General features: G+C 43.9%; 2 protein-coding genes across 5 annotated transcripts; both read left to right on the top strand.

Moving 5' to 3' along the window:
- Window positions 1-14,409: 14,409 nt before the first annotated feature.
- tlr7 (toll-like receptor 7) lies at window positions 14,410-39,363 on the top strand. Its single transcript, XM_068040471.1, has 2 exons — window positions 14,410-14,626; window positions 35,862-39,363. The coding sequence occupies exons 1-2, from the start codon at window positions 14,620-14,622 to the stop codon at window positions 39,005-39,007; spliced, it is 3,153 nt and encodes a 1,050-aa protein (XP_067896572.1). The 5' UTR covers window positions 14,410-14,619; the 3' UTR covers window positions 39,008-39,363.
- Window positions 39,364-64,717: 25,354 nt separating this feature from the next.
- On the top strand, window positions 64,718-124,428 carry LOC137374405 (toll-like receptor 8). 4 transcript variants are annotated; one of them, XM_068040467.1, is made up of 4 exons: window positions 64,718-64,847; window positions 93,676-93,822; window positions 101,194-101,348; window positions 118,535-124,428. In XM_068040467.1, exons 3-4 carry the CDS (start codon window positions 101,346-101,348, stop codon window positions 121,682-121,684), a joined length of 3,153 nt encoding a protein of 1,050 aa, XP_067896568.1. In that variant the 5' UTR covers window positions 64,718-64,847; window positions 93,676-93,822; window positions 101,194-101,345; the 3' UTR covers window positions 121,685-124,428. The 4 variants fall into 4 exon arrangements, with proteins under 4 accessions (XP_067896568.1, XP_067896569.1, XP_067896567.1 ...); XM_068040468.1 differs by lacking the exon at window positions 93,676-93,822 and adding an exon at window positions 66,913-67,002; XM_068040466.1 differs by lacking the exon at window positions 93,676-93,822.
- The last annotated feature ends 15,641 nt before the right edge of the window (window positions 124,429-140,069 follow it).

The following is a 140,069-nucleotide window of genomic DNA, read 5'->3' as shown; positions in this document are numbered from 1 at the left end:
ACACGATGGACGGTATCCTCAATGTGAAGGCGGGACTTTGTCTCCACAAGGACTGTGTGGTGGTCATTCCTCCCAATACTGTCATGGACAGATGCATCTGCGGCAGGCAGATTGGTGAGGACGAGGTCAAGTACGTTTTTCCCTCTCGTTGGTTCCCTCACCACCTGTTGCAGACCCAGGCTAGCAGCTATGTCCTTGAGGACTCGGTCAGCAGTGGTGCTACCGAGCCACTCTTGGTGATTGACAGTGAAGTCCCCCACCCAGAGTGCATTCTGTGCCCTTGCCACCCTCAGTGCTTCCTCCAAGTGGTGTTCAATATGTAGGAGTACTGACTGATCAGCTGAGGGAGGGCGGTAGGTGGTAATCAGCGGGAGGTTTCCTTGCCCATGGTTGACCTGATGCCATGAGACTTAATGGGGTCTAGAGTCGATGTTGAGGACTCCCAGGACAACTCCCTCCCTACTGTACACCACGGTGCCACCACCTCTGCTGGGTCTGTCCTGCCAGTGGGACAGGACATACCCGGGGATGGTGATGGCAGTATCTGGGACATTGTAAGGTATGATTCCATGAGTATGACTATGTCCGGCTGTTGTTTGACTAGTCTGTGGGACAGCTCTCCCAACTTTGGCGCAAGCCCCAGATGTTCGTAAGGAGGACTTTGCAGGGTCGACAGGGCTGGGTTTGCCGTTGTCGTTTCCGGTGCCTCGGTCGATGTAGGGTGCTCCGTCCAGTTTCATTCCTTTTTATTGACTTCGTAGCGGTTAGCTACAACTGAGTGGCTTGCTAGGTCATTTCAGAGGGTATGTAAGAGTCAACCACATTGCTTTGGGTCTGGAGTCACATGTAGGCCAGACCAGGTAAGGACAGCAGATTTCCTTCCCTAAAGGACATTAGTGAACCAGATGGGTTTTTACAAGAATCGACAGTGGTTTCATAGCCATCATTAGACCAGCTTTTTGATTCCAGATTTTCTATTAATTGAATTTAAATTCCACCTTCTGCTGAAGTCAGAGATAACCAGAGGACATCGATTTAAGGTGACGGGCAAAAGAACCAGAGGTGACATGAAATTTTTTTTTTTAACACAGCGAATTGTGATCTCAAAACCACTGCCTGAAAGGGAGTTAGAAGCAGATTCAACAGTAACTTTAAAAAGGGAATTGGATAAATACTTAAAGGGAAATTTTTGTAAGGCTAAGGGTAAAGAGCAATGGACTGGGATTAATTGGTTAGCTCTACCAAAGAATCAGCACAGACGATGGGTTAAATGGCTTTCTGTGCCGTATCATTCTATTTTGTAAATTAACCCCCATCACATACATGTAAGAGAGGTTCTGTTCCCCTACCCCCTTACTACAGTTCTTGGACTCTAGGAATTACAAGAATAAAATTGCACACGACCCCAGGTTTGGCTTAACCATGAATTGTTGTTTTATTGAATCCAATAATATCCCCAATACAGACACCTCTATGGTTAGTTGAAACAGAAATAAAACAAAACTGTCCTCAGCACAAAGCCTCCTGCAGTAACTTAAAATTGACACCCCAATTCCCAGCTGAACCCTTCAGCAATTTGACCACTGTTCCCAGTTACCCAAAACAAAGTCACTATGACTTGGCTCAAACTTACACATTTCAGGCAAAAACACTATGCTTTTGTCCCAAACCCTCAGACCAAGATCACTACGATTTGGCTGAAAAAACTTACAATCACACGGCCATTCGGTCCCGGTGTTGATTGTAGGTCCTGAGTCAAGATGACCAACTTTGACCCTTCTTCCGACTGCTGCCCCCACAGAACAAACCCCTCAAGATTTGACTGAAAAACTTACAATCACCCTTACAATCATTGGTCATTACCAATGTTGATTGTAGGCCTGGATCTGAGATGACCAGTCCCCGTCCTTTTTCAAATAACTGCAGTGCCAAACCCTTCGATCTTGTCCTTTTTATGATGATCCTTATCAAATTATCATGAACACAGCTCCTGAAGCCATCCTGCTGGATGGTCATCACTTTTTAATCTCTTTCCTCTTTTACCTGCCTGATCCAGACAGGTCCATTTAGTGCTAATGTTATTTGCATGACTGGCAACAATGAACTCCACCAAGGTGAGGTAGCACAAGCTCCAGAGCTGAATATACATGACAAAGGTTCCTCTCCTATCTTGACAGGAGTGAATGCTGTGATCTGGGGCCTTAGTTGTAACAATGGCCTCCCCAATTACTTGACATGATGGCAGTTATCCTGTGTCACTGTTATGATAATGTCCCAAATTCCAGTCCTTTAACAGTATCAGTTCGGTTGTGATATTGGAATGTAGCCTGCCTCTGTGTGTTGAGGTACTATTGTCCATGGGGGTTGGGGTTCCTTCCCCCTTCTCCACAAAGTCCAGCTTTAAAGTCCAGTTTGGGGGAGGCGGGGGGGTTGGTGGGCGCGGAATTCCGATCCTACATACAAGACATACTGTTGCCACAACTCGGTCTTCTGGCCAAATACTGTCCAATTAGCGTTTGCAACTAAAGGCCTGCTCAGGTCTGCAAAAGAAAAAACCTGACCTGGCCCGAGTCCTTCCATTTTTTTTCCGGCGCCCAACCCAACCATCAGTTAACTTAGCTTTCGTTTTTCACTTTGTTGCTGATCTGTACAAGCTTAAAATAACTATAACAAAACCACCTTTCTAGTCCAAAAATCAAATTAACGTTGGAGCAACTTACCTGTGATAGAGCGTGTCCGACCCAAGCCCGAATGTCAGGTCCGGAAGTGCAACCTGACCCTACCCGAACCCGACACATGGCGTCTGGTCCTGTCGGGTTCAGGTCGGGTAGCAAGCCTTTATCTGCAACATTTTATTTTTCCCACAGAGATTTTCCAAACTATCAGGAGAACCTCTGTGGAAATTCACCTCATTATACTGTACTTCCAACTCTCAAGTCCAAATTGTTTATGTAAGTGCTAACCGTGGACTCGGCACTGATCCTTATGGAGTACCACTTCCCACCATTTACCAATATGAGTAATTACCTTTAATCTGTACACTCTTTCTTTGTAGCCAGCTTGCTTTCCATTCTGCTACTTATCCCGAGACTTTACATGTTCTGACCTTAGTTATTTGTCTACTGTGCAGTACCTTATCGAAGGCTTTTTTTTTGGAAATTCAAATAACATCTACAATACCCTACTCTGTTACTTCTTCAAAGAATCTAATAGGTTGGTCATGCATGATTTTCCCTTTTGGAATCCATGCGGACTACTCTTTATTATATTTTCAGTCTAGATATTTTTCTGTTACATCTTTGAGTAAGGATTCAGTTACCTTTATACCATCGACATTATGCTCATTGGTTTATAATTCCTTGGACTTGTTCTATCTCCCTTTGTGTGTATATTGTGAGGCTCACAAAGTGGAGCGATTGAAACTGCAGGAACTCGCCCTGAAGAGTTATAAAAATGGACCTTTTTTTTAAAAAAAAAAGTGAACAACCTGCTCCAAAATGGCCACTGAAGATTGGAAGACAAGTCTTTTAACCTAAGATCCTGTAGACTCTGGAACAGTTCCTACAGATTGGAGGGTAGCTAATGTAACCCCACTATTTAAAAAAGGAGGTAGAGAGAAAGCAGGGAATTACAGACCAGTCAGCCTGACGTCAGTAGTGGGGAAAATTCTAGAGTCCATTATCAAAGATTTTATAGCAGAGCACTTAGAGAACAGTGGTAGAATCGGGCAGAGTCAGCATGGATTTACGAAAGGGAAATCATGCTTGACAAATCTACTAGAATTCTTCGAGGATGTAACTAGTAGAGTTGATGAGGGGGAGCCAGTGGATGTGGTTTATTTAGACTTTCAGAAGGCTTTCGACAAAGTCCCACATAAGAGATTAGCGTGTAAAATTAAAGCGCATGGGATTAGGGGTAGTGTATTGCGATGGATAGAAAATTGGTTGGCAGACAGGAAACAGAGTAGGGATAAATGGGTCTTTTTCCAAATGGCAGGCAGTGACTAGTGGGGTACCGCAGGGATCGGTGCTAGGACCCCAGCTATTCACAATATAGATTAATGATTTAGATGAGGAAACTAAATGTACTATCTCTAAATTTGCAGATGACATAAAACTGGGTGGGAGGGTGAGTTGTGAGGAGGTGCAGAGAGGCTTCAGTGTGATTTGGACAACTTGAGTGAGTGGGCAAATGCATAACAGATGCAGCATAATGTGGATAAATGTGAGGTTGTCCACTTTGGTAGTAAAAACAGGAAGGCAGATTATTATCTGAACGGCTATAAACTGAGAGAGTGGAATATGCAGCGTGACCTGGGTGTTCTCGTACATCAGTCACTGAAGGTATGTATGCAGGTCCAACAGGCAGTAAAAAAGGCAAATGGTATGTTGGCCTTCATAGCAAGAGGATTTGAGTACAGGAGCAGGGATGTCTTGCTGCAGTTATACGGGGCCTTGGTGAGGCCACACCTGGAATATTGTGTGCAGTTTTAGTCTCCTTATCTGAGGAAAGATGTTCTTGCTATAGAGGGAGTGCAACGAAGGTTTACCTGGGATGGTGGGACTGATGTATGTATGAGGAGAGATTGAGTCGGTTAAGATTATATTCACTGGAGTTCAGAAGAGTGAGGGGAATCTCATAGAAACCTATAAAATTCTAACAGGACTTGACAGGGTAGATGCAGGAAGGATGTTCCCGATGGTGGGGGTTAGCATTCTGGCTGTCTACCTCACAGCCTGCATCCTTTATCCTCACAGGTAGCAAGTACACTGTAACCTGTTGACAGAATCTGTGTCTGTAGGACCTCCTTTGCTATCTCCCCTTTGTTTCCTTTATTTTGCTGACGAGCAGTCATGCTGTCCCATTCCTGCACCTGTACTTCCCTCTGAGGTGTGACTGCACAGTAGTAAAATCCATCCAGATTTCTTCCTGTCCATTATATGTTGGAGTGTCTCTAACTTGTGCTCCAGCTCAGAGGCTGAGCCAGAGTATCTAAAGCCAGAGATATTTATTATAGACGTGACAATCCACAGTAGTCTGACTGTCCACAAACTCCTGCATATTACAGTCATGACATAAACCTGTACTGCCATTTTTCTAGTTTTTATTTTAGTGTTATTTTAATTTTCTATAATTGCAATCTAGATTATATTTGGATTTAGCTAGATTTCAGATTAATTTGCAGCTAATTAGCTTTGTTTTTTGTTAACTTTTTTATTTCCTCAACTTAATGAAACTATAACAGCAAATGGTGTGTATTTTATTTACAAAAGTAATTTACCAAGACGTTGGACGGATTTTGTCAACATAAAACAGTCGGTGTATGATATCTTTTTCTCAATCTGGATTGTGTGGCTACAGATTTGCTGTATTTCTCAAATTTATATTTCTCTGTGATTACATTAAACTTGTTAATCTTTTATTTGAAAAAAATTCTATGGACACAGCATTATTGCATTTGACAGCATGGCTGCAGTAATAGGTATTGTTACAACCAGGTGATAAAGAGGTCTAGGGTTCCCTTTCAGCCTTCACCTGGTCTTACTGTAACAGGGTTTTATTTTTAAACAGTGTTTTTAGCTCCCCCTTGGTGAATCCTTGTTCACCACTTTCCAATTATAAGGCAAAGAAACCAGCACAAGCAGGCTTTCGTAGGTTCAAAGAAGAAAAGTTTAAATTTATTAAACTTACCCTTAAACTCTAATCCGGTTAATGCCTCTGGATACACGACGTGCCCACGCTAGCATGCATATGTGATACACACATGCAAATGGAGACGGAAAAGAGTAGAAGAAAAATAAAGTGGAAAAGTTTGAGGCAATATCTGAAGAGTTGTTACGGTTCTTCGAGCTCACTGTAGAGTCCTCGATTGTAGGTAAATCTTGCTTTTCATTGGAGCCCAGTATTCTTCTTAATCCTTGTTCACTGTAGGAGACTTTTCTCTCTTGCGGCTCATGTGTCTTCAGTAGATTCAGAGGCTTGAGAGAAAGAGATGGGAGCTGATAGGAGAGATCTTCTCAGTCCAGGAGCAAACAGACTTTCTGCCTTCAAACTCTCTGTGGCCAGTTCAAAAGAAAACCCTGGAACAGCCAGGTAGTCATGTGACCAGCTGGTCTAACCAGTCCTGGTCCTTGAGGATTGTATCGTTAGCAGGCCCTGGAATGCACTTCCTCACCTTTGATGTCTGTTCGATTGTAAATGTTTTTTTCCAGCCATGGCTGATATGTTTAACAAGTAATTTCCTCGTCCAACAACAGTTAAAAATCAATATTCATGACAAAATTGATGTGCCTCATTCTTGGCAGGTCGGGGCCTTGCTTGACAGTATTGAAGGACATTTTTGAATTTTTTTTGGTTGGAAAAAATTTGAATGACACTTGCTGATTTCCTGTGCTATCGCCCCAGCCCTGGCTCACAGTGGTTTTAATCCAACAAATTTCTAAGTCAAAAAGTTGTGTTTGCTGCAAATTTATGACCATGTGGAACACAGCCATTAACACAGATTACTTTCACAGAGATGGCTTGAGCCAGAACAAGCTCAGCATGCTATCCGAGGAGAATCAAATCTACAAAGGTAACGAACAGCAAACTGTAAAAGGATTTGTCCAAAAGTTGCAGATAAAAATTGAAGGAATAGATGAAACTTCCTTTTAAGCCCACTTCGTGCTCAAGCATTTGAGTGCAACTCCTGGCATTTGTTAGTTGAAAACATGTCGCGAGGAACCTAAATAGTGGATTGTGACATTCTAGTTGCTTGTGTGATATCCGAAAAAGAACCTTAAAAAATACCTTCTAATACTTTTATGAAGTGTTTCAAAAAGGCCTTTCCATAGGAACTAAATTCTGCTTCACGGAATGCTAATTTGACTCAATCAATTCAGTGATAGATTACCAGTGAATGGAAGAACCACTGGTCAATTGAAAGGAAATACAGACGAAAGTTCAGCTGGGAAGCCTGTAGGATCCTTGTTAGTAAAGCACATGGTATATGTTTTCTAGCTTGGTGTAAAAGCTTAAAACTGCAGTACAGACACACTGGCACAGACAGTGGTTAAAAACAAATCTGCATAGTGATTTAAAACCCAGCTGCTTTGCACCTCAGTTATTTTAAACAAATGGCCAACAATAGTGTATTTAATTTATATGCTATTGATTCCTGTTAAGAGAATTAACTATATTTCTGTGATGGGAAGGAAAGTTGGTTTAGCTCTAAGAGGGGATGGAAATGGATATGATTCACCATAAAAGAAGCTGATGTTCAGTGCATCTGTCAGCTTTTCTGTCTGTATCTTGCTGTCAAATATCTCATCATTGATTCTTTCTAATTTGCTTCCACCTCTCCATGATTTCTGTGTTTCTTTAAATTCATCAGATTTGAACATAAGAATTTCTTATGAACAGAAAAAGACATTAGACACTTAAGCATACTCCTTTTTCATAGATTAACCCCAGCTACTTCTGAGCATATCCTTTGATCCTCTCTCCAAAGTTGTCTTTTGAACGCATTTAAAATTTCTGTTTCACTGGCCTCTGGTAACATCTTATAACTATTGTTCTTTAAGTGACTAAGTTCCATCTCATGTATCTGTGCGATATGTGACCATAGCTGTGGCTCAGTTGTTAGCATTTGTTTGAGAAGATTGTGGGTTCAAGTTCCACTCCAGAAACTTGAGCACAAAAATCTAGGTTGACACTCCATGCAGTACTGAGGGAGTGCTGCGCTGTCAGAGGTGCTGTCTTTCGAATGCAATGTTAAACCGAAGCCTTGTCTGTCTCTCAGGTGGACGTAAAACATCCTGTAGTGCTATTTCAAAGAAGAGCAGGTATCCTGGCCAATATTTATCTCTCAATCAACATAACTAAAACAGATTATCTGGTCATTATTACTTCGTGTTTGTGGGACCTTACTGTGCACAAATTAGATTCTGTGTTTCCTACGTTACAACAGTGACTACACTGTACTTCATTGGCTGTAAAGTGCTTTGGAACATCCTGAGGTTGTGAAAGGTGTTTTATAAATGTAAGTCTATTCTAATTTCCTAATTTTTGACATGTCCCAAAATATTTGAAACCTTTACCAGTGAACAATTTGCTTGGATCAATTTTCACCAAACCTTTCAGTATCTTGAAAACTCCATTTGGTCTGCTCTTTTCCAAAAGCAAGGGGGTTATTTTAGCCAAATGGTGAAAACAGGTACTAAGTAAATGCTGTATTAATAAGGCACTCCTGTTGGAAAGTCAATTTTGAACCTAATTCCTGATTACCATAATTTGAATTTGGCTGGAGGTGCTAAAACAGAAACCTGCAATCTAAACACTCCAGTGCTGATTAGATGCAATTTTCGTGGAGCAGTATATGTGGGCTCCTTGCATCCACTTCCATTGAGGATGTGGAGTGCACTGGCTGGCAAACAGTGACACATTTCAGGATAACTCGGGGATCATGTGAGAGGGCGCATGCGTTCTCGGATGTGGCACTGGAGGTTCTGGAGGAGGAATGTCCTCTACCCACGGGGGAGACGCCACCTACCCTTGTGTCCCCCTCTCCTGCAGCAGCTAGTGCTGCCTCTGCCCAGCCTCGTATCCTTCCGTTCCTCAGCCAAACCAAGGGGGACCCCAAGTACAATGCCCATGGTCGCTTGGTGACTCCTATAAGGTGTTCAAACAGGTAAAATAGCCCAGCGCTTATTCCTATTTAGGTGAAATTCTCAAAATTTGTGAAATAAATGTTGCTCGAGTGGTGAAGTCTTGATAAAGTGACCCAGAAAGTCTCCTGTGTTTGAGAGGCCTTCTTCACAGCTCCAGCAGCAAGTGAAGATGAAATGGTGGGTGTATCCCTTTATAAATAGTGCTAGAGATCAACATCAATGTTGCCTTTACTCCCATCAGCTGGTCACTATTAGGAGAGGGTGTTAGGATAAGTGACAGCAAACAAAATGCCATGTGGTCGAAGGGATTTTAAGTAGAAATCAGTCCCTTAATGAGCCTCCAGGGGGTCACTCCTTGCACAAGTTTCAACTCTTTTATCAAGATGGTACCTGTGGACTAAATCAGTGTTTCAGCTCCAGAGCCCAGCTTGGCCACCTCAGTGGATCATTAGTGCCTGATTGTGCTGCCAAAAATTGCCCCGCCCCAAATTATTTTATTTTCGAAATTCATCTTTACTCCCCTCTGTATTCTCTCGAGGGCAAAACTGTCCCATTTATGACGAGATGAACAGAAACACCAACATATTTTAGAGGGGCTCTAAACAAAGTATTATTCAACAACCATACAACTGCTTTAAATTTGTACACTGCCTCTCTGCCAATATAATTCATAATCCGCACTAAATTTGTCGCATATTCATTTGAATGCATCCTATTGTGCTACTTTGTCCTGGCATAGGCATCTAAAATAAGTAAATAGTTACGAGAAAGTGATTACATTCCTATGCAGCAGCATTTTCTGTGCTGAAATATATCCAACATTTGCTTAGGAAGCCTGTGTCTTTTTGAGAAGCTTGGGCTTTGATTTTAATAGGCTCTTCGCAGAGTTACCAGTGAAGAGATTCAACTGCAGTCTGCAATTCATCGCATGCATCTGTGCTGCAACCATTCATTATTTTAAATCTAGTCATTCACAAAGCATGCTAGAATTTTCCAAATGTAAGTCCCATCCATCATCACCTTCCATCCAGTCCAGTGATGGAGAAGCACTAACAGGACTAAGCTGGAGGATCTATTTTAAGAGCAGTGGAAGTAACCGGTGTATGAGTAACAACAAGCAGGTAAAGTACGAGCTCCACACCTTTGTGAGAAAAGACTATGCAAGTTACTGTATTCAGGGGGTTGTTTTATGTACTAAGTGCACATATTACATGTATGACAAATGGCAAACATGTCACTTTAGAATATTTATATCTATGTTTGTGACAATAGTTAATATAAACAAGATGACCTGGAAAGATGTTAAAATTCAAGTATAGAAGGTGAGTCTAAATAAAAATATTTATTTGAGCAGAACATTTTATTCACATAAAGCACTATTGCAGAAGTACTTAGTAAAGAAAGACAGATTTGTATCTTTCCTTAAAGTTGATATATTTCTTCATTCTCACCAGGGAGTGTGTGTCTTTTTATTAAATCGATAGACAATAAAGTCGAGTTGCTCCTCCACATTACATAGTTAAATGTAAATATTATACATATGGGTGGGATGAATGTCAAGCATATGTACATTATGCTGGGTTCTGAATTTGTCTGTTGAGAGCGGAATGGACCCCGATATTGTGGTGCACGATTCCTTATAGGCCTAGGTCCATTTCTTTACCGAAAACAAATTGAGTAATAGAATATATAGCTAGGATGATCCAATATAAAACAAAAAGCACCATCGTGTCCTTATACAAGGCCATTGTTAGGCCCATCCAGGATACTTTGTCACATTCTGCTCCCCTCACATGTTGGGAGGTATAAAGGCTCTGGAAAAGTTCAGATTAGCTTCCCTAGAGTAAAATGCCTACGTTGCCATGAAAGACTTAGAAAGTAGGGTCTTTTTACTTTAGTGAAGTGTAGACTTAAGGTAGACTTTGATTGAACTATTTAAAAAGAGGAAGGACAAGTTCATTCGAATTAGACAAGTTGGGGAGAACACGGTGACATATACAAGTTACTTACACAGAGAACTAGTTTAACTAGTGAACTGTATTGATTATTAGTAGGATTTATCAGTACCAGTAAAGTTTTATTAATAATTCTAAGATGTTGTAGTATTGGTAAAAAAATTTTTTAGCAGTAGCAAAGGGTCAACAAATAAGTAAAGGAATGGCAGAGGTGCTTCAACCTTGACAGTGCACCTCCTGTGCTATGTGGGAGCTCCAGGATACTTCCCGTATCCTGGAGAACCATTTGTGCATCAAGCATTGCCAATTGCAGCAACTTGAGCTCCTGGTTGTGGAACTTGAGCAGCAGCTGGCGACACTATGCTGCATTCATCAGGATGAGAGCTACGTGGATAGCATGTTTATAAATGTGGTCATCCAACAGTTTAAGAGTATGCAGGGAGAGAGGGAATGGGTGACTGCCAGGCAGTCAAAAAGGATCTGGCAAGTAGTGCAGGAGACCCCTGAGTGCATCTCTCTCTCCAACAGGTATTCAGTTCTGAATACTAAGTGGGCTTCACCTGAGGAGTGCAGCCAGTGCCAAGTTCATGGCACCATAGGTGGCTCTGCTGCACACGGGGGTACAGGGAAGACTGGAAGATCGATAGTGATAGGTGATTCAATAGTCAGGGGAATAGACAGGCCGCAGACATGAATCCAGGATGGTGTGCTGCCTCCCTGGTGCCAGGGTCAAGGATGTCACTGAGTGGCTGCAGAGCATCCTAAAAGAGGAGGGTGAACAGCCAGCAGTTGTAGTCCATATTGGAACCAACAACATTGGTAGAAAGAGGGATGTGGTCCTCCAGTCAGAATTTAGGGAGCTAGGTAAGAAATTAGCAAGCAGGACCTCAAATGTAGTAATCTCTGGATTACTCCCAGTGCCATGCGCAACTGACTATTGAAATAGAAGGATAAGACAGATGAATGCGTGGCTGGAAAATGGTGCAGTGGGGTGGGTTTTAGATTCCTGGGACATTGGAAATGGCTCTGGGGGAGATGGGACCTGTTCAGGCCGGACAGGTTGCACCTGAACAGAGCCGGGACTGAGTTCCTTGCGTGATACCTTGCTAGTGCTGTTGGGGAGGGTTTAAACTAGTTTGGCAGGGGGATAGGGACCTGAGGGTAGAGTCAGTTGGAACAAAATCAGAAATGAATATGGAAGGCAGAAAATTAATGGATGAGTCTGGAAGACAGAGGAAACAAAGGTTAGAAAATAAAAAAAATGTTTGGCAGTGCTCAAGGGTATCTATTTCCATGCAAGGGGTATAGCAAAAAAAAGCAGATGAACTGAGGGCACAGGTAGACACATGGCAGTATATCATAGCTATTACAGAAACATGGCTTAAGGAGGGACAGGAATGGCAGTTCAACGTTCCTGGTTACAGGGTTTTCAGACATGATAGGAAGTGGGATAAGAAAGGAGGGGGAGTGGTAACTTTGGTCAAAGAAACTATTACAGCTGTGAGAAGGGATGATATGTTGGAAGATTCATCAAATGAGGCCATATGGATTGAGCTAAGAAACAAAAAAGGGGCAATCACACTGCTGGGAATGTACTATAGAGCCCCAAACAGTCAGAGGGAAATAAAAGATCAGATATGTAGGCAACTCTCTGAGAAGTGCAAAAACAATAGGGCAGTAATATTAGGGGATTTTAATTACCCAATATTAACTGGGATAGTTTTAGTGTGAAAGGAATTAAGGGAGCAACATTCTTGAGGTGCATTCAGCAGAACTTTTTTGGCCAGTATGTAGCAAGTTCAACAAGAGAGGGTACAGTTTTAGACTTAGTTTTAGAAAATGAAGATGAGCAGGTGGAAGGTGTAGCAGTGGGAGAGCATTTTGGTGGTAGTGATCATAATTCAGTTAGTTTTAACATAATTATGGAAAAGGACAAGGATAGAACAGGAGTTAGAGTTCTCAATTAGGGCAAGGCCAATTTTACTAAACTGAGGAGTGATTTAGCAAAAGTGGGCTAGAAACAGCTGCTTGAAGGTAAATCAGTGTCAGAGCAGTAGGAGGCGGTATCTGCACTGGTGGATGCTGTGAATTTAAGGTTTGACAGTGCTTCTTCAGAGCTTTGCTCTTGCTGCTCTTGGCCCAGTGATGGTGAGGGAGAAGATCTTCTTGCCTCAACATCTACACCTTTGGGAGACACGAGATCATAAGGACTAGCCTTGGAGAGCGGATACCTCTGGAGTGCTGAGGCTTCCCAATGCAACTCAGTGTACACGATGCTGTCGGATGGTGTGGAATGCAATGCAACCCCTTAATGAGCACATTGCCCTCTGGAATCGTCATCTCCACCATGAGTGTCCATCTCACCATGGCCGACTTTCTCATGGTCCACAATTCTGGCTATTTCCATGGCTCCCTCCTCAATGACTGTGATTATGTGAAGGTAGGGAACCCTCCACCAGTCTGGGCCCTCTCCCGTTTCTCCTGCAAAGACAAAGAAAGCATGATGAGACACTGCTGCCCTTTATGACCAATGTCAGCTACTCCAATTCATTACAAACTGCATATGAATTAGAAGCAGGAGTAGGCCACTCGGCCCCTCGAGCCTGCTCATCCATTCAATAAGATCATGGCTGATCTGATTATAACCTCAACTCTACATTCCCGCCTACCCCAAATAATCTTTCACCCCTTTGCTTATCAAGAACCTATCTACCTCTGCCTTAAAAAATATTTAAAGACTCTGCTTCCACCGCCTTTTGAGGAAAACATTTCCCTTCATCTCTGTCTTAAATGGGCGACCCCTTATTTTTAGTGACCCCTAGTTCCAGATTCTCCCACAAGAAGAAACATCCTTTCCACATCTACCCTCTCAAGACCCCTCAGAATCTTATATGTTTCAATCAAGTTGCCTCTTACTCTTCTAAACTCCAGTGGATACAAGCCTAGCCTTTCCAACCTTTCCTCACAAGACAACCCACCCATTCCAGGTATTAGTCTATTAAGTATTAGCATATATCAGGGCTGGCAGGTTCTTAGTAGTACTATGGCTCTGAGCCATTCTGAGGGGTCACTAAGTGCCCTGGGCACACACCCTTTGCATGTTCAGGAGCAGCATGTACCCTGAGGCTTCCCAGCTGGTGTGACTGCTGAACAGTGAATACTCAGAGGCCTGCCCTGAGGGTTAGAGGTAGCATTCACCTTGCCAGTGCGTATCAGGTCATGCCAGCTATGTCCATCCAGGCCTGCTTAGTCTGGCTGCCATGGTCTGGTAAAATTGGGCCCGCACTTGAGTAATCTCGCTTCCATTCCTATCCCTGTGGCTGCTAATTGGCCGCCAAACCCATCTCCATGTCAATTAAGGGGGCACACCCATGAAATTCAGATCTGATTACTGTTTCCCCGTTTTCCATCCCTGCAGCAAAAATCCTGCCCTTTGTTTCACGTTTCCACCACTTTGTGTAGAATATTAAATCTTAATTATCTGCTTCTGAGCCTAAATTAATGTAGTTCAGTTTCTTTAGTCTTACAGATAAAATTAAACATAAAATCATTATCAACAATACAGTTTGACATTTTTCCAATGTCCTCTCTAGTTTAGGATTTGGAGAAAAATCAGCAATAACTGTTTGGAGGCTGGTATGTGAAATGTGTAAGAAATAAAATATATCATAAACAGCCATTACAGCCGTGGCTACAGTTTATTAACCATGCAAAACGATTTTTTAATGCTATCTTTGGAGAGGTGGAACTAATTATTGAGTTTCAATTTCATTCTCCTGGTACAAGTGAAACTTATTTGGCACGAAGATCCTACTTGCTCCTAGACGTACCTGTTCCTAGATCTACAGTAGGTAATAAATACACTATACACACTCTACAAAAACCTTTCTTTGCTAATAGAATGAGGCAATGTTGAAGTCATTGTTGTTATCCAGAGAATATTCTATCAGTTTCGTTTGAAAGAAGATGAAAAGTTACTGAGACAAACGTGGTGCCTCTTAGCAACAACAGAAAAAATGGTAGGTTTTGTATCACTTCCACTTTTTTAACCATGTTATTCTTTGCAAGTTTTTAAGTAATCTAGTGTATTTTATAACTTTTAACTAGCTCAAATTTAAGTGTATAGCTTTGAGGTGATCTTTTATACCACTATTTCAAGCAGTGTTAAATGTGATTTTCGAGGCAGCCTTTCAGCAATAAATGTCCGCTATGAAGCGTGGTTCTTCAATATTGCATTTGAGCAGAACCTCTCTCTTCTTGCTTACTATATAAAAGGATGAAAGTTGTTCATTACTGAACGGAAACACAATAGACAGGGGCATTCTGAAAGGACGGTCCCCTCTCCTCACTAAAGAGAACTTAAATAAAATAAATATATGCTGAACATGTTCTGTCAAGAGCATAGTTGAAATAGGTGAGTCTGATTCCTACCCCCTGCATTCAGTTGGTCAGGCCTGTGCTACATTTGTTCTCCGTCACCTGGGATAGGGAGGGATAGGTCAGCCAAAGTGCTTCCTCCTAAATACTATCAGTGACTCCGACTGGAAAATACATGTGTGGAGGACAGTGAAGGCAGGTTCAGACTTGGCCACAATGCCCCCAGGATTGAATGGCTAGCTAACATTCACTGTCTAGATTTATGTGAAGAATGGTCTACATGGCAATGGAAATATAAGGGTTTAAATTTATTTTCAATAAAATTCCTGAGTGAAATTAAGTTGTAATATTGTTCTAAAACTTTAGTATCTGTGATTTAAATGTAAGGGAATGATTCAAAATCTCAAAATAGTCTACTACATTGTGATTCAGTCATTGTTTCCCAATTCTATTGTGCATTACCATGAAGAATGTTGACTATCCCATAACAACATAAAATATAACCTGAAAATATTGGGCATGCAGAGAAAGTAGATCCGAGAATAGTGTATAAAATATATATGCACGTGTGTGTTCATGTGCAGTCACCAATTAATTTATTCAACATTGAGTTTTTTTGGTTGAAAGCAGCTCTCTGATAATAAATGCTCGACAGCCAATGAGCATTGTATTTTTAGCTTCATCATATGAACCCTTAAAGGAAAATTTCTCTGTCCACTGTGCCATTAAATTATAAAACCCATTCTTCATAAATGGGTTTAGTATTTTGTTACACAAAGTGCATAGAGGAAATCTTCTCCTTTTTGTGAGGAAGTCACTGCAAGGAGGGAGGGCTTTAGGTTACTGGGACATTGGGATAGGTTCTGGGGGAAATGGGACCTGTACAGGCCGCACGGGTTTTACCTGAACAGAGCCGGGACCAATGTCCTCATGGGGCAGTTTGCCAGTCCTACTGAGGAGGGTTTAAACTAACCTGGGAGGGGTTTGGGAACCAGAAGGTAATATCATAGAGGAAACCCAAGGTGCACAGAGAATTGGGAGAGACAGCACAAGAGCAAGAAAATAGTAAAGCATTAGGTGGGGTCAGTGTAAGAGGGAATTTAATAAGGTCTAAATTAGGTTTACTGTGCATGTATATGAATATGCAAAGTGTGGTAAATAAGCTTGGTGAGCTGCAGGTGCAGATAGACACATGGAAATATGATGTCATAGCAATAACGAAGACCTGGCTCAAAAAAGGGCAGGACTGGACTAAATATTCCTGGCTACAAGGTGTTCAGGAAAGATAGGGAAGGAAGGAAGGAAAGGAGGTGGGGTAGCTGTATTGATAAAGGAGAACATTACAGTGCTGGAGAGAGAGGATATTCTAGAGGAGTCAAGGACAGGATCTATTTGGTTAGAGCTAAGAAACAATAGAGGTACCATTACATTACTCAGTGTATTCTATAGGCCACCAACCAGTGGGAAGTATATAGAGGAACAAATTTGCAAGGAAATTAGAGGGGTGCAAGAATTATAGAGCAGTTATAATGGGGGCCTTTAATTATCCTAATATAGACTGGGATAGTAGTAGTGTAAAAGGCAGAGAGAGGGCAAGAGTTCCTAGAGAGTGTTCAGGAGAATTTTCTACATCTGTATGTTTCTAGACCAATCAGGAAGGAGGCATTGCTGGATCTGGTCCTGGGAAATGAGGTGGGTCAAGTGAATCAAGTGTCTGTAGGGTAACAGTTAGGGAACAGCGACCATAGCATCTTAAGGTTTAGGTTAGCTATGGAAAAGGGCAAGGAGCAATCCAGAGTAAAGATAATTTAATTGGGGGAGGGCCAACTTCAATGGGGTGAGAATGGATCTGGCCCAAGTAAATTGCAATCAAAGATTGGAAGGCAAAATTGTAACTGAACGATGGACTGCCTTTAAAGAGGAGATAGCTCAGGTATAGTCAATGTGCATTTCCACATGGTGGAACAGTAGGGCAAACAGATCCAGAATGACAAAAGAGATAGAGAGTAAGATGAAGCAGAAAAAGGGTGCATACGACAGATGTTGGGTGAATAATACAATTGCGAACCAGGCTGAATATAGAAGGTTTGGAGGGAAAGTGAAAAAACAAATAAGAGAAGCAAAGAGTAAGAATAAGAAGAGACTCATGGCTAACGTAAAAGGGAATCCGAAAGTCTTCAATCAGCATATAAATAGTGAAATGGTGGTAAAAGGAGTGGGGCCAATTGGGGACCTAAAAGAGGATTTACACATGGAGGCAGGGGATATGGCTGAGGTACTAAATGACTTTGCATCTGTCTTTATCAAGGAAGAAGATGCTGCCCAAGTCATGGTGAAAGATGTGGTAGTTGAGATGCTAGATGGGCTAAAAATTGATAAAGAGAAGGTATTAGATAGGCTGTACTTAAAGTTGATAGGTCACCAGGACCAGATGAGATGCATCCACGGATACTGAGGGAAGTAAGGGTGGAAATTGACTAGAGGCACTGGCTATAATCTTCCAATCCTCCTTAGATACAGGTGTGGTGCCAGAGGACTGGGGAATGTCAAATATTACACCTTTGTTCAAAAAGGGTGTAAGGACAAGCCCAGGAACCACAGGCCAGTCAGTGTAACCTCCGTGGTGGGAAAGCTATTAGAAATGATAATTCAGGACAACATTAATAGTCACTTGGACAAATTTGGATTAGCTAAGGAAAGATAGCGTGGATTTGCTAAGGGCAAATCATGTTTTAACTAACTTACTTGAGTTTTTTGATGAAGTAACTGAGAGGATTGATGAAGGTAATTTTTTTTTTTTAGAGATACAGCACTGAAACAGGCCCTTCGGCCCACCGAGTCTGTGCCGACCAAGAACCACCCATTTATACTAACCCTACAGTAATCCCATATTCCCTACCACCTACCTACACCAGGGGCAATTTACAATGGCCAATTTACCTTTCACCTGCAAGTTTTTGGCGGTGGGAGGAAACCGGAGCACCCAGCGAAAACCCACGCGGTCACAGGGAGAACTTGCAAACTCCGCACAGGCAGTACCCAGAATTGAAACCGGGTCCCTGGAGCTGTGAGGCTGCGGTGCTAACCACTGCGCCACTGTGCGCGTAATGCGGTTGATGTGGTATACATGGACTTCCAAAGGGCATTTGATAAAGTGCCACATAACAGGCTTGTCAGCAAGGTTAGAGCCCATAGAATAAAAGGGACAGTGGCACCATGGATATGAAATTGGCTGAGTGACAGGAAACTGAATAGTTGTGAACAATTGTTTTTCAGCTGGAGGAAGGTATATAGTGGAGTTCATCAGGATTTGGTGTTAGCAATCCTGCTTTTCTTGATATATATTAATGATCTAGACTTGGGTGTATAGAGCACAATTTCAAAATTTGTGGATGACAAAACTTGGAAATATTGTGAACTGTGAGGATAGTGATAAACTTCAAGAGAACATAGACAGGCTGGTGGAATGGGCGGACAAGTGGCAAATTAAATTTAATGCAGAAAAGTGTGAAGTGATTTATTTTGGTAGGAAGAATGAGGAGAGGCAATATAAATTAGAGGATACAATTCTAAAGGGGGTGCAGGAACATAGGGACCTGGGGTGTATATGTGCACAAATCATTGGAGGTTGCAGGGCAGGTTGAGAAAGCAGTTAAAGCATATGGGATCCTGTGTTTTATAAATAAAGGCATAGGGTACAAGAGCAAGGAAGTTATGATAAACTGTATAAAACACTGGTTCAGCCTCAACTAGAGTATTGCATCCAGTTCTGAACACCACACTTTAGGAAAGATTTTAAAGCATTGGAGAATATGCAGAAAAGATTAATGAGAATGTTTACAGGGATGAGGAACTTCAGTTACATGGATAGGTTGAAGAAGCTGGGGCTGTTATCCTTGGAGAAGAGAAGAGTGAGGAGATTTGATAGAGTATTCAAAATCATGAGGGGTCTGGACAGAGAAGATGGGGAGAAACTGTTCCCATTGGCAAAAGGATCAAGAACCAGAGGACACCGATTTAAGATGATTGGCAAAAGAAACAACAGCGACGTGAGGAAAAACTTTTTTATGCAGCGAGTGGTTAGGATCGGGAATGCACTGCCTAAAAGTGTGGTGGAGGCAGATCCAATCAAAGCTTTCAAAAGAGAACTAGATAATTATCTGAAGGGAGAAAATTTCCAGGATTATGGAGAAAAGATGGGGGAGCAAGACTAGGTGAGATGCTGTTGCAGAAAGCCAACACGGACATGACGGGCCGAATAGCCTCATTCTGTACTGTAACCATTCTATGATTCTAAGTTTATTAGCTAATAGTAACAGTTAAGAACTCATGATATGAGGGCATTTCCTCTGATCTATGTGCGTTAGAGACATTGGGAAGATCTCCCATGTTTGCTATTTCTAACAAAATCAAAACACCATTGTGATTTTGTCATATATAAAGATCAAATGAAATCTTCCTCATGGCTAATTTATATTGTAAAGTATACATGATGGGGCAAATAGGTTATCAGATTGTAGTATTCAAGCAGAAATATTTTCAACAACCAATCTTGTGCGTTATATAATCCCCAGAATCTGTTGTTACATTCTCTGAGAATTGTTAACTTACTATATGTATAGTTTACATATTTTCCACTGGATCTTCTATCCAACACTATTGTATGCAGTTTTTTTTCCAAGCAGCTGTTTGCTGTGCAATGGGAAGAGTATATATCTTCATATATTATGCTAGAGCAGAGCTATAACCGGGTCAATTGAAAAATAATTAAGCCCATTTTTGCAGAGGAAAAACATTTATATACATTTTTTGAAGAATAAGAATGGATGTACAAGGCTCAAAGTAGTTCCAAGTTGGTATGTAAAATTAAACATAAGCCCCAAATCAGAGTGTCTTTGTGTCTGCCTGTTTAGGCTTATTTTGGACGTGAAACTGAGATTGGAAGCATTTGCTATTATATAACCAGGTTCTGGAACAGAATGCACCAGATTCTTTCATGGATGCGGAGGCTACCTTTGTAATTGTGATGCAATACATTTTGGTGAATGTTATGCTTATCAAAGTGAGGGATGTTGGCACTGGAAAGTGGAACAATTTCTAATATCTAGCAGCACTATTAAATACTACTTGTTGTACCAATATAGCATCTTTCCAATTTCTACACAAGCCACGCTCTGTGTTCTCTGAATGAGATTACCAATTTGGTGGCAGTTTTCCACTGTTGGCTTCCATCCACGAGGAACCAGGTTGAGACTGAACTTTTCACACCAACAGACTCTTGTCCCATCAGATTGAGCTGGTTTTGAAACTCAGTCATGGGGGTGAAAGGGCAGATTATCAACCTACTGCACCACCCACCTTGAAATATTTATAATGTAACTGAACCAGACCAAAATCATTCAAGCAAATTTGATTCGAGTAGTTCAGTGGATTATATAACTATATATCCAATAGCCGTTCGGCATATCTTTGAGCTGAAAAGGTTGAGGGGATTGCCTGGTAGAGGTCCCTAAAATTAACAAATGGTTATGATAGGGTAAATATTGGATTGTTTCCATTGCTCTGTGGGATGGTAAAACAGGACACAAATTGAAGATAATCACAAAGAATTAAAGGGGAAGTTAAGAATATTGTGTTTAGAATGTAAAATTCTCTGCCACAAACAGGGAAGTAGATACTTTCTTGGATTAGAAGTATATTCTAAGCATAGAGAGCAGAAGTGTGCGATTAGACTTGGTGGCTCGTGTAGACAATAACACAATTTTGATGGACCAAATAGTCTGTTTCTATGCTATAAGTTTCTATGATTCTAATGTCAGAACCACAACATCTCCAATTAGTTGTTGAATTCATAATGGCAGAAAAAATGCAGACAAATGTAAAGTATTGCACAGAAGAATGGAAAATGGGCAACACATTTATTCCTATGAACAATTTTGAGGAAAAGCTGAAAGGAACTGTTTTTTAGGGAATCAAGATCCCTAGTGTAAACATTTCTAATTTTTGAGTAATTTAAGGGAGTAAATTAAGGGTAAGTCATGGCAGGGCAGCTCAGCAATGTGGAGTGCTCCACATTGCAATGTGGGAATTCAGGGACACTTCCAGTGTCCAGGGCAAATGCGTGTGCGGGAAGTGTCTCCAGCTGCAGCTACTTGAAATCCTCGTTTTGGATCTGGAGCGGCGGCTGGGAACACTGCGGAGCATCCGCAAGGCTGAGATCATTGTGGATAGCACGTGCAGGGAGGTGGTCACACTGCAGGTAAAGACAGCACAGGCAGAAAGGGAATGGGTGACTGCCAGGCAGAGTGGAAGAACTAGGCGGGTAGTGCAGGAGCCCCCTGGGTCCATCTCCCTCTCTAATGGATTTTACGTTTTGAATACTGTTGGGGGAGATAGCTTCTCAGGGGAATGCAGCAAGAGCCAAGTCTGTGGCACCACAGGTGGCTCAGCTGCACAGGAGGGAAGGAAAAAGAGTAGGAGAGCTATAGTGATAGGGGGTACTATCGTAAGGGGTACTGATAGGCATTTCTGTGGCTGCAAACGTGACTCCAGGATGGTATGTTGCCTCCCTGGTACTAGGGTCAAGGATGTCACAGAGCGACTGCAGGTCATTCTGAAGGGGGAGGGTGAACAGTCAGAGGTCGTGGTTCACATTGGTACCAACGACATAGGTAGAAAGAGGGATGAGTTCCTGCAAAAAGAATTTAGGGAGCTAGGTAGCAGATTAAAAAGAAGGACCTCAAAGGTTGTAATCTCTGGATTACTCCTGGTGCCACGATCTAGTGAGTATAGGTATAGGAGAATAGAGCAGATGAATACATGGCTGAATGGGTCTGATTCTGGCAAAGGTGGGAACTGTACAAGTCAAACGGGTTGCACCTGAATCGGAACGGAACCAACATCCTTGCAGGGAGGTTTGCTAGGGGGGAAGGTTAAACTAATTTGGCAGGGGGATGTGATACAGAGTGGAGGTACAGTAGGGAGTGATGCACAGCCAAATATAGAAGAGAATCTAAGTCCAGAAACTGGAAGGCAGAGTAAATATAGACCTGTTAAGGCACAAGCGAATAATGCAAGGCTGAATTGCATCTATTTTAACGCAAGGTGTCTTACAAGTAAGGCAGATGAATTGAGGGTGTTGATTAACACATGGGATTATGATAGTATTGCTATCACAGAGACATGGTTGAGGGAAGGACAGGACTGGCAGCTTAATATTCCAGGGTATAGAAACTTCAGACATGACAGAGGGCGTAAAGGTACTGGACCTAATCTTAGGGAAAGAAGCTGGACAAGTGGTAGAAGTGATGGGGGGGGGGGGGGGGGCATTTCGGGGATAGTGACCATAACTCTAAGATTTAAGATAGTTATGGAAAAGGACAAAGATGGACCGGAAATAAAGGTACTGAATTGGGGAAAGGCCGATTTCCATATGAAAAAACAGGATCTGGCCAAAGTGGACTGGGAGCAGCTCCTTGTAGGAAAGTCTACATCAGACCAGTGGGAGTCATTCAAAAAGGAAATAGTGAGAGTTCAGGGCCAATATGTTCCCGTAAAGGTGACTGGTAGGACCAATAAGTTCAGGGAACCCTGGATGTCAAGGGATATAGAGTATTGGATCAGGAAAAAAAAAGGAGGCTTATGGCAGATTCAGAACACTGAAAACAGCAGAGGCACTAGAGGAATATAGAAAGTGTAGGGGGATACTTAAAAAAAGTAATGAAGAGAATGAAGAGGGGGCATGAAAAAACACTGGTGGGCAAGATAAAGGAAAATCCCAAGATGTTTTTTAAGTATCTTAAGGGCAAGAGGATACCACGGAAAGAGTAGGGCCCATTAGGGACCAAAATGGCAATGTGTGTGTGGAGCCGGAGGATGTAGGTGAGGTTTTAAATGATTACTTTTCATCTGTGTTCACTATGGAGCGGGGTGATGTAGGTGTAGAGATCAGGGAGGGGGATTGTGATATACTTGAACAGATTAGCATTGAAAGGTAGGAGGTATTAGTGGTTTTAGCGGGCTTAAGAGTGAATAAATCCCCAGGCCCAAATGACATGTATCCCAGGCTGCTAAGTGAGGCAAGGGAGGAGATTGCAGAGGCTCTGGCACAAATTTTCAAATCCTCTCTGGCCACAGGAGAGGTGCCAGAGGACTGGAGGACAGCGAATGTGGTACCATTATTCAAGAAGGGTAGCAGGGATAAACCAGGTAATTACAGGCCAGTGAATCTAACATCAATGGTAGGGAAACTATTGGAAAAAATTCTGAGGGACAGGATTAATCTCCATTTGGAGAGGTAGGGATTAATCAAGGATAGCATGGTTTTGTCAGGGGGAGATCGTGTCAAACAAATTTGATTGAATTTTTCGAGGTGACTAGGTGTGTAGATGAAGGTAAAGCAGTTGATGGACTTCAGTAAGGCTTTTGATAAGGTCCCGCATGGGAGATTGGTGAAGAAGGTAAGAGCCCATGGGATCCAGGGCAATTTGGCAATTTGGATCCAAAATTGGCTTAGTGGCAGGAGACAGAGGGTGACAGCCGAAGGTTGTTTTTGCGATTGGAAGCCTGTGACCAGTGGGGTACTGCAGGGATTGACGCTAGGACCTGTGCAGTTTGTAATGTACATTAATGGTTTAGACGTGAATATAGGAGGTATGATCAGTAAGTTTGCAGATGACACAAAAATTGGTGTTGTCGTAAATAGTGAGGAGGAAAGTCTTAGCTTACAGGACGATATAGATGGGCTGGTAAGATGGGCAGAGCAGTGGCAAATGGTATTTAATCCTGAGAAGTGTGAGGTGATTCATTTTGGGAGGACTAACAAGGCAAGGGAATATACAATGGATGGTAGGACCCTAGGAAGTACAGAGGGTCAGAGGGACCTTGGTGTACTTATCCATAGATCACTGAAGGCACAGGTAGATAAGGTGGTTAGGAAGGCATATGAGATACTTGCCTTTATTAGCCGAGGCATAGAATATAAGAGTAGGGAGGTTATGATGGAGCTGTATAAAGCGCTAGTTAGGCCACATTTGGAGTACTGTGCACAGTTCTGTTCGCCACACTATAGGAAGGATGTGATTACACTGGAGAGGATGCAGAGGAGATTGATCAGGATGTTACCTGGGCTGGAACATTTCAGCTATGAAGAGAGACTGAGTAGGCTGGGGTTTTTTCCTTAGAGCAGAGGAGGCTGAGGGGGGACCTGATTGAGGTATACAAAATTATGAGGGGCATAGATAGGGCAAATAGGAAGAAACGTTCTCCCTTAGCGGAGGGGTCAATAACCAGGGGGCATAGATTTAAGGTAAGGGGCAGGAGGTTTAGAGGGGATTTGAGGAAAAATGTTTTCACCCAGAGGGTGGTTGGAATCTGGAACACACTGCCTGAAGGGGTGGTAGAGGCAGGAACCCTCACAACCTTTAAGAAGTATTTAGATGAGCACTTGAAACATCATTGCATGTAGGTCTACGGGCCTAGTGCTGGAAAATGGGATTAGAATAGATAGGCTTTATGGCCGGTGCTGACACGGTGGACCGAGGGGCCTGTTTCTGTGCTGTATGACTTTATGGCTCTGAGGAACCTGGGAGTATGAATAGACATGGCACTGAACATATTCAGCCAATACAAAGAAGCAACCATTAAAGCCTACATAATATTGAACTCTGTAGACCAAACAGTAGAATATAAATCGCAGGAAGTTATGATCAAACTGAAGTGTTTTGATCCCACTACACCATGATTACTGTTTCCAGATCTGTTAGCTGAGAAACAAAGGATAGACTCAACCATGCAAAAGATGCAGAGGAAATCCATGAGGCTTGAGTTATGAGTTTGAGTTATGATGAAAGATGGGAGAAGCATGGACTTATCAGACTGGAAAGAAGGCTTCTGAAAGATGAGCTTAAGTAGTTAAGATAATGGAATGGAAAAGAAAAGAATATTGACCTGGATTTTACTGTGATAATGACAGCAAAACTGAAACTGACAGCAATTTCGGGACTCCACACATGTGCAGAATAACACGAAAATCAAAATGTTTCTGTCAATGTATCAACACTCCACCGTAGGGTGCGCTGTAGAGGTCCCCATAGACTGTTATCTCCATTATAATCATGAATTGATAAAAACTTCCACTCTAATGCTGTCATTGCTGTAAAAACCCTTGAAAAATTTACATCTTGTTGAATGAGGTGAGATTTTTTTTCCAATCCGTAATTGCCCTGAAGAAAGTAGTGGTGAGTAGTCTTCTTGAATCCTGCATTCCATGTGGTGTTGATACACCCACAGTGCTGTTAGGGAGGGAGCCCCAGGACTTTGCCCCAGCGACAGTTAAGGAACAGCAATATAGTTCAAAGTCAGGATGGTGTATGACTTGAGGGACGAGCTTGTGGTGCTCCTACGCCTCTGCTGCCCTGTCCTTCTAGGTTGTAGAGGTTGCAGCTTTAGAAGGTGCTGTCGAAGGAGCCTTGGTGAGTTGCTGCAATGTATCTTATGTATGGTACACACTGCTGCTTCTGTGCAGTGATGGTGGAAGGAATGAATGTTTAAGGTGGTGGATAGTGTGCCGATGAAGCAGGCTGCTTTACCTTGGATGGTGTCAAACCTCTTGAGTGTTGTTGGAGCTGCACTCATCTAGGCAAGTGGAGAGTGTTCCATCACACTCTTGACTTGTGTCTTGTAGATGGTGGACAGGCATTGGGAGTCACGAGGTGAGTTACTCACTGCAGAATTCCAAGCCTCTGACTTGCCCTTGCAGCCACTGTATTTATATGGCTGGTCCGATTCAGTTTCTGGTCAATTGGAGCCCCCAGGATATTGATTGTGTGGGATTCAGTGATGGCAATGCTATTGATTGTCAAAGGGAGATGGTTAGATTCTCTCTTGTACTGGTCATTGCCTGGCACTTGCATGGTTCAGTGTTACTTGCCACTTATCAGCCAGAGCCTGAACATTGTCCAGGTCTTGTTGCATGTGGGCACGGACTGCTTCAGTATCTGAGGAGTCACGAATGGTGCTGAACACTATACAATCGTCAGCAAACATCCACACTTGTGATCTTATGTTGAAGGTCATTGATGAAGCAGTTGAAGATGGTTGGGTCTAGGCCACTACCCTGAGGAACTCCTGCAGCAATGTTCTGGGGCTGAGATGATTGGCCTCCAACAACCACAAACATCTTCCTTTGTGCTAGGTATGACTCCAACCAGTGGAGAGTTTTTCCCTTGATTCCCATTGATTTCAATTTTACTGGGGCTCCTTGATGTCACACTCGGTCAAATGCTGCCTTGATTTTAAGGGAAGTCACTCTCCCTCACTTCTGGAATTCAGCTCTTTTGTCCACATTTGGAACAAGGCTGAAATGAGGTCTGGAGCTGAGTGGCCCTGGCAGAACCCAAACTGAGCATCGATGAGCAGGTTATTGCTGAGTAAGTACCGCTTGATAGCACTGTCGGTGACAGCTTCCATCACTTTACTGATGATTGAAAGTAGACTGATGGAGCAGTAATTGGTCGGATTGAATTTGTCCTACTTCTTAGGTCCCAGCTGAGCAATTTTCCACATTGTCGGGTAGATGCCTGTGTTGTAGCTATACTGGAACAATGTTGCGATTGGCTCAGCTAGTTCTGCAGCACAAGTCTTCAGTACTACAGCTGGGATGTTGTCAGGGCCCATAGCCTCTGCTCTGTCCAGTGCTTTCAGCTGTTATTTGATATCATGTGGAGTGAATTGAATTGAATGAAGACTGGTGTCCATGATGCTGGGGACCTCCACTCGACACTTTTGGTTGAAGATGGTTGCAGATGCCTCAGCCTTTTCTTTTGCACTGATGTGCTGGACACTCCCACCATTGAGGATGGGGATATTTGTGGAGCCTCTTTCACCTGTTAGTTGTTTAATTGTCCACCACCATTCATGACGTGACAGGACTGCAGAGCTTTGATCTGATCCGTTGGTTGTGGGATCGCTTAGCTCTGTCTATAGCGTGCTGCTTCTGCTGTTAAGCCTGTGGTCCAGTGTTGTAGCATCACCTGGTCAGTACCTCATTTTTAGGTTTGCCTAGTGCTGCTCCTGCAGTGCTCTCCTACACCCCTCACTGAGCCAGTGTTTATCCCCTGGTTTGATGGTAATGGTAGAGTGGGGTATATGCCAGGCCATAAGGTTGCATATTGCGGTTGAATACAATTCTGCTGCTGCTGATGGCCCACAGCACCTCATGGATGCCCAGTTTTAAACTGGTAAATTTATTCTGAAGCTATCCCACACAACAAAATGGAGGATGTTCTGATTGTGAAGACAGGACTTTGTCTCCACAAGGACTGTGCGGTGGTCATTCCTACCAATATTGTCATGGACAGATGCATCTGTAACCAGTTGGTAGGTGAGAATGAGGTCAAGAGGTTTTTCCCTTGTTCTCTCACCTCCTGTTGCATGCCCAGTCTGGAAGATACATCCTTCAGGACTCTACCTGCTAGGTCAGTAGTGGTGCTACTGAGCCACTCTTGGTGATGGTCATTGAAGTCCCCCCACCCAGAGTACATTCTGTGCCCTTGCTACCCTCAGTGTTGTTTCCAAGTGGTGTTCAAGATTGAGAAGTACTGATTCATCAGCTGAGGGAGGGTGGTAGGTGGTAATCAGCAGGAGGTTTCCTTTTCATGTTTGACCTGATGCCATGAGACTTCATGGGGTCCGGAGTCAATGTTGAGGACTCCCCAGAGCCACTCCCTCCTGATTGTATACCACTGTGCTGCCATGTTTGGTGGGTCTATCCCGCTGGTGGAACAGGATATACCCGGGAATGGTGATGGGGGAGTCTGGGGCATTGATGGTAAGCTATGATACGGGAGTAAGACTAGGGATGGGCAGGGTGGTGGGAGTCCCATAAAATAGTGAGGGAAGGTGGGGGTGGAGTGCCCGTCACCTTCCCAACACCAGTGAATTTTGTTGGGCCAGGGAATGCCGAGGACAGTCTTCCCACCCAGCGGCCAATTGAGACTCTTAAGTGGCTAATTAATGGCCACATGCTTGAGCGTCATTAAATGCAGCCAGGGGTTCCCCAAAACGGCCGAGGCAGGGTTCCCTGCCTTTCTGGCTCAGCGTTGGGAACCCCGCCGGCTGCATAAAATCCAACCCTATGTCAGGCTGTTGTTTGACTGGTCAATGGGACAGCTCTCCCTATTTTGGCACAAGTCCCCAGATGTTAGTGAGGAGGACTTTGTAAGGTCAAGTGGGCAGAGTGTGCCTTTATCATTTCTGGTGCTGAGGTTGGTCTGGTTTCATTCCTATTCAACAGGCTGAATTTTATGAGTGCCCCGCAGTCGCAGCGGCGCGCTCTGAAGTTGGCGGTCCATCCGCGCAGAGTGGCCACCGCTGAGTTCCCACGATATTTTGCGCGGGGGCTCATTTAAATGGAGGGGGTGGAACGTCATCTTTGCCCTTCAACCCCTTCCCATCATCCCCACAGCCAATGGAATATGTTTTCTCCACTACAACCCCCTCCTGAACTGAAAATTAAACTCCTCCCCACTCCCCATCAGTATCTCACCTCAAATCCCCTAATGGGGATCGGAAGGCGCGGGACTGCCGACCACCAGCTGGAATATCAGCAGAGGATGGCCACCCAGTCTAGGTAAGTTAATTTACATTTAAATCAAGATACTGAATTTGGGGAAGGCCGATTTCAATATGATAAAACAGGATCTGGCCAAAGTGGACTGAGAGCAGCTACTTGTAGGAAAGTCTATATCAGACCAGTGAAAGGCATTCAAAAAGGAAATAGTGAGAGTTCAGGGCCAACATGTTCCCGTAAAGGTGAAGGGTAGGACCAATAAGTCCAGGGAACCCTGGATGTCAAACGATATAGAGGATTGGATCAGGGGAAAAAAGGAGGCTTATGGCAGATTCAGAGTGCTGAAAAAAGTAATTAGGAGAGTGAAGAGGGGGCATGAAAAAAATACTGGTGGGCAAGATAAAGGAAAATCCCAAGGCATTTTATAAATATATTAAGGGCAAGAGGATAACCATGGAAAGAGTAGGGCCCATTAGGGACCAAAGTGGCAATCTGTGTGTGGAGCAGGACTACGCAGGTGAGGTTTTAAATGAATTATTTTCATCTGTGTTCACTATGGAGAAGGGTGATGTCGGTGTAAAGATCAGGGAGGGGGATTGTAATATACTTGAACAAATCAGCATTGAAAGGGAAAAGGTATTAATGGTTTTAGCAGGCTTAAAAGTGGATAAATCCCCAAACCCAGATGAGATGTATCCCAGGCTGCTAAGTGAGGCAAGGGAGGAGATAGCAAGTGCTCTGACACAAATGTTCAAATCCTCTCTGGCCACAGGAGAGGTACCAGAGGATTGGAGCACAGCGAATGTGGTACCATTATTCAAGAAGGGCAGCAGGGATAAACCAGGTAATTACAGGCCAGTGAGACTAACATCAATGGTAGGGAAAATATTGGAAAAAATTCTGAGGGACAGGATTAATCTCCACTTGGAGAGGCAGAGATTAATCAAGGATAGTCAGCATAGCTTTGTCAGGGGGCGATCATGTCTAACAAACTTGATTACATTTTTCGAGGTGACCAGGTGTGTAGATGTGCGTAAAGCAGTTGATGTACAAAGGACAAAGGACAGTACAGCACAGGAACAGGCCATTCGGCCCTCCAAGCCTGCACCGATCTTGATGCCTGCCTGAACTAAAACCTTCTGCACTTCCGGGGACCGTATCCCTCTATTCCCATCCTATTCATGTATTTGTCAAGATGCCTCTTAAATGTCACTATCGTACCTGCTTCCACCACCTCCTCCGGAAGCAGGTTCCAGGCACTCACCACCCTCTATGTAAAGAACTTGCCTCGCACATCACCTCTCAACTTTGCTCCTCTCACCTTAAACCTATGTCCCCTAGTAACTGACTCTTCCACCCTAGGAAAAAGCTTCTGACTATCCACTCTGTCCTTGCTGCTCATAACTTTGTAAACCTCTATCATGTTGCCCCTCCACCTCCGTCGTTCCAGTGAAAACAATTCGAGCTTATCCAACCTCTCCTCATAGCTAATGCCCTCCAGACCAGGCAACATCCTGGTAAACCTCTTCTGTACTCTCTCCAAAGCCTCTACGTCCTTCTGGTAGTGTGGCGACCAGAATTGCACACAATATTCTAAGTGTGGCCTAACTAAAGTTCTGTACAGCTACAGCATGACTTGCCAATTTTTATACTCTATGCCCTGACCGATGAAGGCAAGCATGCTGTATGCCTTCTTGACTACCTTATCAACCTGCGTTGCCACTTTCAGTGACCTGTGGACCTGTACGCCCAGATATCTCTCCTCTCAATACTCCTAATGTTTCTGCCATTTACTGTATACTTCCCACGTGCATTAGACCTTCCAAAATGCATTACTTCACATTTGTCCGGATTAAACTCCATCGGCCATTTCTCCGCCCAAGTCTCCAACCGATCTATATCCTGCTGTATCCTCTAACAATCCTCGTCACTATCCGCAACTCCACCAACCTTTGTGTCGTCCGCAAACTTACTAATCAGACCAGCTACGTTTTCCTCCAAATCATTTATATATACTACAAACAGCAAAGGTCCTAGCACTGATCCCTGTGGAACACCACTAGTCACATCCCTCCATTCAGAAAAGCACCCTTCCACTGTCTTCTATGACAGAGCCAGTTCTGTATCCATCTTGCCAGCTCACCTCTGATCCCATGTGACTTCACCTTTTGTACCAGTCTGCCATGAGGGACCTTGTCAAAGGCTTTACTGAAGTCCATATTGATAACATCCACTGCCCTTCCTTCATCAATCATCTTTGTCACTTCCTCAAAAAACTCAATCAAATTAGTGAGACACGACCTCCCCTTCACAAAACCATGCTGCCTCTTGCTAATAAGTCCATTTGTTTCCAAATGGGAGTAAATCCTGTCCCGAAGAATCCTCCCTAATAATTTCCCTACCACTGACGTAAGGCTCACCGGCCTATAATTTCCTGGATTATCCTTGCTACCCTTCTTAAACAAAGGAACAACATTGGCTATTCTCCAGTCCTCTGGGATCTCACCTGTAGCCAATGAGGATGCAAAGATTTCTGTCAAGGCCCCAGCAATTTCTTCCCTTGCCTCCCTCAGTATTCTGGGGTAGATCCCATCAGGCCCTGGGGATTTATCTACCTGAATGCTTTGCAAGACACCCAACACCTCCTCCTTTTTGATAATGAGATGACTGAGACTATCTACACTTCCTTCCCTAGGCTCATCATCCACCAAGTCCTTCTCCTTGGTGAATACTGATGCAAAGTACTCATTTAGTACCTCACCCATTTCCTCTGGCTCCACACATAGATTCCCTTCTCTGTCCTTGAGTGGGCCAACCCTTTCCCTAGTTACCCTCTTGCTCTTTATATGCGTATAAAAAGCCTTGGGATTTTCCTTAATTCTGTTTGCCAATAACTTTTCATGACCCCTTTTAGCCCTCCTGACTCCTTGCTTAAGTTCCTTCCTACTGTCTTTATATTCCTCAAGGGATTCGTCTGTACCTAGCCTTCCAGCCCTTACGAATGCTTCCTTTTTCTTTTTGACTAGGCTCACAATATCTCGCGTTATCCAAGGTTCCCGAAACTTGCCAGATTTATCCTTCTTCCTCACAGGAACATGCTGGTCCTGGATTCTAATCAACTGACGTTTGAAAGACTCCCACATGTCAGATGTTGATTTACCCTCAAACAGCCGCCCCCAATCTAAATTCTTCAGTTCCTGCCTAATATTGTTATAATTAGCCTTCCCCCAATTTAGCACCTTCACCCGAGGACTACTCTTATCCTTATCCACAAGTACCTTAAAACCTATGGAATTATGGTCACTGTTTCTGAAATGCTCCCCTACTGAAACTTCGACCACCTGGCCGGGCTCATTCCCCAATACCAGGTCCAGTATGGCCCCATCCCTAGTTGGACTATCTACATATTGTTTCAAGAAGCCCTCCTGGATGCTCCTTACAAATTCTGCCCCATCCAACACCCTAGCACTAAGTGAGTCCCAGTCAATATAGGGGAAGTTAAAATCACCCACCACTACAACCCTGTTACCTTTACATCTTTCAAAAATCTGTCTACATATCTGCTCCTCTACCTCCCACTGGCTGTTGGGAGGCCTGTAGTAAACCCCCAACATCGTGACTGCACTCTTCCTATTCCCGAGCTCCACACATATTGCCTCGCTGCATGACCCCTCTGAGGCGTCCTCCCGCAGTACAGCTGTGATATTCTCCTTAACCAGTAATGCAACTCCCCTGCCCCTTTTACATCCCCCTCTATCCCGCCTGAAGCTTCTAAAGCCTGGAACATTTAGCTGCCAATCCTGTCCTTCCCTCAACCAAGGCTCTGTAATAGCAACAACATCATAGTTCCAAGTACTAATCCAAGCTCTACATGGACTTCAGTAAGGCTTTTGATAAGGTCCCGCATGGGAGATTGGTGACGAAGGTAAGAGCCCATGGGATCAAGGGCCGTTTGGCAAATTGGATCTAAAATTGGCTTAGTGGAGGGAGGCAGAGGGTAATGGTCAAGGGTTGTTTTTGCAAGTGGAAGCCTGTGACCAGTGGTGGACCACAGGGATTGGCACTAGGACCTTTGCTCTTTGTAGTGTACATTAATGATTTAGACATGAATATCGGAGGTATGATCAGTAAGTTCGCAGATGACATGAAATAGTGAGGAGGAAAGTCTTAGTTTACAGGACGATATAGATGGGCTGGTAAGATGGGCAGAGTAGTGGCAAATGGAATTTAATCCTGAGAAGTGTGAGGTGATTCATTTTGGGAGGACTAACAAGGCAAGGGAATGTACAATGGATGGTAGGACCCTAGGAAGTACAGAGGGACCTTGGTGTACTTATCCATAGATCACTGAAGGCAGCAGCACAGGTAGATAAGGTGGTTAGGAAGGAACATGAGATACTTGCCTTTATTAGCCGAGGCATAGAATATAAGAGCAGGGAGGTTTTGGTGGAGCTGTATAAAATGCTAGTTAGACCACAGCTGGAGTACTGTGTACAGTTCTGGGCACCACACTATAGGAAGGATGTGATTGCACTGGAGAGGGTGCAGAGGAGATTCACCAGGATGTTGCCTGGGCTGGAGTATTTCAGCTATGGAGAGAGATTGGATAGGCTGGGGTTGTTTTCCTTAGAGCAACCAAGGCTGAGGGGGGACATGATTGGGGTATACAAAATTATGAGGGGCATTGATAGGTTAGATAGAAATAAACTTTTTCCATTAGCGGAGGGGTCAATAACCAGGGGACATAGATTTAAGGTAAGGGGCAGGAGGATTCGAGGGGATTTGGCGAAAAAAAATTTCACCTAGAGGGTGGCTGGAATCTGGAAGGGGTGGTAGAGGCAGGAACCCTCAACATTTAAGAAGTATTTAGATGAGCACTTGAAATGCCATAGCATACAAGGCTACGGGCCAATTGCTAGAAAGTGGGATTAGGATAGATATGTGCTTGATGGCCGGCACGGACACGATGGGCTGAAAGGCCTGTTTCTGTGCTGTATAACTCTATGACAATACTGCAATCATCAGATGTGTCAGTGATGGATATTCCATGCAGCAAAAAAGGCATAGGTTCAGACATACCTTTTTGAAGAAGTTCCTTTATATTGCATTGCAACATTATAATATTTTGGGCAAGGGAAGACCACTGGTGCATCTACCCTTCCAAATTAATCATCATTTTTCTTACCAGATTCTGGAACTAATAGCCATGTACCCCACTTCCTAATAGGAATTCATCCAGTCCTTTTTTTAAAAAAAAATCTTCTGCCGCCTTTTGTTGCCCCAGCCTTGTTGGTAACCTGTTCCACAATTCTATCTTTTTTTTCTTTTTCACATAGAACCAAAGAAAAAGTACGGCACAGAAGGAGGCCATTCAGCTCATCGTGTCAGTGCCGGCCGAAAAAAACTAGCCCCCCAATCTAATCCCACATTCCAGCACCTGGTCCGTAACCTTGCCGGTTACAGCACTTCAGGTGCATGTCCAGGTACCTTTTAAAAGAATTGAGGGTATCTGCCTCCACCACCATTCCTGGCAGTGAATTCCAGACACCCACCACCCTCTAGGTGAAAAAGTTTTTCCTCATGTCCTCTCTAATCCTTCTGCCAATTACCTTAAATCTGTACCCTCTGGTAATTGACCTGTCCGCTCGGGGAAACAGGTCCTTCCTGTCTAGTCTATCTAGGCCCCTCATAATTTTGTACATCTCAATTAAGTCGTCCCTCAGCCTCCTCTGTTCTAAGGAAAACAACCCTAGCCTATCCAATCTTTCCTCATAGCTGCAACTTTTGAGCCCTGGCAACATTCGTGTAAATCTCCTCTGTACTCTCTCCAGAGTAATTATGTCTTTCCTGTAATGTGGTGATCAGAACTGTATGCAATACTCCAACTGTGGCCTCACCAGCGTTTTATACAGCTCCAGCATTACATCCCTGCTTTTGCATTCTATACCTCGGCCAGCAAAGGAAAGCATTCCATATGCCCTCTTCCCCACTCTATCTACCTATCCTGCCGCCCTCAAGGACCTGTGGGCACGCACTCCAAGATCTCTCACTTCTTCTATCCCTCTCAATATCCTCCCCCCATTTATTGTGTATTCCCTCGCTTTATTTGCCCTCCCCAAATGCATTACCTCTCACTTATCTGGATTGAATTCCATTTGCCACTTTTTCGCCCACTCAACCAAACCATTGATATCTTTCTGGAGTCTATGGCTATCCTCTTCACTATCAACTACACAGCCAATTTTTGTGTCATCAGCAAATTTCCCAATCATGCCTCCCACATTTAAGTCTGGATCATTAATATATACCACAAACAGCAAGGGACCCAACACTGAGCCCTGTAGATGCCACTGGAAACAGCTTTCCATTCACAAAAACATCCGTCGACTACTACCCTTTGTTTCCTGTTGCTGAGTCAATTCTGGATCCAACCAGCCACATTCCCCTGTATCCCAAGGGCTTTCATTTTACTGACCAGTCTACCACATGGGACCTTGTCAAATGCCTTACTAAAATCCATGTAGACCACATCCACTGCACTGCCCTTATCAATCCTCAATTATCAAAGTGGCAGTATATCCTGTCCCTTAGAATAGATTCTAACAATTTACCCATCACCGAGATCAGACTGACTTAAGTTATTTGACCTATCCCTCGCACCCTTTTTAAATATGCATCTTTAAATGTTGATCCCTAGTCATTGACATTTTCAAAATAAAATTAAGTGCTGAGTGGTGTTGATGATGCTTTCCAATTGCCCCTAACATCACACCAGTGCAAATATTGAAAGTGGAAGTCTAGTATCAATAGTGCCTCATGCTGCTACTTTCATAAAATGCCCACAGGATTAGCAAATCATTACCACTCTGAATGCTGCATATGAGAAAATGGCACATGTGGTGCAACCATCCAAAATATTACTCCTAATCAAAGCTCCCAACCTCAAATTTCTCAGAGTGTATCTATCATTTAAAGTTCCAGAGGGTGAGGTGAGTCAATTAATGTAGTTTATTGGTTCCTCTGATACCGTTTTGGCACATGGCAAAACTGTGCTAAAATGTGCCATTAGGTCGTGCCTCTTTATATATTCCAGTTAATGTATGTGGCTGATTCTTTGACTGTCCTGATGTAAAATAATGAACTATTTGTGAGACTGAATTAAACTGGCCTGTGGTGGGCTGTGCGGGGAGGAGGGGGCTTTACAGCAGCTCTCATCTAGTCAAAACTGTCCTTTCACTTACCCTGACATTTTGTAGAAACTGTAAAATGAACCTGTTGCTGAAATCACTATCTTCTTTCTATTTTAGGTAGTTGTAAACAGTGCATCTGTCCTGCTGCTTCACGTCCTCTTTCTATTTACCTCAGTTTCGAAATCAACGGCGAACAGATGGTATCCAAGAAGTCTCCCATGTAATGTGACCAAGAGTGGCCCTGCGGTCATTGTGGACTGCAGTGAACGTGAACTGCATAAGGTGCCAACCGGCTTTCCTTCCAACGCCACCAACATCACCTTGACGATCAATCACATCCCAGAAGTCAACAGCAGGTCGTTTTCTGGGCTGAATAACCTCACTGAGATTGACCTGAGATGTAACTGCGTGCCTGTCAGACTGGGTCCCAAAGACCGAGTGTGCACCAAGCCTTTAAGGGTCCATAGGGGAGCCTTCTCCTCCTTACCAGCCCTGAAATCGCTCTACTTGGACGGGAACCAGCTCAGTGAAATCCCATTGGGTTTGCCCCCCACTCTGACCTCATTGAGCTTGGAAGCCAACAGCATTTTCATTCTCGCCAAAGAAAACCTTTCTCAGCTGACAAACCTGGAGACCATCTACCTTGGCCAGAACTGCTACTATCGCAATCCCTGCAACACTACGTACCAAATCGAGCCAGACACTTTCTTCATCCTTAACCGCCTCACTATCCTGTCCCTCAAAGGCAATAACTTGACCCATGTCCCTCGGAAACTACCGCCCAGCTTGAAGCAGCTTTTGCTGTACAATAATGTGATCAAGAAGATCAAGGAAGATGATTTCCTTGACCTGGCTGAGCTGGAAATTCTGGACTTGAGTGGAAATTGCCCCCGCTGTTACAATGCCCCGTTCCCTTGCCAACCCTGCCCTTCCCCGGGTTACATCCAGATACCTCCCAATGCTTTTCTACGACTAAACAATTTAAAGATTCTGCGCCTCCATAGTAACTCTCTGACGGCAGTGCCCAGCTCCTGGTTCAGGAACACTACCACTCTCAAAATTCTGGACCTGTCACAGAATTTCTTGCTGAAGGAAATAGCCACCGCCAAATTTTTAAAGTATCTGATCAAACTGGAGGAAATAGACCTGTCCTTTAACTATGAACTAAAGTTGTACCCGACGTATCTGAACTTGTCCAACAATTTTTCCAAGTTGGAGTCTCTTCAAAGTTTAAGAATCAGGGGATATGTTTTCAAAGACCTGAGGGAGAAGAATCTGGAGCCACTGTTGAAGCTCAGGAACCTCAGACTTCTGGACCTTGGCACCAACTTTATCAAAGCGGCTGATTTTCAGATGTTCACCAAGTTCCGGGCTCTGGAGGTGATCAACCTGTCAGAAAATAAAATCTCCCCCTCTTCCTCCGACTCGTTCAGTGGTTGGTGCGGGGCAAATGGTCATCCGCAGGGTGCCAGTGACTTTTCTGGGTCTCTAGACCAGATGCATTACTTCCGCTACGACGAATTTGGCCGCAGCTGCAAATTCAAGTCCAAGGAGAATTCTCCCTTCTCACCTGTCCACAAAACCGAGTGCAGCCGCCATGGCTCAACCTTAGACTTGAGCAGAAACAACATCTTCTTCATCAGTCCCAGCCAGTTCCAGAACCTCTCCTTCTTGAGGTGCCTGAATTTGTCCGGCAATGCTGTCAGCCAGACACTCAATGGCAGTGAATTCCAACACCTCCCCCAGCTGCAGTATTTGGATCTATCAAATAATCGCATCGATTTGCTTTATGAGTCTGCTTTCCAGGAACTGAGAGAACTGCAGATTCTGGACCTCAGTAACAATAACCACTACTTCGAAATGGAAGGTTTGACCCACAAGTTAGATTTCATCCAGAACCTGACGGCTCTCTCCAAACTTATCATGAACGGGAATGACATTCACTCCTCAGCAGACACTATACTGAACAGCAAATCCCTCAATGTCTTGGAATTCCGAGGAAACCGCCTGGATTACATGTGGAGAGACGGCAATGACATGTACATCAAGTTCTTCAAGAACCTCCACAACCTGACCCGTCTCGACCTCTCGGGCAACCGCCTCAGCTTCATCCTGCCGGAGGTCTTCGAGCACCTTCCCCCAAGGCTCCGAGAGCTGCTGCTGGCTGGGAACCAGCTCACGAGCTTCAACTGGGGCAAGCTGTACCTGCTGGCCTCAGTGGAGATGCTGGACCTGGGCAGTAACGAGCTGACCACCGTGCCCCGTGTGCTGGCCAACTGCACCCGCACCCTGCGCAAGTTCATCCTCACCAGGAACAAGATCGCCAAGCTGAGCAAGTACTTCCTCCAGGATGCCACCTTCCTGCGCTACCTGGACCTGAGCTACAACAGGCTGAGGATCATTGAGACCACCAGTTTCCCGGAGAGCTCCCTGCACCACCTGGAGGTGCTGCTGTTAAACGGGAACCACTTCCTCTGCACTTGCGACGCTGTGTGGTTCCTGTGGTGGATTAACAGGACCACAATCAACATCCCCCGACTGACTACTGATGTTACCTGTGCCTCCCCTAAAGCCCACCGGGGCCAGAGTGTCATCCTGGTAGACCTGCATTCCTGTGAGCAGGACTACCTCGGCGTTACCCTGTACACAGTCACTGCCGCCATCATCCTCTCGCTGCTGCTTATCTCCATCACCGGCCATTTGTTCTCCTGGGATGTTTGGTACAGTTATCACTACTGCATTGCAAAGTTCAAAGGGTACCGGCCAATAGCCACAGATAAAGCCACCTATGGTGCATTTGTTGCCTATGACACCAAGGATTCATTAGTGGCAGACTGGATCCTGAAAGAACTGATAACTAATTTAGAAGAAAGAGGAGAACGACGATTCTGCCTGTGCTTAGAAGAAAGAGACTGGATGCCAGGCCAACTGGTGATGGATAATCTCTCGCAGAGCATACACCATAGCAGGAAGACTATTTTTGTCCTCACCAATTTCTATGTAACCACTGGGAATTTTAGAACTGCTTTCTACATGGCGCACCAGCGGTTACTGGATGAGAAGGTTGACGTGATCATTTTGGTTTTGCTGGAGAAAGTTTTGCAGCGCTCCAAGTACCTCAAGCTTAGAAAGAGACTGTGCAGAAACTCAGTCCTGGAGTGGCCCTGCAACCCTCTGGCTCAACCCCTTTTCTGGCAGCGCCTGAGAAATGCATTAGCAACTGACAATCGCATGCAGCATGGGAAACTGTTCAACGAAATTATATAGTTGGCAGTATTTGGGAATGTGCCAGATGCTGTCTGCTTTTGATTAGTGCGAAGTTATCAAAGGAGTTTCAACAAACCTAAAATGTACAAAGATACACTTGATGAACTTTCACTATATTTAAAATTATGATCCTAATAAAACCCACAGAGTAAATACATGGGAGGTTATGTTTTGCATTAGCCTGCCTGGTTATTAGCTAGCTTGTACACATTAATTACCACAAAGTTTATAGTTCAGTTGTTACTGTCAGGGCAGTGATTCATAGAATAATAAACCATTAAGAAAAATAAAATATTCACATATGCCTTGGATCCTTGTACAGTGATATCATTAAATGTATATTGTATCAGGTTTTGTGCCATAAAAGCAAATAAAGTTACTGATATGTGATTGACAGAAAGTTATGTTGTGCAATACAACCCCAAGTTATTTGCTATCTTAAATACCACTGATATTTATGACCCACTAATACCATGGCATTTGTTACTACAGTATTATAATTAGGTCTGGGACTATTTATACTTTTACATTTATAATATCTGCTAGTTCTGAAGAAGGGTCACTGACCTGAAATGTTAACTCTGCTTCTCTCTCCACAGATGCTGCTCGACCTGCTGAGTATTTCCAGCATTGCTTGTTTGTGTTTCAGATTTCCAGCATCTGCAGTATTTTGCTTTTATTTTAAGTGTTTAATTCACTGCCACTTCTCTTCCAGGAATGCCTACCTTGAAGAAATTCTGCTCTTCTCTCCGACGGGATTTTCGTTTGTCTCTTTTACCTTGCTCATCTTCATTGCTTTCTATTTCCCTCCTGGTGTTTGATAAAGTGCCTACCAAAACTCGCTTTCACAGCCACATCTCCTTCCTCAGTGACTGTCTCTGGCTCCGACTTATTCCACGTGGATTCCAACTGCAGTCTCACCCATCATGTTTTTAATCCACCCAGGATTACAGGTATCTCCAAGAAATACAAAGTTCCTCGGTCTGCTCTTCTCGCCGCATCCTGAGATCCACACTCAGTGCTATGCGCCGCCACATGTACACACTGGACCTCTCTCTCTCCAGCAACACCGCCTCACCTTATCTCAAAGCTGTTCTATTCCGCAGTTTCATTTCATCCTTCGTCTTATCTGACGTGTTAACAAAAATCTTTTTTTCTTCCTTTCAGGTGTTAAGGAACACAAGCTCCAGCAGCTGATGGGGACTAATGACCCTCCAGATCCTTCTTCCCCTTCACTTCCCTCTGACCCACCCCTTCTGATCTGACCCCTTGCTGTGTATTCACTATACCCTCTGACATTCCCCTCTCTGAAGCTGAACGTTCTGTACTCAGCAAAGGTCTCAGTTTTATCCCCTTACGCCCCCACCTCAATGAATTTCGTGCTCGGCATGACATTGAGCTCTTCTTCCGTCGCCTCTGCCTCCGGGCTCACTTCTTTGACCAGGAGTCCTCCCCCTGACCAGCAGACCCATTCACCCGCGTCCAGCATTCTCCCTCTACCTGGACCCCTCCCTCTGGCCTCTTACCCGCTCTTGATCTTTGCATTGAAAACTGTCGGCGAGACATCGGTCATCTCAATTCTCTGCCCCCCTCACTCACTCTAACCTGTCCCCTCTGAACTTGCCGCATTCTGTTCTTTCAGGTCAAACCCTGACATTGTTATCAAACATGCAGACAAGGGTGGTGCTGTTGTTGTATGGTGTACCGACCTCTATCTTGCAGAGGCTCAGCACCAACTCTCAGATACTTCTTCCTACTTCCCCCGGACCATGGCCCTGCCACCAAACATCAAGCGACTATCCACAGGACTGTCACTGACCTCACCTCCTCTGGAGATCTTCCCTCTACAGCTTCCAACCTCATAGTCTTGCAGCCCCAGACAGCCCACTTCTACCTCCTTCCCAAAATCCACTAACAGGAATGTCCCGGCAGACCCATTGTGTCAGCCTGCTCCTGCCCCACTCAACTTATTTCTTCCTATCTTGACTCTATCTTTTCTCCCCTAGTCCAGTCTCTTCCCACCTACATCCGTGACTCTTCTGACACCCCACATCATTTTGACAATTTCCAGTTTCCTGGCCCCAACCACTTCCTCTTCACTATGGACGTCCAATCTCTCTACACCTCCATCCCCCACCAGGATGGTTTGCGGGCACTTCTTCCTTGAACAGAGACCCAACCAGTTCCCATCCACCACCACCCTCCTTCACCTGGCTGACCTTGTTCTCACGTTGAACAACTTCTTCTTTAACTCCACGCACTTCCTTCAAGTAAAAGGTGCTGCTATGGGTACCCGCATGGATCCTAGTTATGCCTGTCTTTTTGTGGGATATGTCGAACATTCCTTGTTCCAGTCCTACTCAGGCCCCCTCCCAACTCTTTTTCCGGTACACTGATGACTGTATCGGTGCCTATTCCTGCTCCCGCCCAGAACTAGAAAACTTTATCAACTTTGCTTCTAATTTCCACCTTTCTCTCACCTTTATATGGTCCATCTCTTACACTTACTTCCCTTCCTTGACTTCTCTGTCTCCATCTCTGGGGATAGGCTGTCTACTAATATTCATTTTAAGCCACCGACTCCCACAGCTACCTCGACTACACTTCTTCACACCCTGCCTCCTGTAAGGACTCCATTCCATTTTCCCAGTTTCTCCGTCTCTGACGCATCTGCAGTGATGATGCTACCTTCCATGACAGCGCTTCTGATATGACTTCCTTTTTCTTCAATTGAGGTTTCCCCCCCCCCCCCCCCCACTGTGGTTGACAGGGCCCTCAACTGTGTTGGCCCATTTCCCGCACCTCTACCCTCACCCCTTCCCTTCCCACCCAGAACCGCGACAGGGTTCCCCTTGTCCTCACTTTCCACTCCACCAGCCTCCATATCCAAAGGATCATCCTCCACCATTTCCTCCACCTCCAGCGTGATACCACTACCAAATGCATCTTCCCCTCCCTTCCCATCAGCATTCCGAAGGGATCGTTCCCTCTGTGCCACCCTCGTCCACTCCTCCATTACCCCCACTACCTCGTCCCCTTCCCACGGCACCTTCCCCTGCAATTGCAGAAGGTGTAATACCTGCCCATTTACCTCCTCTCTCATCACTATCCAAGGCCACAAACACTCCTTTCAGGTGAAGCAGCGATTTACTTGTACTACTTTCAATGTAGTATACTGTATTCGCTGCTCACAATGTGGTCTCCTCTACATCTGTATCTCTAAACTAAACATTGGGGAGACCAAACGCAGACTGGGTGACCGCTTTGCAGAACACCTCTGCTCAGTCCGAAAGCTTCCGGTTGCTGGCCATTTCAACACTCCCCCCTGCTCTCAGGCTCACATATCTGTCCTGGGCTTGCTGCAATGTTCCAGTGAACATCAATGCAAGCTTGAGGAACAGCACCTCATTTACCGATTAGGCACGCTACAGCCTTCCGGCTTTATTTTATTTTAGTTTGTTTAATTTGTTTCTACTGTGCCTCCCCACTGTTGTTTTCATGTTTGTGCTTGGGGCCAGGCTGCTCAGTTTTCTGTCCATTAACACCCTCTCTAACACTTTGTCTTTCACCACACCATTAACATACTGTTTGCCTTTGCTTCATGACCTTCTGGTCAGTTATTCTCTGTGACCTTGTCCTATCAACACCTTCTCTTTTGTTATCTCTTGCCCCACCCCCACTTTACTTGCTTGAAGCCTTTTACGTTTCTAATATCTCCCTGTTCTGATGAAGGGTCACTGACCTGAAACGTTAACACTGCTTCTATCTCCACAGATGCTGCCAGACCCGCTGAGTATTTCTAGCATTTCTTGTTTGTGTTTCAGATTTCCAGCATCTGCAGTATTTTGCTTCTATTTATACTCTATTCAGACAAAGTCACTCTGCTCACAGAATATGAGTGCTTTGAACTACACTTTTGCCAGTATTTAGCATATACAGAGACAGACTGAAGCAATCTCATCTTGCATCATTCGTAGACAAAATGTTTAATTCTAAGCATATTGCTAAATTCAATGATGTCAAGCTTTCTGAGGTGCAGATATAATAATATCAAGTGGTACCTGTGTAAAGGTACTTCTTCATTGAGTCTTCCAGCGGGAGTTATCTTGCAACTGATTCTTTTTTCAACAGTATAAGTAATTTCATTCCAGTTAATTTCTCATTTTAATTGAGCTCTTGCATTTTGAATAGATAGTTTCAAGACAGCAATAGTGGAATGACTTGTAATATACCCTGTAATAAAGTTGGAGCCCGAGGTATGTTGTCAAGCAAATGGATTTGGTTTCTGTTTGGTTGGACATTCAGATTTAACCGATTAGATGCCTGCAATGTCACACATTAACTGGTCAAGACATTACAGGGAGCAGATAGAAAGCTGGCAATCAAAACTGACAGAAAGAACTTGCATTTATATGACATCTTTCATAACTTCAGGGCTGCATCACAGCTAATTAATTACTTTTGAAGTGTTGTTACTGATATTTTGTAGGGAAATGTAGTAGATCAGTAATGCACAGAAAGGTCCTACAAACACTAATGACCAGTTAATCTGTTTTGGCGATGTTGCTTGAGGGATTAATTTAGCCAGAAGACAAGGACAACTTCCGGATTTCCTTTTAAAAAAAAAATGGCATGGGATCTTTCACCTGAAAAGGCAGATGAGGTCTCAATTTAACATATCATCTGAAAGCAATACCTCCTACAAGGCAGCAATCCTCATTACCATACTGGAATATCAGCATAGATTATGTGCTCGAGTCCTGGTGTGGCATTTGAACTCAAAACCTTCCGATTCTAAGTTGAGAGTACTAACACAGGGCCAAGCTAACACTGACATTTATATATGTTTATGATGATTATGGCAAATTCCAAGCTGGCTAAGATCCTGGGAAGGCTTGTCTCTGCAGCGGTTGGCATGATCGTTGGTGACTGAAGAGACCAATTCTTGATCTGCAGGCTCTCGAGCAGTTGGGGTACAAGAACTTCTGACTTGGACGGGATGGTATAAGCAGATTCCTTCTGTTGTCTGCACCTTTCTTCAGTGGCTTCACATCTGTTTTGAACTTGTAGGTTGCTTTCCTGGTTGTTGTGCATCAGCTGTCTCTGTCAGCAGCCTCCTGTTCCTACAACTGCTGGTCAATGTCAGCCACACAGAGAGCTGTCTTTTCAGCTGGTCTTTGAAGTGTTTGTGAGGTACACATTGATCTCGCTTATCAGAGCATAGTTCCCCATAAAGCACTGCTTTTTGCATATATGTATATACCTGTATCTATAATAGATTGAAAATCATTAGTCTGCATGCATACTGTCTGTGCCATTTGGCTTCCTGTTGTCATGTTCCTATGAAAATTCCTATGTCCATATTCATAATGGAACATTCTTGCGTAAACTCATCTCTTTGATTGTGTAGACTGGCCACTGTGTTCCCACAATTCCCTCAATATTTTTTGAAAATGATTTTCATCTGCCAGTAACTCAAATTTCTAAACAAAATCAATTAAAACCTATTTCACAATAACTTGTATTTATCATTTCAATTGTCTCAAATGATTTTTTTTAAGTGTGTGAGGAAGTCAGAGAAATGATAGTGTTCTGATTAGGCATTAGCCTTTGTTTTTAGTTCGATAAACTCAAGAGGACATAGACAGACTGCTGGAATGGGCGGACACGTGGCAGATGAAATTTAATGCAGAGAAGTATGAAGTTATTCATTTTGATTGGAAGAATGAGGAGAGGTGATATAAATTAAAGGGTACAATTCTAAAGGGGGTGCACGAGGAGAGAGACCTGGAGGTATATGTGCACAAATCATTGAAGGTGCCAGGACAGGTTGAGAAAGCCGTTAATAAAGCATATAAGATCTTGGGCTTTATAAGTAGGTGCATAGTGTACAAAAGTGAGGAAGTTATGATGAACTGTATAAAACACTGGTTTGGCTTCAACTGGAGTATTGTGTCCAGTTCTGAGCACTACATTTTAGGACGGATGTTAAGGCATTAGAGAGGGTGCAGAAAAGATTCACGAAAATGGTTCCAGGGTTGAGGAACTTAAGTTACATGAACAGGTTGGAGAAGCTGGGTCTCTTCAGCTTGGAGAAGAGGAGATTAAGAGGAGATTTGATAAAGGTGCTCAAAATCATGAGAAGTCTGGACAGAGAAGATAGGGAGAAAGTGTTCCCATTGGTAGAAGGATTGAGAACCAGGGGACACTGATTTAAGGTGAATGGCAAAAGAAGCAATGGCGACATGAGGAAAATTTATTTTACGCAGCAAGAGGTTAGGATCTAAAGTGCACTGGCTTAGAGTGTGGTGGAGGTAAATTCAATCGTAGTTTTCAAAAGAGAACTGGACAATCATCTGCAAAGAAAAAAATGCAGGACTACTGTGAAAGGTGGGGGAGTGGGACTAGGTGAGTTGCTCTTGCCGAGAGAAGGCATGAACATGACAGGCCAGAATGGCCTCCTTCTATGCTTTAACCATTTTAAGATTCTATATGAAACTTTAAATAGTGAAAGAGAGAGAGCGGCAATGAGAGACAAAGGATTGCTAAGACAATGGGAGAAAGCATATCTTGCTTCAATTGAAAACACTTCAATTTTTTTAAAGAAGTAACCATTGGAGCTAAATGACTACCGGTGTTTGGTAATAGTTAGGAAAGGTCAGTGCTAATGGTTTACATCCATGAGACAGAGGTTCTAATGTCTAACACCTATGAACCAGTGAGAGGCAGAGAGAAAGACAGAGAGAGAATGCCAGTAGCCAGTTTCTTTCCTCATCCTAATTTAACTTTATGAAAAATGTATTAATTTTGATAGCAAACAAAGTCTGTTTGAGTGAAACAGGTATTAGCTAGGAGGGGAGAAACTGGTTGAGAGCCATGCCATCTGGCCTTGGGGATAGCAAGTAGCGGTTGGTGTCAGTTTTCTCCACCATTGCAAGTAATACCATTCACTATTTTCCACCTGAAATGAAAGAAGAAAAGACTGAAGGAGAAATATGAAAAAGGGTTAAGGGAATAGAAGAGACACAGTACCAGAGGGGATGATACAGAGAGAGAACTAGCAACACAAAGACAGCAGAGACGATTAAGAGAAAAACAGTATTCTTAGATTTACCATGTGAAACACCAAAGGAGAATGAATTACATAGAATTCTATAGAGTGTACAGCACAGAAATAGGACATTGGATCGAACAGGTCCATGCTGATGTGAATGCTCCGCACCAGCCTCCTCCCACCGCTGTTCAGCTTAACTATCTATTCCTTTCTCCCTCATGTGTTTATCTAGTTTCCCCTTAAATACTTCTATGCTATTCACCTCAACTACTCTGTGATAGCATGTTTCACATTCTAAAACCCCTCTGGGTAAAGAAGTTACTCCTGAGTTCTCAAGTTGGAATCTTATATTTATGACCCTTAGTTTTGGTCTCCTCCAAGTAGAAAAATCTTCTATACGCCAAAACCTTTCCTAATCTTCAAAGACTTGTATCAGATCCCTCCTCAGCCTTCCCTTTTCTAGAGAAAAGAACCTTAGCCTGTTCAATCTTTCCTAATAGTTACAACCTCTCAGTTCTGGTATCATTCTTGTAAATCTCTTTTGACCTTCTCCAGTGCCCCTATATCCTTTTAGCAATATGGAGACTAGAACTGTGTGCAGCACTCCAACCAGTATTCAAACCAAGGTTCCAAGAAAGTTTAACGTAACTTCTCTGCTTTTCAATTCTATCTTTTTAGAGATGAACCCCAATGCTTTGTTTGCTCTTTTTATGGCCGTTTTAACCTGTGCCACTACTTTTAGTGGTGTGTACCTGTACCTTTAGATTCCTTTGCTCCTCTTCTCCATTTAGCCTCTTATTTTACAAGCAGAATGTGGTCTCCTTATTCTTCCTACCACTACTCTATATTGAAACTAATTTGGAAATTACATATCCCATACCCAAGTTTATTAATGCTGATCTGATGCTGAGCGTTCTGTACTCAGCAAAGGACTCGGTTTTATCCCCTTACGCCCCCACCTCAATGAATTTCGCGCTCGGCATGACGTTGAGCTCTTCTTCCGTCGCCTCCGCCTCCGGGCTCACTTCTTTGACCAGGAGTCCTCCCCCCGACCAGCAGACCCATTCACCCGCCTCCAGTATTCTCCCTCTACCTGGACCCCTCACCCTGGCCTCTTACCCGCTCTTGATCTCTTCATTGAAAACTGTCGGCGAGACATTGGTCGTCTCAATTTCTCTGCCCCCCTCACTCACTCTAACCTGTCCCCCTCTGAACTTGAGGCACTCCGTTCTCTCAGGTCTAACCCCGACATGGTCATCAAACCTGCAGACAAGGGTGGTGCTGTTGTTGTATGGCGTACCGACCTCTACCTTGCAGAAGCTCAACGCCAACTCACAGACACCTCTTCCTACCTCCCTCTGGACCATGACCCCCACCACCGAACATCAAGCCACCGTCCAAAGGACTGTCACTGACCTCATCTCCTCTGGAGATCTTCCCTCTACAGCTTCCAACCTCATAGTCCCGCAACCCCGGACAGCCCGCTTCTATCTCCTTCCCAAAATCCACAAACGGGACTGTCCCGGCAGACCCATTGTGTCAGCCTGCTCCTGCCCAACTGAACTTATTTCTTCCTATCTAGACTCTATCTTTTCTCCGCTGGTGCAGTCTCTTCCCACCTACATCCGTGACTCTTCTGACGCCCTACGTCATTTTGACAATTTCCAGTTTCCTGGTCCCAACCGCCTCCTCTTCACTATGGACGTCCAATCGCTCTACACCTCCATCCCCCACCAGGATGGTTTGAGGGCTCTCCGCTTCTTCCTGGAACAGAGGCCCAACCAGTCCCCATCCTCCACCACCCTCCTCCGCCTGGCTGAACTTGTTCTCACATTGAACAACTTCTCCTTCAACTCCACGCACTTCCTTCAAGTAAAAGGTGTCGCTATGGGTACCCGCATGGGTCCTAGTTATGCCTGTCTTTTTGTGGGATATGTCGAGCATTCTTTGTTCCAGTCCTACTCAGGCCCCCTCCCCCAACTCTTTTTCCGGTACATTGATGACTGTATCGGTGCCGTTTCCTGCTCCCGCCCCGAACTCGAAAACTTTATCAACTTTGCTTCCAATTTCCACCCTTCTCTCACCTTTACATGGTCCATCTCTGACACTTCCCTTCCCTTCCTCGACTTCTCTGTCTCCATCTCTGGGGATAGGTTGTCTACCAATATCCATTATAAGCCCACTGACTCCCACAGCTACCTCGACTACACTTCTTCACACCCTACCTCCTGTAAGGACTCCATTCCATTCTCCCAGTTTTTCCGTCTCCGACGCATCTGCTCTGATGATGCTACCTTCCATGACGGTGCTTCTGATATGACCTCCTTTTTCCTCAACCGAGGATTTCCCCCCACTGTGGTTGACAGGGCCCTCAACTGTGTCCGACCCATTCCCCGCACCTCTACCCTCACCTCTTCCCCTCCCTCCCAGAACCGTGACAGGGTTCCCCTTGTCCTCACTTTTCATCCCACCAGCCTCCATATCCAAAGGATCATCCTCCGCCATTTTCGCCACCTCCAGCGTGATGCCACTACCAGTCGCATCTTCCCCTCCCTTCCCCTGTCAGCATTCCGAAGGGATCGTTCCCTCCGCGACACCCTGGTCCACTCCTCCATTACCCCCACCACCTCGTCCCCGTCCCAGGGCACCTTCCCTTGCAATCGCAGGAGGTGTAATACCTGCCCATTTACCTCCTCTCTCCTCACTATCCCAGGCCCCAAACACTCCTTTCAGGTGAAGCAGCGATTTACTTGTACTTCTTTCAATGTAGTATACTGTATTCGCTGCTCACAGTGTGGTCTCCTCTACATTGGGGAGACCAAGCGCAGACTGGGTGACCGCTTTGCGGAACATCTCCGCTCAGTCCGCAAGCAGGACCCTGAGCTTCCGGTTGCTTGCCATTTCAACACTCCCCCCTGCTCTCATGCTCACATCTCTGTCCTGGGATTGCTGCAGTGTTCCAGTGAACATCAACGCAAGCTCGAGGAACAGCATCTCATCTACCGATTAGGCACACTACAGCCTGCCGGACTGAACATTGAGTTCAATAATTTCAGAGCATGACAGCCCCCCACTTTACTTTCATTTTTAGTTATTTTTTCTTCCTTTTTTTTGCATTCCTTTTTACATTTTTGGCATTTATTTCATTTCATCTTAGTTTGTTCAGTTTGCTTACCCACTGTTTTTTTCAGGTTGTTTTTCTTCAGGTTTGCACTTGCTGATGTTCTATATTCAGTATATTCACACCTAATCTGTACTAATGCTTTGTCTTTCAAAACACCATTAACATATTGTTTGCCTTTGCTCTGTGACCTTTTGGTCAGCTATGTGGCCTGGTCCAATCTGCACCTTCTCCTTTGTTATCTCTTGCCCAACCCCCACCTCACTTGTTTATAATCTGTGACCTTTCTAATATTTGTCAGTTCCGAAGAAGGGTCACTGACCCGAAACGTTAACTCTGCTTCTCTTTCTACAGATGCTGCCAGACCTGCTGAGTGAATCCAGCATTTCTTGTTTTTGTCCCAAGTTTATTAATGTCTTCCTGTATTTTGTTACAGTCCTCCTCTGTACAACTATACCCCACAATTTGGGGTCATCTGCAAATCTTGAAATTATCCTTCCAATTCTCGAGTCCAAATGGTTTATGTAAATATTGAACAACAGTGTTCCCAGTGCCGATCCTTGTGGAACACAACTGATGCCAGCCTGTTTAACTATCTTTAACCCCTACACTCTGCTTTCTGTTTTGAAGCCAGCTTGCTATCCAATGTGCTACCTTCTAGAGAAACTAGAGAAGAGATTTGTGAGACATTGACAGTGATTGTGGCAGTCACTGGACAATGGTGAGATGCTAGTAGATTAGAAAGAAGCTAACATGGTTCCTGTATTCAGAAAGGCCAATTAAAAGATCCATTTGTCTTAATTCTGTTCAAAATAATGGAATTAATTATCAGTAGTAAACTTGAGGATAATCTGTAAAAAAAAAACTAGTAAACAGCAGTCTGCTGTGTGAATTAGAAGGGGAAAATGCTGCCTGACCAACTTTTCTGACTTCTTTTGAAGAAGCAGAAATCCAAGTGGTCCATGGAAAACCCTACAATGCGATGTAGCTAGACTTCTAAGTGTCTCCACACCAAAGGATTAAGTTCAAAGCTGTGGGGTTGTAAAGTTAGCTCTGAAAATGGACAAAAAATGGCTGAAGTGTAGAAAAGCATGCATGCTTCTTAGAGGGATTATGTTTGGATGAGGGAAGTCCTCAATGTGTGGGGTACCTCAGGAATGTTGAGATCACTATTTTTAATAAGTTATATCTGTGACTTGGATTTAGATTCACAATTGTTCAAAATTACAGATGATACCAAATTTGAAGTGGTAGTGAAATCAGGAGATGCAGCTCAGAAATTACAGAATAATTTGGATAAGCTATGCCTTTTGGGCATCCCTGACTTCCTTCCCCCCACCATTGGCAGCCATCCCTTTAGATGTCTAGACCTAAGCTCTGGGACTTCCTTTCTTAACCTCTTTGCCTCTCCAGGTCTCTCTCCTCTTTTAAGATGCTTCTATAAAACCTACCTCTTCAACCAAGCTTTTGGTCACATGTCCTACTGTCTCCTTTGGCTTGGTGTCAATTTTTTGTGTCCAATTACACTATTATGAAGTTCCTTAGGATCCTTTACTATGTTAAAGGCATTATATAAATGCAAGTTGTTTTTGTTATTATCATTTTGTTTTAATATCCAAACAATCGCTTTACTTTGTTGATGCATGTCAAAATAACTGGTATTTTTAACAGCTTTCTTTCTTTCCCTGTATTTCTTTTTCAAGGAACATTATAAGTTGTAAAAGGAAAACTGCCAACATTTTAACAACAATCGTTATAAAAATGTGCCAAATTGAAAAAGAGCAAAATCCTATGTTGGCTTTCACACTAATACAGGACTGGTGTAAATTCTCAACAGAGTTGCAGCATTGTATAATGGTGGCCTAATTGTGCAAGCTTAATATTTACATTAAAATATAGAATATATGAAAAATGAATGCCTTTAGATTTATGTAGTGCCTCATCACATCTCCTAGAAACTTCCCAAAGCACATCACATGCAATGAATTACTTTGAAATGCAGTCAGCTTTGTTATACAGATGAATGCAGCAGCCACCTTGTGTACAATAGGGTCCCACAAACTGCAATCAGGTAAGTAACCAGTTCATCTGTTTTTGACAAAATCCTGTTGACTAAGAACTCCCTGCTCTGAATCATGTCACAGGATCTTTGAATGGCCACCCAAACAGGCAAACGGCTCCGGGAATTACAAGGAGATTCAGAAACCAATTGAATGACTTAACTGCACAACTAGCCAAAGAAACCAAGAAAGTCTCAAAGCAAGGAATAATTATCTCAATTGACATCAACATTGACAGATTTAAGAATAAGACAAATATTGTACACCAGGGGGCACTAAGTAACTCTTCATAGGATGTAATTGAGAACACTGTGTACTCATTGCGAAATTACATGATCATCATTTAACTAAGGTGGATTTTTACAGTATTTAATTGTGAATTCTACAATAGTCATGAGATAACTTAAACAATGCAATTTTGCAAAGCACTCTGGAGATTCAAAGCTGTTGAGATCCATAACCCCTTAAACTTCTGTCCTCCTATAATTTACAGGCTTTTAAAGACCAATTTTGGCATCACCTAATCATATTTGATTCACCTAATCTTTTCTGTTGGTCTTTCTAATCTTGGTTATGTCTCGTTCTGTGAAATTTGGCCCATGACTTACATTACTTAATCAACAGTTTCTTACAATATTGCTTTTGGCAGATCGTACATTCCTGGTTACGTATGCACAGCATGCTGACAAAATCTAATCACAGTGTGAAGGTTTCTTTATTATGAAATGGAGCATGAAATCTATAGTTATATAAAACCTATTCTTGTGACTTACAACCTTGACCGGAGTGGGGAGAGAGACAAGGAAAGGGAGAGAGGGAATCGCCCTTCAGATCATTAATGCCATCGATAAAGGAATTAAAAGGCAGGGCAAGTAATTTCACAATAAGTTTTCTTATGCTTTTATCCTTTTAAAGCAAAACCATGTTCATAAGAATACTAATACTTCTATTTATATCTAATGTTATTTACATCTGAATTTCTTCAGGGAATTTACACATTGGATTATGTTCTACTTAATTGGTTAATACCCATAATAAAATGGTGGATAGGGGAATTTCATCTCAAGGCATTCGTTGCTTAAATTTTCTCTTTCAAGGTGCCTTCTCCGTTCAAGTTCAATTATTGCAGTGGGATTGTGCCACTTAATTATGCACTCCTTATTGTGTTTTAAGTATTTTTTAATTTACTTTAAGATTTGTTTTGCTTGAAAGATTGGGATCCATGTAATGATCACTATTTTACCATAACTGTAGAACATGACTGAATTACAGACGCATAAAAGAAAGCAGTAGATGAGAAAGGTTTTAATAAAAGTGAAGAGGACCTTAATTTTTTTCTGCTTTTTTGCAGTTAGCATTAGAAGCGAAGCAGTAACTTTGTGTGACTCTGCTGCTTACAGATGATCTTGTTCGTAGTAAGTACATGGGACTATATTGGGACTATATTGTTACAACCTTATACATCTAGTGAGGCTCTGCAAAATTGCCCCCATAATATAGCCCCTAGGATAACAGAAGTGAATACTAGGATTCAGTAGTGTGAATCTGTGTAAAACAGAAGCCTTCAAGGCCAAATTGACAGATATCTTGGGCATAATGGTTCAGGAGAAAGTGGTTCATGAAAGAAAAGAAAGACGTGCATTTATATAGCACTTTTCATGACCTCAGGATATCCCAAAGCGATTTACAACCAATGAAATGCTTCTGAAATGTAGTCACTGTTTTAAGGTAGGAAATATGGTAGCCAATGGCAGCCAATGTGCACATAGCAAGTTCTCACAAACAGCAATGTGTTAATGATCAGATAATTTGTTTTTGTGATGTTGATTGAGGGATAACTATTGGCCAGGACACTGAGGACAATTCCCCTGCTTTTCTTTGAAATAGAGCTCTGGAATCTTTTATGTTTACCTGAGATAAGGTAGCACTCTGATAGTGCAGCACTCCCTCAGAACTGTACTGCAGTGTCTCCTGGATTTTGTGCTGAAGTCCCTGGAGTGTGACCTTGAACCCACAACCTTTTGAGTTAAAGGTGAGAATGCTACTATAAAGAGAAAATATAGAAGGTGGATAAACAGGACCTGAAAGTTATGTGTGTGGTGGATGTATCACTGCAGAGTAAACTACCTGAGCTTACAGAGAGGCACTGCAGTACTAAGGGAGAGCTGTCGGGGGTGGCATCTGTTGGATGAAACGTTAGACCGAGGCCCATCTGACCTCTCAGTTGATTGTAAAAGAAGGTAGTCTATAGGCCACCAAATAATATCACATTGGGGCGGGCAATAAACAAAGAAACAACTAATGCCTGTAAAAATGGTACGGCAATTATCATGGGGGATTTTAATCTACATATAGATTGGTCGAACCAGCTCAGTCAGGGTAGCCTTGAGGAGGAGTTCGTTGAGTGTATCCATGATAGTTTTCTTGAACAGTATGTAATAGAACCGACGGGGGAGCAAGCTATCCTAGATCTAGTCCTGTGTAATGAGACAGGAATAATTAATGACCTCATAGTTAGGGATCCTCTTGGAAGGAGTGATCACAGTATGGTTGAATTTAGAATACAGATGGAGAGTGTGAAGATAAAATCCAATACCAAGGTCCTGCGCTTGAACAAGGGGGACTACAATAGAATGAGGGAGGACTTGGCTAAAGTAGACTGGAAACAAAGATTTTATGGTGGGACAGTTGACGAGCAGTGGAGGACTTTCAAAGCAATTTTTCAAAGTGCTCAGCAAAAGTATATTCCAGTGAAACAGTGAAAAGGAAGGACTGGAAGAAAAGGGGTAATCTGCCATGGGTGTCTAAGGAAATAAGGGAGGCTATCAAATTGAAAGAGAAGGCATACAAAGTGGCCAAAAACAGCATGAAACTAGAAGATTGGGAAAACTTTAAAGGTCAACAGAGAGCCACAAAAAGGGCTATAAAGAAAAGTAAGATAGAACATGAGAAAAAACTAGCACAGAATATAAAGACAGATAGCAAAAGTTTCTATAAATATATAAAATGAAAAAGAGTGGCTAAAGTAAACGTTGCTCCTTTAGAGGATGAGAAGGGGAATTTAGTTATGGGATATGATGAAATGGCCGAGGCATTGAACAGGTATTTTGTATCGGTCTTCACAGTGGAGGACATTAATAACATGCCAGTAATTGACAAAGAGACGAACGTAGGTGAGGACCTGGAAACAGTCATTATCACGGAAGAAGTAGTGTTGGGCAAGCTAATGGAGCTAAGGATTGATAAGTTTCCTGGCCCTGATGGAATGCATCCTAGGGTACTAAAAGAGATGGCGGGAGAGATAGCAGGTGCACTGGCGATAATTTTCCAAAATTCACTGGACTCTGGGGTAGTCCCAGCAGATTGGAAAACAGCAGATGTGATGCCACTGTTTAAAAAGGGAGGTAGACAAAAGATGGGGAATTATAGACCTGTTAGCTTAACCTCTGTAGTGGGGAAGATGCTTGAGTCTATTATCAAGGAAGAAATAGCAGGGCATCTCGATGGAAATTGTCCCGTTGGGCAGACGCAGCATGGGTTCATGAAGGGCAGGTCATGCTTGACAAATCTTTTGGAATTCTATGATGACATTACGAGCAAGGTGGACAATGGGGACCCAGTGGATGTGGTATACCTAGATTTCCAAAAAGCCTTCGACAAGGTGCCGCACAAGAGGCTGCTGTATAAAATAAGGATGCATGGCGTTAGGGGTAAAGTATTAGCATGGATAGAGGATTGGTTGACTGAAAGGAAGCAGAGAGTGGGGATAAATGAGTGCTATTCTGGTTGGCAATCAGTCACTAGTGGTGTGCCTCAGGGATCGGTGTTGGGTCCGCAATTATTTACAATTTATATAGATGATTTGGAGTTGGGGACCACTTGTAGGGTGTCAAAGTTTGCAGTTGACACTAAGATGAGTGGCAGAGCAAAGTGTGCAGATGACTGTAAAACTTTGCAGAGGAACATAGATACATTGAGTGAGTGGGCAAAGGACTGGCAGATGGAATACAATGTTAATAAATGTGAAGTCATTCATTTCGGTAGGAGTAACAGTAAAAAGGATTATTACTTGAATGGTAAAAAGTTGCAGCATGCTGCTATGTAGAGGGACCTGGGTGTCCTTGTGCATGAATCGCAGAAGGTTGGTTTGCAGGTACAGCAAGTAATTAGGAAGGCAAATGGAATTTTATCCTTCATTGCTAAAGGGATTGAGTTTAAAAGCAGAGAGGTTATGTTGCAGCTGTATAAGGTACTGGTGAGGCCGCACCTGGAGTACTGTGTGCAGTTTTGGTCTCCTTACTTGAGAAAGGATGTACTGGCACTGGAGAGGGTGCAGAGGAGGTTCACTAGGTTGATTCCAGAGTTGAGGGGGTTGGCTTATGAGGAGAGACTGAGTAGATTGGGATTATATTCATTGGAATTCAGAAGAATGAGGGGGGATCTTATAGAAACATATAAAATCATGAAGGGAATAGATAAGATACAAGTGGAGAGTATGTTTCCACTGGCAGGTGAAGCGAGGACAAAAGGGCATAGCCTCAAGATTAGAGGGAGCAGATTTAGGACTGAATTAAGAAGGAACTTCTTCACCCAAAGGGTTGTTAATCTATGGAATTCCTTGCCCAGTGAAGTAGTTGACGCTTCTTCAGTAAACGTTTTTAAAGCTAAGGTAGATATCTTTTTGAATAATAAAGGAATTAAGGCATACGGTGAGAACGCGGGTAAGTGGATCTGAGTCCACGAAAAGATCAGCCATGATCTTATTGAATGGCGGAGCAGGCTCGAGGGGCCGGACGGCCTACTCCTGCTCCTACTTCTTATGATCTTACGATCTTATGATCTTATGATCCCATGACACAATTCAAAAAAAGAGTAGTGAGGTTCTCATAGAATTTAACAGCACAGAAAGAGGCCATTCGGCCCATTGCACCTGTGCCAGTACTTGGAAAGAGCTATTCAATTAGTTCTACTCCTCTGTTCTTTCCTCCTAGTCTTGCACAATTTTTGTTTTCGCATACATATTTAATTCCCTTTTGAAAGTTACTATTGAGACTACTTCCACCACCCTTTCAAGCAGTGCATTCCAGAACATAACAACTCACTCATTAAAGAAATTCACCTTAGCTCCTCTAATTTTTGCCAGTTATCTTAAATCTGCGTCCTCTGGTTGTCTTCGCAATGTCCTGGCCAATATTTATCCCTCAACCAACAGGGCTAAAAGCGATGATTTGGTAATTTATTTCATTGCTGTATATGGTAGTTTGCTATACTCAAATTGTCACATATTTAATATTACAAGCGAGATTACATTTCTTCTTAAAATATTTCATTGGCAGTAAAGTGCTTTGAGACATCATAAGGTCATGAAAGGTTCTATATAAATGCAAATTCTTCTTCTTCTCCTCCAGGTAATGTTTACCATCAGCACAGCACAGAAAGTGATTACAAACTTCAATATCGATGCCACATGTTTATTCAAGTTACCTGCAGGAGACATCTCCGTGGTCAATTAGTTTACCATGTACTGAAGAGATGACAGATGCTCTAGTTTGGCACCCAATTTGGGGATCAGAGTATGCATGAAAATTACTAAGGAATATCACTGGATTTTCAGGTTACTTTACCAAACACATCCATTATTTTGGACACCTGTTGAGTAATTAGAAAGGAACGGACTGGATTTCACTTTCAATGAGAACTTGTATGACAGAATGTGGCATTCTGCAAGATCATGGGACAATGCAGGCACGAAGTAAACCCATCAATTTTTTTTTTTCAATTATCATAAGGCTAATGGAGGCTGAATGCCCACTTCCACTATAAACACACAAACAAATTGCAAGGAGGAAGGGCGCTGACTAAGTCATGCATTCACCCAGCTCCCTCATAGCTGGCTCCAAATGAGGAAGTAGATTGCTGGTATTAAGAGGAAGGTGATGATATCTGTGTTCCTCACTTCTGTGCACTTGTGGGGCCATTAATGACGCCACAAACCTAAGATCAGAACAGCCATATCCTCTGGGACTATTTGAAGCATCGTGTACAACCTTTGCCCTCTTAAAAAATATTCCTTCATTATGCTGAGGCCACCTGGCATCCTTTTGCTGCAGGAGGAGGTGGCAGCTGATAAGCAGCAAACAGTTGCTCCTCTTCTGTTAGGAGCTTTCTCAATGAGATTAGCTGTCATGATTCTGGAGATAGCCGAACTCTCCTTTGGGCCATTCACCCGGAGTTTCTTCACCTTCAAATAATGTGGGCACTGTGGAATAGCCACTGGCATGTAGAATGTTTTTTTCTATCAACATATTTCCTATTCTGATACCTCATAGTAATGTTCATTCTTTACCTTTGTGCTTCACTTGGACCACGCTACTGATAAATTCTTTTGAATTATTTCCTTTGTAAAGCTATTTAGCCACTTTTTGTCATTGCCTAAAACTTCCGAGCACGTTAATAAATGTTCTGTTCAGGTACTTCACATTAACTGTTGTTGCTTAACTTCTGTCCTTTGTTTAATTCATTTATGGAATGTGGGCATCACTGGCAAGGCCAGCATTTGTTGTCAATCCCTAATTGCCCTTGAGAAGTTAGTGATGAGCCACCTTCTTGAACAGCTGCAGTCCATGTGCTGTAGGTACACCCACAATGCTGTTAGGGAGGGAATTCCAGGATTTTGGTCCAGCGGCAGTGAAGGAACAGCGATATCGTTCCAAGTCAGGATGGTGTGTGGCTTGGAGGGGAACCTGCAGGTGGTGGTGTTCCCATGCATCTGCTGCTCTTGACCTTCTGGGTGGTAGAGGTTTGGAAGAGGCTGTCGAAGGAGGCATGGTGAGTTGTTGCAGTGCATCTTGTATATGGTATACACAGCTGCCACTGTGCCCCACTGGTGGAGGGAGTGAACATTGAAGGTGGTGGATGGAAAGCTGATCAATCGGGCTGCTTTGAGTATTTTTGGAGCTGCACCCATCCAGGCAACTGAAGTGCATTCCATCACACTTTTGACATGTGCCTTATCGGTGGTAGACAGGCTTTGGGGAGTCAGGATGGTGAGTTACTCATCGCACAATTCCCAACCTCTGACGTGCTCTTGTAGCCATAGTATTTATATGGCTGGTCCAGTTAAATTGTGGTCAGTGGTGATCCCCAGGATGTTGATGGTGGGGGAATTCAGCAATGGTAATACCATTGAATGTCAAGGGGAGATAGTTAGGTTCTCTTTTGTTGGAAATGGTTATTGCCTAGCACTTGTATGGAACGAATGTCACTTGCCACTTATCAGCCAAAGCCTGAAAATTGTCTGGGTCTTGTTGCATGTACAACAAACAGCTTCACTATCTGAGGAGTTTTGAATGGAACAGAACACTGTACAATCATCAGTTAACATCCACACTTAAAGGCATGACTCCAGCCAGTGGAAAGTTTTCCCCCCAATTCCTATTGACTTCAATTTTGCTAGGGCTCCTTAATGCCACACTCATTCAAATACTGCCTTGATGTCAAGGGCAGTCACTTGCACCTCACCTCTGGAATTCAGCCCTTTGATGAGATGAGTGGTCCTGGTGGAACCCAAACTGAACATCAGTTTTGGTGAGTAGGCGTCACTTGATAGCAGTGTGAATGACACTGACTTGCTGATGATTGAGAGTAGACTAATCAGGTGGTAATTGGCCAGATTGTATTTTTCCCGCTTTTTGTGGACAGGAAAAAGAAGAAAAAAAAAGAAAGCCAACAGTGATGTCCAAAGACAGCTGCAAGTTGATTGGTTGGTGAGTCATTACTGTTAGTGCATTTAAATATCTTTAAAAAAGGGGAAAGTATTTTTTGTTGAAAAAAAAAACCGTTGGTGATAAGGTGAGTACTACTAAAGTGTTTTTTTTTTAAATTCAGTGTAGCTTATTAAGGACTTTAGTTTGTAGTGGGTAGAACAAGGCCCCTAGTGTAATTAGTATTTTTTAATTAAAGGAGTAACTAATTAATCTAAGGGTAAGTCATGGCAGGAGAGCTCAGCCCTGTGATATGCTCCTCCTGCGTTATGTGGGAAATCAGGGATGCTTCCAGTGTCTCTGATGACCATGTGTGCAGGAAGTGTATCCATCAGCAGCTACAGGCTACTCGCATTATGGAGCTGGAGCTGCGGGTGGATTCACTGTGGACTATCCGCGATGCTGAGGACGTCATGGATAGCACGTTTAGTGAGATGGTCACACCGCAGATAATGGCTGCACAGGCAGAAAAGAGATGGGTGATCACCAGATGGAGTAGTAGGTGCAGGCAGGTAGTGCAGGAGTCCCCTGTAGCCATCCCACTCTCAAACAGATATACCGCTTTGGATACTGTTGGGGGGATGACGTCCCAGGGGAAAGCAGCAACAGCCAGGTCCGTGGCACCATGGAGGGCTCTGCTGCACAGCAGGGGAGGAAAAGGGATGGAAGAGCTATAGTGATAGGGGATTCTATCGTAAGGGGTGCAGATAGGCATTTCTGTGGCCACAAACGAGACTCCAGGATGGTATGTTGCCTCCCTGGTGCTAGTGTCAAGGATGTCTTGGAGCGGCTGCAGGACATTCTGAAAGGGAAGGGTGAGCAGCCAGAGGTCGTGGTCCATATTGGTACTAACGACATAGGCAGGAAGAGAGGAGGTCCTGCAAAGTGAATATAGGGAGTTAGGCAGAAGGTTAAAAAGCAGGACCTCTAGGGTTGTAATCTCAGGATTACTCCCTGTGCCACGTGCTAGTAAGGGTAGGAATAGGAGGATAAGGCAAATGAATGCGTGGCTGAAGAGCTGGTGTAGGCGGGAGGGCTTTGGCTACTTGGATCATTGGGATCTCTTCTGGTGCAGAGGTGACCCGTACAAGAGAGACGGGTTGCATCTAAACTGTAGGGGGACCAATATCCTCGCGGGGAGGTTTGCTGGTACTACTCGGGAGGGTTTAAACTAGTCTTGCAGGGGGGGGTTGGGACCCAAAGTAGTAGTCTCTCCCATGAGATAGTTGAGGCAAATGTAGAGGTTAAAGCAAGCAAGTCCAGTAGGCAGGCTGGGCAGGGGTAGGACAGGGAGCGTGGAAGGTCTGGTAGGCTAAACTGCATCTACTTTAATGCAAGAAGCCTTACAGGTAAGGTAGATTAACTCAGAGCATGGATTGGTACATGGGATTGTGATATTATAGCTATTACGGAAATGTGGTTGAGGGATGGGCAGGACTGGCAGCTCAATGTTCCGGGGTACCGATCCTTCCGGCCTGACAGAGGTGGAGGTAAGAAAGGAGGGGGAGTTGCATTATTGATTAGGGAGGACATCACAGCAGTACTTGGAGAGGATATCCCAGGGGAAATGTCCAGCGAGGCCATATGGGTAGAACTTCTAAATAAGAAAGGGGTGATCACTTTGATGGGATTATACTATAGGCCCCCCAATAGTCAGAGGGAAGTGGAGGAGCATATATGTAGGGAAATCACAGACAGGTGTAGGAATTATAGGGTTGTAATAGTCGGTGATTTTAACTTCCCTAATATTGACTGGGACTGCCTTAGTGCTAAGGGATCAGATGGGGAAGAATTTAAGTGTGTCCAGGATAGTTTGCTGAAGGAGTATGTGGATGGCCCGACTAGAGAAGGGGCTACACTCGACCTCCTCTTGGGAAATGAGGATGGGCAGATGGTTGATGTGTCAGTGGGGGAGCACTTTGGGACCAGTGACCATAACTCTATTAGCTTCAAGCTAGTTATGGAAAAGGATAGGACTGGTCCTCAGGTTGAAGTCCTAAATTGGGGGAAGGCTAATTTCGATGGCATCAGACAGGAGCTCTCAAAAGTTGAATGGGAGAGGCTGTTTACAGGTAAAGGGACGCCTGGCAAGTGGGAGGCTTTTAAAAGTGAGATAGGAAGAGTTCAGGGCCGGCATGTTCCTGTTAGATGGAAGGGCAAGGCTGGCATGTTTAGGGAACCTTGGTTGACGAGGGATATTGAGGGTCTGGTCGGGACAAAGAAGGAGGCATATGTCAGGTATAGGCAGCTGGGATCAAGCGAGTCCCCCGAGGAGTATAGGGGATGTAGGAATATACTTAAGAAGGAAATTAGGAGGGTGAAAAGGGGCCATGAGATTTCCCTGGCAGATAAGATAAAGGAGAATCCTAAAAGATTCTATAAATATATTAAGAGTAAAAGGGTAGCTAGGGAGAGAGTAGGTCCCCTTAAGGATCAGTGTGGTAATCTATGTGTGGAGCCACGGGAAATGGGCGAGTTCTTAAATGAATACTTCTCGTCTATATTTACCGTGGAGAAGGTTATGGAAGCTAGTGAGTTCAGAGAGGAAACAGTGATATCCTGGAGCATATCAACATTACAAAGGAGGAGCTTTTGGAGGTTTTGAAGTGCAGTAAGGTGGATAAATCCTCAGGGCCTGACCATGTCTATCCTAGGATGCTATGGGAAGCAAGGGAGGAGGTTGCTGGGGCCCTGGCAGAGATTTTTGTATCATCGTTAGCCACGGGTGAGGTACCGTAAGACTGGAGGATAGCTAATGTTGTGCCTTTATTTAAGAAAGGCAGCAAGGATAAGCCAGGGATCTACAGGCTGGTTAGTCTTACATCAGTGGTGGGAAAGTTATTGGAAGGGATTCTGAGAGTCACGATTTATATGCATTTGGAAAGGCATGGTCTGATTAGGGATAGTCAGCATGGCTTTGTGCGTGGGAAATCATGTTTCATGAATTTGATTGAGTTTTTTGAGGAGGTGACCAAGAGGATTGACAAGGGCAGGGCGATGGACGTTGTCTACATGGACTTTAGCAAGGCCTTTGACAAGGTCCCGCATGGTAGGCTGGTCCAGAAGGTTCGAACACATGAGATCCAGGGTGAGCTAGCCAATTGGATATAAAATTGGCTTGGTGACAGGAGGCAAAGGGTGGTAGTGGAGGGTTGTTTTTCAGATTAGAGGCCGGTGACCAGTGGTGTGCTGCAGGGATCAGTGCGAGGCCCTCTGTTGTTTGTCATATATATTAATGACTTGGATGTGAATGTAAGGGGCATAATTAGTAAGTTTGCAGATGACACCAAAATTGGTGGTATAGTGGACAGTGAAGAAGGTTGTCTAGGGTTACAACAGGATATAGATCAACTGGGAAAGTGGGCAAGGGATTGGCAATTGGAATTTAACGCAGACAAGTGTGAAGTGATGCATTTTGGGAAGTTAAACCAGGGCAGGATATAAACAGTGAATGGCAGGGCCCTGGGGAGTGTTGTTGAGCAGAGAGACCTTGGGGTGCAAGTACATAGTTCCCTGAAAGTGGCAACACAGGTAGACAGGGTGGTGAAGAAGGCATATGGCATGCTTGCCTTCATCAGCCGAGGCATTGAGTACAAGAGTTGGGACGTCATGTTACAGTTGTACATAACATTGGTTCGGCCGCATTTGGAGTACTGTGTGCAGTTCTGGTCGCCGCACTACAGGAAAGATGTGATTAAGCTAGAGAGGTTGCAGAAAAACCTCACAAGGATGTTGCCTGGTTTGGAGGGCTTGAGTTATAAAGAGAGATTGGATAGGCCGGGTCTGTTTTCCCTGGAGCGAAGGAGGCTGAGAGGGGACATGATAGAGGTATATAAAATTATGAGAGGCATAGATAGGGTAGATAGCCAGAGTCTGTTTCCCATGGTAGGGGTGACTAAAACTAGAGGGCATAGATTTAAGGTGAGAGGGAGGAGGTTTAAAGGGGATCAAAGGGGTAAATTTTTCACACAAAGAATAGTGGGTATCTGGAATGAGCTGCCTGAGGAGGTGGTGGAGGCAGGAACAGTAGCAACATTTAAGAGGCATCTGGACAAGTACTTGAATGAGCAAGGCATAGAGGGAACAAAAACAAGAAATGCTGGAATCACTCAGCAGGTCTGACAGCATCTGTGGAAAGAGAAGCAGAGTTAACGTTTCGGGTCAGTGACCCTTCTTCGGAACTGACAAATATTAGAAAAGTCACAGATTATAAACAAGTGAGGTGGGGGTGGGGCAAGAGATAACAAAGGAGAAGGTGCAGATTGGACCAGGCCACATAGCTGACCAAAAGGTCACAGAGAAAAGGCAAACAATATGTTAATGGTGTGTTGAAAGACAAAGCATTAGTACAGATTAGGTGTGAATACACAGGGCACCTTCCCCTGCAATCGCAGGAGGTGTAATACCTGCCCATTTACCTCCTCTCTCCTCACTATCCCAGGCCCCAAACACTCCTTTCAGGTGAAGCAGCGATTTACTTGTACTTCTTTCAATGTAGTATACTGTATTCGCTGCTCACAGTGTGGTCTCCTCTACATTGGGGAGACCAAGCGCAGACTGGGTGACCGCTTTGCGGAACATCTCCGCTCAGTCCGCAAGCAGAACCCTGAGCTTCCGGTTGCTTGCCATTTCAACACTCCCCCCTGCTCTCATGCTCACATCTCTGTCCTGGGATTGCTGCAGCGTTCCAGTGAACATCAACGCAAGCTCGAGGAACAGCATCTCATCTACCGATTAGGCACACTACAGCCTGCCGGACTGAACATTGAGTTCAATAATTTCAGAGCATGACAGCCCCCCATTTTACTTTCATTTTTAGTTATTTTTTCTTCCTTTTTTTTTACATTCCTTTTTTACATTTTTTACAATCTTTTTTTGCATTTATTTCATTTCATCTTAGTTTGTTGAGTTTGCTTACCCAGTTTTTTTCAGGTTGTTTTTCTTCAGGTTTGCACTTGCTGCTGTTCAATATTCAGTGTATTCACACCTAATCTGTACTAATGCCTTGTCTTTCAACACACCATTAACATATTGTTTGCCTTTTCTCCGTGACCTTTTGGTCAGCTATGTGGCCTGGTCCAATCTGTACCTTCTCCTTTGTTATCTCTTGCCCCACCCCCACCTCACTTGTTTATAATCTGTGACTTTTCTAATATTTGTCAGTTCCGAAGAAGGGTCACTGACCCGAAACGTTAACTCTGCTTCTCTTTCCACAGATGCTGCCAGACCTGCTGAGTGATTCCAGCATTTCTTGTTTTTGTTTCAGATTTTCAGCATCCGCAGTATTTTGCTTTTATTTTAAGGCATAGAGGGATATGGAATTAATGCAGGCAGGTGGGATTAGTATAGATAGGCATTATGGTCGGCATGGACGCGGTGGGCCGAAGGGCCTGTTTCTATGCTGCACGACTCTATGACTCTATGACATATTTTGGCAATTTTCCACATTGTTGAGTAGATGCCGGTGTTGTAGCTAAACTGGAGCAGCTTGGCTAGGGCCCAAGTTTGACTTCTTTTGATGTTTCCCGTGTGTTTGACTTATGTTGTGCTTTTATTATGATTGCTCTTTATGGCACTGACTGCCACATCCAATGTGCCTGCAGCAGCTTGTTGGCTAATTTTAGGTATTAAGTGTTTCACAATATGTTACCTCTTTAGTAAAATGAGAACACTAAGAACACAGATGAGACATTGCCTTGCTACGATGTTCTGAGCTGAACAGTTTGCATTGTTCCTCTATGATTGGGTGTACACTTCTCCAATTCCACACGAACAGCAATCTGCTAAAAAGTATTGCTTCTGAATGACTCAGTGGAAGCCTTTTAACAGACACTGTGTCGTGGTGAGCAAAATGTTTCCTTTCTTCAATCATTTTTGTTAAGCAAACATAATGAAAAATATGCATTTTGATCCTAATCGGCAACAATTTTGGTTGTAAGTGGCTACAAATATAACTTATTAGTCTTTTTATAGTACTATGAGAGAATATGAAATCATTGTGTTGCAATCCTTACGATGATCCAGCCAGTTATATAGTCATAATTTATCGGACACTTTGATTCAGGAGACAATTGATATTGAGCATTGGTGTAAATCAATGGAACTTTCCTGTTTCAAATCATAAGAATCTGTCATTAAATGGTTATATAAATGTCGGTAGGAAAGTCAGCATAGCAACAATTTTTAAAATAGGCTCTGTTGCTGCTTTCCGGGAGAGGTTTTCTGCTATTGCTGCAGTATATCTGTTTCTCTATGTTAGAGGAATGTGGGGTATACACACGTTATTTAGTACATAAATGTTGACTTAAAAGGAAGATGACTCTCGCCTTTTTCTGTTAATTGAGGATTAGAAGATGCAAAGGCCTTGTGGTAATAAAAATAGTTAATATTGATTGCTGAACATGCAATTATGGGCTGTTACATGTACAATTGCCCCAGGCTTCTGAAAGGTTCATTGTAAAGAGGCCTGTGATCTCTTTGGAAATAATTAACGCCACTCTGTTTTTAAATCTTAATTTGCATGAGGAAAGGTGAATTACATCATGTGATAACAGCATACTTCATATTATATTGGTACGCAGTGAGTGATCAGGAAGCTAAAAGTTTCAGCATTGCAATTTTAAACATAGAATTAATCAGAGCACTTCTCGTCAGACACATTTATGTTTCTAGATCTTAAGAATTGTAATCCTTCCTTATAATGTTTAATCTTTGAAAATAATGTGATATCTGTCCCACCAGGTGAAGACTTTCAATTACTATGACAGCTTTGCTTTGTTCTCAGTGGTATGAAAATGTTATCAGAAAGCCCGAGAGCCAATCTTTGAAGCTTTCGAAAAACTTGATTAATAGAGATGTCATTGCAATGAATCAAAGTGAAATTGATTTGCTTTATCTGATAAGAAACTCCTTATCTTGCATTAGCTGGCATGGACATCAAAAAGAAGAAACATTTCCTAGTTTGCTGCATTGCTCTATATTTCTATATATTCTATAGGGTTTATTGGCCATGTAAAGCTTTTCGTCACTGACACAGCCCAAAGTTACAAAAGAGAACTGTAAGATAGTAAAGGATAAAATTGGTTTGACCAGCTTTTCGGGTGCAGCAGTTATGTGGCATGCCCGCACTGGTTCGAGTGGAGGTAGGCAGCAGACCAATTTGATGAAGACACCTCATTTACCTGATGGTAGCATGGGGCTGAGTGGCTCCTGCACTGCTGATTGCCTGACCGCTCAGAAGGGAGCTGAGTAGTATGATGCTGACAGCACATGGTGCAGTCAGCCTACTGTTCTTAAAGGCAGTCTGTCTCTCTTAAAGGAAAGCTGCACTGAATTACAAGAGACTGATGCAGAATACTATTGCTACCATTCTAAACAAAGAAAATGAAACACCAGGGCAGAGAGGGAACTCCAGAGTCACGGATGTGGCAGTGGAGATCTTAGTGGTGGAGATTAACAGGAGGATTGATGCCATGGTTCCACGAGATACAGGAAATCCTCAAGGACTAGACTAAGAAGGGAGTGGGAGCAGGTGGCCAGGGAGGTCAACTCCTAGAGTTTGGACCTGAGGGCCTGACAGCAGTGCTGCAAGATGTCTAATAACCTCATGCGGGTGGTCAAGGTCAGTGAATGCATCTTCACATGACATATTGTACACACTACTCCACCTGTCTCTCATGCTGCTCAATGCATTACAAACCTATCACTCACCCAACAGCAGTCCCTGGAACTCAGGACTCAGACATAATATCCAGAAAGTCCACTTCACCCTCACACGCCTACCACTGCCATCAGCGTCACACCCACCTCTCGCTGTCAACCCATACCTCCAGCAATTCAACTATGGCAGGTACATCACCCAAACACAGTAGTACACAATCACTGACAATCTTCGCTCTCTGTTGCAGGACAAAGTGGCACACAGCAGCACTACTGATCCAAATTTCACGCCCTAAACATTTTATTGTTTTGGAACAGATGTGATAAAGTTAAGTAAGGTAGGGTCATTTGTTCTGTCTTCTGGTAGGGAATATTCCATCTGTTGGAGAGATGAGTGAATTAAATTGGACCATGTGGTGTCTGTTTTTCAAGCACAAAGCAGCCTCCCAAGGCTAGAAAATGGCAAACAGGAAGTGTGTGCACACTCTGACTGGAAGTGAGCTACCTGCCATATTGGATAAGGGCAAACAAGAGACATCCTTTACCCATGCTTGAAAGAAACATTAGGTCCTTTGCATATGCAGATATGGGGGCTAATGTGTGCTGCAATGTTGGTTTTGCCTGATTCAGCCAGAAGGGAAACCAACTCGTAATGTCACTTACACGAAAAAACCTAAGTACTTACCACAATTACCATCCCGATCGCTGTCACTCCTGGATCCAAGATCCCAACCTCTAACTCGAGGCCCTGACCCCGACTATCTATGTCCCTCCCATTTGGGATCTCCAGGCCCTCCAACCCTAAATCTCCCTCCTTCTCCCACTGAATGCGATCCACTGTCCCTCAATGCCTGCCCAACTCCTAATGTCTGCCTCCCGAAGCAAGTCAGTTCCTGTCTCACCCCACCCAAGCCTCGTAAACCCAATCCTGTCACTTATCCATGGGCCACTGTACTAGCAAAGGCAAAAATTTGCAACATCTATCTGTTTCGCCTCCTCCCACAGCACATCTTCACTACATTCAGATCAGAAGCACAATAGCTGAGACTCCTCACTCCTCACCATTTGTGTGCAGGGCAATTAACCTGCACAGAGGGTGGGGATGGGGAAAGGGACATTCCTGAACTTATCCCTCGAGGTGTTCATAGAGGTGTTCAAAAATATGAGTGATTTTGATCGAGTAACTAGGAAGAAACCATTTCCACTGGCAGCAGGGTGAATAACGAACGTACACAGATTCAAAACAATTGACAAAAGAACCAGAGGTGAGATGAGGAAATGTATTTTTTACACAGCAGTTTGCTGTGACTGGAATGCACTGCCTGACAGGGTGAACGAAGCACATTGAATAGTAACCTTCAAAAATGAATTGGAAGAAGAATTGAAAAGGAAAAATTTGCAGAGGTGTGGGGAAAGAGCAGGATAGTGTTACTAACTGGATAGATCTTTCAGAGAGCTGGCACAGGCATGATGGGCCAAATGGCTTCCTGTTTTGTGCTGTATAATTCTATAATGGGTTAATTTTCATTTCTGGCATTGACTGGGTGGGCAATAGATAGATTGTTTGCTTCATTCTTCATGATAGAATTTTACATTATGTTTGAAAGTGATATTGTTCAATCTTAACAAAGGAAAGTACGAAAGGCTGTGGTAGATTGGGAAACTACATTAAAAGGTATGATGATAGACAGGCAATGGCTAGCATTTGAAGAATTAATACCTAGTTTACAACAAATTTACATTCCTTTGAGGCACAAAAACCCAACATGAAAGGTGATCCAACCATGGCTAACAAGAGAAGTTCAAGATTGTCTTAGATCAAAGGAAAAGGTTCATAAAATTGCCAAAATAAAGAAGTAAGCCTCAGGATTGGGAGCATTTTAAAATTCAGCAAAGCAGGACCAAGAAACTGATAAAGAAAGATAAAATAGAATATGAAAGTAAACTAGCGAGAAACATAAAAAGACGGTAAAAGCTTCTATCGGTATGTAAAAAGGAAAAGATTAGCAAAGACAAATGTGGGCCCATTACAGGCAGAGACAGGGGAATATATAGTAGGGAAATAAGGAAATGGCAGAGAAACTAAACAAATATTTTGTGCCTGTCTTCCCAGAAATATTAAAGAACAAAGGGACTAGTGAGAATGAGGAACTGAAAGAAATTAGTATTAGTTAAAAAGTAGTACTGTAGAAATTAATGGGACTGAAAATTGATAAAACCCCTGGACCTGATGATCTACATGCCAGGGTGTTGAAAGAGGTGGCTGTAGAGATAGCGGATGTGTGTTAGTGATAACTTCCAAAATTCTAGATTCTGGAACGGTTTCTGAAGATTGGAAGGTGGCAAATGTAACCCCATTATTTAAGAAAGGAAGGAGTGAGAAAATGGGGAACTACAGACCTGCTAACCTGACATCAGTAGTAGGGAAAAAGCCAGAATCTATTATAAAGGATGTTATAGTAAGATACTGAGAAAATAATGGTAGGATTGGGCAGAGTCAACATGGATTTATGAAAGGGAAATCATGTTTGACAAACCTGTTGGAGCTTTTTGAGGATGTAACTAGCAGAATAGATATGGGGGAGCTAGTGGTGTATTTGGATTTTCCAAAGACTTTCAATAGGTCCCACACAAGAGGTTGGTAAGCAAAATTAGAACACATGGGATTGGGGGTAATATACTGGCATGGAGTGAGAATTGGTTATCCTGACAGAAAACAGAGAATAGGAATAAACGAGTCATTCTCAGGTTGGCAGGCTGTGACTAGTGGGGTACCACAAGGGTCAATATTTGGGCCCCAGCTATTCACAATCCATATCAATGATTTGGATGTGGGAACCAAATGTAATTCTTCTAAGTTTGTTGATGACACAAAACTAGGTGGGAGCGTGAGTTGTGAGAGGATGCAAAGAAGCTTCAGGGGGATTTAGACAGGCTAAGTGAGTGGGCAAGAACATGGCAGATGGAATATAATGTGGAAAAATGTGAAGTTATCCACTTTGGTAAATGCAGAATATTTCTTTAATGGTGAGAGATTGGGAAGTGTTGATATCCAAAGGGTCTTAGGTGTCCTTGTTCATAAGTCACTGAAAGCTAGCATGCAGATGCAACAAGTAAATCAAGAAGGCAAATGGTATGTTGGCCTTTATTGCAAGAGGTTTTGAGTACAGGAGTAAAGAAGACGTGCTGCAATTGTATAGAGCCTTGGTGTATTATATATAGTTTTGGTCTCCTTACCTAAAGAAGGATATACTTGCCATAGAGAGAGTGCAACGAAGGTTCACCAGACTGATCCCTGGAACAGCAGGATTGTGAGGAGAGATTGAGGAGACTGGGTCCGTATTCTCTAGAGTTTAGAAGAATGAGAGGTGATCTCTTTGAAGCATACAAAATTCTTACAGGGTTCAACAGGATTAATGCAAGAAGAATGTTTCCCCTGGCTGGGCTGGGGTGGGTGGGGGGGGGGGGGGCTCTAGAATCAAGGGACACAGTCTCAGAATAAGAGGTAGGTTATTTACGACTGAGATGAGGAGGAATTCCTTTTCTCAGCGGGTGGTGAATTCTCTATCCCAGAGACTGTGGAGTCTCAGTCATTGAGTATATTCAAGGCAGAGATCAATAGATTTCTAGATATTAAAGATATCAAGGGATAAGGGGATAGTGCGGGAAAATGGTATTGAGGTAGAAGATCAGCCATGATCTTATTGAATGGTGGAGCAGGCTCGAGGGGCCAATGACCGCCTTCTGCTCCTATTTCCTATGTTCCTGTGTTCTCCTAATGGCATCATTCAGAGGTCCGGTTCATTTCCTTGATTGGGCCTCATTTAGATGCAGCAGGCAATCTACCAGTGCGAATAGTGCTGCTTATAGACAGCTCACTGTTTGAGAGGGTGGAAAGTCCAGCCATGCAGAGACTGAAGTAAGAGTGTAGCAGGGCTGATAAGATCAGGTGGAGGAGAGGTGGTTGACAGAGCAGAAGTCTGATGTGGCAGGGCAATGTAAAGCCCACACAAAGTAACAAGGAATTAAACTTAAGGAAGGTCTTAAGGCTTAAAGGTCCCAACAATAATGAAAAAAGTAATTGCCAGACCTACTTCCAGCTTTACCAACTGCAGCTTATGGTACCTTTAAGTAGTACTGAAAATGGCCACTTCCTGACCATGTTTGTGGGTAGGTTGAGGGCTGCAGCTGTTTCCTTGTCAGTTATAGATCCATTCTTTTAGTTACAAAGATTCCTGCTTCATAAAATACTACTATAATCTATGATTTTCTTTTCTTATCCCAAAAATATCAGGCCCACAGTTAGTAACAAACCTTCTTTTCCTTTGGCCTCCTTGTCTCCAGAGACAATGGGTAAGCACCTAGAGGTGGTCAGTGGTTTGTGAAGCAGCGCCTGGAGTGGCTATTCTAGAGTGACAGACTCTTCCACAGGTGCTGCAGAAAAAATTGGTTGTCGGGGCTGTTACATAGTTGGTTCTCCCCTTGCGCTTCTGTCTTTTTTCCTGCCAACAGCTAAGTCTCTTCGACTCGCCACTCTTTAGTCCCGCCTTTATGGCTGTCTGCCAGCTCTGGCGATCACTGACAACTGACTCCCACGACTTGTGGTCAATGTCACAGGATTTCATGTCGCGTTTGCAGATGTCTTTAAAGCCGAGACATGGGTGGCCGGTGGGTCTGATACTAGTGACGAGCTCGCTGTACAATGCATCCTTAGGGATCCTGCCATCTTCCATGCGGCTCACATGGCCAAGCCATCTCAAGTGCCGCTGGTTCAGTAGTGTGTATATGCTGGGGATGTTGGCTGCCTCGAGGATTCTGCGTTGGAGATACGGTCCTGCCACCTGATGCCAAGGATTCTCCGGAGGCAGCAAAGATGGAATGAATTGAGACGTCGCTCTTGGCTGACATATGTTGTCCAGGCCTCGCTGCCATAGAGCAAGGTACTGAGGACACAGGCTTGATACATTCGAACTTTTGTGTTCCGTGTCAGTGTGCCATTTGCCCACAATCTCTTTGCCAGTCTGGACATAGCAGCGGATGCCTTTCCATGCACTTGTTGAATTCTGCATCGAGAGACAGATTACTGGTGATAGTTGAGCCTAGGTAGGTGAACTCTTGAACCAATTCCAGAGCGTGATCGCCGATATTGATGGATGGAGCATTTCTGATGTCCTGTCCCATGATGTTCGTTTCGTGAGGCTGTTGGTTAGGCCAAATTCGTTGCAGGCAGCCTCAATCCTGTCGATGAGTCTCTTCAGCCACTCTTCTGTGTGACCTCGTCAGCAGACGTGGTCTCTTCAGACTACTAGCAAAGATCAGATGTCCACCAAAGCTACTAAGTATCATCACCTCATCCCATGACAATATGAAAGGCACAATTCAGCATAGCGGCGCCTCATCAGACCCCTTTCCTATCCTGAGTGGCGAGGAACAGGGCTGTGTTCTCGCACCCACACTGTTTGGGATCTTCTTTTCCCTGCTGCTCTCACATGCGTTCAAGTCATCAGAAGAAGGAATTTTCCTCCACACAAGATCAGATGGCAGGTTGTTCAACCTTACCCGTCTTAGAGCGAAGACCAAAGTACGGAAAGTCCTCATCAGGGAACTCCTCTTTGCTGACGATGCTGCATTAACATTCCACACAGAAGAGTGTCTGCAGAGACTCATCGACAGTAACAAGCCTGAACATAAAATATAGCATCCTTAATTTAGAAGCTTTGTTTTTCAGTTATAACATGCACTAGGCGAATTCTTGTTTATAACCTTATTTATTGTGGTCTCCTTTTACTTACTTTTTGCAGCTAAAAGACTTATAAAAGGAAAGACTTGTATTTATATAGCACCTTTCACAAGTTCAGGAAGTCCCAAAATACTTTACAGCCAGTGAAGTACTTTTTGAAGTGTAGTGCCTTTTGTAATGTATGAAACGCGGCAGCCAATTGTGCACAGTAAGGCCTCACAAACAACAACCTGTTAGTAGTGACATTGGCTGAGTGATAGATATTGGTTCAAACATTGGGGGAAACTCCCCTGCTTTTCTTCAAAATAGTGCCAAGGGATCTTTGTTCACCCACCTGAGAGGGCAGATGGGGCATTGATTTAACAACTCATCCAAAAGACAGTGCAACATTCCTACACTACTGAACTGGAGTGTCAGCCTAGATGTTGTAATGAAAGGTAGTTTTACCTTGTGCAAACCATTGTAAAGGAGTATAGATTTCAAAGAATCAATGGGATGGAGGCATTCTACTGGGCCCTACAGACTAGAAAGGTCCTATCCTGGTTCACCCCGGTGTTAAGAACCTGAAATGTGACACCGCCCTGGGCATGGAAAACTGAGGTCTACCATGTGCCCATTGCGCACTATGGGCGGAATTCGTGAGGTCATTTGGAACAGAAATGAAGGTGTTGGGGGACGGAGAATTGCGTTGGACATGCCTGCCCAGAAATCCAGTGTTGTGACATTGGTTGCAGATTTAGTGAGTGGCAGGAAAGCTCCAAGGCGGCGGGGACTATTTGAATTGCTGAACAAGCTGTTGGAATACATTAGCATGCAAGTGATCACAAGTCAATGAGAGAATTGGAATTAAGTGAACAGCGGACGGACCTCACCTGCCTTCGGATCCCTGGCTATTGAAAGGTAGGGAAGGCAGCCATGACAAGCACCAGATAGAAGAAGAGGGGGTACCGGAGGCCATTGTCAGCCTGCAGTGCTGTGCACTCTGCACGGATAGTTTTGGTCTCGGGTGAAAGTCTCTGGTAGCCATACTACTGGGTGATGGGCTGACTCTCAGCAAGGGTGGGCACTGAGGACCATTAGCACATAAGCCAAGGGGAATAGCAAAGGCAAAGATGCCAAGGTAAATTTATCTCTGCAAGGGCAGCGCTCTGGATCAGCTGGCAAGGGTCTCATACATCCTGTCTTTGTGGACACCTGTGGCGTGATTGTTTTATTCTTTCGTGGGATATTGGCATCACTGGCAACGCCAGCATTTGTTGCCCATCCCTAACTGCCCTTGACAATTGAGTGGCTGGCTAGGCCATTTAAGAGGGCAGTTAAGAGTCAACCACATTGCTATGGGTTGGAGTCACATGTAGGTCAGACTAGGTAAAGACAGCAGATCTCTTCCCTAAAGGACATTAGTGAACCAGATGGGTTTTTACGACCATCGATGATAGTTTCATGGCACCATAACTGAGACTAGCTTTCAATTGCAGGTTTTTTTATTAATTAATTAAATTTATTAATTACTTGTACTTAAATTCCACCATCTGCCATGGTGGGATTTGAACCCATGTCCCCATGGGATTAGGCTGGGTCTCTGGATACTAATTCAGTGACATTACCACTACGCCACCATCTCCCCAATGATGCAAAGCCTTCGATGGAGGGAGGGCCATGAGGCAGCTGCACCAGCCCATAAAGCTCCATGACGAGAGTGACAGCGGCTGGCCATGCCAAGAAGCGTCTGCCTGTGCCAGACAGTGTACCGGACTCAACTCATCTGTCTCCAAATGTCTGACCAGCAATGTCAGTTTCGACGGCGCTCTCCGGGGAGGCTGTCACTGACTTATACACCATGCGGCAGGACGAGTTGCGACCTATTGGATTTGGTGGACACCCAATGCCTGTGGCCTTGAAGATTACAGTGGCACTCACCTTTTACACATCTGGCTCTTTCCAGGGATCCAGCGGGGACGTGTGTGGGAGCTCCAAGGCAGCAGCGTACTGCTGCATCAAGGAGGTGACCAATGCCCTGTCAAAGAGGGTCGGCGACTATGTGCACTACCGGACCGACCCTGACAGTCAGGCCGAGAGGGCCATCGGTTACAGGGCCATCACTTGATTCCCCCGGGTGCAAGGTGTGATAGATTGCATGTGTGTGGCCATCAAGGCTCCAATTGACCAGCCAGCTGCCTTCATCAACAGGAAGGGCTTTCATTCCATCAACGTTCAACTGGTCTGCAAACACCGAAAACATTTCCTGCAGGTCTGTGCCCACTTCCCGAGAAACAGTCATAATGCCTACATACTTTGACAGACCCATGTGCCACACCTTTTCACGCCCCCCGCTCGCCTTCAGGGATGGATTCTCGGGGATGAGCGGTACCCATTGAAGACAAGGCCACTCACGCCTGTGAAGAATCCTCACACTGCAGCAGACAAGAACTACAACACTTGCTGTGGCACCACAAGAGCAACCATCAAGTAGGCCACTGGGCTGCTGGAGATGAGGTTTCACTGCCTGGATCAATCCAGTGGAGTCCTGTCGTATCTCGTGTATCATGGTGGTCTGCTGTGATCTGCACAACCTAGCACTGCAAAGGTGGGAGGCCTTGCATGAAGAAGACATGATTGATCCCCACTCCTCAACCGACGAGGAGAACATGGAGGAGACTAATCAGCAGGCAGCACTGGATCTTGAATCTCTTGCACCAGAGGCCAGGCACATTGAGTGACGGGATAGGGAGGCAACAGACAATCTCATACTTACCCGCTTCCAACCACCATGACAGCCTCTCAGAGTGAAAGCAATAAAGACACACCTCAATACAGTCAGTCTGTCGCCTGCTTTCTATCTGGATTCCATGTTTAGTGTCCAGCTTAACCACATGTTCAGGCACACCTGAGACATTTACCAAAGGAGGGCCGTGCCTACACTGGCAGCCCAATGAGGAAGCAAGGGTGAAGGGAGCATCTCTTTGTAGGCATGGAAGAATAAGTATTTTTCAACAATGTTGAGCTGTAATAATGGTGAACTTTATAAATCCATACAAATGGCACATGTCAAACACCCGTGAAAGCCCAAATGTGTCTAGATGCTTTTCTTTATACTTTTCCGAGTGCTTCTTCATGATGTAATCCCAGCGACAGCACTGGACTGGAGGCAGGCTGCTGATCAGGCTGCCCTTTGGCCTGGGATGAATTTGGCAGACATCCTCTTGCTGCCTGAGGCCTGGAGGGCCCCAGTTGCTTGAGGGTTTCCTGTGCAGGTGCAGGACTGTCCTCAGGCATCATGAATCACTGGTAGAGGGGCTGAGAAGCTGTTGTCCACACTTAGAGTGCCCTGAGGGGAGCCACAGCTGTGGAGGTCAGCCTCCCTTTCTCCTTTTCAAGGCTCACTTGAATCTCCCTGCAGACCAGTGAAGGACAGGGAGTGGGAAAAGACTCCGGGCACCTTGTCCTCTCTTGCCTTGCCACTGCTGTGTTGTGCTCATGGCCAAGCCGATGATGTGCAGGTTTGTGTGCATCTGTGGAATCTGGCTCTCCATGAGGTTTGCCAACCTCAAGATGGATGAAGCCATGTGCTCACACGCCTGAGACATGGCAGCACTCATGGCATGGATGGACTCCTGCATCATCCGCTCATGGCTGCGCATTGCCTCTGGCATCTCCACCAGATATTGCCTTACCTCTCCCTGCAAGTCCAGCATGCCCTGCGCTGTCGACTCCAGAGGCTCATCACCATCCTGGGGCTCTGCATGGGCCTGGCCACCCACAGTCCTCCGACTGTCAGTGTCCTCAGGTATCTCCGCCTCAGCCAGCTGCTTGGGCGTGTGTACAGTGCTCCCACCAGCCTGTGACCCTGATTCTAAGGCCAAGCAGAAATCCACCAAAGTGAAAGTATCTGCACTGGTGCAGGAGCATCATGTGATGGTGCAACCTCTGATCGCCCCTCCTCAGAGGTTGATGGCTTTCCCTCTTCAATCAAACAGGGCCTCCACTTGTTCATCGGTGAACAGGGTTGCCAGGGCATAGGGGAATTCAAGAGGTCCTAGCTGGGTGTCAGTCTTTCGATCCTGAGATGTGTGATCCTAAGAATTCTGAGTTCTATTTTTGACCTTACTTTTAACCGTTTTGGGGGTATCATCTTTTCCAGACCCCTTCGGGGGTCTGTTGGATGGTTTACTTTCTTGACAATCTCCCATTTGGAATTGACGTCGGTCTTGCCAGGAGTCTCTTTAATCCCTGCTCCGGTCTTGTCAGTATCCTCCCATGGCCCTTCGATAGTATTGGCCGGTACAAAAGTCGCTATAAATAGGCATCCCACTGTCCTCTGCCATCTCTATGAGATGTGGCCCGATATGTATCCCATCTCTCCAGGAAGATATCTCTCTCACTGCTAATGAGTTGGGGGCACAGATGTTCTGGAACAACCTCCTAGGGGTCCAGAGGCACGGGTTTGTTTCTGGCCGGAACAGGTCGGAAACTTGGGCCTCAGCTGTTCCTGTCGCTGGGTACCAGGAGTACACTCTCTGGTATTTCTATCTTTAGTTTCTTATCTCACAATAAGCTTTGTCTGGGGCTGGCGTAATAGGTCATGATTTAGTTGGATTTAGTTCGACATGATCCCATTTCCTTTGGTTATCTGGATAGCCATTTAAAGCACCCTCACAGATCCATCTGAGGGTGCTATTTTGATATTGGTTGGCCAGGCAACCCTGAACAATGTTGCAGTTATCATGTGTAAGGATTCTGCCCTATTGGTAGCAGCTACCAAGCCTTTAGTTCTGGCAGTATTAGTAAATATTTCCTTGATTGAACATATTACATGCCCCCCCTGAGTTGCCATGAGAACATGGGCATAAATTTGAATCCAGTTGTTACACTGGTTCAATGGGGGCACTCGGTCAGAGCTCAGTATCATTTGAAGGAGTTGCCTTAAATATTCGGTATTCCATCCTTGACAACAGGTTTCCAATTTATCAAGGTTCTTTAGAATCCAATTGTATTTTTCCTGGTTGGTGTATCCTGGTTTACCATAATGGGGCTAGATTTTAAGAGCCCACTGCCAATATCAGTGGCGAGCATAAAAACTGGAGGGCCGCACATGCGGACTGCATGCCAAAGAGCCGCCACGATATCCCGCTCGGCGGCTCATTTAAATAGCCGGGGTGGCCCGCCCCCATCCCCACCCCCTATCATGTGGAGGGGGCGGGCTGTCCGTCTCCAGCAATGGTGTCAACTGCCTTTTTAAAGGGCAGCTAGCCCTGCCGGTCAATTAGAATTTTTAAAGCAGTATCCCCCCCAAAATTTATCCAATAAATTTCTAACACCCCTTTCCCATCCCCCAATCTCAATTACGTTAACTATTTTCCCTTCCCTCACCACCGCCCCCCCCCCCACCCCCCCACAAAACACTTACCTTTTAAATTAAAAGCAAAATACTGCGGATGCTGGAAATCTGAAACAAAAACAAGAAATGCTGGATTCACTCAGCAGGTCTGGCAGCATCTGTGGAAAGAGAAGCAGAGTTAACGTTTCGGGTCAGTGACCCTTCTTCGGAACTGACAAATATTAGAAAAGTCACAGATTATAAACAAGTGAGGTGGGGGTTGGGCAAGAGATAACAAAGGAGAAGGTGCAGATTGGACCAGGCCACATAGCTGACCAAAAGGTCACGGAGCAAAGGCAAACAATATGTTAATGGTGTGTTGAAAGACAAAGCATTAGTACAGATTAGGTGTGAATAGACTGAATATTGAACATCAGCAAGTGCAAACCTGAAGAAAAACAACCTGAAAAAAACAGTGGGTAAGCAAACTGAACAAACTAAGATGAAATGAAATAAATGCAAAAAAAGATTGTAAAAAATGTAAAAAGGAATGCAATAAAAAGGCAAGAAAAAATAACTAAAAATGACTAAAAATGAAAGTAAAGTGGGGGGCTGTCATGCTCTGAAATTATTGAACTCAATGTTCAGTCCGGCAGGCTGTAGTGTGCCTAATCGGTAGATGAGATGCTGTTCCTCGAGCTTGCGTTGATGTTCACTGGAACACTGCAGCAATCCCAGGACCGAGATGTGAGCATGAGAGCAGGGGGGAGTGTTGAAATGGCAAGCAACCGGAAGCTCAGGGTCCTGCTTGCGGACTGAGCGGAGATGTTCCGCAAAGCGGTCACCCAGTCTGCGCTTGGTCTCCCCAATGTAGAGGAGACCACACTGTGAGCAGCGAATACAGTATACTACATTGAAAGAAGTACAAGTAAATCGCTGCTTCACCTGAAAGGAGTGGTTGGGGCCTGGGATAGTGAGGAGAGAGGAGGTAAATGGGCAGGTATTACACCTCCTGCGATTGCAAGGGAAGGTGCCCTGGGACGGGGACGAGGTGGTGGGGGTAATGGAGGAGTGGACCAGGGTGTCGCGGACCTTTAAATCTGACCTTCCCCCCCACCCCCACCAAACCTCACAAAGTTTAAAGTTCACCTCTTCCCACCATCCGCTACACCCATTACGTTTATTTGACCCCATCCTCCCCCACCCCGCACTGAAAATCTTAACTCTGCTCCCCTTCCTGTCAGTGTCATGTCTCGTTGACCTGGATGGGGAATTGAAGGTGCAGGAGTGGCCCGGAAGATTTGATGTAAGGTTATTGAAATTTATTCATGTTATTCATTTAAATATTGCAATGTTGTTCCCGTCGCCCAGCATGGCTGCCACGGAGCCTCACTGCTGCTGGGTGGATCGGGTCTGGCCCTCCCGGCGTTGGTCTCCGTGGCAGGCTGCTGCCGGACCCATATTCCGGCCATCCCCCGCCACGAAGCCTGATGTTGTGGGCTTGGTAAAATCCAGCCCATGGTGTATATAGAGCTAAGGTTTGAAGTGCCAAGGGGCATAATTTGCAGTTGTTGGGATTGGCATACAGGTACAGCAAGTCTTGCTGCTCCAGCTGTGCCTGTCTGCATTCATTATAGTGAATCCTAAATTGTCTATAATTTTCCTGAAGATTTTGAATATTTATTTCACTAAGAGCTTGCTACTTTAGCCAGAACCCATAGCCCCCAGGAACATATGCAGCCCTGGGTCCTATGATTCGGCCATGCTTCCCTCTGCCTTGTCGGGCGCCATTCATCAGGCCTCCCAATTGTGCGGGTGTGCACTTTATCATTAAGGAATTTTGTGGGTCAGGAGTACTGGTTTGATGATCCTAGTGGATATTCTGTATCCCCTGGGTCTGGGGATCATCATCAATTGTGCCAGGGGCTCTAACTGCTCCATCGGCATCAAAGCCTTCTATTTCAAAGATAAGTACCTGATCTTGTGGAGGAAATAGGATAAGATTATATGCTCTAAAAAAGCAACTGTTTGGATTTCCTAATGGAAAGACTTGGCCAATTCCAACAGGGTTTGCCATTTTGTCAGGACATAACCTCAGTTAAGATTTAAACTGAAATTTATAAGAAATTTCTAAACCTCAATGTTAAATTGAGAGAGTTCTGATTTAAGTTCGACAAGGTCTGATCAGGGACTTGTTGCCTCGAGATGCTTAAATCTGGGTCTCAGTACCACTGTCAGCAAAACATCCCTTCTCTACTTAGGAATCTAAAAGATATATTTTAGATATAAATATAAGTACAGGTTCTTGTATCAACACAGAAACATGTTGGGTACCAATTGAAGTGGATTATAATCCTGGCCCCTTTTTGGTACTATTCCGGATCAGGATTCTCAGATGATCAGTCTCACTTAAGGTTGAGAAAGACAGATCTCACAGACACTTGAATGTGTCTGAAGAACTCATCTAACTCTCCCCAAAGGAAAGGAGCCAGTGAGAAAAATTATCATGCTCCAGATAACCTTTGTAACAAGTTTTAGCCAGATTATATCAACCTGGATATCACAAGGGTCTGGATATCTCTCCTCAATAATGTACCTCCCCACTGAAAAGTATACGGAGATGGGTTCTCGAGTCTGGGATTGTCATGCTCACAAGGAGTGCAGCAATGAGAATACAGAACCAAACTGAACAGTTATAAAAATTGGAACAATTTTTTAAAAGACTGCTACATGTGCTGTCAACAAAATGGAGGACAAGACACATGACCCTCAGCATCTCTTGCACTCAAATCCACATGCATGCCTATTAAGACTGAAAACCAATTAAGCCCCATCTGCATGGAAATGCAACAGATAATCACACCTATATGTGAGCCATACTCAAACACTATGAGACAAAACCTTTCTCAGAATTCTCGTCTCCGAATAACCCCCATTAAAATGCAGTGTGAACCACCCTCATTTCAGAATGGGGCCATCATCAAGGCCTTTATACAGCCCAGCTAGGACTGAAACCTGAAATCACATAGGCGAAATCAACCCTTATAAAATTCACCGAAAAAGGTAATCGTTTTGAGGAACAAAGGGAAGTCTTTTCAGGACAGGACTTGAGACACCAACATCAGTTTGGTCTGTCCTCAGCCACATAGTACAACAAAAAAGCCATTTTGAATTGCAGCAAGGCTGAGAAAGAGAGGCTAAAAGAGAATGAGAGAGATCAGTTCCAGCCAAGAGTTGAATCCTGCTGAGACAAGTTGGAAGCTAGCTACAGCAGAAACAAGAGAGTGCCTTTCTAAGAACCACTCTTCTACCAGTGAGAATTGACCTAAGACATCAGCACCATATTCATCCCAAAGTGAACCACCAAGAGACTGCAACAGCCCAAAGATTACCATACAATCAGCAAACAGGCCTGCAACTTTAAAATTCACCTTCCGAGGGGATCCCACACATTATTCCTGAAACAAGACTTTGATAACCTGAACTCTGATCACTTCTTAACCTGTACTTTTCTATTTATCTTCTCTTGAGAGTGCATGTGAGAGTGAATGCATGTGTGAGTGGTGTTGTGAACATTTTCAGGGAATAATTATTATTCAATAAATATTTAATCTGCTGTTCTAAACCTACAAGAAAACCTGTCACTGTCTGTTTACTTGGCAAATAAAACACAAGGGGTTAAAATGGTTGGCATCCTTCCATCTATGAAAGATGACGGACACGCAGCAAACCCCCATTTAGGTAGGGTGTCTTCTCTTGGTGCACCTTTGCTTACGGCTGTGAAAGCATCTCAAGGATTGCCTTGAGAGGCAGGTTCTGCCACAAGTGTTGCACATGAAGCTGCCAAGTGACGCTGTGAGTTGTTGTTTCTGACATTGACGCCTGTTGCCAAGCTGCTGGAGCAACTGGTCATTGTGGTAGTGCACACCAGTCCACAGGATGTGTCGCCATTTCCCTCTTTCACCAGTGAGTGACTCCCAAGTGCAATAGTCGACATTTAGGGCCTTCATGTCACGCTTGCAAGCATCCTTGAAGCGGAGCTTTGGGCAACCCACTGGTCGTCTGGCCCTGGCCACTTCACCATAGAGAAGGTCCTTGGGTATGTAACTGTCTTCCGTCCTGCGGACATGTCTGATCAACTGAAGCCGCCTCTGTTTGATTAGTGCTAACACACTTGGAAGCTCAGCCTTTGTGAAGACTGCCACATTTCTGATTTTGTACTGCCAGGAAATATCCATAATGCACTGCAGGCAGTGAAGATAGAAATTATTAGGATTAAAACGCTAGTAACAAAAACACTTGCTGTGGTCAGCTGAGAGGTGAACAGTGGAAACCAGCCACGCCAATAGCCACTTGGTCATAACAGGATACCGAAGACTCTGAGAACATATAATTTCTAAGTTATATAAAAGCTTACTAAAGAACTGAACATTCAATTCACATTTGGTGGGAAAGTCAATTGCAACGTTAATAGTTCTAGGAAAAGAAAGTATAATCTTATTACTAGTAGAGAATCCAATTATTAAGTCTAAACTGTGTTACAGTAAAATATTTAAGGTAACCATCAACATTTTGTTACACCCGGGGTGGGAGGAGTGCATTGTCTTTCTCGAGTTCCACTTTACCACAGGTCACAACATATATTTAAATGTTTACCCAATTACTGATACGATCGATTATATACTCCATTTTTATTTCAGAATAAAATCCACCAACCAGGGTTTTTTAATAAACAGCAAAAGTATTAATTTATTATAAAACAAGACTTAGTCAATAAAGATGCAAAACTTTAACACAGGTGTTATTACCAGGTGAGACAGGTGTCTCGGGGTATTTTACTGTCTTCATCTGGTCTTATTGTAACAGAGTTTTATTTTTAAACACTGTGTTTTGAGCTCCCCCGTTGTGAATCCTTGTTCACAGCTTTCCAATTACAAGGCAAAGAAATGAGCAAAAACAGGCTTTCTTAGGTTTAAAGAAAAGTGAAATTTATTAAACCTTAAACTTAAACTCTAATACATTTAACACCGAGGGATATACGACGCGCCCACAATAGCATGCTCATGCAATACACACATGCAAATAGGGACAGAAAAGAGAAGAAAAATAAAATGGAGAGGTTTGAGGCAGTCTCTAAAGGGTGTTTCTTGTACTATTTCTGTGTTTCCAGCTCGCCGTAGAGTCCTTGATTGTATACAGCTCTTGCTTTTCACTGGGGACCAGTATTCTTCTTAAACCTTGTTCACTGTAGGAGACTTTTCTCTCTTGGTGTTCATATCTTCAATGATTTCTGATGCTAGTAAGAGCGAGATGAGAGCGGACAGGTGTTCTCAGTCCAGGAGAAAACAGCTTTCTGTGTTCCAAATTCCTGTTGGAAGTTCAAATTCAAAAAAACCCCAACAGTCAGCCAGTCATGTGACCACGTTGGTTTGTGTATTTGGCCATCTTAGCGGTTAACCTGGAATGCGAGCCTTTCCACCTTCAATGTCTGGTAATCAAAAGTCCATTGTGGATTAAATTGGAGCAGGGAATAGCTCCTTTGTCCTTTGAAGTACTTGTCTGTTGAATGCCAATGTCTCTCTCCAGCCAAAGTCTCCAATTGTTTTCTAAAGCAAGTTCTTTCTTCACCAACAATAGCTTAAAATCAATGTTCATGTGGCAAAATCAATTTTTCTCATTCTTAGCAGGCGGGGGCTTGCCTGACACCTCCACATCCAGGGGAATGAAATGCGATTTGAAGAAAAATGGCACATTTTATTACAGGGTTTGAGAGAAGTATAAGATACAGAAAGAAAAAACATGCATTTTTCTCATTCATTTCCATTCATTCACCAATCTTAAAGCCTATTAAAAATGGTCTTCTCAAGGTCCCAGGGCTGTTTTAATTTCCCCTTTTTTTCGCAGCAGAATTAGCAGTGGGCGGACCTATCCTGAACTCTGAGTCATGCAAAGACTTTTGACTTCAGAGGATGGGTGGATCCCTTTTCCTCTGACTGTGGGGGGGGGGGGGGGGGGGCATCTTTGTTACTCTCCCTTTTGTTCTCTGGGACATTCCTACCTGCAGGTATTTGTGTAGACATAACTGCACTCTCCTGTGACGCTATGACTAGGTGAGGCATCACCCTCATGGTTTCTGTGCCCCTAGAGGTCTCTCTTTGTATCTGCAGTTTCCTGTAAATGCCATTAGCAACTCTGGTGGGGTGCTTCTAGAGTCTGCATTTACATAGGAGGATGTGGGGTCTAACGTTTCATATTTTTTGGGGTTGGCTGACTAGACCGTAGGGGTTTTCATCCGGGATTCTTGCCGGACTTCCTTGAACCTGCCCTCTTGGTCATTTTTTCCCTTCTCTTTCTAAAGCTTTGCCAGCCTTGTGTCTGCCTGCCCCCTTTTGTTCTCGGCGGGGGTCCCTTACAGTTCACCAGCCCTCTGCTGGAGCGTTCTCCTAACACCGGTACAGGACTTAGGGGCGCAGGTTTCGCTGTAGGTTGGTGTTTTCCCTCAACCCAGCACCTGTGGCAACTCCTGCAGTACTCCACCACATCTTTGTGAAGTTTTGGCCAGTCAAACAGCTGTCTTATGCGGGCTTTGGTCTTTCGTATACCGGCATGTACAGCTACTGTAGTCTTGTGGACCCTTCTTAATATTTCTCCCCGATACTTCTGTGGCACCAACTGATGAACTACTGTCCAGTCCTTGCCCTCAAGCCTGTGAGGAGAACTCCATTTCCTCTTCTGTGCCTCCTTCTTTAAATAGTAGCAATCAGGGACTTCCTCTGCTTCACTTTCAGACTGGGCAGCCTGTGCTAACTCTTGCAATACTGGGTCGGCTCACTGAGCCTCGCCTAGGGAAAATCCATTTAATTCATTCCCTGGGTCTCCTAACTTTCCAAAGAAAGTCTCAGACAGGAAGACCTCATGGTCATCTCCCTGTAGTGCCAATGCAGCCTCCTCTGAGGAAGCTGGTTTGATCATGGCTTGATCCACTACACATTCAGGGAAACTGCAGAAGACCGTCTCCTGCCACCGCTCTGTCTCTCTGACCTCCTGTGGTCTTTCTTTCACTACTGGGGGGGCTACCACCTTCACCCCTGCCGGATCATTACCTAGGAGCAGGTCAACCCCGTCCACAGGCAAACTAGGGACAGTCCCTACGGTCGCCAGTCCCGAAACTAGGTCACACTGCAGGTGCACACGGTGTACAGGTACAGGCATACACTGCCCTGCAATACCAATTACCACCATTTTTGTGTTCAGTGCACTCTCTGGGGGAAAGGTCAGGCCTTTTCCCAGTAAAAGGGATCTAGTCACCCCTGTGTCCCTGAGAATTACTATGGGCTTGCTTGCCTCACTTGAGGGATTTGGGGTTACTTTTCCTTCAGACACCAAACCCTGATAACCTTCAGGAATCCTATTAACGTTTACTGCTCTGGCTGTAGTAAGCTTCCTGAGTTGAACTCTTACTGCAGTTAAAGCCACAGCTTGTTCTGTGTTTTCCATCAGGGTCCCGTCTTCACTGAGCGGGTGTCCCCTAATTAACCCTATAGGTTTTCCCTTTAGTTCCCAGCAGTCAGCTTTTAAATGCCCTGCCTTTTTACAATGGAAGCACACAGGTCTCTGGGTCTCACTCTTGCTCACAGCACCTTCCTTTTTGGCTGGAGGAGGGCCCCCTGTGTCTCCTGTTTTCCTTTCTCTTCCAGGACTGCTTGGGCTTCTGTCACCTTCCCACCCTTTGTCCTTTTCGGACAAATTCTCACAGAATTAATTCTCTGAGAGTCTCATAGCTGAGCTGGATTTTTAAAGCCCTCAGCCACTGGTCAAAAGCAAGCCAGCTGCTTATTTCTTTCAAACTCCAGATAAGTTTGATTGGCTTGCTTTTTGAGGGTTCTAAACTTTTGGTGATAGGCTTCGGGTACTAATTCATATGCCCCAAGGATAGCATGTTTGGTCAGTTCATAATTTGATGAAACTCTCATCTGGCAACGAGGACAAAACCTCATGAGCTTTTTCGGTTAGTTTGCTTTGCAATAAGGGAGACCAGGACTCAGCTGGCCATTTTACCTGCCTTGCCAGTTTCTCAAAAGCCACAAAAAACACTTCCACATCTTCCTCATTGAAGTTGGAAATAATTGAGTGAATTTTAGCCATTTTGTACCCAGCCCTGAATTTTGCTCCTCCATATTGGCAATGCTTTCACTAGATTTACTGTGTCGCCCCCTAGTTAACTGCAGCCGCTTCAGCTCTCTCGCTTGGGATTCTTTCCGGAATATTCTTTCTCTCTCTCTCTCTCTCCTGCCTCTCTCTTTCTTTCTCCTGTCTTTCTGTTTATTCCCATTCCTTCTGGAAGGCTCTCTCTTTCTCCCTCTCCTGCCTCTCTCTTTTTCCTGTCTCTCTCTCTTTTCCCTGTCCCTCTCTTTCCCTTTCTCTTTTCCTGTCTTCTAAGTCAAGTTTCTTTTGTTCCTGTTGTATCTTTGCTAGCAGTACCCTCTCTGGGTCTACTTCTAACATGTTTCCCCTTATTCAGATACAAGGGAAAAATGGTTGGCCACTAGCCTTAGGAGTTCACATTTCCTAGCCTTGCCACGTACAGTGATCACATACTGCTCAGCCATTTTTTGGAACTCCTCCATAGACAGTGCTTTTAACTTCTCCCAAGTTACTTCAGCATGGCTTGGAGAATGACTAGCTTCAGTTGCAGACATATTAGTATTCAATCACACACAACCACAAGAAAAACATGTCTTGAAATTTGCTCTTTTGATCGGTAACAATTTGGCTTCCTAGTTCGAATTTCACTCATTTGTCTGTGGGTAAAATTCCGGACGTTAGCACCCAAATTTCTGTTATGACCAGGTGAGAAAAGTGTCTAGGGGTCTTTTACTGTCTTCACCTGGTCTTATTGTAACAGGGTTTTATTTTTAAACACTATGTTTTGAGCTCCCCCTTTGTGAATCCTTGCTCACAGCTTTCCAATTATAAGGCAAGGAAATGAGCAAAAACAGGCTTTCTTAGGTTTAAAGAAGAAAAGTTGAAATCTATTAAACCTTAAACTTAAACTCTAATACAGTTAACACCTCTGGATATACGACGCGCCCACGCTAGCATGCACACATAATACACACATACAAATAGGGACAGAAAAGGGCAGAAGAAAAATAAAATGGAGAAGTTTGAGGCAGTCTCTCAAGGGTGTTTCTTGTTACTGTTTCTGTGTTTCCAGCTCATCATAGAGTCCTTGATTGCAGACAGCTCTTACTTTTTGTTGGGGCCCAGTATTCTTCTTAAACCTTGTTCACTGTAGGAGACTTTTCTCTCTTGGTGTTCATATGTCTTAAATGCTTTCCGAAGCTAGTGAGAGCGAGATGAGAGCAGACAGGAGAGAGGTGTTCTCAGTTCAGGAGAAAACAGCTTTCTGATTTTAAATTCCCTGTTGGAAGTTCAAATTCAAAAAAACTCCAACAGTAAGCCAGTCATGTGACCAAACTGGTCCAGCCATGTCTGTTTGTGTATTCGGCCATCTTAGCGGTTAACCTGGAATGCTAGCCTTTCCACCTTCAACATCTGGTAATCAAAAGTCCATTGTGGATTAAATTAGAGCAGGGAATAGCTCCTTTGTCCTTTGAAGTACTTGTCTGTTGATATGCTAATGTCTCTCTCCAGCCAAAGTCTCCAATTGTTTTCCAAAGCAGGTTCTTTCTTCACCAAGTATAGTTTAAAATCAATGCTCATGTGGCGAAATCAATTTTTCTCATTCTTGGCAGGCGGGGGCTTGCCTGACACAGAGTTTGAATTATGACAGTAAATATATATATATATTCCCTTCTAAATACCCAACACACACACACACACATATACACACACTGGTTAAAGGAAAATAGACATGTTTTGGCCAAAATACTTGTTAATTCTTGAAGAAAATGCATAAGATATGTAATGTTCCAGATGGCATATGGTCTGGCGTCCAACTACACATAGACAGGTCACTAGGACCTTTCAGCAGCAGGTTGCTCAGGAGATGTTGAGAGGAACTCTTCCAAAAGATTCTCAGGAGAAATGCTGTTTCAGTTTCTCCATTTCTTGCGTTTAATTCTCCAGGATTCTCAAAGAGATGGAAAAGGATGAGCAGGTGGTGACTGCTCTCTTAGCAGGCTTATCTCCAACTGACTCAAAACAGTATTCAAAACAGTCCACACCCCAACCAGAAAGTCAAAACCTCATGACCACCATAAACTGAGACATGTATCTTCTCTGTAAACATCTTCAATAGCCAGCAAGGCTTCTGATGTTTATTTAGCACTTCTTGAATCTTCCAGTAATTGTTTTTCAAAAAAATCTGAAGTATCCTTTTAGTGATCCTTTAAAAAAAAAACACATCCATGGAATCTTTTCAATCCTCCAATGAATCCATCTCCACAATTCTAAAACATGAGTCCTCAAAAAAATATTAAAAAATAGAAGCACTTTCATAACAATTTAAAGCAACATTTATCTTAAATCCCCAAGTAGAAAGTTACAGAGTTTACCTCTATCCCAATTAAGAGCCAAACTATCGTTGCCCCACCACAGTAGCTGCACCTTTACCCTCCAAGTCACACACCACCCTGACTTGGAACTATATCGCCGTTCCTTCACTGTCGCTGGGTCAAAATCCTGGAACTCCCTTCCTAACAGCACTGTGGGTGTACCTACCCCACATGGACTGCAGCGGTTCAAGAAGGCAGCTCACCACCACCTTCTCAAGGGCAATTAGGAATGGGCATTAAATGCTGGCCTGGCCAGCGACGCCCACATCCCGTGAATGAATTTAAAAAAAAAAGAAACGCTGAAGTAAATCCAATGAATCTAAAGATCCACCTTGTGGTTCCAATATTTACACTGTTTCTAAGCTGCATAGCTAAGTTTTTTAATGTATGGGAGTGTTACCTCTTTGCAAGTAGGTTTGTCCCCCCTCTATTTCCCAAATAAGGCTGTATAATTTAGTTACAATTCTCATTGTTTAATTTCTAAGAAAAGGCTGTGCTAGCAGGAGGTTGGAAGTTGCAAATGGTGGTAAACTTCGTAGTCCCCCAATTTTGTTTTAAGATTTATAACTCAGTTTCCTGAATTCAGTTGACAGGTGATTTAGGTCCATCTGTAGAAAATCATGTTATCCATTGTTATACTGTGGTAACTTAGAATGATTATTTATGAAACCCCCGTATTATCAGTGCCTTACTGAGATGATGATGTTCATGACTTTTTAGGGACGAGTTCCTGTTTTCAGAACCTGCCATTGTGTTCCAGGAAAAGGCAATTGTGCTGTGTCCTCGACCATAGGGGCATGTCCAGGCATGCGTATGAACTTCTTCCAACCTTTCACGCTGATGAACTCTGCTTTTAATTTTTTAATTCATAGGAAAATAATCCTTTTAACCTTATAACCCCTTATTATGGTCGGATTTCTTCAATCCTTCAGCTGGAGCCTCCTGCGGTTGCTGACCTGCATGACCGAACACAAACATTCGTAGGTTAGGCTGTGCAGATCTTGTCATGCCAACAATGCATGATGTGGATCTCCAGAAATGTGGCAGATGTCAAATGAAGACAGTTCTCTCTCTCTTGTGTGGAGACTCCAGTCTCACCATCCACTATTGAGCGGCCACCATGGGTCCCTGCTAGCTCCAGTGCCTCCGCCTCAGCCGTGGAAAGAGGCTGGATATCAGCTATTCCCCCAGGAGTCCGCAAGGTCTCCCTGGTGTTATGGGCCCATTTGTCCTTCAAGTGGAAAGAGGGACATAGTAAGACTTCGCAGAAACAGCAAGAGAACAGTTCAGTTCGTGGCAGCCCCTCACCCCAAGATGGGGTTTCCTACATGGATCTTCCCTACATCTGCTCTCAGTGAATGTCAATGGGCTGACCTGTGAAAGAAGGTGGCCTGTTGCTGAGATGCATCCATGCATCTGCCAGGATGTGGTGACGCCTAACCCCCTTTGTGGTGTCTCCCTCTTCATGTGGCGTATCCTCCCACGTAGCTACACTCAAGCCTCAAAGAGGAGAGTTATGGAGTACTCAGCTTGGCAGAACGCAGGAGGTTATTGACCCTCTCATGGCCCTGTACCAAGTTATGTTGGGTGACCCCACGTCTACAGACCTCCTCTGCGATCTCAATCCAGACTTGCCTGGTCAGGTGGGAGGACCTCTTCTTGCCAGCCCTTAAAAAGAGGGCTTCCCGCCTTTCCCTTGCAGCCTGGAGAAGATTCTCCAGGGAGGTGTTGCTGAACTGTGGGGCCACCCAGTGTCTTCTGCCTGACATCATCCTCCTTGGTTTCTGGAGAGCTCCGGGATTTTGAGGTCTTGGTCAGCAGCACGGCAGCAGAGGGAACCCAGGCAGGAGGGTCAGCAGCACAGAAGTACAACAGTACAGGCACTCCAGGCAGGACGGTCAGCAGCACAGCAGTACAGGGGCTCCAGCCTGGGGGGCAGCAGTACAGCAGCACAGGGACTCCAGTCTGGGGGGGGCAGGAGTACAGGAGCACAGGGACTCCAGGTAGGGGGCCAGCAGCGTAGCAGTACAGCAGCATCAAAGGCAAAGTCAGTCAGTGAAGTGGCAGTTTAAGCTGGGCTGGCAGCTCATTAAATATGGCACCAGCATCTGCATTCCTCTCTGCTGACAATGCCATCAGTGTCCCGCTGCCCAGCCCCACCTTACCCGTCCTACAATGGGACAGGCCCCACACCTTCTGCATTCAAATGCGACGGCTGCTGTGGGATCGCGGTCAGTCGGTCAGCCACACACGTGACGGTTTTTGACGAGCCCATTTCCGGGTCCACCACTGGGACCCATGATGGGCTGACTAAATTCAGCCCTATGGAACAGATATTAAGAACTTTTATAGGTATATAAAAAGGAAGAGAGTAGCTAAAGTAAACATTGGTCCCTTGGAAGCAGAGACAGGAGAAATTATGATGGCGAATGAGGAAATGGTAGAGGCATTGAACCAATATTTTGTGTCTGTCTTCACAGTAGAAGACACAAGTTTCATATCAGGAATAGATTATAACCTGGGGCTAAAAAGAGTGAGGAAGTTAAGGTAATTAATATCAGCAGTGAAAAAGTATTGGAGAAACTTAAGGGACTAAAATCCTACAAAACCCCAGGACCTGATGGCCTACACCCTAGGGTTCTATAAGAGATAGCTACTGAAATAGCTCTAGCTATGATTTTCCAAAATTCCTTAGATTCGAGAACGGTCCCATCATATTGGAAGTTGGCAAATGTTACACTGCTTTTCAAGAAAGGAGGGGGATAGAAAACAATGAATTACAGACCAGTTAGCCTAACATCAGTCATTGGGAAAATGCTGGAATCTATTATTAAGGAATTCTTAACAATCCACTTGGAAAAGCACAGTATGATTAGAACAAGTCAACATGGTTTTACTAAAGGAAAATCCTCTTTGACAAAGTTATTACAGTTTTTTGAGGATGTAGCTAGGAGGGTGATAAAGGGGACCCAGTAGATGTAGTATACTTGGATTTCCAAAATACATTCGATAAGGTGCCACACAAAAGGTTAATAGGCAAGATAAGGGCTCATGGACTTGGGGGTTACTATATTAGCATGGATAGAGGATTAGTTAACAGACAGGAAGCAGAGAATGGGCGTAAACGGGGCATTTTCAAGTTGGCAGACAGTGAATAGTGGAGTGCAGCAAGGATCAGAGCTGGGACCTAAGCTATTTACAATCTATATTTAGATGAAGAAACAGAGAGTAGTGTATCTGAGTTTGTTGATGATAGGGGTGGCACAGTGGTGCAGTGGTTAGCACCGCAGCCTCATAGCTCCAGCAATCCAGATTTGGTTCTGGGTACTGCCTGTGCGGAGTTTGCAAGTTCTCCCTGTGACCGTGTGGGTTTCTGCCATGTGCTCCGGTTTCCTCCCACAGCCAAAGACTTGCAGGTTGATAGGAAAATTGGCCATTTTAAATTGTCCCTAGTGTAGGTAGGTGGCAGGATGTGATAGGGAATATGGAATTAATGTAGGATTAGTATAAATGGGTGGTTGTTGGTCAGCACAGACTCGGTGGGCCGAAGGGCCTGTTTCAGTGCTGTATCTCTCTATGACAATGATAGGTGGAAAGGTAAGCTGTGGGGAGGACACAGAGAGACTGCAAAGAGATATAGACAGGTTAAATGAGTGGGCAACAAGATGGCAGATAGAGTATAATGTAGGCAAGTGTGAAGTTATTCACTTTGATTGTAAGAATAGAAAAGCAGAGTATTTTTTGAAAGGTGTGAAACTTTTAAGTGTTGATGTTCAAAAAGACTTTGGTGTGCTTGTACAAGGAACGCAGAAAGTTAACGTACAGATACAGTAAGCAATTAGGAAGGCAAATGACATGTTGGCCTTTATTGCAAGGGCATTGGAGTACAGGAATAAGGAAGTATTGCTACAATTGTGCAGGGTTTTGGTGAGACCACATCTGGAGTACCGTGTGCAGTTTTAGTCTCCACATTTAAGAAAGGATATACTTGCATTGGTCCCTGGATGAGGGGGTTGTCCTCTGATGAGAGGCTGAGTAAATTGGGTCTATATTCTCAGGAGTTTAGAAGAATGAGAGGTGATCTCATTGAAACAAATAGGATTCTGAAGGGGCTGGATAGAGTAGACACTGAGAGATTGTTTCCGCTGGTCGTGGAATCCAAAACACAGGGGCACAGTCTCAGGATAAGGGGCTGATCATTTAGGACTGAGATGAGGAGAAATTACTTCACTCAAGCGTTGTGAATCTTTGGAATTCTCTACCCCAGAGTGTTGTGGATGCTCCATCATTGAATACATTTATGGCTGGGAGACAGAATTTTGGTCTTTCAGGGAATCAAGGGATGGCGAGCAGGCGGGAAAGTGAAGGTGAAGCCCAAGATCAGCCATGATTGTATTGAATGACAAAGCAGGCTCGATGGACCATATGGTCTACTACTCCTTCTATTTCTTGTGTTCTTGTGATTTTGTTTGAAGGCTGCAGGTCCTGACGGCGGCAGCAGAAGCGGATGCTGCTTCTGCTCCAGAGTCATGCAGCCAGCTGAACGCGATCATGTAGCAGCCAGCCAATTAACTACCTGGAGGCGCAGAGCCAGTCCAATTAATGAGCAGGAACAGGCACTGAGGCGCTGATGGCAGTGTCACCTGACTCAAAGGCATGTGCTGGTGCCATATATAAAGGACTGCATGCAGTGCTGCCTTGCTGTTAATGATTGCTTCAGCAACATTGTTGAAGAGCCATTCAGCAAAAGTGAAGACCCTTGCACTCCTGGAGTAGAATTGAAGACCCCTGCACCCCTACACCAGTAGTCAAGTCCCCTGCACCCATCCAACAGGTAAGAGACCCAAGGAGCTGACCGGAAGGCTGCTGCTACCATGGCAGAGGAAAGACAATGGGTGGCCCCACAGTTTAGCAATGCCTCCCTACACTCGCTCCTCCAGGGTGCAAGGGCAAGGCCAGAGATCCTCTACCCAACAGACAGCAAGAAGAGACCATTCTGCCTGACCAAGCAAGCCTGGACGGAGATTGCTGAGGAGGTCAGCAGCCATGGGGTCACCACCCCACTCCACCTCCGAACATGATTACGATGCTGCAAATGGTTCAATGATCTCCTTTGCTCCACCCGAGTGAGTTCTCTATACTGCTCTCCCCTTTGGGCTTACATGTGGCAACGTAAGACAATGCACTAGGTGGGGAGGGAGCGATCACCCAGTTGGCAAGGGGGTGAGAGAGCAGTATATCCTTTCAGATGCATGGCTGCATCTCAGTGACAGGTGGGCATCTGTCTTTGATGATCTTCACCACAACCCTGGACAGCAGATGTATGGAGAAGGCCTTATGTGAGCCACCATCATGGGCCAAAGGGCTGCCACCAGCATAATTGTTGTGCTAGTCTTCATGGGGAAACTAACAGTGCTTAACCTTCTGTTTGCAGGAGAAACGGGCACAATAATAAAGACTGGTGGAGGCCTCCCAGACATCTGTGTTCTGACCCTCGCAGCAATGAAGGCCCTGGAACTGGCTAGGTCACAGGGTGGCCGCACGATTGCTGATGCCGAAACAGGAGTATCAACTCCAGAGAGTAAGTGAACGAGTGCAGGGCCACAAGGGTGCATCTGGGCAACACATGAGGCCTAGTCCCCATGTGGCCACCACTGGACACATGGAGTTCCACAGCAGGCATGGTTGAGATGAGGAGATGTGAAGCCCCTGACCCCTAAATGTTTGTGTTCTCTCAGGTAGGTCTCAGTAATCCCGAAGGAGGATCAGCTGCAGGGACTGGGGGCCATCAGTCCACCTCTGAGGAGGAGGAGGGAGCCTCAGAGGATGCAATGTCACACCATTCCCTGCACCCTCCAGCAGCACAGAGACTCACATCGGTGGGTATGCGTTCACGATTAGATTCAGGTTCAAAAGCTAGTGAACTGGTGAGTACATCACAGACATGCCCGAGCAGCTGATGGAGGAAGTGACAGCTGAGGCTACTGACAGTCAGAGGACTGCTGAAGGCCAGGCCCATGCTGACAACATGCCTCTGGAGTTGTCGGCAACACGGTACCTGCTGGAGCTGCAGTGAGAGGTAAGGGAATATCTGGCTGAGCTGTCAGAGGCTATGTGCACCCAAGCTTGGATGATGGAAGAGTCCATCCAGGCCAGGAGTGCTGCCATACCTCAGGTGTGTGTGCATATGGCTTTCTCCATTAAGAGGCTGGTGACCCTCATGGAGAACCAGGTCCAACAGACCAGTCAGTGGATGCTGGAGATGCGTGCGGACCTACATACCATCACCTTGTCCATGAGCTGTATGCAGCAGTGGCAAGGCGGGAGGGGATGACGTGCCTGGACTCTCCACCAGGCCCTCGTCCTTCTCAGTTGAGCAGGGAGATACAAGTATGGCTTTCAAGGTAGCAGGAGCGGCTGGTCTCTGCATCTGGGGCTCCTTTCAGGGTGCTCTGAGTATTGACAGCAGCTCCTCAGCCCTTCCGCCAGTAACCCCGGCGCCTCCAGTAGCCATGCTGACAGAGGAGGGTCCTGTACCTGTGCAAGAGCCCATCAGCATGCCAGGGCCCTCCAGGCCACAGACAGAGGACAGCTGCCAAGGACATCCCAGGCCATGGGGCAGCCTGATCAGCAGCCTGGCTCCACCTCTGCTGCAGGTGCAGGGGTGGCACCTCAAAGGAGCACATGTAAGTGCATTAAGAAGAGCACCGAGATGCACTTGGGTTTCACAGGTGTTTAGACTTTGCACATGTTAAGGCTTTGCACTGTAGTTCCAATTAATAAATGTAAGACGTACTGCTGTTTGGTCATCCCTGCATCTCTTGCTGCCTTGTCCAATATCATTTTCCCCCCCATCTCCCTCAATGGGCTGCCAGTGTAGTGGTAGGACACGGTTCATCAACTCCTCAGTTTTGTCAGTGTGTGCTATGAGTTGGGGACCAGGCGATGGAGTGCAAGATGAATGAGGTGACAACAGGTCCACATTAAGATGAGTCTTGATTTCACTGATAGTGAAAAGGCATCAGGGTCACATGAAACGGATATGTATGAGATTTTCATGAGCCTCCCTTGTGCGTCTCTCTTTCCTCTTGCCTCTGGTGCAAGGGGTTCCTCATCCTGTGCAATCTGCTCAGCACCACCCTCCACAACCTTCTCATTGGATGAGGAATGGTGATCAATTGGGTGGATCAATCCCATGCCAGCTGGTCTCTCTCCTTCTCTTGCACTTTCTTTGCAGGGCACCACCCTAAAACCATCCCCTTGCTACTCCCTTGGGAGCAAGTGCCACTGCCCCTCTGTGACCCTTGTAGAGTGCCTCCCCACCCATTGGTAATGGCACTTTCACAGGCCTTCCACCTCCATCCAGCAATGGCCTCTGTTCCACACTCTGCCCCTTCCAATGCATATTGCCTTTCAGTATGGCTGGCTGGCAGAGTCAACACTGAAGACTAGCCTCATTGCTACCACCTTTAATTTGTCTGGGCTTTGAAGGCTCGTGAATCCTGTGTGCTGTTCATAAAATACAAAAAGCAGTGTAAAATTCCAGTCAATTACCTTTAAATTTAAGTAATTGCCTTCAAAGCGACCTCAATTGAAGACCCTTCGCAGCATATTCAGAAGTCCGCCCTCCATCGTTCCCGCCATTTGTAAAATTTGAAAGCAACATCATGACGTTGGACTTCTGTGCGAGTGTGTTCCAGCTGCATTTTTCAGCCCTACCCACCTCCTAACTCACTCTTTTGGTCTGATAAAATTCTGGCCTTGTGTGTTTATGCACTGGGCAGCGACGAACACAGTGGAACCCTGCATAAAAATTGTGAGAAAAACTCTTGGTCTTCATAATGTTTATGGAAATTGAGGGGTCATTCCCATAATATAGCAGAGCAGCACTCCAGACATCAAGTTCCTGTTTAGAATGGATGCTTTGAATTTACCTCCTTGGTAACCTGTTTTTTCCAATGAGGTCTGCCTTTGTTTCCAGGTCGTGCTTTTTAAGTCTTCAAAGGCCATTGCATGGCAGGGTCATTTTGTCCAAAGCATTTAAAGTGCTTGAAGGGAAACCTACATCTCTTCATGGCTACTGGCATCTGATGTTGTTCGTGACATTTCTCTTGTAGTTGGCAAGCTGTGAAAATCATTTCAGCAGTGCCTCTTGATGGCCTAAACCCACATTGAGATTTGGGGAGTAGCTCTTCAGCAGAATATGGGCTTATCATCACTAATACCCTGTTACACCAGAAGAACAAATACAGAATGTCATGATAACGCCCACGGACCAAACACTGGCATCTGATCAATTACATCATAGTCCGTGCCCGGAATCACAAAGATGTCCGTACCACCAGAGCAATGACAGGAACTGATGACTGCTGGGCTGATCACCAACTTATTCGTTCAGTCATATCCATCAAACTGGCTCCCAAATGACGGATGCAACAGAAGAGATGTCCACGAAAGATCAACGTTGAAGCTCTGAAGGATCCAATCAAAAGAGACCGATTTCAACAATGCCTTAGGAAAAAACTTTCAAACTTCAATCCAGAATAGAAGAAGAGTGTCCACAGCGCTTGAGATGTCCTTAAGTCCCATATCATCAATGACTGCAAAGAAACATTTGGATTTTCTGTCAGGAAACATCAGGACTGGTTTGATGAAAATGATCAGGATATCAATGAACTGTTTGAGCGCAAGCAACAGATTTTCTGTGCCTGGCAGAATGACCCAAATGCAAAGCAAAAGAAACTGGCTTCCCAACAAGCAAAGGCAGAGATACAAAGGAATACCCACAACATGAAGAACCTAAGCAGATAAGGCAAAGGAAATTCAGTATCTCACTGACATTTCCTTACATTTGGTAAGCAGAAGAATGCCATTGGAGTTGAAATTTCCTATTCTTTCCCTGCCAATGGTTCCATTGCAGAGATTGGAATCTCTTCCAACTCTGGCACTGAAATCTCTGAGAAGAATAAGCCTCTCCTCCTGCAGGACCCCACAGAGAGCTTGGTCAAGTTTGGCTTAGAAATCTTCCTTGGTTTCGTCATTGGTGTCTAGAGTTGGGGCTTATGCACTGATCACGGTGGTGTTTTGGCTCCTTGCCAGTTTGAGATGAAGAGTCATGAGGCACTCATTGCTCCCAAGAGGGAACTCATGAAGCCGGTTGACAAGTTCATTTTTGACGGCTAATCAAACTCCCTGAATTTTGCGTTGTTCTTCTGATTTTCCCTTCCAGAAGAAAGAATAGCCGTCTCAATGTTCCTTGAGTTGTCCCTCTCCAGCTCGCCGGGTCTCACTCAGAGCGACGATGTCAATGTCATATTGCCAGAGTTCTCAGGCAACAAACGCAGTGCGACACTCCAGGCATTCAGTCACGGGTGTGTCCATTAAAGTGCTGATGTTTCAGGTCCCGAACTTTACAACTTGTGTCTTTGTGTGTTTCTACTGCAGAAGGTATCCTTCTGGATTTGGCTATCCAATTGGAAGAGGTGAGGCACACTACGTTTCGGGCAACTTTTCTAGCCTGCTCCCCAATAAGGGGTGAGCAGAGTGGATCCTAAAGAGGGCTACTCAGTCGCAGTTACAGCTATCGAAAGGCATCCCTGCCTCATCCAAGTGCTAGACGACCATCTTGTAACTGCCATCTCCATGCCAGATCATGACTAGAAGCTTCCAGACAACACAATCCTGCTCATGTCGCCATTTGCTGGTCATCGAAGGGCTTGGAGGACGTACTTGGAAAGGAAGATGCCTGTGTGTGACATCTTTTAACATGAAGAAACCATTGCACACCAGCTTCCACATGTACCTTAACAGAACGACACCTTGATCCAATGGCAAGGAAACCAAGACAATTGGGGGGTTTCATTCTGCTGCAGCCTTCGTCCGCCAGAACAGCCGTTCAGATATTTCAGATGGCACATCTTACCCCGCCTGTTCTACTGTTGAGGACTTGTTTGCCAGAGCCTGGTCTGCTTATTATTTCTAGGGTTCCTAATGGGCCTTCACAGTAACCAAAGCAGCCCAGGACATAAAAAGTCCCACCGTACTCCATCCTGTTTTGATCGACCCTTTCTTACTCATTGCCCAGGACGAGTGGGTGGACTTTTGAACCCAACTACAGGAAAAATGTTGCTAAAAACATCAACCTCTCTACATAGCATTCTTTGACTTGACAAAGGCCTTCGATTTTATAAATCGTGAGGCACTCTGGAAGATTCTGTTGAAGTATGGATGTCCTCCAAAATTTGTCACCATTCTTCACTTGCTTCATGATGATATGCGAGCGGTGATCCTTAGCAACGGATCCACTACAGACCCCTTTGAGGTTAAGACAGGCGTTAGACAAGGTTGTGTCATCGCCCCAACTCTTTTATCCATCTTGCTAGCAGCCATGCTCCATCTGACAAGGTCTAGTCAGAAGTAAACAAGAAGGATGTGATTGTACTGGAGAGGGTGCAGAGGAGATTCACCAGGATGTTGCCTGGGCTGGAGCATTTCAGCTATGAGGAGAGACTGGATAGGCTAGGGTTGTTTTCCTTAGAGCAGTGAAGGCTGATGGGGGACATGATTGAGGTGTACAAAATTATGAGGGGCATCGATAGGATAGATAGGAAGAAACATTTTCCCTTAGCGGAGGGGTTAATAACCAGGGGGCATAGATTTAAGGTAAGGGGCAGGAGGTTGAGAGGGGATTTGAGGAAAGATTTTTTCACCCAGAGGGTGGTTGGAATCTGTAATGCACTGCCTGAAGAGGTGGTAGAGGCAGGAACCCTCACAACATTTAAGAAGTATTTAGATGAGCACTTGAAATGCCATAGCATACAAGGCTACGGGCAAGTGCTGGAAAATCGGATTATAATACTTAAGCTTAATGGTCGGCTGAGACACGATGGGCCAAGGGGCCTGTTTCTGTGCTGTACAACTCTATGACTCCCTGCTGGAGTGCAGCTTATTTATCGAATGGACAGTAAACTATTTAATCTCCGGCGACTCCAATCAAAAACTATGACCACCCCGGCTTCAGTCATTGAGCTCCAATACTGACGCTGCAGTAAATGTTGTGTCGGAAACGGATCTTCAGAGGATCGTCGCCATATTTACTGAGGCATATGAGATGATGGGACTTACACTTAACATTCAGAAAACCAAAGTCCTCCATCAGCAAGCTAAAAATGCAAACGCCCCAGCCCCATTGATTAGGATTCATGATGAGTGTCTGGAAAATGTGGAACACTTCCAGTATCTTGGAAGTTATCTATCACAGGAAGCTGACATTGACGAAGAAACCCAGCATCGCCTGAAATCTGCAGGTGCAATCTTTGGCCACCTGAGAAACCGGGTGGTTGAAGATCGTGACATCAAAACTGAAACCAAGCTCATGGTCTACTACGTGGTCATGATCCCTACCTGGCAGTATGGGCTGAAACAGGGACAACGTATCGGAGGCACCTCAAAGCACTGGAATCATATCAACACAGCTTGCGGAAGATCCAACATATCAAGTGGGAGGACAGGTGCACCAACATCAGTGTCCTTTCACAAGCTGGCACTACAAGTATCAAGGCTATGATTATCCATCATCAGCTTCATTGGGTTGCTCATATAGTTTGGATGTCAGATACCAGGCTCCCAAAGCAGGTCTCTTCTCCCAGCTCAGTCAGGGCAAATGCACCAGACGAGAACAGAAGAAGCGCTTCAAGGATGTGCTGAAAACCAACATGAAGAAATGCAACATTGACATCAACTCCTCAGAGACCATCGCCCTGGACCGCACCAGATGGAGGCAGAGTCTGTGGGAAGGATCCCAGCATTTTGAGATCCCACGACGACAAATTGAAGTTGAAAGTTAAGAGCAGCAAAAAGAACAAGCCATGACCTCAACTAATAATACATGGCCAGACATCCCACATGACAACAAATGCCCTATGTGCCATTAAGTCTGTAGATCCTGAATCAGCCTCATCAGCCACCTTTGGCCTTACGGAAGACATTCATCCTCACCTGCGAGGGATAGCCAATAATAATAATACTGGCATCTACTATTCTAGCTCCCAGGCTGTGGCTCAGTTAGTAGCGCACTCGTCCTTGAGTTATAAAGTTCTGGGTTCAAGTCCCATGCCAGGTCTTTAGTGTAGCAATCAAAACTGATGCTCCAGTGCAGTACTGAGGGAATGCTGTCTTTGGGTGAGATGTTAAACTGAGGCCCCCATCTGCTTGCTTGGATAGATATAAAATGATCCCATGGCACTATTTTAAAGAAGAGCATGGGAAATAGCCCTGGCCAATAATTATCCCTCAATCAACCTCACAAATACAGATTATCTGTTTATTATCACATTGCTGTTTGTGGGAACTTGCTGTGTGCACACTGGATGCTGCATTACAACAGTGACAACACTTCAAAAAAGTATTTCATTGGCTATAAAGCACTTTGAGATGTCTGGTAGTTGCAAAAGGTGCTATACAAATGCAAGCCTTTTTTTTTTTCCTGACCACCATGGCTTTTCTATAGCATCATGCACTACATGCTTGGAGTGCCACAAAAATATAGAAATGAGATGGCCTTGCATTACTGTACTATCAGCTCCTCAGCAGTGCCTCAGCAGTCTCAGTGGGTTTGTGCTGGTCAATAATCAACGGTATCAAAGAATATGGATTAAATGCTGGCAAATGGAGTTAAGGTGCTGGTTAGCCATGATCTAATTGAATGTCAGACCAGACTCGAGTGGTTGAATGGCATGTTTCTGTTCCTATTTCCCTATGTAACACAAATTCATATTTTACTGGGGTGTGACCAGCTACAGGTTTTAGCATCTTCTATTTTTACTTTGCTGAAGTTCAGGGTGGTGTTTTTCTGTAATTCACTACTATGTTTGGTACAGTACACAATTCACTCTCTGTGAGGTGCAACAGGGAAGTTCGTTTTTTAACTTACTGTCATTTTTAACCCACCCAGGCAAAGTAAACTTCACCCCACTGCATGCACAGAATCTGTAAATTGATGAACACTCAACACTTCGGAGACTTTTATGTGCAAATTTGATCTGCGTCGTGCTTGTTAAGAAAAGGAAATTGGGGATATTTTAAGACCAGAAAATCGAAGTGAAAATGGTAAGTGGTTTTGATTTGTCAATTTCAGTGTGAGTCTTTGCTCTTTGTCTCAAATGGTAAAAATTTCGGAAAGTCATTTTTTTCTGTCATTCTTTCTCTCTCGCTCTCTCCCTCGCTCCCAGTGGCTGCAGCATGTGATTGGCCTGCATTCAGTGTCCATGAGAAGCTCTCTAGATTAAGATGACCCTTGATATCTGTGAGCAAGGGCTTGAGAATACCCAACTACAGGCTCTGTCACTTCAGCATCTGCAGAATCCCTGCCTGGTTTCTCATATGTGACAGAGGGGAGTGGCAGAAGGGTCATGCTGAAAGAAAGCAACATCTCTTATATGGTCCTATATATAACCACGTGTCTATTAATTGGCGTGACAGCAGATTCAATGTCAGCACTGAAATTAGTGAAGCCTCTATTAAAGGCTTTCTCCATATAGTTTAGTGATATAGCACTGAAACAGGCCCTTCGGCCCACCGAGTCTGGGCCGACCATCAAGCACCCATTTATACCAATTCTACACTAATCCCATATTCCTACCACATCCCCACCTGTCCCTATATTTCCCTACCACCTACCTACCAGGGGCAATTTATAATGGTCAATTTACCTACCAACCTGCAAGTCTTTTGGCTTGTGGGAGGAAACCGGAGCACCCGGAGGAAACCCACGCAGACACAGGGAGAACTTGCAAACTCCACACAGGCAGTACCCAGAATTGAACCCGGGTCGCTGGAGCTGTGAGGCTGCGGTGCTAACCACTGCGCCACTGTGCCGCCCTATATGTTCTCTAAGCCTGTTCAAAGAGAGGAGATTGTGGAATCCAAGGGCAGTATGGTATCACATAGAACAACCTTGAACTTTAAACATGGAAACAGGCCGTTCAACTCAACCAGTCTGTGTTAGTGTTTATCCTCCAAATAGACATAAGACTGAATCCCATGCACCCGTAGACTGAGGATTCATGAGTGAAAATAAGATTTTACGGTAACTGTCGCTGGAGTTGCAACATGCTCTGTGACAGACTGTGCTGCTGCTTTGCAGGGTTAGACTGAAGCATGCAACATGCTGTGAGGTGAAGATTGCTTCACTTCCCTGATTCTTGCTTCAGCTTTCTGTGGTATGCCTATTTATAGAGAAGAGGAACAAATGTTATAATTATCTGTTCCCGATCAGGTCATGAGATATAGCATTCAGCTAAATGAGTGGCATGACTTTTTTTTTTAAGGCGTGGCTCGTTGGTGATGAATGAGTGACTGAATAGGATGAAGAATAAATGAGATACAACTTTGCTACCAACCCTCATCAGGCATTCTCGTTCTTCATCTCTTGCTTCCTCAATGCTTCCTACAGAGGCACTTCGACAAATGTTGCTAAGAGGATGCAGACTTGGGACTCCTCCTGTTATGCATGTTCTCTCCCTCTTGTTAAGTGCAGAGTTATCCTGCAAAAGCAGCAGAAGCCACTGAGCACTGGAATTGGTGGTATGACATAGCCAGGTAACACCTTGGTGTCCACATAACAGAAATCGTGTCATGACAGTAACATGCATCATGCCTATAATGTAGCGCAGTGGTGACTTCACCTTTAAGAGATCAGGCCACTGATGCACTGATGACATCATCAGGCTTATATAAGGAGGAGACACCATTTTGAGATATTCAGCACATGGCTTTATAGACGTACAGCAGCAAGGAAAAGACCTGTATCTGAAATCATGCAATCTAAATAAGTAAGCCAATAAATAGCATTTGTGTTGAATCTGAACATAAAGCCTGCAGTTGTCATTTCAAGAAGACTTAAGAGCACAGCACAACACTACAGTTTCTGGCGAGAAGGAGAAAAGAAAAGAGACCAAGCACAGAAGGTTCCAAGGTTAAGAAAACAAACACAGATTTTTTAAAAAGTTGAGACTAAACCAGGACTGGATCAGTGAGAAAACATCGACTGGAACAGAGAGAAAGCTTGGGCTAGATCAGGGAAAACATTTTTGCAGGTACACAGAAATAAGGAAAATAAACATGATGCAGCCGTAAATTAATTATTAAATGGGGTGCAAACCTGAACACAGTAGCCAGCCAACCCCACAGACAAACCAGGAGCATACAGAATACTTGCATTAACAATTCCAAATTTTTTATTTTACTTTTTATTTAGAGATACAGCACTGAAACAGGCCCTTCGGCCCACCGAGTCTGTGCCGACCATCAAGCACCCATTTATACTAATCCTACACTAATTCCATATTTCTACCACATCCCCACCTGTCCCGATATTTCCCTACCACCTACCTATACTAGGGGCAATTTATAATGGCCAATTTACCTATCAACCTGCAAGTCTTTGGCATGTGGGAGGAAACCGGAGCACCCGGAGGAAACCCATGCAGACACAGGGAGAACTTGCAAACTCCACACAGGCAGTACCCAGAATTGAACCCTCGTCCCAGCCTTTACAGAGATGGACAGCAACCCAGAGCCACACTTGAGCAAATGGCAAGCAAAATTCAAACGCTTAATGGTGGCACTCGATATCAATAAACCCCGAAGAAAGTAAGTGTTACTCCTACACTATGCTGGACCAAAAGTTGACGATTGCTTTGATACACTCATAGACACCAGAACCAACAATGATTATAACACTGCAAATAATGCTCTAACAAGATATTTTCAATGGAGGGCAAATCCTCACTATGAAATTTATGTCTTCAGGCTAGCAAAACAAGATAAGTACAAGACCCTCGACCACTACGTGATGGGACTCAGAAGTCTGAGCTAAAATTACAACTTCACAGGCTTCGACAAAGAAATCATCTCGCAGATTATTATACCTGCCAATCACCAAGACTAAGAAGGTAAGCTCTTAGAGAGGGTGAATCATTAAACTTGTAACGTCTACTCGATATTGGCAGAACTCTGGAAGCCAGCCAAAGACAAGCCAAAGACTTAGAAGGGAAAGAGGGAAGTAACAAAAGACAAGAAACCCCTGAAGCCAGGTCAGGATTGTCAACAGAATCTGTGACTGCCACAAGAGGTTGGTTTCAGCAGAGAAACACACCAAACACAAGGGCACAGAGGAAACCCAGAGAAAGGTTCGAAGCACGTCAAGGAAGACCAAGACACAGATTGAAATCGGCTCACTTTTGAAAATACAATCATTGCAGTGGTGCATAGCCTCAATACAAAACTTGTCCTGTGAGAGGAAAGAAGTGTAAAGCCTGTGGAAAAATGGGACATTTCACAGGAACATGCTGACAAAGCCTGCACAAGACATTAATAGCATTGAATGCCAGAAGGAAGGTTACATATTCGCAGCACAAGATTTTTCTTGCTCACAACCACAAGTGCTGATGCCTGCCCATTTGCAATGTGTTTACAGGCAACTCAACAATCTCTGCAGTAATTGACTCAGGAAAGCAACAGTCAACATAATGGATGCCCCGACATTCCACTAATTACAGAGCAAACAGAAACTGCAATTGAACAAGCCAATATCTAAAATCCTCTCTTACGGATCAGATACCCCTCTACTGGTCCTAGGGATGATCCAAGTTACTTTCAAATCCTCCCATAGGTCCACATATCAAAGAACAAAGAACAGTACAGCACAGGAACAGGCCATTCGGCCCTCCAAGTCTGCGCCGATCTTGATGCCTGCCTAAACTAAAACCTTCTGCACTTCCGGGGTCCGTATCCCTCTATTCCCATCCTATTCATGTATTTGTCAAGACGCCTCTTAAACGTCTCTATGGTATCTGCTTCCACCACCTCCCCCGGCAACAAGTTCCAGGCACTCACCACCCTCTGTGTAAAGAACTTGCCTCGCACATCCCCTCTAAACTTTGCCCCTCTCACCTTAAACCTATGTCCCCTAGTAACTGACTCTTCCACCCTGGGAAAAAGCTTCTGACTATCCACTCTGTCCATGCCGCTCATAACTGTGTAAACCTCTATCATGTCGCCCCTCCACCTCCGTCGTTCCAGTGAAAACAATTCGAGTTTATCCAACCTCTCCTCATAGCTAATGCCCTCCAGACCAGGCAACATCCTGGTAAACCTCTTCTGTACCCTCTCCAAAGCCTCCACGTCCTTCTGGTAGTGTGGCGACCAGAATTGCACACAATATTCTAAGTGTGGCCTAACTAAAGTTCTGTACAGCTGCAGCATGACTTGCCAATTTTTATACTCTATGCCCTGACTGATGAAGGCAAGCATGCTGTATGCCTTCTTGACTACCTTATCAACCTGCATTGCCACTTTCAATGACCTGTGGACCTGTACGCCCAGATCTCTCTGCTGTCAATACTCCTAAGGGTTCTGCCATTTACTGTATACTTCCCACCTGCATTAGACCTTCCAAAATGCATTACCTCACATTTGTCCGGATTAAACTCCATCTGCCATTTCTCCGCCCAAGTCTCCAACCGATTTATATCCTGCTGTATCCTCTGACAATCCTCATCACTGTCCGCAACTCCACCAACCTTTGTGTCATCCGCAAACTTACTAATCAGACCAGCTACATTTTCCTCCAAATCATTTATATATACTACAAACAGCAAAGATCCCAGCACTGATCCCTGCGGAACACCACTAGTCACATCCCTCCATTCAGAAAAACACCCTTCCACTGCTACCCTCTGTCTCCTATGACAGAGCCAGTTTTGTATCCATCTTGCCAGCTCACCTCTGATCCCGTGTGACTTCACCTTTTGTACCAGTCTGCCATGAGGGACCTTGTCAAAGGCTTTACTGAAGTCCATGTAGATAACATCCACTGCCCTTCCTACATCAGTCATCTTCGTCACTTCCTCAAAAAACTCAATCAAATTAGTGAGACACGACCTCCCCTTCACAAAACCATGCTGCCTCTTGCTAATAAGTCCATTTGTTTCCAAATGGGAGTAAATCCTGTCCCGAAGAATCCTCTCTAATAGTTTCCCTACCACTGACGTAAGGCTCACCGGCCTATAATTTCCTGGATTATCCTTGCTACCCTTCTTAAACAAAGGAACAATATTGGCTATTCTCCAGTCCTCTGGGACCTCACCTGTAGCCAATGAGGATGCAAAGATTTCTGTCAAGGCCCCAGCAATTTCTTCCCTTGCCTCCCTCAGTATTCTGGGGTAGATCCCATCAGGCCCTGGGGACTTATCTACCTTAATGCTTTGCAAGACACCCAACACCACCTCCTTTTTGATAATGTGATGACTGAGACTATCTACACTCCCCTAGGCTCATCATCCACCAAGTCCTTCTCCTTGGTGAATACTGATGCAAAGTACTCATTTAGTACCTTGCCCATTTCCTGTGGCTCCACACATAGATTCCCTTCTCTGTCCTTGAGTGGGCCAACCCTTTCCCTGGTTAGCCTCTTGCTCTTTATTTTCGTATAAAAAGCCTTGGGATTTTCCTTAATCCTGTTTGCCAATGACTTCTCATAACCCCTTTTAGCCCTCCTGACTCCTTGCTTAAGTTCCTTCCTACTGTCTTTATATTCCTCAAGGGATTCGTCTGTTCCTAGCCTTCCAGCCCTTACGAATGCTTCCTTTTTCTTTTTGACGAGGCTCACAATATCCCGCGTTATCCAAGGTTCCCGAAACTTGCCAAACTTATCCTTCTTCCTCACAGGAACATGCTGGTCCTGGATTCTAATCAACTGACGTTTGAAATACTCCTACATATCAGATGTTGATTTACCCTCAAACAGCCGCCCCCAATCTAAATTCTTCAGTTCCTGCCTAATATTGTTATATATAGCCTTCCCCCAATTTAGCACCTTCACCCGAGGACTACTCTTATCCTTATCCACAAGTACCTTAAAACTTATGGAATTATGGTCACTGTTCCCAAAATTCTCCCCTACTGAAACTTCGACCACCTGGCCGGGCTCATTCCCCAATACCAGGTCCAGTACGGCCCCATCCCGAGTTGGACTATCTCCGTATTGTTTCAAGAAGCCCTCCTGGATGCTCCTTACAAATTCTGCCCCATCGAAGCCCCTAGCACGAAGTGAGTTCCAGTCAATATAGGGGAAGTTAAAATCACCCACCACTACAACCCTGTTACCTTTACATCTTTCCAAAATCTGTCTACATATCTGCTCCTCTACCTCCCACTGGCTGTTGGGAGGCCTGTAGTAAACCCCCAACATCGTGACTGCACCTTTCCTATTCCTGAGCTCCACCCATATTGCCTCGCTGAATGACCCCTCCGAGGTGTCCTCCCGCAGTACAGCTGTGATATTCTCCTCAACCAGTAATGCAACTCTCCCACCCCTTTTACATCCCCCTCTATCCCGCCTGAAGCTTCTAAATCCTGGAACATTTAGCTGCCAATCCTGTCCTTCCCTCAACCAAGTCTCTGTAATGGCAACAACATCATAGTTCCAAGTACTAATCCAAGCTCTAAGTTCATCTGCCTTACCTGTTATACTTCTCGCATTGAAACAAATGCACTTCAGAGCACCAGTCCCGCTGTGCTCCGCAACATCTCCCTGCCTGCTCTTCCTCTTAGTCTTACTGGCCTTATTTACTAGTTCCCCCTCATTTATTTCACTTGCTGTCCTACTGCTCTGGTTCCCACCCCCCGCCACACTAGTTTAAACCCTCCCAAGTGACGCTAGCAAACGTCGCAGCCAGGATATTTGTGCCCCTCCAGTTTAGATGCAACTCGTCCTTCTTGTACAGGTCCCATCTGTCCCTGAAGAGATCCCAATGGTCCAGATATCTGAAACCCTCCCTTCTACACCAGCTGTTCAGCCACGTGTTTAGCTGCACTATCTTTCTATTTCTAGCCTCACTGGCACGTGGCACAGGGAGTTATGCCGAGATTACAACCCTAGAGGTCCTGTTTTTTAGCTTTCTACCTAACTCCCTAAACTCCCCCTGCAGGACCTCATCACTCTTCCTGCCTATGTCGTTGGTACCGATGTGTACCACAACCTCTGGCTGTTCCCCCTCCCCCTTCAAAATACCCACTGTCCGTTCAGAGACATCCTTGACCCTGGCACCAGGGAGGCAAAATACCATCCTGGAGTCTCTTTCACGTCCACAGAAGCGCCTATCTGTGCCCCTGACTATAGAGTCCCCTATAACTATCGCTCTTCTGCACTTTGTCCCGCCCTGCTGAACAACAGTGCCAGCCGTGGTGCCACTGCTCTGGCTGCTGCTGTTTTCCCCTGATAGGCCATCCCCCCCAACAGTATCCAAAACGTTATACTTGTTAGAGAGGGGGATAGCCACAGGGGATTCCTGCACTGACTGCCTGCCCCTTCTAGTGGTCACCCATCTATCTGCCTGCACCTTGGGTGTAACCACTTCTCTAAAACTCCTGTCTATGACGCTTTCTGTCACCTGCATGCTCCTAAGTGCATCCAGTTGCTGCTCCAACTGATCCATGCGGTCTGTGAGGAGCTGCAACTGGGTACACTTCCTGCAGATGTAGTCGTCCGGAACGCTGGAAGCGTCACAGACCTCCCACATCTCACAGGTGAAGCACTTCATCCCTCTAACTGACATTTCTAGCACTAATTAATAAATAAAAATAAATACTTATTAAATCCTTACTAAATTGTTATAATTAATGATATGGTCCCTAGTGCTAGATTCCTACTATAAATATTAAATGCTGACTAAATACAGTAATCTCCTCCTTCTGGTTTAGTTACTCTACTTATTCATTAGTTAATTAGGGTTTTAATCAATTTTTATCAATGTTTTATTTTCAAATTCAGTACAAATTCCCTACCAGCCAATCAGGTTACAGCTTTCCTGTGACGTCATTTTTCAGGTTTTTTTTTACCAGAGGTCAGTTTTTTATACTTACAGGTCTGGAACTCCGCCCTCCGAGTCTTCTCCGTGAATGTAGGCCGCGAATCCCCGAGGTAAGTTTTTTATACTTACAGGTCTGGAACTCCGCCCTCCGAGTCTTCTCCGTGGATGTAGGCCGCGAATCCTCGAGGTACGTTTTTTATACTTACAGGTCTGGAACTCTGCCCTCCGAATCTTCTCCATGAATGTAGGCTGAATTTCATGTTGTAGACTCAAGCAAGGGAAATCTGCTAAGTTTTGAAACTGCCAGCGAATTGAAGCTGATCACAAACACACCATCAGAGGACAGAATCACCTGACGAAAGAAGACATCCTGAAGAAATATCCACAATTATTCAAAAGGATCAGCAAACTGAAAAACAAGAAAATCAAGCTCCATATTAGTCCAATCCAAACCACAGAAACAGAAGAGGATGGCATTCCTTACCAGAACAGAGGTAGAGAAAGAATTGGACAGACTGGGGAAGACTGGACATCATTGAAAAGACAGAAGGGCCAACACCATGGATCAACCCAATTGTTGTAGTCCCCAAACTCAAAGGACAAGTATGAATTAGCGTGGACGAAACAGGCCAACAAAGTGATAAAACGAGAACGGCACTCCGTGCCAAAGCTAGATGAGATAATTGAAGACATGAATGGGTTACCAATCTTCAGTACTCTAGATTTGACCTTCAGTATCTGTAGTGTTGCAGTGTTTTGAAATTGCAATTGCATTGTGCATTGTGTATTCTAGAGGCTGCTGTAGAACACACATGCTCGAGAGTAAAATGAGAAGCCTTTGTGTTCAGACAGGACTCTTTGTCTGTCTGTCTTTGCCTCATACCTTATACTAAACTCGGCTAAACCTCACTCAAGTCCCAAGGACATCACTATGGCAACATGGTAAACAGAAAAAGGATGAGAAAAACAGAAAAATTGCTTTCATATATGCAAATTTTGGAAAGCTTTTGTCTACTTTCAGACAGCATTTTAACTTGGAGTCTGTTAGAGTGGCTCTAAAATAACCATCCAATCAAAAAAAAGTATATAATCTTAGATCACTGCAGAGAAGTTTCCTCTGAAAGGAATGCAATCCCAGATTCTTTCTTATTGTGTTGCTGATCAGTATGGCATTATCTATGCCCAGTCTATCACCTTTGGATGTGCATTCAGAGCCATCATCTGTATGCCCATGTTGGTAAAAGTGGCTGCGACAAGAAACACAGAAAGCTGTTGGAGTTAGCAAGATCACTATCGCTCTCAGAGTCCACAGCTACTGAAGCTGAGGCTAACAGTAACTACCACACTCCAAGTTCAATTCCTGTGAAGATTATTCATCGCTGATGTGCCAGGAAACCACATGCAAGCAACAACAGCTGTCCCACAAACAGAGTTGTGATCTATCCAAAGAATATTTCCACTGTGACGGTGCTTACCCACACCGGACATAGTGTCTTGCTACTGGTAAACAGTAGCTTGTGGAAAGCTCAACCACTTTGCTTGTGTTTGTCACTCATCAGAAAAATTAACTACTAAGACCATACCAGCAGAAGGGGGCCACACATGCATACCACAGAAAAAAAGGCGAGAGAATGTAACTAATGTCGAGGCTGATGACCCTGAGCAAACTTTGACCTCTCTCTCAGAAACAGCAAACAGCCACGTGTGATAGTGACCATTGGCTGCTCGGACGTAGATGCTCACATAGACACAGGAGCATCTGTCAATGTCATGGGAGACAAAACATTCAATAAACGTCAGGATTGCCCACTCTCTGCAAACCAGGGAATACAAAAATTTTCCCTTATAACAGTGACAAACCACTGAAAATTCTAGGAACCTTTGAAATGCCAGTCTCATTCAAAGATACTAGAATGGATGCTCTATTCTATGTCATGTCAGGAGAAGTGACACTTATCAGTTTCCACACAGCAACAGATCTGCACATGATTGCAGTCATAAATGTGATTCCTTCGCATAACAACATTCTCAAACTGTATGCTGATCGCTTCACTGGTATCGGAAAGTTGAAAGGTGTTATATGCAAGCTGCATGGAGACCCTAATGTACCCCCAGTTGCACATCAACGGCGACGAATACCATTTCATGTCAGAAAACAGACAGAGAAGACCTTCAGAGCGCCTACATGACCTTGATATTGTTGAGAAACTTGGGTTTATGCCTACCCCTTGGGTCTCACCCATACAAGTCATCAAGAAACCCAAGAGTGAGAACCAGATTAGAAACTGCGTTGATATGCAATCACCAAACCAAGCTGTACAATGGGAAAGACACTTGACACTGACAATCGATGATATAGCGAAAGTGAATGGTGTTAAACACTTTGCTAAACTTGACCTCAATGCAGGCTACCATCAAATGGAGCTTGCAGAAATCTTACTATATTCTGTACTCACGTTGGTCTTTTCAGACACAAAAGGTGCAACTTTGGAGCCAGCTCAGTAACTGAGGTATTTCAGCTCATGATTCAATCGGCACTTCAAGGACTTGAAGGCACACTGAACATCAGTGGTGACATTCTCATCTATGGCCGCACGTCAAAGGAACTTGATACATGCCTACATGCATGCCTACAACGTCTCAGAGAATGTAACCTGACCTTAAACAAAAACCAAGTGCTTGTTCAGTGAAAGCAGAATTGAATTTTTCTGTGAAGGAGTATCACCTGATCCACGTAAAGTTGAAGCCATTGCAAACACTGCAGATCCTACAAACGTACAAGAAGTCCGGAGTCTGCTTGGACTCATCACGTACTGCAGTCACTTTATACCTGACCTCCATATACTATCTGCCCCCCTATGTGATTTGACAAAAGAGACCACCAATTGGGAATGGACTAAATCTCACAAACAGGCAGTACACCAGATCAATCGACTTTTGCCAGCAAGCTACACAAATGCCTATTTTAACCCTGAGAAAATGACCTTGCTAGTCATGGAAGCAAGCTCAATTGACTTAGGTGCAGTTGTCATACAGAAAGACAAGACAGGTAACACATCAATTGTTGCGAACACAAGCAGATTGTTAATGACCAGAGAGTAGCATTATTCATAAACAGAGAGAGAAACGCTCTCAATTACATGGGGTATCTTACACTTTCAACTTTACCTTTATGGAAGTGACTTTAAAGCAATAACCGATCATTGACCACTCGTGAGTTTGTTCAACAATCCACATCGCAAACCACCCACTCGAATAGAAAGTTGGATTCTCAAACTACAAGAGTACAAGTTCCAAGCTGAGTATCAGCCAGGCAAGCTCAATCTAGCAGACTACCTTTCATGACATCCATTGTCAACAGCCAGTCCTACTAGTTGTGAAGAAAAGGTTACTGAATAGCATCGTAACTACGTAAGCCTAAATGCAGTACCAAAGTCACTAAAACTAGCTGACATCAAAGCAGCAACAAAACAAGATGAGGTTTTGCAACTATGTATGGAGGCAATGGAATCTTGAAACTGGAAAGATGTGATTGAGAAAGCATCTACAAATGAAATCGCTCACACACTACAAGGTGTTCACAATGGTCGAAATGAGTTCTCCATTACAACCACATCTGATATCAGATGTTTTCATACATGTGAGAGAAAACATCTACCATACTTAAGTGACTATGTTACAGAGATGAATTATTTATATTTTTTATTGTTTACATTTTAGAAACAAATCATTGATACATGCTATGTCTCTCATTTAGTAAGAAGGGGAGGGATGTAGTGTTGTAGTGTTTTGAATTGCAATTGCATTATGCATTTTGTACTCTAGATGCTGCTGTAGCTCACACATGCGAGCAATGTGTAACTAAAACAGAGAGAGTAAAAAGAGAAGCCTTTGTGTTCAGACTAGAGCATGGCTACCCGACACGTGTCGGGGTCGGGACAGGTCGCTCTTCCGGGTCCAGCATTTGGGCTCGGGTCGGGTCGGGCTGGGTTGAACACGCTCTATCACCACCTCTGGCACATGGCTCCAATGTTAATGTACTTTTTGGATTGAAAGGTTGTTTAGTTACAGTTATTTTAAGCTCGTGTAGATAAGCAACAAAGTGAAAGACAGAAGCTAGGTTAACTGATAGTCGGGTCAGGCGCGGGAAAAATGAAAGGACTTGGGCTGGGTCGGGCTCGGGTCAGGTGTAGTTCTGTCGGGTTCTAATCAGGTTTCATTTGCAGACCAGAGCTGGCCTTTAGTTCAGACTGCAGTCTTTGTCTGTCTGTCTTTGCCACATGCCTTATACTAAACTCGGTTAAGCCTCAGTCAAGTCCTGAGGACATCACAGTACCCACACTGGATTAAGAAGGTACAAACATTTAATGTTTGGAGTAAACGCAGCATCCGAAATTTTTCAATTGGTTGTAGCAGAACTACTTACAGGCCTGAATGGAGTCAAGAATGTATCAGAGGATATTATTGTATATGGGGAAATACAAGCAGAACATGACAAGAACTTACAGACAGAGCTGGATCGACTCCAAGTGCACAATTTGTGATTAAATAAAGACAAGAGCATTTTTTCAGCTACAGAAGCGAAGTTCTACGGACACATATTTAATGAAAAAGGTCTGTCTCCAGATTCTAAGAAGGTGAAGGCAACTTGTACGCAGATCCTGCTATGAATGCAAAACAGAGACAACGTCTGGTATTGAGGGTGATGTGTCTGAAACCTATCCCCTCCAAATTTCAAACTAGTCCAACTGAGTTTTGTTCAATATAATTTTGCAAATGTCAATTTTAAAGAAAAGGGAGAAGCTTTACATTTAAAAGAAGGGGTAATGTAATGTGCAGTGGTGACTTCACCTTTAAGAAATCATACCTTTAAGAGATCAGGCCACGGATGCAACTGATGACATCATCAGGCTTATATAAGGAGACACCATTTTGAAACACTCACTCCACATGACTTTACAGAGAGCAGATAGATGTGCAGCAGCAAGGAAAAGACCTGGACCTAAAATCATGCAATCTAAATAAGTAAGACAATAAATAGTGTTTGTGCTGAATCTGAACATAAAGCCTGAGGTTGTCATTTAAAGAAGACTTAAGAACAGAGCACAACACTACAACGTCAGTTCAGCACATGGAAGGGGTTGTTAAAGGGAGCAGCAATTGAAGTTAGTAGAGAAAGTGTTAGGGAAGTGCGTTGCTGGGTGCATAATGGGCATCCATAGGAAGCTAGCCAATACTGGAAGATCATTATGGGTGGGAAGGAACTCTTCATAGCATTCATATTTACTACACTGGATTCAATGAAGTGACCGCATGGGTTTCCGCCGGGTGCTCTGGTTTCCTCCCACAGCCAAAGACTTGCAGGTTGATAGGTAAATTGGCCATTGTAAATTGCCCCTAGTGTAGGTAGGTGGTAGGAGAATGGTGAGGATGTGGTAGGGAATATGGGATTAATGTAGGATTAGTATATTAGAATTAGAATTAGAATTAGAATATTACAGCGCAGTACAGGCCCTTCGGCCCTCGATGTTGCGCCGATCATCTGACCTACACTATTCCATTTACATCCATATGTCTATCCAATGACCACTTAAATGCCCTTAAAGTTGGCGAGTCTACTACTGTTGCAGGCAGGGCGTTCCACGCCCCTACTACTCTCTGCGTAAAGAAACTACCTCTGACATCTGTCCTATATCTTTCACCCCTCAACTTAAAGCTATGTCCCCTCGTGTTTGCCATCCTCATCCGAGGAAAAAGACTCTCACTATCCACCCTATCTAACCCTCTGATTATCTTGTATGTCTCTATTAAGTCACCTCTCCTCCTCCTTCTCTCTAACGAAAACAACCCCAAGTCCCTCAGCCTTTCCTCGTAAGACCTTCCTTCCATACCAGGCAACATCCTAGTAAATCTCCTCAGCACCCTTTCCAAAGCTTCGACATCCTTCCTATAATGCGGTGACCAGAACTGCACGCAATACTCCAGGTGCGGCCTCACCAGAGTTTTGTACAGCTGCATCATGACCCCGTGGCTCTGAAACTCGATCCCCCTACTAATAAAGGCTAACACACCATATGCCTTCTTAACAGCCCTATTAACCTGGGTAGCAACCTTCAGGGATTTATGTACCTGGATACCAAGATCTCTCTGCTCATCTACACTACCAAGAATCTTCCCATTAGCCCAGTACTCTGCATTGCTGTTACTCCTTCCAAAGTGAATCACCTCACACTTCTCCGCATTAAACTCCATTTGCCATCTCTCAGCCCAGCTCTGCAGCCTATCTATGTCCCTCTGTACCCTACAACACCCTTCGACACTATCCACAACTCCACCGACCTTCGTGTCATCCGCAAATTTACTAACCCACCCTTCTACACCCTCATCCAGGTCGTTTATAAAAATGACAAACAGCAGTGGCCCCAAAACAGAACCTTGCGGTACACCACTAGTAACTAAACTCCAGGATGAACATTTGCCATCAACCACCACCCTCTGTCTTCTTTCAGCTAGCCAATTTCTGATCCAAAGCTCTAAATCACCTTCAACCCCATACTTGCGTATTTTCTGCAATAGCCTACCGTGGGGAACCTTATCAAACGCCTTACTGAAATCCATATACACCACATCCACGGCTTTACCCTCATCCACCTGTTTGGTCACCTTCTCGAAAAACTCAATAAGGTTTGTGAGGCACGACCTACCTTTCACAAAACCGTGCTGACTATCGCAAATGAACTTATTCTTTTCAAGATGATTATAAATCCTGTCTCTTATAACCTTTTCCAACATTTTACCCACAACCGAAGTAAGGCTCACAGGTCTATAATTACCAGGGCTGTCTCTACTCCCCTTCTTGAACAAGGGGACAACATTTGCTATCCTCCAGTCCTCCGGCACTACTCCTGTCGACAATGACGACTTAAAGATCAACAACAACGGCTCTGCAATCTCCTCCCTGGCTTCCCAGAGAATCCTAGGATAAATCCCATCTGGCCCAGGGGACTTATCTATTTTCACTCTTTCCAAAATTGCTAACACCTCCTCCTTGTGAATCTCAATCCCATCTAGCCTAGTAGGCTGTATCTCAGTAATCTCCTCGGCAACATTTTCTTTCTCTACTGTAAATACTGACGAAAAATATTCATTTAACGCTTCCCCTATCTCCTCTGATTCCGCACACAACTTCCCACTACTATCCTTGATTGGCCCTGTTCTAACTCTTATCATTCGTTTATTCCTGATATACCTATAGAAAGCCTTAGGGTTTTCTTTGATCCTATCCGCCAATGACTTCTCGTGTCCTCTCCTTGCTCTTCTTAGCCCTCCCTTTAGATCCTTCCTGGCTAGCTTGTAACTCTCAAGCGCCCTAACTGAGCCTTCACGTCTCATCCTAACATAAGCCGCCCTCTTCCTCTTGACAAGCGCTTCAACTTCTTGAGTAAACCACGGCTCCCTTGCTCGACAACTTCCTCCCTGCCTGACAGGTACATACTTATCAAGGACACGCATTAGCTGCTCCTTGAATAAGCTCCACATTTCGTTTGTGCCCATCCCCTGCAGTTTCCTTCCCCATCCTACACATCCTAAATCTTGCCTAATCGCGTCATAATTTCCTTTCCCCCAGCTATAATTCTTGCCCTGCGGTATATACCTGTCCCTGCCCATCGCTAAGGTAAACCTAACCGAATTGTGATCACTATCGCCAAAGTGCTCACCTACATCTAAATCGAACACCTGGCCGGGTTCATTACCCAGTACCAAATCCAATGTGGCATCGCCCCTGGTTGGCCTGTCCACATACTGTGTCAGAAAACCCTCCTGCACACACTGGACAAAAACAGACCCATCTAAAGTACTCGAACTATAGTATTTCCAGTCAATATTTGGAAAGTTAAAGTCCCCCATAACCACTACCCTGTTACTCTCGCTCCTGTCGAGAATCATCTTCGCTATCCAAATGGGTGGTTGTTGGTCGGCACAGACTCTGTGGGCCGAAGGGCCTGTTTCCGTGCTGTATCTCTTCTATGACTCTCAGTAACAAAATTCAGTACAAATTCTGATCTAAGCAAATATCCTATTGCAATGGTGTAGGGATGATTTTATCCATCCCTTGGTAATGGGCAGGGAGCCAGGGGAGCAGACAAAATGACATGGGATGGTGCCGGGCAGCGTGCCTGACATTGTGCTGCCCCCATGCCATTTTGTCTATAGCAGGCACTGTGGCAGACAGGAAGTCGGCTGGGATTTTAAGCCACTTAACTGGCCCATTAAGGGCTACTTAAGAACCATCTCCCGCCTCCGCTAGCATCTAGCCAATGTTGGAGATGCTGCCTGGTGAGACCTGGCAGCCTCAAAGCAGGCTTGTGGGGGGTTCCCTCCTCTAGGGGCAATTCATGACCCACGGAGGTCCCCCTGCAGGCGATGGCCACCCCAAAGCAAGTTTCCCCACCCTCGCCCTCATCAATCAGCCCCCCATCCTCTCACTGAGGTTTGCCTAACTGGCCTCGGTGACCCTGACCCCACTTACTTTGGTCCCAGGACCTCCTGTAGTATCAGCAGTGGCCACTGCTCCCACTGGTGCTGCTGGGACTGCTGAGCTGCTGGCCCTCTGATTAATCAGCAGCTCGGGGTGGGAGCTTGTCCCTTAAAGGGGACAGTATTCCCGACGGTGGATAGTTAATTGCCTGCCCACCGTTGAATTTGGCAGGGGTCCAATGAAGGACCGAGGTGGGTCATCCCCCACCTTCCGGCCTATCGCTGGATTCCCATCGCCAAAATAAAATCCAGCCCATAAATTTGCTGTACAAATTTACTTCAATGGATGGTGTGCTAGGCCACCATACCAAGGTTCAGTAAGTAATTTTATAATATCATCTACAGAAGAAACGTGACTTTCAGTATTCATGGTTTTGACTTGCTAACAGTGGCTGGATATTAGTTCAGAGTAATCATCAGCAGCTGTTTGCCACCCTTGTTACGTACCTTGCTGTTGCTCGCAAAATGAATATGAAAAGTGTAAGTGGGCAACGTGGAGAGAATTTTTAATAAGATTTCATAAAATAATGTTTTACTGTTGTGTATTCATGGCTATCTTCACTGGTGAAATAATGCATTTGAAATATGCAAATGTATTAGTGTCTGTGTAATCCTAAGTACCATTATACACTGTGAAGTCACTGTTTGGTGACAAATACATTAACTTTGAAATATCTAAAATGATGCTGTGATGTATGAGAATAGATATATATATAGGAAGAGTATAGTCAGCTTTCTGAAGCCAGGGGCTTCCTTTTAATAGAGTTCAGCAACGATAATTTCAGTGTGATAAGAGGCGAATACAAAACTATTGTATGTAAATATAGAAAATGATTAATAACATGAACTTCCCTTCTCAATTTATTTGAAATGTTTCTATAGGTAAAAGGAACATCAGCCCCAGCACTGACTTTACTGTGCTTCCTCTTTTTATTCTACTTTGTTGTAAAACTGCTCGCAAGCAGTTGGATTCCCAGAAGTCTCCCATGTGATGTGAGTATACGGAACAATGGCGCCTCCATTCAATTAGACTGTAGAAGTCGCCACCTACACAGCATACCAGCAAACATTCCTCTGAATGCAACCAGTCTAAATCTTGCAGATAATCAGATCACAAATATTTCCCATTATTCCTTCTTCAACTTACAAAATCTAACCAAACTAGATTTGAGCGGGAACATTTTACCTGGAAGCACTGTAACGCATCCATATAGGAAGGGCATGAGTATTGCAGAAGACAGCTTCTCCTCCTTGATAAAACTACAAGAATTATACCTGGATGAAAACCACTTCTGCCAAATTCCTAAGAAACTGCCATCTAGTTTACAACTGCTCAGCCTCAATGGCAATAAGATTCTACATATAACAAAAGAGAATTTACCAAACCTGTCAAACATAGAAGAACTTTACTTGTCACAAAACTGTTACCATCACAACCCCTGCAATGTGTCTATCCATATAGAGGATGCGGTATTTTCAAGTGGCAACAAACTGAAAATTCTCACACTTGGCTCGAACAATTTAACTTCCGTTCCTCGTAATCTGCCAGAAACTTTAAGTTATCTGTGTCTCCAGAAAAACAGGATTCAAACTATAAACCAAGATGATTTTAGTCATCTAGTTGACCTAGAGTTCCTTGATTTAACTGGAAATTGCCCCAGATGCTATAATGCTCCTTACCCATGTGAACCCTGCCCTGGAGATAACTCCATTCACATACATCCTTATGCTTTTCAAAGACTTTCAAAGTTAAAGACATTAATTCTTTCCAGCAACTGCCTCCGCAAAATAGAAAGCAACTGGTTTCAGAACTGTACCAGCTTGAAAGTTCTGCAACTTCAACTGAATTTCTTGATTCATGAAATTGCTACTGGAGACTTTTTAAACCACTTACCCAGACTAGAAGAACTTGACTTGTCTTTCAACTATGAAATAAAATATTATCCAAAAGCTATCAACCTTTCAGGAAATTTTTCCAAATTAGTCTCCCTAAGGCGATTACGTATTGAAGGTTACGTTTTCAAAGAACTTGATTCACAGGATCTAAAACCACTGTACCGTCTCTGCAATCTTACTGTCCTCAACCTCGGTACGAATTTCATTAAACAAGCAGACTTAACAATCTTTCAAAAATTTACATCACTTGAGGTAATATATCTGTCAGAGAATAGGATATCCCCTCCATCAGATAATGGAGATCTTTATGTTTCTGCGCATGCAGGTAAACATTTTCCTTATGTAGAATCAAGTTTAAAAGATTCATATTTACGATCTGAAAATAGCAATCAGGGATATGAATCCTTTAATGACGATGATAGCAATATCCTTGGACTAAAGGTGAAGCCGGCTTGTCATTCTTATGGGAAGACATTGGATTTGAGTTTGAACAATATTTTCTTCATCACTCCAAAGCAGTTTAAAGGCTTTGAGGAAATAAAGTGCCTGAATTTGTCAGCAAATGCAATTGGGCAAGCTTTAAATGGTACTGAATTTGCATCCTTGCCCAATCTGAAATATTTAGATCTTTCTTTTAATCGACTTGATCCAGCTTATGATAATGCTTTTAAAGAACTGTGGCAACTGGAAGTGTTGGACTTAAGTTACAACCTGCACTATTTCATTGTTGAGGGTGTCACACACAAAATGGGTTTTATTGAAAACCTTAAATATTTGAAAGTGTTAAACTTAAGCCACAATGCCATCTTCACCTTGACAGAGTCAGGATTGAACAGTAACTCCTTGGAAGTTTTGAAGTTCCAAGGGAATCGCTTGGATATTTTATGGAATAAGGAGGACTGTAGATATATATGCTTATTTAAAAATCTAACTAATTTAACATATCTTGATTTATCTTACAATCAACTGCAACATATCCCCTTGGATGTTTATGAAAATTTACCACATAACTTGTCATATTTGTCTTTCAGCGATAACAGTTTAAACATGATTAATTGGGATAAACTACAATTATTGAAGAATCTGCTGACCTTAGATCTGAGCAACAATAAGTTAACCAATGCTCCCGATGGACTGTATAATAGCACCAAATCCCTCCAAAAACTTGTACTGAGAAAAAATAGAATTTCTCAACTTCCCGTAAGCTTCCTTACATCAGCAAACAGAATAAAATATCTTGATTTAAGCTATAACAATATTAAAGTGTTAAACCAGACAGTTTTTTCAGCAAGCGAACAACTTTTCCTAGAAGTGCTCATTTTAAAAGGGAATCCATTTTATTGCACTTGTGAACTTGCACCATTTATTGTATGGATTAATAATTGTGACCTGGACATTCCTCAATTGGCCACTGATGTTACCTGTGAATCACCTGAAGATCATCGAGGACAGAGCATTATTCTCCTTGATCAGCACACATGTACAATGGATGGCGTTGCCGCTTCATTAAGCTTGGCTTCTGCCATCATCATTTTTTGCACAATGTTTATAGTGGTGACCCATCATTTATTTTTCTGGGATGTATGGTACTTTTACTATTTCTGCACTAATAAATTAAAAGGGAATCCGTATCACTCTCTTACAATGCAGAGCTTTTCCTACGATGCATTTATTGCTTATGACACTTCGGATCTGGCTGTGACAGACTGGGTTGTCAATGAACTATTAGTTCATTTGGAAGATAAAGGAGACAGGCAATTCTGCCTATGTTTGGAAGAGAGAGACTGGGAGTTAGGAATGGCTGTTGTTGACAATCTTTCTCACAGTATACAGAACAGCAAAAAGACTGTGTTTGTGCTCACAAGGAGCTATGTCAAGAGAGGAACTTTCAAAACAGCCTTTTATATGGCTCACCAAAGACTGATGGATGAAAATGAAGATGTAATTGTGCTGCTCCTGTTAGAGCCTGTTTTAATAAACTCAAAGTATCTGAGATTAAGGAAAAGGTTATGTAGCAGCTCAGTGTTACGCTGGCCTCAAAACCCTAATACTGAAGTTTTTTTCTGGCAGTGCTTAAGAAATGTAATAGCCACAAACAATAGGTCAAGATACAACACAACTGTGGAGTTCACTTAACCTCAATTGAAGCTTTTTTACTTTTATCCACATTGTTACGACCAGGTGAGAAGGGTGTCTAGGGGTCCCTCTCAGTCTTCACCTGGTCTTACTGTAACAGGGTTTAATTTTAAACACATCATGTTTTTTTTAGCTCCACCTTGGTGAATCCTTGTTCACCGCTTTCCAATTATAAGGCAAAGAAATCAGCACAAACTAGCTTTCTTAGGTTTAAAGAAAAAAAGTTGAAATTTATTAAACTTAAACTCTAATTCGGTTGACTCCTATGGATACATGATGTGTCCACGCTAGCATGCATATGTGATACACACGTGCAAATAGAGACAGAAAAGAGCAGAAGAAAAAATAAAGTGAAAAGTTTGAGGCAATATCTGAAGAGTTTTTGTTACGGGTTTTCGAGCTCACTGTAGAGTCCATGATTGTAGGTAGTTCTTGCTTTTCTTTGGGGCCCAGTATTCTTCTTAAACCTTGTTCGCTGTAGGAGACTTCTCTCTCTTGGGGTTCATGTATCTTCAGTGGATTCAGAGGCTTGTGAGAAAGAGACGGGAGCAGACAGGAGAGATCTTCTCAATCCAGGAGCTAACAGTCTTTCTCTGAGTTCAAACTGTTTGTACAATTCAGAATATCCCAGGTTGCCAAGCAGGTTAGTCATGTGACTAACTGGTCTGCCCATGTCTCGGCTCTGTGGATTGGATCATCTTAGCAGGGCCTGGCATGCTCCTCTTACACACAATACTTGGTGATCCAGGTCCATTGTGGGTTGATCGTGTCAGGGAATAGTCCTTTGCCCTTCCAAGCACTACCTGTTAATATGCAAATGTCTTTTCCAACCACGGTTGGTCTGTTTAACAAGTCCTTTCTTCACTCCAGTAACAGTTTAAAAATTAATGTTCATGATAAAATTAATGTGCCTCATCTTTGGCAGGCGGGGGCCTAGAATGACAACATAATGTACCATCTCTAATCAGGCAGGCTGAAAACTCCAGTCTACTTCTTTCGCAATCTGTTCTCAAATCTAAGCTCAACTATGGTTCCTTTCCACGACCAAGTTATCTTAGCATTAAGGCCAACCTGGAGAGCAAGAGCAAGTCAAAATTGCTCATTTCCCCTCGATAATAAACTGTCAAACTGTCTCCTCTGACTGCAGCCTTCAGTTCCCTCCACCCTCACTATGAGGAGCTCATGGATTTCTGTGTGTTCAAAATTAGGGCATCCTTCCCTCAGCTCTACTGCCCAAACCACTTCTCCATCTGATCACCCACTGCCGTTTATTGCAGTTTCACTCCCATCTGCTCTCCCACCATCACAAAACTTATTTTGTTCTTTAGACTACCACCTAATCTCTCAATTTCCTCCCATAGAAATCTTTGATCACTAAACTCCTTTTCAGTACCATGATTGTAACATTATCAATCTGACTCTTTTCTCCAGCTCAGTCCTATATCCTTCAAAATGACCACCCTCTTCAAATCACACACTCAATCCTTACACTTTCCCAAATATTGCTCCAACTACAATAAATTGCTTTGCAATTGAAATCTCACCTCTCATACTAATCCCCATTTGAAGCCCACTAATCAGACTTCTGCTTCATTCACAGCACTGAGACAACACTGGTCAAAATCACCAATAAGCTCTTGTGTGACCACAGTTCAATGTCTCTTCTTACCCTGCTGAACCTCCCTACTCACTATGACAGCATCAACCATTCCACATTCGTCAAACTCCACTTTACCTCTTATATAATATAATATATAATATAAAAACAAGAAATGCTGGAACCACTCAGCAGGTCTGGCAGCATCTGTGGAAAGAGAAGCAGAGTTAACGTTTCGGGTCAGTGACCCTTCATCCACTTTACCTCTTCCTTGGTTCCATTAATGCCTGTTGCCTCATTAGTGCTACTTCATCTCAGGTGGCTTCTTCTTCCAATGCTCGCATAATGCAACATCCTTGCTACCCTCCTCTTTATCATTTACATCCAAATTCTTAAAAACCATCATTTGGAAGCACGGTTTCAACATGTATACCAGTAATGCTCATTACTTCCCATCTATCCTCTCCATCAACCCATCAATGACACCTCTCCATTCAACTACCATCCTGCACAAATTTGTGGAAGAGCCATAATTTTCACCAGTTTAATGTCAGCAAAACTGAAGTGATCACATTTCGCTCTCAGAAGCATCTATGATCTTTTAGTATTGATTCCATTTTCCTCCTCATCTACACAGACTGAGTGCTGACGTATAGGATTTGGGCATTTTGCTGGATGAGACTCCACTTCCTTTTCCACGTCCAATCAGTCACTAAGATTGCTTTCTTTCATCTCCAAGAACTTGCATGTTTCTTCCCCTACCTCTCTCTGTCAGACACCAAAATCCAAATTCCTATCTTTATCACCAGGAGGCTGGGTTTCTCCAAAATATTCTTTCTGTTTTTCCTGACTTCACCCTTCACACCCTTTGTCACTTCTTTTGCATAAGCTTCCCTAGCTCATATCACTCTTTGTCAGTAAAGGAAACAATATTATTAACAATATAATGGTAATTCAACCCATTAAACTTACTTTGATTTTACCTATTATTCAGAAAGGCGAGGGGAAGTCAAACTACTGGTGCATTGACAATTTAAAATGTCTTAAGTACTGCTTCTGAAAGCCCTTCACTTATTTTGGTTGATTGAAGATGTGTTCTGTTCCAATATATAAAGTGAGACCACTGTGCTGCTTTTTTTACTTGATGCTGTGTTAATAAACTATTTTTGCCTTATTCACTATGTCCAAAGTTTATTTGAATCTAGTGATGAGAAAGCAGATCTGGTCAGGTGCTGAGATTGGGGCAGATTTCGATGTGGTGCATAGTGCTACCTTTACACCAATGGAAGACGATTTGCACCCGCTGGTGATCTGGAGAGATAATTTCAAGAGAGTTTCCAGGGCCAGCTGATTTTCATATCCACTGGAGTAGTGATTGGCATAAATTCCATGTAAAATAGCTGTAATTATGGAAAGTAGTCTTTCAATAGATTGTTCTAACTGATCACTGCAACAACAGACAGGAGCAGTGCCTCGATCCCTCACTTGAATCTCATCTAACATCACTACACAGGATAGATTTTGACTTTGTGTGATAATGTAAAATGAAAGATAACAAGTCAGCAGCCTGGTTTACATCTCTCTTGGTTTTTATTTCCATCGACGTGATGGAAGGACTGCAATCACAGTGTGTCAGTTTTCAGTGACACTGCATGAAAATAGGCCTACCACAGTGATTAGCTGCATCCGCTAGGATGCATATCAGTGTCATCTGCTGCAAGGGCACCTGCAGATATTGTGCTGCATAGAGCTGGCACATTCAGTGGCAGTAACGGTCCACTATGGCCTGAAACTTTGCTCCTCTTCCTTGGAGGCATGCTGCAATGCTAACCTATCAGGAGATTCAGCAAAGAAGCATGGAAGACCAATCACCTAGTGTAGTACCATCACCACTTCAGAAAGCATTAAGGAGGGGGTTGTGTGCTAAGTTGCTCCATTACTTTCCTGCAGACTCATGGATGTATCTTGGGTCTCTTTTCCCTTCACTTATGCCTGTCTCTTAGTCCTCTGCCCCAGTAAATGCTGACAATGAGCCTTTCCAAACTTTTCAGAATCTTGTCACCGTATTGTGATATTCAGCGCCTTGGGGCATTTTACTACGTTAAAAGCGCAATATAAATGCAAGTTGTTTTTGTTGCTACTCTCCTTTAATTGTGCCTATCCCTTTACAATTAATTTAACATGCAGGCTTCTGCTCCCACTACTAGTGAGGCCTCGGGGCCTGTGCAAAGCTACTTTGAAGCTATGGTAATGAGCTGATCTAGGGAAACTAGATGTAAACAGCACACTTCCATTTGAGTCTTCTTGATATATCCACAAGTGAAGTATGCCTTAAGGTATAGCCCTCAGCAGAGTTACCAAGATTATTATCTTTAGCAACTTTATTATATAAAGAGGCCTTCAACAAATTAAAGGAGCCACAACACAGAGTATTGTTTTGGAGCCAGGACAGAAATTTCCTTAACGGACAATCTGAACTATTCCAAGATCCATATAGAACATATTTTCAGATACTGATGTGTCTGCAAGAGGTTTAGGACCGGAAGGAGCAAGCAACTGTTTGGGATAGACGGATGAATGAGAGCAGCTCTGGGTCAGTGGAGGAAGGTGATTAGGACATTCACTACCAACTCAATGATCCCACATATTTCCAATCTGTGCAGGGGAAACACCTGGTCACACAAGTAAGAGGAGTCAGCCACAGCTTCCAGAATGCACTGTACTAAGCACATTTGCCACTTCCAATATCCTCCCCTATCACACTATGTTGAAGTCTCCAATGGCTTGCCATCAATATCCAGGAGGCAGCACAGTGCCCTTTACACTCCATCCTTCACCTGGAAATGTTCATTCATTCATTCACAGCCTTACATACAATTGCCTTACTAGAAACCTCGCCTAGAATGTAATTGTTTCAGACATCTAGGTTTTACTGCACTTCATGACTACTGATATTAATTTAGCCCTTCTGCTTTACCTTTTTTAAGGTAAGACAGCCCATAAGAGTCAGGAGAGAATGGCAGCAAATCGCAGAATCCCAAATCTAAGACCTTGAAACCTCACCACCACTGCCAGCCCCTTACACTGGGTGAAGAGCTTGGGGATTTTCAGTTCATATGCAGAACATCAAGTAGGTTATATTAGAAAGTAAGTGGCAAGTGGAAATTTGGGTGGAGGAGTCAAGCAGCATACACAACATATTAGATGTCCATTTAAAAAAAGACGTCCACCATGGAATGTGGAGCACTTTCAGAAACACCTGCAAAAGAGGTCCCCAAGATAAGGTCCAAGAGGCAATTTTTGCTTCCTACTTGAGTGTTGGCATAGAGGCCTCTGGTGCCAGACAGGAGAGGGCTATCACTTTCAGTTTGGACAGAATTAATGAGGTTGCCGACAAGCATCACAAGTTTCACTGATCTCAAAGAGGCCATTCAGTTTGTTTGCTCGATTATCTGTGCTTAGTCTCCAGTACTAATAGCAGGACAGGAAAACACATAAGTGGTGGTATTTTCTCTTCAGATGCATGTGGTCCGCCTAAGCCCATTTGATGTCTTCTTGTTTTTTTTATTCATTCATGGGATGTGGGCTTCTGCTGGCTAGGCCAGCATTTGTTGCCCATCCATAATTGCCCTTGAGTAGCTGGTGGTGAGCTGCCTTCTTGAACCGCTGCAGTCCATGTGGGGTAAGGACACCCACAGTGCTGTAAGTTGAAACATGTTTCCAGGTTTTATTGTTGATTTATAAAGGAACACTATATTCTCTCCTTTTTTTTAACCTTGGCTTTGTCATCCAGAGGAAAAATGTTAAGTTTATATACTTTTCTGATAGATTAAAGTTTGTAGCTTTCAACTGTGTTCTATAATAAGCACATTTTTATTTTTTCTTTCTCCCCTCCTGAACGCACTGACTCATACTCGGGGATGGTTCCACAGGTGCTGGCTGTTCTCTAGCACATCATCAAAGTGGCTATTCTTTATGCGTGACCCTGGACACCGACTAACTACAAATGCAGTTGACAGTAAACTTGGGACTCCTAACTTGGTGATGTGTTTTTCATTAAATGCTGTACATTGCATTGCGGAAATAAAATGCTTGGTGGATTCCAATGAAATGGAAGCAGTTACAGCTCACCCACCAACTCAGGACACCACTCACTGTGGCTTAATGACATGTGGAAGACACTCAATGAAAAGTTATGTACTCACTGAATTGGGAAAAGTTTGCAAAGATTTGGTTTCCATTCATGGCATATTTCCAGTAACAGACAACTCCAGCACCCTCACTCACATACCTCACTGTGTATTGCATTGAATTCATACCCAATATATATTTGGTGCACTGATTCTACTGTCAGGCAAGCCCCCCACCTGCCAAGAATGAGGAAAATTAATTTTGCCACATGAACATTGATTTCAAACTGTTGATGGTGAAGAAAGAACTTGCTTTAAAAAACAATTGGAGACTTTGGCTGGAGAGAGACATTGGCATATCAACAGACAGGACTTCAAAGGACAAAGGAGTTATTCCCTGCTCCAATTTAATCCACAATGGACTTTTGATTACCAGACGTTGAAGGTGGAAAGGCTAGCATTCCAGGTTAACTGTTAAAATGACGGAATACACAAACGGACATGGTTGGACCAGTTTGGTTACATGCTGACTGCTGGAGTTTTTTGAGTTTGAACTTCCAACAGGGATTTGGAACTCAGAAAGCTTTGCTCCTGGACTGAGAACATCTTTCTAATGTCTGCTCTCATCTCACTCTCACCAGCTTCGGAAACTATTAAAGACGCAGGAACTCTAAGAGAGAAAAGTCTCCTACAATAAACAAGGTTTAAGAAGAATACTGGGCCCCAACGAAAAGCAAGACTACTTACAAAAGGACTACAGTGAGCTTGAAGCACAGTAAACAAGAAACTCTTCTGATATTGCCTCAAACCTCTCCATTTTATTTTTCTTCTCTTTTCTGTCTCTATTTGCATATGCGTATCACGTATGCATGCTAGCGTGGTGGGGGGAGGGGTGGTGTATCTGTAGGATACACCGTATTAGAGTTCAAGTTTAAGGTTTAATAAATTTCACTTTTCTTCTTTAAACCTAAGAAAACCTGTTTATGCTCATTTCTTTGTCTTATAATTGGAAATTGGTGAACAAGTATTCACCAAAGGGGGAGCTCAAAACACAGTGTGTTTAAAACTAAACCCTGTTACAATAAGATCAGGTGAAGACAGTAAAAGACCCCGAGACCCCTGGTTGTTACAGAAATTTGGGTACTAGCATCTGCAACTTTACCCACAGACAAACGAGAAAAATTGGAAGTGGGAAGGCAAATTGTCCCAATCAAGAAAAAAAGAACAAGATTCATACAAGTTTTCTTGTGGTTGTGTGAGATTGAAAACGAACATGTCTGCAACCGAAGCTAGTCATTCTCCAAGCCAGGGTGAAGTAACCTGGGATAAGTTCAAAGCACTGTCTGTGGAGGAGTTGAGAAAAATGGCTGAGCAGTGTGGGATCACTGGACATGGTAAGGCGAGGAAGTCTGAAATCCTAAGGCTAGCGGCCAACCAATTTTCCCTTGAATCTGAAGAGGCAGAAGCAGTGTTAGAAGTAGACCCAGAGAGGGTATTGTTAGCAAAGATACAATTGGAACAAAGGAAAAGCCCATGAGGTTTATTCCTTGTTGCCAGATGAGAGATCATCAAATTATGAGCTGACCAAAAATGCTATCCTCAGTGCATATGAATTAGTACCTGAAGACTATCGCCAAAAGTTTAGAACCCTCAAAAAGAAAGCTAATCAAACTTATCTGGAGTTTGAAAGAAGTAAGCAGCTGGCTTTTGACCAGTGGCCGTGGGCTTTAAAAATACAGCTCAGCCATGAGACTCTCAGGGAAGTAGTCCTGTTAGAGGAATTTAAAAACTCTCTCCGACTCTCAATAAAGACCCATATAAAGGAGCAGGGGGTTCATGGAGCCCGGCAAGCGGCTGTTCTGGCCAATGAGTTTGCTTTAACTTATAAGTTGGTTTCCCAGGGGAGAATCTTTCCTAATCATTCCCACAAATCCAAAAAGGACAGAGGGTAGGAAGGTGATAGGAGCCCAAACAATCCTAGGAGAGAAAGGAAAGCAGGAGACACAGAGGGCCCTCCTCCAGCCAAAAAGGAAGGTACTGTGAGCGAGAGTGAGACCCAGAGACCTGTGTGCTTCCATTGTAATAAAGCAGGGTATGTAAAAGCTGACTGCTGGGAACTAAAGGGAAAACCGGTAGGGTTAATCAGGGCACACCCACTCAGTGAAGACGGGACCCTGATGGAAAACACAGAACAAGCTGTGGCTTTAACTGTAGTAAAAGTGCAAACCAGGAACGTTGATACGGCCAGTTCAGGGAAAGTTAATAGGATTCCTGAAGGTTATCAGGGTTTTGTACTTGAAGGGGAAGTAACCCCATACCCCTCGAGTGGAGTTACTTTTACTGGGAAAAGGCCTGACCTTTTCCCCAGACAGTGCACCAAAATGGTGGTGAATGGTATTGGAGGGCAGTGTATGCCTGTGCCTGTACACCGGGTGAACCTGGAGTGAGATCTAGTTTTGGGACCGGTGACTGTAGGGATTGTCCCTACCTGTGGACAGGGTTGACCTGCTCCTAGGGAATGATCCGGCAGGGGTGAAAGTGGTAGCCTCCCCAGTAGTGCAAGAAAGACTGCAGGAGGTCAGAGAGACAGGGCAGTGGCAGGAGACTGTCCCCTTCAGAGTCCCTGAATGTGTAGTGGGTCAGGCCATGGTCAAACCAGCTCCCCCAGAGGAGACTGCATTGGCACTTCAGGCAGATGACCATGAGGTCTGCCTGTTCAGAGACTTTCTTTGGAAAGTTAGGAGACCTAGGGAATGAATTAAATGAATATTCCCTAGCTGAGGCTTAGCGAGCTGACCAGTATTGTGAGAGTTAGCACAAGCTGCCCAGTCTGAAAGGGAAGCAGAGCGAGTCCCTGATTGCTACTATTTAAATAATGAGGTACTGATTAGGAAATTGAGAGTTCTCCTCACAGACCTGAGGACAAGGAGTGGACAGTAGTTCACCAGTTAGTGGTGTCACTGAGGTACTGGGGAGAAATATTAAGAAGGGCCCATGAGACTACAGTGGCTGTATAGGCCGGTATACGAAAGACCAAAGCCCGTACAAGACAGCAGTTTGACTGGCCAAAACTCCACAAAAAAATGTTGAGGTTGCCACATTTGCCAGGTTGTTGGGAAACCCCAACTTACAGTGAAATCTGCACCCCTAAGTCCTGTACCAGTGTTAGGAGGACCATCCAGCAGAGGGCTGGTGAACTGTAAGGGACCTTGCCAAGAGCAAAAGGGAACAGGCAGGCACACAGCTGCCAAAAGTGACCAACAGGGCAGGTTAGAGGAAGTCCGGGAAGAATACTGGATGAAAACCCCTACTGTCTGGTCAAACAACCCTAGAAAGAGTGAAAAGTTAGACCCCACATCCTCCTATGTAAATGCAGACTCTAGAAGCACCCCACCAGAGTTGCTAACAGCATTTACAGGAATCTGCAGAGACAAAATGAGACCTCCAGGGGGCACCGAACCAGTGAGGGTGATGTCATGTGGCGATTCCCAGGAGAGTGCAGATACATCTGCACAAATACCTGCAGGTAGGAGTATCCCAGAGAGCAAAGGGGAGAGTAACAAAGACTCCTCCCCCGCAGTCAGAGGAAAAGGGAACCACCCATCCCCTGAAGTCAAAGGTCTTTGCATGACTCAGAGAGTTCAGGATAGACCCACCCACTACTAACTCTCCTGAGAAAAAAGGGTGGAAATTAAAACAACATTGGCACTCAGAAAAGACCATTTTTAACAGGCTTTAAGATTGGTGAATGAATGGAAATGAATGAGAGAAATGCATAGTTTTTCTTTCTGTATCTTATATTTCTCTCCAATCCTGTAATGAAATGCACCATTTTTCTTCAAATCATCTTTCATTCCCCTTGCTCTGGAGGTGTCAGGCAAGCCTCCCGCCTGCCAAGAATGAGGAACACTAATTTCGCCACATGAACATTGACTTTAAACTGTTGATGGTGAAGAAAGAACTTGCTTTAAAAAAACAATTAGAGACTTTGACTGGAGAGAGACATTAGCATATCAACAGACAGTACTTCAAAGGACAAAGGAGGTAAGCCCTGCTCCAATTTAATCCACAATGGACTTTTGATTACCAGACGTTGAAGGTGGAAAGGCTAGCATTCCAGGTTAACTGCTAAGATGGCAGAATACACAAACAGACATGGTTGGACCAGTTTGGTCACATGACTGTCTGACTGCTGGAGTTTTTTGAATTTGAACTTCCAACAGGGATTTGGAACTCAGAAAGTTTTGCTCCTGGACTGAGAACATCTCTCTCCTGTCTGCTCTCACCTCGCTCTCACCAGCTTCGGAAACCATTGAAGACATAGGAACATCAAGAGAGAAAAGTCTCCTACAGTGAACAAGGTTTAAGAAGAATACTGGGCCCCAACGAAAAGCAAGACTACTTACAAAAGGACTACAGTGAGCTCAAAGCACAGTAAACAAGATACTCTTCTGATATTGCCTTAAACCTCTCCATTTTATTTTTCTTTTCCTTTCTGTTTCTATTTGCATGTGAGTAGTGTGTATGCATGCTAGCTTGGGGGGTGGTGTGTATCCGTAGACATTGACCGTATTAGAGTTCAAGTTTAAGGTTTAATAAATTTCACTTTTCTTCTGTAAACCTAAGAAAGCCTGTTTGTTCTGGTTTCTTTGCCTTATAATTGGAAATTGGTAAACAAGAATTTACCAAAGGGGGAGCTCAAAACACAGTGTGTTTAAAATTAAACCCTGTTACAATAAGACCAGGTGAAGACAGTAAAAGACCCCTACACACCTTTCTCACCTGGTCGTAACAGAAATTTGGGAGCTCGTCCGCCCCTTTCTCATCTGGTCTTAACACTGCACATAAAGAAATACTTCTCCCTTCCATTTCTTATATCAACTATCCTGGTAATGTCCCTAATTTAGACAGGAAATGTAGGGACAATTTTATGATATAATAGTTTAAGTTTATAAATTACAGACTTGTCTTTGGTAACTAGCAATCCATCCCCAACTTTCCTTTCCTCTCCAAAATCCTTGAACATCACTGTAACCACCCCCATCACCTCTGTCCCAGGTAATGTCCTAGGGAATTTACACTGCACCTTTTTCATTACTCTAATATCATTCCTATAATGGGGTGTCCAAAATGACAGAGTGCTCCCAGATCTAGTTTATCTATGGTTTAGTTCAACAAGTTACCTGTTTTTGTACTTAGTGATACAAAAGCAAAGGTTTCATTTATCTTTTTTATGGTCTTTTCATCTTTAATGACTTCTGAATGTGCTCACCAAGGTCTTCCTCCGACATTTAAAATCTTGCCATTTAACAGAGTACTTATGGTTCCAAACTGTACTGCCTCATATGTTTCAACAAAAATATGATATAATCTTTTATTGAAATTAATTGGAAATGTGTACCTAATACCCTCAAAATGGAGAGCTCATTGTACCATCACTGCACAGAAGAATCCAACCTAATTTAACTCCGAAATGGCGTAGCTCTAATTTTAGTATGCTGGGTCTTTGATAGAGCAATCCACTGTGCTGCTTGCTTTCCATAGCACTGTTGCTTCTCCCGATTAAAATTTTGTTCATTTTTTTCCACAATAGATGCAATGGTGTCTCCTTCAACTATTCTCTGGTCAAAGCATTCCAAGCTCCAATGGTTTTCCCAAACTCTCTGCTCTCTTTCAGTGACTAATTAAATTTGTGGCCTCTGACTCCCCCAACCAGAGGAAGTACATTTTTCCTACTTACCTTATCAAAATCCTCCATAATTAAAAAATAACTCTTGAAAATCTCCTTAGCTTTTTCCGCTGCAGTGGAACTAGTCCTGCATCTCAAATCTTTACTGTGACTGTACTTTCTAATTACGGTTAACAGGAGATAGCTAAATCTATGAGCCTTAATCACAATAAGATAACAAAAAAATCCATCAAACCTGTCAAACACTTCACTTGCCACAAAACTGTTACCATCACAAACCATGCAATCTGCCTATCCATATAAAGGATGGGGCACTTTCAAGTGGCAACATGCTAAAGATTCTCACACTTGGCTAGAACAATTTAACTTCTGCTCCTTATCATCTGCCAGAAAGTTTAAGGTTTTTATGTCTCCTTAGAAACATAATTCAAAGGATAAGCCAAGGTAATTTTAGTCAACTGGTTGATCTGGGGTTCTTTGACTTTGAGGGTAAAGCAGTTGATCTAGTCTGTATGGACTTCAGTAAGGCTTTTGATAAGGTCCCACATGGGAGATTGGTTAAGAAGGTAAGAGCCCATGGGATCCAGGGCGATTTGGCAAATTGGATCCAAAATTGGCTTAGTGGCAGGAGGCTGAGGGTGATGGTCGAGGTTTGTTTTTGTGAGTGGAAGCCTGTAACCAGTGGTGTACCACAGGGATTGGTGCTGGGACTCTTGCTGTTTGTAGTGTACATTAATGATTTAGACGTGAAAAAAGGACGTATGATCACTAAGTTTGCAGATGACATGAAAATTGGTGGTGTCGTAAATAGTGAGGAAGAAAGTATTAGATTAGAGGATGATATAGATGGGCTGGTAAGATGGGCGGAGCTGTGGCAAATGGAATTTAATCCTGAGAAGTGTGAGGTGATGCATTTTGGAAGGACTAACAAGGCAAGGGAATATACTTGCCTTTATTAGCCGAGGCATAGAATATTAGAGCAGGGAGGTTATGATGGAGCTGTATAAAATGCTAGTTAGGCCACAGCTGGAGTACTGTGTACAGTTCTGGGCACCACACTATAGGAAGGATGTGATTGCACTGGAGAGGGTGCAGAGGAGATTCACCAGGATGTTGCCTGGGCTGGAGCATTTCAGCTATGACGAGAGACTGAAAAGGTTAGGGTTGTTTTCCTTAGAGCAGAGAAGGCTGAGGGGAGATATGATTGAAGTATACAAAATTATGAGGGGCATTGATAGGTTAGATGGGAAGAAACTTTTTCCTTTAGCGGAGGGGTCAATAACCAGGGGGCATAGATTTAAGGTAAGGTGCAGGAGGTTTAGAGGGGATTTGAGGAAAAAATGTTTTACCCAGAGGGTGGTTGGAATCTGGAACGTACTGACTGAAGTGGTGGTAGAGGCAGGAACACTCACAAAATTTAAGAAGTATTTAGACGAGCACTTAAAATGCCATAGCATACAAGGCTATAGGCAAGTGCTGGAAAATGGGATTAGAATACTTAGGTGCTTGATGGCCAGCACAGACATGATGGGCCGAAGGGCCTGTTTCTGTGCTGTATAACTCTATGATTCTATGACTTCAATGGAACCTGCCCAGATGTTACAATGCTTCTTACCCTTATGAACCCTGACCTGAAGATGACTCTATTCACATTGTGATGAAAGTCCATATTGTTAGTATGCTACAAAGCTATGTAGTCAATGTATAAGTGACTGTACACACAGCAAAAGTTGTGACTGAGAAGTTGGTCTAGTTTATCATTAGATATGGATTGCCGAAAGAAATTCAGTCTGACCAGGGGCCTAATTTCATGTCAGGTGTGTTTCAGGATGTCCTGTTTGAGTTAGGAGTAAAGCAGTTCAAGTCGTCTGCTTATCACCCATAGTCCCAAGGCGCTTTGGAGAGATATCACTGGAACCTAAAGAGTATGATTAGGGTATATTGTCATGAGTATCCCATGGATTGGAATAAATGGGTATCTTTTTTGTTTGTTGCAACTAGGGACACTCCAAATGAGTCTACTGTTTTCAGTTCATTTGAATTGGTCTATGGCCATGAGGTTAGTGGGACCCCCTAAGAAACATAAGAACATAGGAGCAGGAGTAAGCCATTCAGCCCATCGAGCCTGCCCCGCCATTCAATATGATCATGGCTGATCATCCACTTCAATGCCTTTTTCCCACAAGATCCTCATATCCTCTATGCTAATTAAGGAAAGATTTTTGGCACACAATAATGAAACTAACCTTCTGGATTATGTGTCAGAATGTTGGAAATTCTCTCAAAACCTTATGCAGTGGCTAGAGAACATCTCATGGCTTCTCAACAAGTGATGAAACCACAAGCAGCGCATAATATGCTAGTCTTGCTGCTTTTGGCTGATGAGCCAAGTTAAGTTTAGAAAGCTAAGTTTAGTGGACCCTACTGCATCAAAAAGAAACTCAGTGATGTAAACTATGTACCCCAAACAGAAGAAAGAGTATGTCATGTTAACATGCTGAAAATGTGAATATAGTTAGCCAGTTGTCATAATACAAGTGGTAGAGAATGTAGATGGTAATAATGATTTGTATAATGAACTGGATAAGGTGTCTAATACTGAATTTTCTCAGATTGAGCCTTCTGCTGTGAAGCTGTCAAACACAGAAGTGGTAGAATATCTGGATTAAGTGCTACGCCATCTACCAGAGCATCAGAAAAAAGATGTAACTGGCTTGTTGAAAGAGTATAAGCAAGTATGTGTAGATAAACCAGGACTTACACCTCTGGCCATTCATGATGTTGATGCAGGGGAAGCTACACTAATCAAACAAAACCCCTACAGACTCAATCCAAGCAAATTATCAAAGGTCAGATTGGAAATTCAGTTCATGTTAGACAATGACATAATTGAACCTAGTCAGAGTAATTGGAGTTCCCTATTGTAGTGGTACCACAACCAGATGGTTCCCAAAGGTTCTGTATTGATTAGCAAAAGTTTTATGCAGTAACTAAGACAGACTCCTATCCAATTCCAAGACTCAAGGATTGTATCGATAGGTTGGGGAACTTGGCCTTTGTTAATAAGATGAATGTAGACATTGTAGTTAAAGAGGAGGAGTGTGAAATATTAGATACAATAAGCATAATGAAAGAGGAAGTACTAGAGGGCCTGACATTCCTGAAAATGGATAAATCACCAGGGCTGGATAGATTGCAACCCAGGTTGTTAAAGGAAGCCAGGGAGAAAATAACGGATGCGGTGAGGATCATCTTCAAATCCTCACTAGATACAGGAAAGGTACCAGACAATTGGAGATCTGTGAACGTTTAAAAAGGGTGCGAGGGATAGGCCAAATAATTATCGGATGGTCAGTCTGACCTCGATGGTGGGTAAATTGTTAGAATCTATTCTGAGGGACAGGATAAACTGCCACTTAAAAAGGCACGGATTAATCAGGGATAGTCAGCATGGATTTGTTAAGGGAAGGTCATGTCTTACTAACTTAATTGAGTTTTTTGAGGAAATAACAAGAAGGATTGATGAGGGCAGTGCAGTGGATGTGGTCTACATGGATTTTTAGTAAGGCATTTGGCAAGATCTCATATGGCAGACTGGTCAGTAAAATGAAAGCCCTTGGGATACAGGGGAATGTGGCAGTTTGGATCCAGAATTGGCTCAGGGCCAGGAAACAAAAGGTAGTAGTCGATGGATGTTTTTGTGAATGGAAAGCTGTTTCCAGTGGCGTTCCACAGGGCTCAGTGTTCGGTCCCTTGCTGTTTGTGGTATATATTAATGATTTGGACTTAAATGTGGAGGCATGATTGGGAAATTTGCTGATGACACGAAAATTGGCTGTGTAGTTGATAGTGAAGAGGATAGCTGAAGACTCCAGAAAGATATCAATGGTTTGGTTGAGTGGGCGGGAAAGTGGCAAATGGAATTCAATCCAGATAAGTGAGAGGTAATGCATTTGGGGAGGGCAAATAAAGCGAGGGAATACACAATCAACGGGAGGATATTGAGAGGGGTAGAAGAAGTGAGAGACCTTGGAGTGCATGTCCACAGGTCCCTGAAGGTGGCAGGACAGGTAGATAGAGAGGTGAAGAAGGCATATGGAATGCTTTCCTTTATTGGCCGAGGTATAGAATACAAAAGCAGGGATGTAATGCTGGAACTGTATAAAATGCTGGTTAGGCCACAGTTGGAGTATTGCATACAGCTCTGGTCCCCACATTACAGAAAGGACATAATTGCTTTGGAGACAGTACAGAGGAGATTTACAAGAAGGTTGCCAGGTCTCGAGGAAAAATTGGATAGGCTAGGGTTGTTTTCCTTAGAACAGAGGAGGCTGAGGTAGAGGCCTGCTTTAGGTCGGGAAAAAGAACCCGACCCAAACCCAACCGAACCACAGCGGACCCGAGCCCGACCCGGCTCGAGTCCCCCCGATTTTGCCCCGAGGCCGACCCGACCCGACCCGATACCGCCACTACTCGAGCCGACCCGAGCCCAACCCGACCATCAGTTTACTTACCATCCTGACACTGAAGCTGCAAGAAGCTGCAGCGCATGTGCGATGATGTCATAGTGACGTCACTCGCTCACTGCGCAGACTCAGTTTCGTCCTGGACTCCCAGCTCTGGTAAGTTTTTTATTTTTAATACTTACCAGCAGAGCATTTACCGACCCGGCCGACCTGAGCCTGATAGCTGGCCCCGGAAGGAAGGCCCGACCCGACCCGAACCCGACACATGTTGCCGGGTCTTGTCGGGTTCGGGTCAGGTAGCAGGCCTCTAGGCTGAGGGGTGACCTAATTGAGGTGTACAAAATTATGAGGGGTCTAGATAGAGTAGACAGAAAGGACCTGTTTCCCCTAGTGGAGAGGTCAATTACCAGGGGGCACAGATTTAAGTGATTGGTAGAAGGTTTAGAGGGGACATGAGGAAAAACCTTTTCACCCAGAGGGTGGTGGGTATCTGGAATTCACTGCCAGGAATGGTGGTGGAGGCAGAAACCCTCAATTCTTTTAAAAGGTACCTGGACATGCACATGAAGTGCTGTAGCCTGCAAGGCTATGGACCAGGTGCTGTAAAGGTGAGATTAGATTGGGTGGCCAGTTTTTTTTCGGCCAGCACGGACACGACAGGCTGAATGCCTCCTTCTGTGCCATAATTTTTCTATGGTTCTATGATATTGGCATGTACTCTTAACCAGCCAAGCCAAATAACTTTCTGCTTTTGTGACACCAGATGGTCTGTTTCAGTGTCGTCATGCCATTCGGTATGAAAAATGCACTGGCAACATTTCAGAGACTGACAAATCAAATGATTGCCAGCTGAATAATTATGTGGTGTACCCTGATGACATTTTGTTATATAGGGATATGTGGAGTGACCATCTCAAGCATCTGAAGGCACAGTTTGAGAGGCTGACCTTGTCATTAAATTGGTAAAAAGCGAATTTGCCAAGACCAAGGTCGCTCATTTAAGACATGTAATCGTTCAAGGTCAAGTGTTACCACAAGAAGTCAAGGTTAAAAAAATAATAGACTTTCCCATACCTAAGAAAAAGAGAGAAGTACTATGATTGCTTGGTTTGTGTGGGTTCTGCAGGAAATTTGTTCCCAATTTCAGCACAGTGGTAACCCCATTGACAAACCTGCTGAAGAAAAACAAGAAGTTTGTGTGGTCAGAGTCATGTGAAATGACTATTGAGATGTTGAAGGCTATTTTGATAAATGAGCCAGTTCTTGCAGCTCCAGATTTTAGTAAGCCATTAAAGGTGTTATTGATGCCAAGGACTATGATTCGGAGCGGTGCTACTCCAAGATGATGATGCTGGTATGGAACAGCCAGTTAGCTATTTCTCAACCATTGAGAACGATGCTTTAAGTCTCGCACTGGCACTTCAACAATTTCAGGTGTATGTTACAAACAGCAGTGGGGAATTACTAATTTATACAGACCACAACCCACTTCTTGGAAAAGTTCAAAACAAAGAACCAAAGAGTGTTTTGTTGGAATTTGATGCTGCAACTGTTTGCACTAAAAATCATGCATGTTGCAGGCAAAAACAATGTAATTGCTGATAGTCTGTCTGGAATTTAAATAATGAATGTAGAAGAAAAGGAAAGCTTTGATATGTGATGATTTTATAATGTTTGAATCATGCTGATCTTGATTGTCACATTTGCATTATTTTTGCTATTGATTAAGCCCTTATGATTTGGTAAATAACCAGAGTTTGATAGATTTTCCCAAGATATGTATGGTTCCTGGATATGACTTTTTTTCCCTGAAGGTGGGGTGCTGTGTGATGAAAGTCCTTATTGTAAGTATGCTACAAAGCTATATAGTTAATGCAAAAATTACTTTACACACAGGGAATTCAGTTTCAATAGGTATAACAGAGATTAGAAGAGACATGTTTGGTTGTAACTCGAGGTCCTTCTATCTTACTCCTAATGCCTTGCATCAGATAGATGAAAGTGGTTACACCCAGAACATCTGGTACTTTAATGTTGCAGTAAAGGTTACGATATTTTAAAAAAGGGCAAAGGCTTCTCTCACAGTTTGCTCGTTATCCTGATAGTACTTGGAGGCTATAATGGAGAGTTCCCTTTTGGTCAGTTATATTTGAAGGAAAACCATCATCTTCAGAATTTTTGTCAGTTAGTGAAGCTGTCAGTTTGTTTTGGGATACCTACCTTTTGTGTGAAGGGTGACATTCATCTGCAGCTGTTAATAGTACTGGATTGGGGAAACCTGTTTAGGTGGTAGTGCGCGCCATTCTGGAGATTTGCCTGGTGATTATTAGTGGCAGCATTTGACATTATGTGCCTTTGGAATTTTGGTCAGTTGGAGTTTCATCTCCTCTCCTGTTCTTCAGACATATTGGACTCAGGCTACATGTGAGCTTACAGTCAACAAAATTACAATGGACCACTAGCCAGTGGCCTTGAAAGAAAGAAAGCAAGGTCCAACTTTGTT

The sequence above is a fragment of the Heterodontus francisci genome, chromosome 10, assembly GCF_036365525.1.
Source record: "Heterodontus francisci isolate sHetFra1 chromosome 10, sHetFra1.hap1, whole genome shotgun sequence".
In the NCBI taxonomy this organism is placed as follows: Eukaryota; Metazoa; Chordata; class Chondrichthyes; order Heterodontiformes; family Heterodontidae; genus Heterodontus; species Heterodontus francisci.
This window is presented reverse-complemented; position numbering and strand designations above follow the sequence as displayed.